This window comes from Poecile atricapillus, chromosome 4, assembly GCF_030490865.1.
Source record: "Poecile atricapillus isolate bPoeAtr1 chromosome 4, bPoeAtr1.hap1, whole genome shotgun sequence".
NCBI lineage: Eukaryota > Metazoa > Chordata > Aves > Passeriformes > Paridae > Poecile > Poecile atricapillus.
Genome location: NC_081252.1, coordinates 10,765,211 through 10,909,389, shown reverse-complemented (window position 1 = coordinate 10,909,389; position 144,179 = coordinate 10,765,211). Strand labels below are relative to the sequence as shown.

The window sequence follows — 144,179 nt, the reverse complement described above, 5'->3', positions numbered from 1 at the left end:
GTAGAACATCCAATTCTGAAAGTTATGATTAATACAAAAAGACACAACCAAAAGGATCAGAAAATTAGCTGCTCCATCTTTTAAGAAAATCTATTTCTACTAAGATTTTACACCTTACTGAACAGATTGTCAGGAAGGATGCATTGTTGGTCCTTTGGAAGCAGAGAAATTCTTTTCCTCTAGGTTCTTTTTTTAATTATTGCTATAATATTTCCTATCTACCAGTTCCAGGAGCTCAATATATTTAGCTGAGATTGTGGGTAACTTCAATATAATCTTAAGTAGCTATCTGAGAGAAAAACCTCTCATAAAACTTAGAAAGAAAGGGTTTTGCACAAATCTGTGGGAATGGACATTTATCTTCTTAATCATAAGCCTTTTATGTGGGTTACAAAACAAATAGCAGATTCTTTCTCCTTGGCAAAATTCAGGAAAGTCAGGTTCTGCTGCTAGAATCAAACAAAATTCAATTTTATGCTGAAAACTACCAATGTGTCTAAAACACCAATCGTTTCAGGCAGTCCATTAAAGATGTTGACAGCTATTATCTGACAGTGAAAGTAGCAGGCTTACAATTAACTAAGCATTGCAGAGTTCAGACTATAAAAGAAAAATTGAAGACATTTTAATGCAAAAAGCTTTTCCTGAATGTTTAAAAAATCCTGTCTAATTTACCAGTTAGGTGTCTGAAAACCCACAAAGAGAGATCTTCAGTTTTTGGTGCTTCACACTAAACAGGATTATAGACATGCTAATTCTATTGAAGTTTGTGCAAACATAAGGGAGGAAGACTACTGTGTTATGAGCAAATTAACCCCAGCAATGCAGAATTCCAAGTATCTGACCTGAAAATGTTGACACTTAGATGCAAACTACCACACACACAGTAACACTTCAAGAGTGAAGGGAGAAAACAGGGGAAGCGCTCACAAAACCCATCCATGATTGTCTCACAAACCATATGGCAGAGACAGCAAGATTTCCACACAAGCAAGTTCTAAATTCAGTGCTCTTTTCTGGGTGCTCTGAGATTTATGTAGAACATGGAAGCCTTACTCTAGAGATCAAGGCCATCAGCAGTGGACTCTCTGCCTCCAGTCAGTGATTGGGATGTGTTTATTTGTGGGCATGGTAAGAAAACTAATTCTGTTTTAAACTGGTTTATATTTGTTGGTAATAGAGACAACACCAAGAGTTGTAAAACTGTGGTAAAATTAGCTGTGATGAAGAAGTATATTAAATTTTATGTATCCCTTGGAAATTGATATCTGGCATTTTTATTGAAATAAGCCATGACACCTGTAAATTTAGACTACTTATACCAGTGGCAAAATGATGCCCTTAATGTTTGGAATAAGACGTGTTTCATTCTCATGACTTACAAGTCTTACACACAGGGCAGGCAGACAGGTTTTGACACTGTATCTGAGAGTATATCTGCAGTGTTTCTCAAAGTCAGGATGAACTTCAATGGTGAGATTTCCTTGGGAATACACAATGCCAAAGCTCTAATCCCCCAAAGCCCTGAAAAACATGCTTAAAATCAAATATGAGTTTTGCACAGTGGAATAAATTTATAGATGTGCTTACATTTGAGTACCTCAGTGTGTGAGTACGGGCCTAGATGTTTTTGCTTACTGAGCATGCTTTTTATTTCAGCATATCACTGATAAGAACTTTATCTGAGAAGATTTTTTATACTTTTCTATATGTGAATTATGCTTAGATAATAGACAGATAGACACACACATAGATAAGTATTCTCCCTTAACTATGACAGATACATGAAACATTGTCCTGTCAAGCTCTATTCTAATTTTTTCTGACTACTGTAAAATATTAATGATGTAGATGTTTCATGAGAAAAGCGTATGTGTTAAAATTCTACATAGAAAATATCAGAAAAATTGTCACCTTTCAATTAAAAGTAATGAAATATTAATCTGTAAGGAGAATGTCAAGATTTAGTGGCTCAAAGTGTATGCATTAATGAAAGCAAAACTACCTAAGAGGAATTGCTGAGCAATCACACATAAAAATGACCTGCATAAACAATTTGGTAATTATTGCAGAAAGCACAATTAAAATGGAAATCTGTAAAAATAATCTGTCTGAAGCATTTCACTGAATTTGCATATTTACTCTCTCTTAATTACCTTTGAATAGCAGGTTTAATTTTCACCTAAAAACGGTTTATGTTTATCTACAAATATAATTTAATTAATATCTTTGCACTTCCCATATTAGCTACACAGAAAACCAGAAAATCACCATGGAAAATTTATGTGATTATATTAATTTCATTGTACTGGTTGTTAACACCTGTAAGCTAGTTTCTCCATGGATACAAATTGGGATAGTTCACTAATCTCAGTTGAAGCAGTTTTTTGCCAACTGAGCAGCTAGCCTTGTTCTTTTTGTTTTGTTTTGTTTCGATAACCACATGGAGGTAATGTGATAACACAGATATGAGACTTCTTAGAGAAATTATTAACATTGTATTATAACATAGTTGTGCTTTTAAGCTGAACTATAAAATCAGGTATGAAAACTCAGATTCTGGAGTTAACTTGCTTTGGACTCTAATATAGAATCCCCTTTCACCTGAGGCATTCAGAAATCGCCTTCATATTCCCAAGGGTTTCCTACAAGCTCTGCTGTCACAGCACATCTGAAGTAACAGCTAATGTCTGGATAGTACCATGGCTTCACTTTCCTAACAAGATACAAATTCTTGGATAGAGTAGAAAAGCTCAAAACTATTCTCAGAAGTGTGGGAGGAACTAATAACTCATGGAATATGACATTTTTATTAAGCACCATAGCCTAAGTTTCCTCAGGAACCAGCTTTAATAATTTGGTAGTACATTGCTCTGAAGGGATTAATATTATTTACTTATAAGAATGGCTCGAAGCAGGACTGCTAACACATCCTGTACATTTCATCAGCTCTGCATCCAATTTGGGCTACACATAATTCAGAAGAATCATCACAGAGTGATTTCCCAACTATCTATGTGCCTCCAAACACAGTCAAGGGAAAACTCTACCATAAAAAAATGGCCTATAATATCACAGTAGACCTTTTAAAATACTTCCCTAAACTAATTCAGGAAAGCAGATGAGCAATTCTGTCTGTTTGTTCAGGAAAATACTGCAAATTCTACACTGTCATGTACAAGAGGATCAAACTGGGGCCATCATCAGTATTAATCACTGCTCTCGATATAGATTTTACTTTGCATTCTCCATGGTTTTTTAAATGTTTTATAACTGTCCTGACTGCTCACTGTTGATAGTCAGAGAGTGGAAGACTTAAGAAAATGGCACAGCTGTAACACTTCAAAACAGAGCATTAAGATAGAAATAATATATTCAAATGTGTTCTTAATGTGTCATTGATGAAGCTAAGCTTATTTTAGTTATAATAATTTCAAAAAGTCTTTAAAAATACCTCATTTTAAAGGTATATCAGCATCAAATTCTTACAGAATCTAACATGCAGTAATCAAACATTGACAGTTATGACAGCTGAGTAGAAGCAATATTTCTTCCTATTTTTAATTTGTTTAATTTTTGTTTGACTAGCAGAAGGATTCATTCCTACTGGCGTTCAACAATAGGTTTAAGAATCCCACTTTTAGGCTCTTTAAGACTTAGGAAATGTGACCGATCTCCCTTTCTCACAGTGGGAATTCAGGGAGGAATTTTATGTTTAAATGACATAAGAAAAACTGAAAATATGTCTTATCCAGTGGAATGTGTTTGGCACTTTGTGTAAAATGATAAACACAAAATTTGAACATGTTCATGCTATAGCAGCACCAAAAGAAGCCAAGGCAGGCAGGCAAGGCAGGAAGGAAGGGAAGGAAGGGAAGGAAGGGAAGGAAGGGAAGGAAGGGAAGGAAGGGAAGGCGGGAAGGCGGGAAGGCGGGAAGGCGGGAAGGCAGGCAGGCAGGCAGAAAGGCGGGAAGGCAGGAAGGATACAAAAAGAAAAGTTCCTATGAGTTAACAATTATCTCAAGCATTAGGAGAAGGAAGTAGCTGGTCTCAGCCAAGAACAAGGGAATCAGCTGTGGCTGATCAGCAATTTCTTCATTTACATCACTTCAATCTATCTCAGAGAGTCACTCAGATGTTTAACTACCTTGGGTCTGTGCTGATCATAAAAATGTTTTCCCTGACACCTAAATAAATATGGTTTAGAGATTACAAATTTCTGGGATTTTCCATAGTAGAGAGCCAGAAATGAAAGAGATCCTGTCATACTGTCAGGTCAAAAATAATGGCTGGTGACAACTGCTGCCTCTCTGTATTTAGGCTGCAGGCACACCCCTGCAAACTGACACTGGAGTAGGTACTTTCTGTAAGAAGAGGATGGCTGCTGCCTGAGAACACTAGTACCAGAGTTCAGAACACTTCATAGTGCTGCAAATATCGTATTAGTTATCATACAGTTATCATATCACCAAAACACCATGTTAATGCACAAGACATGGAAAAAAGGAAAACAGATGGGAAAATAGCATTGTAGGCCTTCAGGTTTAGTACAGCCATTAATGTACCTGGTTCTATTTCATCAGTGAAACATTTTAAGATGCACAGGAAGGTGAAAGTGCTTGGCTTGGCTTGAGTCAATATGAGAACATAATACCACCCAAAGGTTAAGATCCTGCTCTTCTTTCCTGCCTATCATGCCCAGCCACAGAACAGACCTTTAAGCCAGGTCATTTCGGTAATCCAGTTTAGTGTGCTTTCTAAATGATACTGTATTGGCAGATCTGAGGAGACAGGCAATTTAAACACAGGACACATGGAAACAAGCCACTGAGGGAAGGAGACAATTATCTAAGCTGGTTTTCTTGGAGGAAACCAATGTCTGGCAGGCCTGCACATTTAGCTCACACATATTTTCAGAGAGCACAGAGTTTAGTTACTTCACTGGTGGCATACCTTGGTGCTCATTAGTTACCTATTCTTGCAAAATAAACTTTACTAATGATTCTTCTTTTTCTTTTCTGAGCCAATATAACATCATTCTGCTACCTGGAGGGGCTGTCTTACTTCGTTCATTCGCTCCCTTCTCCTTTATACCACTTACAGCACTCGTGTGAGCCCCATGAGAGGTGCTTCAGCTCCCTCCAAATTACAGAGAACAAGTCAGGTTTTTTGCTGGATTCATTTTCTCTGGTTTAGTGAGTGAAACTAGGTTATAGTAGGATCAAACAGACACAATCAGCAACAAGGAAGCAAACTGGAATATGTGGTGAGGAGAAAGGGGAAAATGAGTTGAACCTTTCAGCACTGCAAGTCACTAAACCAGTTCAATATCAGAACAAGAAAAAAGCCTTTCTCTGGCTGAAGATAATAACCAATAGCCCAGTTTCTGATGGCTGTAATATTTAGCCCAAACAGCTAAATTTAACAGTTTTTCAGAGGAACTCTTGTCACTTTTTTTTTTCTTCCCTGGGTATAAAGGGTATAAGTGAAAAGAACTGCAGTTCTCAGTAAAATAAGCCCATCTTCTTGGCAATGAAAGCAATAATCTGCACTACAATAAGCAGTAGCAGCAGAGAATATCACTGGTGTCCTTTGTAACCCTGATAGCAATCGATGAGGAGACACTGCTAAGAATGTGCTTTTTGGACTAAGATCATTACAGAGGATTTCCTCAGATGAAAGAGTTCCTCTCCCTGCCACACTGCCCCTCACTGAACTCCTTATCACCCAAACTGCCTTCTAGGACACACAAACCTCCACCCACACCAAATGTGTGGTGGCTCAGTGCTCTTCCTGACCTCTCCTTGGGAAAAGCAGCACTACTCCTGGCCACAGGGCAGGGAGGGTGAATATTTCCATTACAGCAAGAAAACCACAGGGATAAGGTGGACCCAGCCCTGTGAGGAGGCCAAAGGAACGGGAAGAAGGCAATAGGGGTACAGTTATGCTCAGAGCCAGACTGAGCAGGCTGTGACAGAGCACAGCAAAATCGAGTGTCACAGATACAATCCTGGCACGGCAGGAACCAGCAACTGTATCGTGTACATTTAGAACTGAACTGTAACCATGTCTCACCATATGCTGAAACCACCCACTGCTAATAGCAAGCATCCTTCAGATGTTGTTTTCAAGCATGAGAAAGTGGTCCAGAATCAGCTGGGCTCTGTATGAAGATGGTGGGAGGATAGTGGCCACAGGAAAGAACCACAGCTGTTCCCATATTAACATCTGCAGGTTTACTTCCATTACTGTGTCACTCCTCTGGGGCATAAAGAACCAACCTGTTTGAACGGTGCCCTGCAGATACTTTTCTAAATACAAGATGATTCTACATGAGCTTTATCCTGGGTTTTTGTTAACCAGAAGGATAAAGCAAGTCTTAATCTGGTTAGATCTTGTTATAGATCCAGACTGATGACATTAAACCACAAGCATATATGTCTGACTTTGTGGTACAGCAACATGCCATGTGAGACTACAGCAAGAACCAGCAGACCAGAATGCCAGAGCATCAAATGAGTATTTTTCAGACATATTAAAATATTTAATTTCTTGTGGTCTTGTGTAATTCTAAAAATCCAATTGTAGCCACAAAAGGATTTATTTCCTAAGGACATCATCTTATTGGGTGTATTTGAAGCAAAGTGGCTGCTGAGCCCTTGGGAATGAGCACTATATAGCTCTGAGGGCTCCAGACACTCAGCAGTGCAGGGTGTGCTGCCACCTCTTGGCCATTGCCTCCATAAAATCCTTATCCCCATTTTTTAAAACCTCATTAGTGCATAACATTGTTTCTTTTTCCATAAAATCCTTCTGTCTTGGGAATTCTCTCTCCCTTCTTTTTAACTTTGAGGTATCTGGATATTGGATATTTAATATCCTTTGTTATATTTGATTATTAGGCCATTTTCTTTTTTAACAATGCTAAGAAGATTTTGTGCTTTATTAATCTGAAATAAAAACATTATTGCAGTTTTATTCACACTTGCAACAACAGTGATATTTGTGTCTGTAATCTTTAGATATTGCTATCCTGGAGAGATATTAAATATGTCCTTCTTTAAAGTAGGTGTCACAAATAATAACAACAACCAATAACCCTGCTCTGAACCATACGACTGGAAACCAATATCCTCCAAAATCGACAGCTTTCAGTATGAGACAAAAAGCCATTCAGTCCAAAAGATATTTAACACAGGGGATTGATTTTCACCTAGGGAAAAGACCCACACCTTGCATTTTTTCTGAAGTCTACAGGAATTCTGAATGAAAAGTCCCATGCTGAAACTTTTCAGATAACATTTGCTACTTCTCTGTATGAACTACTGAATTTCACTTAACTTCCTATTCATACGTAAGATTTGCACACAGCTCATGTTCTAGGGAGAAAAGGAAAAATGCCAGTTCTGAAAATTTCCGAAGGTCCTACTCCCTGGCAATATGAATTGAAGGAGAACAGACAACACCTTGCCCTGTTGGGCAACAGGAGAGTAAACTAGCATATTTACTTTTATAATTTTAAATCTGCATCAGTTTAAATCACACAGCATTCACTTCTCTTCTCTGGGGCCACAGCCTTCTTAGTAGGATCTGTTGCAATAGCTCAAGGATTAATTAATGATTTTGCACTAAAAGAGGGTAGATTCAGACTAGATCTAAGGAAGAAAGTTTTCACTGTGATCATGATGAAACAATGGGACAGGCTTCCCAGAGAGGTGGTGGACGTCCCATCCCTGGAGATATTCAATGTCAGGTTGGATGGAGATCTGAGCAACCTGATCTAGTTAAGATGTCCCTGGTGTTCGACTAGATGAACTTTGAAGGTCCCTTACAAACCAAACCATTCTAGAATAACACTTTTGTAGAAGGGTGGGGAAACTGGATGTTTTCAGACAGGTTAAGAAGCAGACTTGGGCTCCTTCAATAACTGTTCTTTCTCTTCCATTTCCCTAATGATGTTACGTCCCTCCAGCCACAAAGAGAATGTTCATGTGAGGATTCCCCAGGGTATAGAATATATTTTTAGTTTAGTGACAAAAATTTTTGCAAAATTGTTCTTTTCTTCTCTCAGAGGGTAAAAGGCCAGGGATTACTTTGACTGTTGCATTGGACCCTTATGGTCATATTTTCAAAGCTATGCTTGTGTTGGCAACACAAATCCTGTTATTGTTACAGGATTAATGTGCATAAATTTCCAATTGCAGCTTTGAAAATGAAGCCAAGGAATATCATTTGTGTGTACTTTCTGGAATTAATGTAGGCTCTGATTATTGGCCAGTCATTCAACAGCACTGTTGTATACACATCTTCTTACAGGACATCTCTAAACACTCATTCAGACTTGTCTGGCTTTCTTAAGTAGTTGTATATTATTAAATAAAAGAAATGATAAGACATCAGTTACAACCTACCTCTTCCTTTGTCAATGATAAATACAATTTGTCTTGACTCTGTTAACACTATTCCTTGGCTTTTCCTGTTTTTTTAATATTTCTTAAGAATTAAGAAAAAAGTGACAATAATTAGTATCATGATCTTTTTTTATTTAGTTCCACTAGAAACTTCAATCCTGTGCTGCAGTGATGGAATAAATATGGCACTGACATTGCCAATTCATCAGTTCCTTGAGTCTGATTAAACTTCTGCTGTTCTGAGCTAAACCAGGCTTTGTATCTTATTATACAATTGTTTCAGGTGAGAACTACAGTTTTATCCTTCTGTTACTGTACAGCATCTATTGCAATCACAGTGGTAATTTCAAACATGCTTAAACTTTTTCTATGCCTGTTTTAAAAACTTTTAAATAAGAATGGGCTTTTTAACCACTAAAATCATTCATAATGGTCTTGACATGAAAATAGAGGAAAATAAAACAATTTGTCTTATACTAGAGAGAACATCTAGTTTCTGTAGGTGGATTACATTGAGGCACAATGTGCACTGCCTCTCCAGCACTACCACTTCTCAAGCAGTTCCAGACATGCCTGGTGATGTATCACCAGACTCCTGGCACACTCTGAGGAAGCCTAGAAATTGGTGCCACATAAGTAGGCATTTTCAGGTTTCTAATTTTGGCCTTAAGTGCCCTTATTTTGCATGTGTGTACTACAGGCTTATACGCTTATCCTGATTTGTTTTTTACTCCTGACATCATTCTTTTTTTCTGTTTATACAATAAATTAGGAAGTTGGATGCTGTTGGTATTCTGTGCATCAGCAGGGTGAGAGGACTCATTAGGAGAGTAATTCTGTTCCCTGTGAATCCTTCTTCTGAATTGCCCTCTAGGTGATAGAAGTCTCTTTCTCCTAACAATTTTGGAGTGTTCTAGGAAGGCTAATCAACCAACACAGGCACTTGCCTTGAAATGCCTTGAATGAGGCTGTATGAGAAGCACCCACATTTCTTAATAACACCACTCTTGCATGGGTCAAACAGCAATATCAGTTTTTTATACAAGAAGGGAAATTAGTTGTTTCATCAGTTATTGTCATGCTCACATCTAATACAGAGCTGACATGCAGTCAATATAAAAAAACATTTATCCCACAAACCACATTTCAACTATTTCAGGACTAAATCTTTCACTGACCTTTGCTTTCAGCTCCATCTTTTGCAAAAATTTTTTTAGGATTTAAATATAATCCAGCTGGAAAGAACAGAGCTTATTTCTTCAGTAAGTAATGATAATTTCTGTTGCACTGGTGTGGTATAAATACAGACAGCATTCAAATGTCTTACAGCCACTTGTGTAATAAAGTTCTTTTTCAGTGTGATTTAACATCAAATAGTTTTAAAGAACCCATTTACAAAATTTGAATTTCAAATGCTTATTTCACTGTCAAAAATCTTGTATTATGTTCAGACAGCTGAACTATAAATCCTCCTAATTTTCAAACTGTGCTGGCCAAAGAACTATACCATTCATTAGATAAGGATAGTGACTACCTCATTTAAAATGATTCCTAGTAGATGACAGGCTGTGGAGGGAATATTTTTGAGTGTAATGTGAGCCAGAAACAGTTACCTAAAGGAAATAGCATTGAGGGGTAGTAGATATTAAAGAGGGAAAATGCCTGCATGATGATGACTGTAGAAGGAGGCCATTCGGAGTTTCCACACACGCAATATTTCTCACCTAGTCTTGACTATAGTCCAAGAATAGATAGATAGATAGATAGATAGATTAGATAGATAGATAGATAGATAGATAGATAGATAGATAGATAGATAGATAGATAGATAGATAGATAGATAGATAGATAGATAGATAGATAGATAGATAGATAGATAGATAGATAAAATGCACAGATCATCCTGGACTACATAATTTAAAACATAAATTAAAAATCCTTACATATATTAATCCAACAGCTGTGGACCACTTATTATGAGAGGCCACCGTTTTATGTTAGAGGAAATAATATTATTTACAATATTACTGTTTAAATACCTTTGTCTTGCAATGTATAGAAAACTGATGGTGTAAATCAGGATCTTATGTCTCATTCGGCAAGAAACAGGCATTTCTAAAGGTTTTAATTCTTTGAGGACAAAAAGTAATAATTCAGTTCCAATTTTTGCACATACCTGTTGCACACAATATAAAAAAAAAAGAAAATCAACGGGAATGTTCACATGAATAGATTTTAGGCATATTCATACAACTGGAAGAACTATGGCCGTAGTATATACGTCAATGTAAGTATTTTTACAACCAAGTCAAGGAGAATGGTCTGTAATGACTACACATGTAGGGTACACAAAGGCCTACCTGCATGTGAGCAACCACTTGTAAAAGCAACTTAATTCACAACAGCAAGATGAAGGGTGTGGTATGAGATATTCTTCCAGTGCATGGCTAAGGAGGAATAAAAAGCTGAGTTCAAATTCAGCCTGGAAACAAGAGGAAAATGCTTTCAATTACATTTTGGTTTTGTCCAGAACAGTTCTGCTGACATTCGGTATATACCCACAAATTTTAAGGTATGGGGTACCTCCCATCAGTTGTTCAGATGCATTTCAGCCCAGAATGCAGCAATAAGGTCAAGAGAAGTTTAGAATTTATTACAGAGAAAAGATTGCTGCTGTGGGACATCTCTGGCATCAAGCCCTGAGAGCAGCCCCCTGTAACTGCTGGTCTACACAACCTCCATTGTTCTCTCAGGTTTCACAGCTGCAAAGGTTGCTTCCTCTTCCAGAAGGCAAGAGCTCTCCTCCCACAGCAGCTCCACCATGGGAAGGATTTTGCTCTTTCTGTCTCATTTTGGGGAGGGAGGGGTGCTGGCCTTGCCCGTATCATCCTGCGCAGAACCAATTAACTTGGCCTGAATAGCCCAGTGAGTCTCAGGTGGCCAGGGCTTGATAAGGCATTTCCTCTCCCTCTGCTGGTCTGGATAAAAGTTATTCGAAAGGCACACCTTCTAAATGATATAACCTTTATTTATTTATTCAAAAAACAACTTCTGCCTTATAGATAAGAGTCTGAAGATAGGCCAAGAACATATGAATTGAATATTTTACAGTCTTGTTTAACTGACTGCGTTTCTCAGAGATACTCTTGTTAGGTTCCTAAAAAGAGCCTAACAGTTTCCTTTCATGGGAGGATAAGCATGTTTCCCAAACTCTTTAGTAACTTGATCCCTTTCTATACTGGAATTCCCCTGTGTCCCCTGTGTCCCCTAGAAGGAATCACCCGCAATTCCCAGCTGATGACAGCCTAGAAGTCAGGATATTTGTGAACTACAGCTTGAACAAACCTCTGGAATTTAAAGAGAAACCTATCCATGCTTAAGCTTGGAGCTGTAGGGCTGGTGTCCTGACACCCTGTTATGCTTGTGGGCTACAGCAGCTCCTGGCAGAAAGCGAAGGAGAGATGGAAGATGGAAAGGAAGATGGAGACAGAACAGGTGTTTCAGGAAAGAAACCAAACCCCATTTCATCTGCTCTGCTCCTGATGTAGCAGAGCATTCAAAGCAACCTACAGGCATCTGATTACATAATTACCATTGCATACATTTATCCTTCAGTGCCTTCGTAGTCTTTTCCAGCAACATGGATGTGAAATTGAGGTGTGACCAATCCAGAAAGCTCAGACATAAAACATGTGAAGAGTATGCCCAAAACCTGAAGTTTAATCATGAGTAGCCCTAAGTTGTTTAGGGCAGTAAAATGAAACCCATGTAAAATAAAAAAAGATCGAAGAGGTTAACATAGTCCTTCCAGGTAATTACTATAATCTCTTACTATTTGTGCACAATTCATATTCATATTTAATGCAGTTAAAAATAATTAGTTTACCCACAAAACATCTACATAAACTAGGTACCAGGAAAACTGTTTTTAATATTTCACAAATTTGGTGGTCTGAGAAAGACAATATATTGTGGTTTGTTTCTGATAAAGTGATATCCAAGTGACCCTATTCCACTCCAATGGGAAGTGAAACAATTTTGATTTATAATGATTTAAATTCACAGAATTTCATTTGAAATATAATCTGGCATGTTTTTGAATTCCCACTCTGGCTGTGCACAGGCATTATTTTGTCAGTACAGTAAGCTTTTAATTACTATATTTCCCAAAATAAATGCATCACTCATCAGCAACTAAACAACTAAAACAACACCCAATCTGAATCTAACCTTTTATAATAAAGTAATAAAATATTATCCAGATTAAGAATGACCTTGTTTTCTTAGGTAGGTCACAATTACCTTCACTGCTTTGTTTTTTGTTTGTTTTTTGTTGTTTTGGGGGTTTTTTGTTTTGTTTTGTTTCTGACATGACTTGGAACTCTTTTGCTAAAGGAAATGTATCTGCCTTGATCAGATGAGGATTTGGCAGCAAACTCTGCAATACTATGGTCTGTCGTATCAGATGACACCAGGGCTTAAAACTTTTCACATTCCTTTAGTTACACATTGTAGCAGAGCTCTGCACAACTTCTCACACCTGAATTCTTAAAAAGCTTTGGATTTGTTTTCTGCCTGATGCTGAACGAGCACAAAAACTGGCATTTTATTTTGTGGAACGAACTCAGTTCTTTACAGAGTAGAAAAAAAATTACCCTGAGTTACTTCCATCACTGATGCACGTGTTACAACAAAATTCACTTTCTTGAGATAGTCCCCATAAAATGCAGGAAATTCAGACATTTAAACCAGCAAGCTTAACAGACTGACACCTAGGATACCAGTTAGAGATGTCCAAAAAAAAGGAAAAGATTTAATATATCCCCCCAGCACCAGTTAGGGTCCTACCTTTATTCAGGATTCTTAGCTACTGGCTCTCCTCTAGAACAGCTATGTCCCATCAGTCCCTCCTCATAAAAACAAAACAAAACAAAACAAAACAAAACAAAACAAAACAAAACAAAACAAAACAAAACAAAACAAAACAAAACAAAACAAAACAAAACAAAACAAAACAAAACACAAAAAACCAACCAAACAAAAAAAAACAAAAAAAAAACCAAATCAAAAAATACCCAAGACACAAAATTGGCACTGGTTCCTAAACTGCAATATTTAGCAGCTTTGCTTTTGTAGGGGTAAGGGCTTGTTTGAATTCTTACTCTGGATAAATTGAAGCCTTGATTTTTACTCTTCCAGGGTTGATGTGAGTTACCTGTTTCTCAGAATACACAATCAATGTTTTCTCCCTTTGGCTCCAAATATAGAGAACTAGAGATTCAGACCCTCAGCTCCAGGAAAAAACCCTGACTAACATGTTCTGGGGAAACACATAGAGAAACTTGAGATTTTTTTGTTCCTATTGCTCTTTTGCATCGATGGATCCAGACCCAGTTGCCATTAAAAAAAAAACAAAACTACACAAACAAAACAAACAAAATGCAAAAAACCCCACCCATAAACCCACAGACCTTCATGTAGTATTTCCAAGATTCCTTAATCTAGGACTATGACATAATTTCAAGCTGGTTTTATGAACATTCTTTACAAATAAATTATTTCATTTCTGACAAAAATACAGACTTGAGAAGGTTGTTTTATCTTTTTTAAGAATGGAAAGACTTGCTTGTCAGACTCAGTAAGATTTTAAAATGCTAATCCACTCTTGGAACATGTAGCTGACACTGACAGAATGTTTTATGATGTGATCTCTCGCGCCTACTTCCAGCTAAAATTAATAAAGTCCTCACCTCCCCTTTGGCCTCCAGATCTTATTCCAGCAGGAAATCACACCTTAAAGTAACTGATCCTGCCAAACACTTCATCACTTTCCACTAAGAGGGAAAGTGGAAGGCATGTTCCATCATAGATCTTCCCAAATGTGTTGAAGTGAAAGAGGAAAAAAATGAGATGTGTTCATCTTGTTCATATACACCTGTATGTTCTATTGTTATGATGAATAGCCTTTATCTTTAGATAATACACATGTAAGAAGTTGGTCCACTCTGAAGTTTTTAAGAGTTTCTTGTTGCATGTTCCTGTATTACTGCAGCCAAATTCCATTAAGACCTATGTTTTAAAATATCTTCCTAATATATATGATGAAATAGTTTGCACAGTTACATTTCTGGGCCTTGCTGCTCAGTACAGTACAGTGCACCGTGAATTTCTTTGAAAAGCACCTAATTTCAGAAATATTAACATAATTATTATAGTGGGTTTTAAAAATAATAAAGGGAGAGAGGAAAAAAGCCCAATTGCAGAAAGATTTTACAACAGATGAGTAAAAGTTGTTGAGGGCTCTCTTCTCCTCAGGCCAGACCCAGTGAGAGGACTGTGTTCAATGCCATGTGGAACTGCTAATTTCCAGCATGGTATGACAATGCAATCATGTGCTCAATCAAGGTTTTGCATTATCTGGAAAGCGATATCAAACCTGTATTTTGTAGGGCTTTTTTTCCCCCCCTTTTCCAACCAGTAACATTTCCCAGATATTACTAATTTCTTGTTCTACTCTGTGAGTTATTATTCTAAATTTCCAAAGGGAAAGGAGTGGTATTTTTCTCTACAGGGTTGCTCTAAGAAAACACCTGCATTTAGAGTAAGAAATTTTACAGAGCTATGAGATATTGCCCAGGGTGCAAGTGGAAATATTAAGAGTTATATCCCATCTGTGACTGAAATGAATGTATTTTAAATTTCTGTTTCACTTTTGCACATATGGAATATGTTAAATATAATTCCCAATGCCTGTAAACTTCCTTAAAGCCTGAGATAAATTTACTGTTAGAAGAAGGAGCTGTATAGTCACACAGAAGTCATTACTTTTAGTCTTATTCCACATTTTAGCCTGAAATCTACTAAGCATTTTTGATACCACCACAGAGTATCTGACATGAAGAAAGCATCTCCAACTGTAATCCCACAACCTCTAATTTCCTTCCATGTACACCTGAAAATCACAGCTGAGTCATACTACACAAATTTTTGCCAGGGCAATATATTTCAGTAACAATATTAGAAAATAGTTTTACAGAACTTTGTGAAGGATAGGAAAAGATGGGGGCACAGAATAATCACATCCTCCCAATGACAGTTGTCTTTATCTTATTTTTCAGATTTGAAATCCCACATTATAGGATTTTGATAGATTATTGGGTTATTTCAAATAAGTATTGGCAGATAAGATACAATTTAGCTGTGTCACAAAGGTAATTCTGCCTGGGAGGTCTTCATTGTTTCAATAGATTCCCCTCACACTGAAATGTCAGAAGTTTTGACTGGCTTTTGATCCAAGCAGACATTTGGTTTTGGTCTAGACCTTCAACCTCTCAAACAAATGACACTGTTTAAAGTGTCATTTAAATGTTTAAAGTGCCTTCAGACCAACTACAGGAAATATGCAACATCCTTCAATGTGATCACAATTGATTTCTTAGGATTAATATGAGACATAGTGTGAAAAATAAATATTTCTATGGAAATAAAGTTATTATTTGCTGTGACTGAATTTAAGCCTGATAGCTTTGGCTCATACACAGGACATGCTGTTATTTTGTCTTTTTCATTCAGACCACAACTCCTCCTGTTGTGACTCAGGAGCAAATGCAGTTGGGCATCGTCACACTGATCCTGCCTACAGGTTTCAGAGTAATCTGCAGTGCAATTTGCAAAATATACAATTTTTTATTACTGAAGCCTATGGATAATTCTTCAAGAACAATTTTGTTTGGTTTTTTTTCTGACTGTCATTGACTGAGATTATTCCTCCTTGGTTACCACTGATTTTACAGAACTCTGAAATTCTTCTTCTTTAAAATTATCTTCTGTTGTATTGCCATGAAAAAAGATTATTTTATTATTCTTTAGTATATAATATATACTAATTATCTTCCTAATTTTCCTGCTTAAATCTGGAATGTACTAATATTTGTTCTGTTTTTATACTTCAGTTTCTTTACCAACAGTATTTTAAAGTCTAAGATTGTTCTTTGTAATATCCAATTACAACAGCCTTAGAGCCAGGAACTGAAGTACTTTATATTTAATAGGTTCAGAATCCCTGATTGAGCTTCATCCATGAAACACGATTGAATGCATGCGTTTGTGGCCATGACAGAACAAGACATCCGGTAAATTTTTAGTGATCACTTTAGGGTCTAAGTTCTCTATTAAATACCACTGGCTTTCTCTTGCTTTTTATAAAGGAGCCTTGCTTCAGAGGGTCTGAAAAAACAGCAAACCCAAGCAGGACACTGAATTCATCTCAGGGCTCTGCTGACATCAGAAACCACTCAATCTTTGCTCAAGAGACTCTTCATGTATTTATAACCCTGTCATTTACAGTTTCTTTCCATTTACTCTCTGCATGGGTGACCTACCAAATGTACGCACAGCAGCCAATATGCATCCCTTATATGCTGGCTGTGAGCTGCCTGATGTTAGTACCCACACTCCCATCAGGCTTGAAAATATTCTGGGCAAAAATATTTACCATGGAGCAAAAATGAGAGGAACTGCCTTCTAAATACTATCCACAGAAACAAAACTATTGCAAAGTGAGTCTGACAAGATACAAGCAAGATTTCAACAATGAGAAGAACATTTGGGGTTTGCACAAACACTGCTGGTTTTCTTAATTAATTTATTTCCCTCACTTACAAAAAAGAGAGTAATTTTCTAATCTTATCTATAGAAGAATCCATTAGTATTCATGTTGAATAAAATCTTGGTTTTAAATGGATTTGACAGAACAGTTTATCTTAATACTTGTTCAGAAGCAAGCTAGGCCTTAGAGCAGGAATAAATTAAATACCTCTGGACCTTTTTTGTACTCTGTTAGGAATAAGATTTTTCTAGATTGTTCACTGTATCAAAACACTCTTTAGTTAAAATAATCCCACTCCTGTTTCATTGCAGTCAGCCCATCTGCTTCAAAGCTAGTTTAGCTCCTTTGGTTTCTGCTTGTACCCTCTTTGACACAAAGTTGCCCACAAAAAAGACCATTAAAGGGTACCCCAAAGTCCTCCAGCTTTGTTAAGAGATAAATTCAAGGGAAGGCAAGGAGCTAGCAGCTGCAGGACCATACAGGAGCAAGCCTCTAAAATGAAATAATTAGGAATCAGTTTATAACTGTGTTATGCTGTCTCTTTAGTCTGTACTTCATTCATAAACAGATGGACTGTAAATATTCAAGAAACAAATTTTTCAAAACTGAATTCTAACCTCATAACTAAATAGTAACTGGACAAACCTCTGTAAAAATATAATTGAAACGTATCTCTGGATTTAAGCATAGGGAATATGGAACATAATGTCATAAACCCTGAAAAGACTTTTTAAAAATCATTTCAGAATTTGAAAAACCCAGTTTTGCAATGACATTTGCCAATCCTTATTAAATTGGCCCCTATTATGCACAGGAGAAGATTTAAAAGATTAAAACTTCTTGGTTTAGAAAAAGATGAAAAAAACATGGCCTCAGAAATATAAATATCATATTTTATTTTTATTCGTAAGGCAAGAACAAATGCACAATCATAATTATGATGGACTTACATAAGCCAGTAAGCTTTATTCTGACCTGTAAACTCAATTCTGTGACCATTATTTTCTCTGGAAAGCTTCTAATTTTGTTTATTCCTTCCTTCTTCATTTTTCCACTTTGAAGTAAATACACATACAATAGTGAAGTCTTTCCATTCAGTAAGATTAATGAGAAGTATGCCAAAAGTGGAAATATTAATAATTAGTTTGTGCTCACTCTAGAAAAAGAGGTTGCCTACAAACCCCAGAAAACTGCTTCTCCTTGTTTGCAGTTGTTATGAAAGGGCAAAATTGAGGTAGGCAATGGATCTCATGACTTCTGGAACTGCTGGAGACTTTGAAAGACAAACTAGAACAGCACAGATATTTCCATACTTATGTCTCTGTAGCAATCTGAGGTCAGGATTAAGGGTGTACTACAAAACCTGCTTAACTGTAAGATAAACCCATAGGCTTAGTAAATTTTATGAAGTCTTATAGGAAGAGTTTGATATGCAGGAGCTTATCAATCTTGTTTTGTTTAGCTAAAAAACTGTGGCTGACTTGAAAATCATTTTCTAAATCTGTAAATTTTACAGTTTTATTTGCAACCTCCCCACTGAAGGGGTTTATTGATCAGCCACATCACAGAACATGGTAAAATGCAGGCCCTGCATTAACAGAAGAATACTGCAGCATTCTTATTGTTAATAGTATTGTTGTTCTTATACTGCAGTACTAATATTCCTCAGATAGAAAGAATGGAAGTTGTCAGAGTATAAGAGTGGGCTCTGCTACAGCCTCAAGAAAAGCTGTAATACCTCTTGAGTTCTCTTCCCATCTCCAGTAAAGAGCTCAGAACAAATCAAAAATACATCATGTTTATTCCTTGTCTTCTAGAGGAAAATAGTTCCCTGTATATTTAATGGAACAAATACAACCAAAACAATATACTGGACACCTCTGGAAAGATTTGTAGCTGTTGTAATTTAATGTACTAAGAAGCAGAGTATTTTTGGTTCTGGTAAATGAGATAGTTATAATTTACTGCTGAACAATAGAAACCCAACAGTGGTAAATGCCAATAAAATAAAATAACCAACTGATACTCTGGTTGTAAAAAAGGAGAGGACAAAGGCAGCATTATGACAGTTTTTGAGGCCTGACCAAGCACACAGTATTAAAATAAACACCCAGCTCTAAGGAAACCTATGTTATGCTCCAACTAGAAATAGGCTGAGAGTCAGAGCTTATAGAGAAAGGAAAAAAAGAAGCTCATTCAGTAGTTCTGTGCTACTCAGCCCTTTACATAGGAAAGTGAATCCCTAAGATATCAGCCAACTATGTAACGTAGGAACTATGCAAAAATCTGCTGAAGTGGGGTCCAGAGATGAGCTGAATGCTTTCTGCATTCATTTTCTGCAGACACCTTATTTTAAACTCAGAATCCCATGGAGCCTAAATAGGACTCTGTTTTCAGGTCTGGGAAACACTTAGGTTCCCAAATAAGGTATAAATTTATGGTGGCCCTAGCTAAAAACAAACAAAAAATAAATCCAGACCTGAAAGCAGAATTTCTGTAGCAGAAAAGATTGAGTTGCATTATATCCTCAAAACTTTGACATTCTCTACTTCTATAGTAATCATTGCAGCAGGAAAGAATTGTGATATTCTAACTTTAAACTCTATTACTAAAACCAGACCTCTTGTTGAAGAGAAGCTGCTAGAGTTTACAACCACAGCAACTTCAGCAGTGGCAATTTTGGAATGAAAATGATGAAGATCTGAAATGTGCAAAACCCTGGAAAGGATTTTAAAGACAACAACTGTTGTACCACAGCATGCAGTAGTTATTAAATGGTGATTTCACCATGCACAAAGAATCTTGGAGACACTTCTGAAACTTTCTAGGGTAAAATTTATTTATGTAGATAGAAAAAATAAAGCATTTAATTTTTTTAAAAAAAGCTAGATTTAGGCTGGTGTTACAAAAGTCATTCTCTGTTTATATTCCCCAGCCTGTGCACTAACTGAAGCAGGGCACCCCTAGGCAAATTATAGGCTATCATGTAATTGTACACTGTATCATAATGTATTCACTCTAGAAGGCAAAATTAAAGATACATTTACTTTCATGGCAAGAAAAAAGCCAGTAATGATGGTGAACATTTTAGAAGCCTATGTTTGCTAAGAACAGAGAATTAAAAGGCTTTTAGCAAATGGACTTTTTCTAACTGGTAAAAGTATTCCATTGACATTCTCTGTACTTACAACCCCAACAGTGGTAGCAATAATGGAAGTGATGTTAGAATTAGGGTTCAAGGCATTGAGGCTCAAATTGCTGTCATCATCAAGGGGAAATGCTGCAGCTTATCACAGATTCTCAATCAATCAGCGGGCCTAATTTAGTCTGATGATCCATCAAGGCTGGATACTGGACTTAAGCAAGATTCTCTGGAAACAGTTTGTGTATAAATTCTTAATATGACTTCTGGAACACATTGTTCAGACCTTGTCCTCTTTACATTCAGATTTTTAATTACTTTTTGTAGTACCTTATGCCATTTGACAAAAAAATATATTTAATAATCAAAAGGTGTAACTTCATGGAGGTTTGCTTTAGCATAAACCCAAGCATGAGATCTAAGAGGACAACTCACAAGAGCTAGTATTCACAATGTCCTCAGCTGTCTCAGGTTCACAATGAAAATAAACTAAAACTTTTCACCCAGCAGGTTTCTGTTCCTCGTTCTAGTATGTAATTAATTTAAATAATTAATAAATAATCATGAACTTTTATATTTTTCCTGTTGCTGGAATAACAAATCAACTCCCAGTATTATTCAAAGGATAATTTACAGGTATGTATCTACCTATCAGAAAAGGCCAGGAGTATTTCAATTCTACATTTCAGTTCATGTTTATTTCCAGTAATAACATTAACTATGCTTCTTAATAAACTGAATTGTACAAAATTGACATGTACCCTTGAAAATATGCAATTCCCTTGTGCAGCCACTGGATGGACTTATGGAACCAGTGAAACCTTTTGACTGCAGAGAAGATGCACAATTAAGTGAGAAAATGGCAAGGAATTTCCCTTCCTTGAAGGCCAGGAGAAGCTTTTTGCAAAAGAGGATTTGAGCCTAAAAGGTGAGGTACAAGCAGGAATTTTAGCTTCTCCTTTTCAGTCAAGTACTTGTCTTTCAAAACATTTAGTTTAAGAACAACTAAGTTGTTGAAATGAACCAGAATGATAGGAAAATTGGTTTGTAGAACATACAGATCAGTTCCAAATGTGATTATTTGGCATTAAATTTTACGGTAAAAGCACTAAAAATTGTACTGAAAAGAAGCTGGGTTTTTTGGTAGCTAAGTTTACAAACAGAAGCAGATCATAGTTATTTAAAGTAGTCCTTATTTTTTAAAATTTATGCTACTTTAAAATGTTCATGTTCTTTAAGAATAAAATAGAACAGTATTTGCTTAAGCTCCCATACCATTTTCTGGAATAGGAACCTGCTACTCTGCATAGTAAGTGTAAAACAGTCCCTGCATCAAGAGTATGGTCATCCATGAATATAAAAACTTTATTTCCTTTTTTATTGCTGGTGTCAAAATTACTCCTGAGTATTTTGTGTGTATTACATTTAACTATATTACAATTAATTTAATGCACTTCTCTAGACCAGTTACCATTTCAGTGCATAAAACAGTGATAAAATACAAATGTGATTCCATTCACTGTGTTCTTCTGTTGTGCAGGTAAGAGCAGTAGAGGTATCAGTTGTAGCAGGAAAACTCAGTAAATTCAACTCCAAGGCAGCAAATAGGGTTGCTGTGGGGAGAACTAAGTGAAGCTGGGGAATGAAAGTACAGATGTACGAGCTCAGGAGATGAAGAACTGTTGCATAAATCTGCCCATACCTGCAGTTCTCAATCTGTGGCCAGTGACAATGACAAGCATGGCCCCTCCACTCCCCCTCTGCAGACACACACAGTTACAGGACGTAGAAGGGGATCATGTGGCTTTGTCATTTTGCCTGTCTGTCCTCACCCTACTCTGTCCCAAACAATTTACAATGGCACCAAACCTAACTCCGCATACCTGGAGTTATTTTGTCTTTGTGTTGTGAAGGTCATATGCAAAGTCTGTGTAGTGAATGAATGTCCTCTGACTCTTTCTTTAATTGCATGGGATAGTCTTACTGGGTACCGATTATAGCCAGGATGAATGAGAGACAGTGAGAAAAAAGCATGGACAAGGAAGGCTGGGTCAGGTTCAGTGCTGCTGTCTATTGCTTTCAGTCCTCTTCTGGAACAAGGCATGAAAGGAGACTGCAGATGTTTGTCAACTAACAACCCCTTCCCAGCCTAACTCATTTCTTCACTGTGTGTAACAGCAACTTTGTGGATAATAAAAACACCTGCAGAAAAATCTCTGGATCTCACTGGTATGCTTTTTATCATATTCTTTAAATTCCTGTTATTTTTTAGAAAAGCAAACAAAGCCACTCACAGGGCCCAAAAAAACTAACTGAGCAGCCACGTTTAATTTATGTATGCACTTTAACACCATTCTAAGTTAGGAGCTGATATCCATGGATTAATTGCCTACAATGATCACACAAATCATGGAACAGGATGGAATGACACCTCTCATACTTACAATAATCGTGGTGCCCATCACTGGACACAAAATGCATGCAGCGTGTCCCTGGCATGCCAGGACTCCTGAATGCCATATGCTGTCCTGACCTCAGACAGGGGAATGCCATCTGGCATAAAAGCCCCACAGTTGGCACTGCAGACTGCAGGCTCCAGGCTCCTCTCTCTCCCACCCCACTTCTCACCCTATCCCTCTTGACAATTACAGAAACAGCAATCTTGCAGGAATGAAGTCAGGCTACCAGAATATTGAATGCCTGAGTCAGATACTTGGAATGGGGCTGGAAACTCCAGAGCTGCCTGATATATATCATTGCCTAAAAGAAAATTGTGACAAATCAGGTTCTTCTGTACCATGCAGTAGGCAATGAGATCCCTTTTCTCCCTACTGCACACAGTGTCATGTCACAGGTGTGCACTTCCCTGCTAAAATCTTCCCAGGAAACATCATACCTCAGCCAGGAATGCTTTCCCCTGAGAAGCCCCTGAGCATAACTTGCTATTCTTGGCTTGTTCTGACCTCCTTTAATTTCTTGACCTTGTTCTGGAACTAGGTGCTGGTCCACTTTTAACCACACCAGACCAAACCAAGCAGCAATCTTCTCATACCAGTGTTGATTTGGAAAGCCTTTGCTAAGCTACTGCCCTGGGAATCTTCCACTGTACAGAGATTAGGTCACAGACTTCCTTCCAGGGTAGGTGGCACCAGGAGCTGCCAGCTCCAAGTTAGGACAGTAAAATAGGTGGGGCAGCATTCAAATATGACACAGGGAGATGTAGACAGAGCCTATGGAATTAGTGGTATCACTAATCTAACCACCTACATAAGCAAATCAAGTGAATCATCTGCCTTACTGGTCTATCAAGCCTCTGGCACACACATGATACTGGGTATATAATGGGGGACTGGCTCACATGAATTAGATTTTTAAAGTGCTTCTAAATTACATGTTACAATTCAAGTTGCTTAGAGACACAAGCTCAGTTTGGGAGTGGTCCTCCTTCAGACAGAAAATCTCAGCAATTTCTTATTCTGTGTGAACCACTGAATACCAAACTGTTTATTCCTATGAATAGGTTCTTTCTCTAAAAATCTAAAACCAAAGAATTGCAGAATAATCTCATTATTCTACTGCTATGACAATTTTTTCAATCTACTCTGGTTAAGAAATATGAAGTAAATATATCTATAATGCTGCGTTTATGTGGAGTTCTGTCAGGCAATTAGCTGTTAGGTTCACAAATGACAAAGCTGATGCAAAGCTCGGATTTTTTTACTGACAGATTGTCTGGTAAATTGGTTTATTTGCGTTGGATGCACCACTAAAATCGTTCAGATTAGTACCCAATCAGTTCCTGTTACTGTACACCTGAAAGTGTAACAGCAAATCTGTCCTGTTACAGCCAAATGACAAATACCAGGAGAGCTGTTGCCAAGGCTGCCTGGTTTTTCTGTGCTGAGGCCTGTGGATTCCCACCTGTTCTGTGCAATGCCACTGTGTATATTAAGTCACAGCACAGGCTAAGCACAGCTTGGAACACTGCAAGTGTGGACGACATATGACATTCAATATGAATTCCCCTCACTTAATTAACATTGTGTACTTTCTTTGACACATCAAAGAATTCAGTAGCATATTCTTAAAATTTAGAGATTTGGCTTTGATTTCTCTTTGGCCATTCGTGCATGCCATTCTGAGGAAGTAACAAGATAATAGTGCTCACAGTGCTCAACCCCGACAGTTGAAATGTCTAAACTTCATGCCAAATTAATTTTTTAAAATCCAGAGTGCTTACATACATTCATGCTGATAGGTGTTTCTTATCTCCTGACGTTTCAGATTAGCTTTTTAAAGGTACAAAGACTACCAGGATATGTTTCCATGTGCTCTGTAACACATTTCTACACAGCTCAGACTTTAATTTCTGATACCCGCCCCCCCCCCACCCCCATAGCCTTTTCTCATTGAAAGTGACTCCTTGTCCTATGTCCCTGCCATCCATGCCTTTGATCCTCACTGCTTTACAATGAGGTATGTCTTTTTATGAATTGGTTCTTCATTTAAACTCATTAAAATCAGATGTGAAAGTGTGCTACACAGTGTATTTCCCCTTAGAAATGTCAGTCTTGAAGTGCATGCTAATGTGCAGGTTGCATGCCATAAATCCACCCTCATTAGCCAGCCAATCCAACCCTAATAAGGGAATGGATTCCTTGAAAAGGAGTGGACAGGACAATGCAAGGTACTAATTTCATGTACCAATATGCATTGGTATGTACCAATATGTATTCTAATTTCATGTACCAGGATGCATTTATTTTTCCACCATTCAGAGCCTCTGGGTGAGCTCAGAGCAAATAATGATTCTAAAATCAGTGGAATGGTCTTTATAGGTATATTTGAGACAAATACTGATGGAAATGGAGGCCACAATTACATAGGGAAAATGTACATTCAAGTGTACAGTAATTAAAGAGGAATAGAGTGGTTTAGCATAAATTGTAAAACTCAGTACTAAGAGAACAGAGAAGTATACTGTGACCTTTTTTTGTAAGATGCTGTTCTTGCATTAAGTGACTTCTAAATATAGGAGCATTCTGTAGCCAGACTACTTAGATAAACTGGAGTGGCGATGCTATTTCATCTAAAAATAGAGAAACACTTCTCCCTCAAAATACCTAGAGCCTGTACCTGTGGTCTCACAGGCAGCTGAAGGCACAGTCACAGTTTGCATAGTCATGGAAAGCAGCTGTCCTGCCCTGTCCTCCATCTCTCTTTGTAAGGATCTGCTCATGGTGATAACGCTCCAATTTAAAAAATGGTATTAATGGTATATAAATGGTCAGGGGCAGGAAATTTGGCCTAATTTCTTCCTTGGTCAAGTTCAGTTAAACAAAAACCTCTCTGAGGTGTGCTCTGATCATCAGGCTATCATTTTGCTCTTGGATGAGGGCTGGAGCAAAGGGTAGCAAAGGCATTGGTAGTACTTGAAGGTGTGCTACTTGAAGAATTCCGAGCTCATTGGGCAAGATGGAAAGCATGACACTAATACTTTAATGTAAAAAGAAACAAAGAAGGAACTCATCCTCATGACATGATGCCAAACTGCAGGTATGGGAAACACAGTTCTAGAGATGAACAAGGGGAAAAAAAAGATTTAGCTTTCTCACGTGTCAGTTGCTAATTACTGTCAACTAAAATCAAAACAAGAACCTCAACCCAAACCAAGATCTGTCCTCTAAAATTTTAAAAGTATGATTTGGGTTTTTTTCATAAATGCAGGTGGAACCTGCATATTTATTATTAATTTAATTTGTCTTATCAAGTATTATATTATTAATTTAATTTACTTCACATTTACTTTATCAACTCTGCCATTCCTACTGCAAGGTAGCACCAGTATAGAAGCCCCAATTTCCATCTCTGCAAAGTTATGTGAATTATGATAACAATGACAGGTATTTCTAAAATGTAGCTTATATTGTTGTCCACACAAATTGGATTCATTACCCAGTGTGCAACAAGCCAGTAATTACACTCAAAAGAGATGATTATTTATTTCAGAGTTCCACAAGCCTGGGTGCTCAGTGGTATTCCATAAATGAAGCATACCAACTACTAAAACTTTTTTACAATTTACTCTTTTTAGCAAACAAGGGGATTAGTGTTCATTGGCTACAAGTTACATAGTTCTCATATTAATTAGTATTGTATCTTCTATTGGTTAATGATTCTCTCACTTCTAATGCTAATTAGTCTGCATGGTCAGTCTTTCTTTTGGGTCAGTGTGTTGCTGGTGGATTGGTGGTCTATGAGTTGGTGGCCACATATCTACCCCTGCCAGAATTACCTTTGACCCAGGAGAAGCTGATTAGTTGGAGCAATTGCTCAGCTAGCTTTATTAGTTTCTTCCTTATCTTGTGAGTTCTGCCAAACATCCTCATAGCCCCTAAATTCTGCATTCTTTGTGTCACCTATGAGTGGTACATCCTTATTCCCAAGCTTGGTTAACCTCCTGCTAAGTCTGAGATCATTGAAGCATGTCCAGCCCTAAACCTTAACAAGGCAATTCTACAACAATTACTTTGTCTTTCTAATACCTGGACATCACTTAGATCTTGTTAGCTGTCACCTGCTTCACAGGTTAAACCTCCTTTCTTGCTGTTTAGGCTTGACAGTATACAAAGATCAAACATATAAGAACACTCTTAAGAAAATTTTATATAGTCTACATTTTGCAACAATCAGCTGTTAGACTTTTTGCAAAGATACAGACATTGTCGTTCCTATTCTTGGGATCCTCTTCCCTGAATTTACAAAAGAGTGATGAGGCTACAGAGCAATTTCTACTTTTTTCCCTTCCTTTGGGCTGAAATGATTGCCTTTCACTTTCAAGATGCTTCCAATTGTTAGTACCAAGGGAAAGAGAATTGCTGTTATAAAGACTGTAAACAAGGAGACTGCCTAAAACCCTGTGCCATAGGCCTTCTGACATCTTTCCAGAGATATCATGCACAGCCTCAAAAGCAGTCAAAAATTCATCCTCAGCCTCAAAAGCAGTCAAAGCCACCTGAAGACTCTTTCAAATTGGACTGCCCTGTTAAACCAGTACTGCTGCTGCTCTTCACTGGAGAGCTTTTTCATGAGTTGACATTCAGTCACCTGAATTTCCAGTTCAAAGAGCTGCCACATCCCCGCCCCCAACCACAGGAACTCTCACACCAAGGCAGAACATCTCACTTAGATGAACTCCCAAGTGTAGATCAATAGAGAGGATACAGAAGGAAAAAGGAATTATTAGCCACAAACTCTGCTGATCTTCAGCCAGGCAATCATAAACTCCCCATTCTAGCTGAAGTCACAGAGCTTTGTTTTCTTTTTTCTGGATCATGAGGAGCAGTTGCAATATGTTATTTCTAATCCACTTTCAGGACATGGAGTAGGAAGGTATTTAAACAGGGAGACAAGGCTGTATCAGCTGCTCTTTGAAGCTGGCTATAAAAAAGGAGTTGCAGCTGCCGTAATAGGGTAACACTTGTATTCCTACCTGCAAAATGTCTGGAATTCAGTCTGATTTGAACTTTGCAGGATGTCTGCATATGTGGGTCAGTTCACAAGGCAGGACACTGCAAGTTGTTTGCTGTATCTGAAAGATGTATTACAGGTCAAAGAGGAAGAAATAGAATCTTCAAGGTGGCCAGGTAGCTGCTGGTGGCTGGGAAGTCCTGGCTGAGAGGGTATTAGTGACACTGCAGCATCTCAGAACACAAGGAAGTGTTTTCTAAAATAATCTGTTTTAGCTGGGCAGTAGGAAGGAAAGGAAACTGTTTGCTTTTCAATCCACTGCTCTTGCAAGGATCTCATTCTGCCTGTTCGCTTTTAACTGTGATCTACTTCAGAGTACAGAAAGAGTAAATATAATCAGCTATAGATGGGACTCCTGCAGTTCAGAAACCTGCTATTGCCTGCAGCACAGCTAAAGGCATAGAAAATTTAGCTGAGATGTGAGATTTTATGATTGCATTAGCAAATATCAAAGTGCCACTGAAGACACACTACATAAATGGGCTGGAATGGAACTAATCACAGCTGATTGCAGGAGCAGCAGAGGCAAGGAACACAGGTAGAAATTACAGCAAACGCAGCTCTACTGATGCATGGAGGGCTGTAGTCTTGCCAGGCCAGCAGGTGATTATTCCCCTTCCCCATCCCATTTTGTACAGAGGGAGAAACAGATCATAGGTACCCACGATGGTGTATCTCCAGCTGGGTTTCTTTAAATTCAAACTACATCTCATAGCACAATCAGAACTCCTAATTTTTCATAGGCAAGAATAATTTTTAAATGTTCTTGCACTGAACAATGCTTTTACAAAAAAATATATTTTTTTTAATTAAATCAAAGAAGATTATGAAAGGCTGCCATAAGGAAGCATTTAATCTAAGAACTCTGGTTGTGCTTCATTTTCCAAGATTAATTATCAAAAACTTCTAGGATCCTGCTAGAAGAAACAGAACTTTTTTTTTTTTTTCTAATACTAGATCATTTTTTCTTTCTTAATAATTATTTTCCTTTAAAGAAGAGTGGTTTTTTCTCTTTTTCTCATATGTGCAGCCTTTAATTAGTCTGTTAGACAAAAGCAGTATTAGCTAGACTCTGTCACAATTACCCACATTTGGTAGCTAATTACTCCTTGAATAGTCTTAAGGCTACCAGCAATTTTAGTACAATTGGCAGCCTGGGGCCCCCAGGAGCTGTTCCAGCAGCCTAGAATAGCTGGAACAAGGGGGCGGGCCAGCCGTGACCCTTTCTCCTCAGCCACAACCTAACATATCTACTGTGCCAAAGGCAAGAGTAACACAGAAATGAAAATATTCCCAAGTGGATAAATGTGCTCTCTTTATAGCCTTTTTAAACTAATGGAGTGGCATAAAGGGACTACGGGGAAATAGAAAATAGGACCTTTTAAATGCTAAAGCATTGGCAGGACTACTAATGATTTTTCAATTTTGCAATGTTCCATTAAAACAACAGTACTAAACACTTATATGGGATCAAATTCTGACACGAGACTTTTATTCTAGTGCAATTTTATTCACTGATGCCTCATATTGCAACAATTTACATCACTGCAATATGGGTGTCAAGACAATAAAAAATGCTGACTTGATTTAGTAACATTTCATATGCATTTTCCACAGGTAGAAATTACTTCACAAGGGACACAGCCATGTCTGTGATTTCAGTAAAATTATTCCTGCTGTACACTTGTGTGACATCAGTGGAAGACTAAAATTAACATAAAAATTTAAATGAAGACCTCAGTTTTAAATACACTGTTAATTCAGATTCTATTCCACAACTGTGAAGAGCATTGCTCTGCAGATTCAGCAGCACTGTGCTTGTAAAGAGCCAGGAATTCCTTTTTAAAACACTTCACAAATTCATGAGGCATCCCTTTCCACTACATTCTTCAAATTTAACCTTTAGCTTACCACTGTTGATGAGCAAACTGTTATGAGTAGATGGATGTGGCAGCTTTGCAGAGCCTGACTGTAAGATGGACACAACAGCAATAGCTCAGCTGAGCTGTCAGCAGCAAAATCACAAAGCTGTAGGTTAGGAGAGACATTGCCTTTGGCAGCAGGATTGACTTAAGGTACTTCCAACAAATTCTCCTTCCTTGCTGCCTGTCCTGTTTTCTCAAGGGCCATATGACTTTTATCAATACAACTGTCTGTAAGGCCACCCTGTGAATCAGGCCCAGGGAATTTCACAGGTATTAGAGAGAAATTCTAATAAAAAAAGCATTTTAACCTGAATCAGTCTCATGATTCAGTTCCCAAACATGAGCACATACAGCTGTGTTGGCACAGCTGAAAGGGTTTCAGGAACAAGCAGCTGGCAGTTGAGGTGGGTCTTGGCAATGCCTGGAAATGGGCTGCTGCTGGCAAAAGTGTTCATGGAACAATACATTCACTGTTGTCCATCTTGGCACCACTTACCTGCATGTGCACTGGCTGGTTACAGGGCTACGGTCCATAACTTTAAGTACTGTCAATAATCTGAGGCAGCAGTAATCCTTTACCAGTGTTTGTGAGGGACTTTGCCTGCCTTTCAGGGACCAGAGCAGGGGTTGGAGAAACAGCAGTGTTCTTAGCACCTGACTGCAAATCACCAGCCTAAGGCAAAACAAAAGTAAAACATATCAAATTCAGGTTCCACCAAAGTGCAAACCTTGACCCTCCTGAATACCCTTAGCAAAAGGTGCTCCTCAGCTCAGCTGCTCAGTGGGAGTTATACTAAGACCTTGTCCAAAGCACTGCACAAAATCCTCTGTTTTAAAATCCAGAAGGATTCTCCAGCAAAATCTATTGTGTCCTGACTCGAGATTTCCTGCCAGTTGTGCTCCGTGAACATCCAAGTCCAAGACCAGAAGAACAGACAAGTGCAGCAGATTCTAAAGAGATAAAATTACTTCCTGAAATGGTCTTATTCATAGATTGGATAGTAGGACAGATGGATTGTAGGACAGACAGAACAGCTACTGTGGAAAAAAAAAATCAAAATAAAGACAGTCCAAAACAGGAAGAGGTTGTCCAAAGGTGTCTCTTGACTCTCCATCCTTCAGAACTCTGCAGGACAAAGCCCCAATTAATCTGATCTCAAATGGCCCTGCTCTGGTCTGAGATTGACCAAGTAACCTCCAGGATCCCTTCAAATTAAATTATTCTGCAATTCTGTCACCAAGGAGTGCCATATGAATGACTGATGAGGCTCTAAGGACTTCAGCTCAGGAACAATCCCAAAAAGCAGTCAAAAAAAGCAAAACCTCAGTCTATCCTTTTTATCACTTATCCATTTCCTCAAGCTCTTAAGGTCACCAAAAAAAAACCAAAAACAACTTATCTTTAATTCCCCACTAAACTATGACAGCTAAGCACTTGATAACACAGGTGATTTGGAGAAGCTCAGTGTTTAGAAGCAATACCAGAAAGGTTAAGAGTTCTGTTCAATTTCAGTTTTAGTAGTAGCAAAGGTTTTGATCTTGGGTCTTGAGCCTCTTTCCTGGTAGTGGAGATGACATGTCTTTTCCCACCTCTTTGTCCTGGGGTGACTTTATGATACTGGTACCCAATCGTCTGGTTTATGTTACATATTAAGTTCTGCACCTTCAAGACTGGCTCTGAGGGCAAGAGTGGGGGAAAGAAGAAGCGCGCAGTTTGTGTTAAAGAAAACATCACTCCCACACATCTCACTCCTGGACTGTGGTGTCTGCAGCACGGACAGACAGCGGGACAGAGCTTCTCTCTGGCTTTTAGTTAGTTTTAGCTAGCTGAGGCAGAGGAGTTCCCTGGACCTTTGTTTTTCCCTTTTTTCTGGATCTGTGCAAGCCTGCTCTGGACTGAAGACCCAGCCAAACCCCGGGAGCTCACGCCTGTGGCCCACCAGGGCCTGGGCCTCGGCACTTTCCAGCACCAAAAGGACTGATAAGAACCTGAGTGAGCCGAGCTACACCACATGAAAAGGACTTTTCTTCCTAGATTTTCCATCCCATTGAACAGCAAGAGGTTTTATTATTTAATATTTTTCAATTTCTGTTAAATAAACAGCTTTTTCCACTTCTCTCCAAGGAAATTTTTTTTTCCTTTCCCGGACCAGTTGGGGGGGGAGGGGTCATTTGAATTTTTTTTTCCTTCCCTGGGGAAACCCCCATTTGGAGTTTTTCTCCCAGATTTGCCCTAAACTAGGACACTCTTATTTCAAATGCTTTGGAAATTAAGGGAATGCCCATAGCTCTGACACTGTTATTAGTTGCATCAGGGCAGTGAGGGAAATATCAGCTTTTTTGTAGCGCAGGAAATGTTCTCACTCTTTCTTAAGAGTACAGAGCTTATGGGGAGCCTTGACATCAGGGAAGCTTAAGTGCAATTCAAGAAACACTGAGAAGGATAAGGATAGGTAAAAGGCCTTAACTTGTTTTTCCAAAACAAAAAATAAGTAAAATCGATACTTATTTATAATAACAATATTACTATTATTTCTTGTAAGGCTAGAAGACCTTAAGAGACCCACACAGGAAATCAGAATGTGGTTTTGCCTTGCATTAGAGCCTTTCCAAGCACTTTTCATTTGGGGGAATTTCTTTTCTGTCATCTGAGGGCAAAGCCTAAGTTAGGTGTGTCATTATCGTGGCTGTGAAATGAGATCTAAGCACACTGGGAGTTAACAGCACAGCAATTATAATAATAGTATATAATTATAAATTGTGTAAAATGCTTCTGTGCATTTTACTTCACTAGTGCAATGTGAGAGCTGTGGGGTTTTTAGTGATTTGTAGCTAAAAAAAGGCTAATTAGACCTATACAAAACCTGTACGCATGACATATTAAGAGCACCAAACAAAGCAGGAATTAAAATAAATAAATAAATACTATGTGTACACAATGTTCATATTTACACCACTATCTTACAATGGTAAGAGAAATGGCCCTTAATAAATTCTTCTACAATGCAGTTTACAGCCAGAGTATTTCTTTGACAGAAGACCAGACAGCAAGAGAGATGTTGGGAGGAAGGGAAACAGGAAGGTGGAGGAGCACACGGTTACATCCATTCCTGAGAAATCAAGTTTCTGCATACCAAAAATCCCTTGGTATACTCCTCAGTCACATGCATCACTAACTATTCTCTCCCATATTGTCCATGTCCAAAATGGAAGACTAAACTGTCAGTGTCTTTTTAAAATATCCTGTATATTTTGAATTCTGATAAAGGTGTGAGTTTTCCTTTTGGATACCTTCACATCTTTTGGTCTAATGCGAAGTTGCCCCAGGGCTTGTGACCAAGCTCAATGCAGAAATGGCCTCAAAAAGTTTGAATTCTAGTCCTCCCTGTACCTTTGCCTTTTCTATGCAAAGAGCAAGAAGACTTAGGAGCTCAACATAGCATTTATGGGAAGGGCACAGAAGAGGTAGAGGAAAATTCTGACTCCTAGAGTGTGATGTTAAACAAATTTGCCATTATTTTAAAAGAAAATGCACTAGGAGAAATCACATGCATGGGTTTTGGGTTTTTTTTTTCACGACTCTGAGTCCCACCTGGTTTACCCCAAATTAACAGGCCCTATCATTCAAGGAGATTGGATCCTCTTGGAGTATCTGGGTGAGCCATACTCAATAATCTTCAGCAGTTCCTTTGTTTTAGGATTTGTGGTGAGTCCTGAGACTGAGCATCCACAGCAGCCTGTCTGTGTGCCTCTATAAGGCCTGCTGCTCAGCAGCTGGATCCATTCCATCCCAAGTGCACTGGAATCACAAACAGCACAGCAGGTGTTTAGAAGTCAAATATATAAATCACTTTTTGGGTTAAGTATCCTCATATGCAGCAAACTGCTTTGTATCATCAGACCTTAATTTGGTATATTTCATCAACTATCACCTGGAAGTGTTTTCTGTTGATGAGCTTTTTGTAAAATTCAACCCCAAAGGGTGTTTTAAGTTCTTGTATATCTTCAGTACTTGCATATAATGTAAAGTGATTGCAGGTAAAATAGCACTGCTGGTGTAGATTACATTGGAATGGTCTGGAGTGCAAGCCTGTGTCTGGAGTGAGTGATGTGAGCACTTTGTAAGAGTTGAATAGCAGTGCACTGCCAGGAGCCCAGGTTATTCCTCCACAGGAAACTGGGTTAAAAGTACCAATCTCCCAGTACAATCCGGTCCCATTTGGAGAACAAACACAAGAGCTAATAGCAATAGAAGTAGTAGTAATGGAAGAATGCTGAAGATGCTTCTGTTGCGCCAAGACTGATTTTGGAAAGTTCACCAAAATCTGTGCAGGAAGGTAAAATGGCCCTTCAACTTCTAAAAGATAACTTCTGCACTCTACCACAGTGCTATCTTAGTAGAACAATGACTCTACAAACTCAGACCTGCATAATAGGAATTCTTGTTTAATTGGCATGTGCAATGTTTGCATTAGATGGGTTTGATTACTGATTCCAATTTTTAGGGGTCTTGTACCTGTAAAAGTTTTATTAGCATCACTCTCTCAGTTAGGAGGGTATTTCTATTAACAGTTGTACCAGCACCATTGGTATAGATGTGGTCATACCAGAAGAAATCTGATGTCCAGCCCCCAGTGCATGATTTTCGAGTGTTCTTGTGTGCAAGATGAGCGCATCTACTTCAGGTAATCTTTTCCTACTGGGATGGAGGTACAGGTATTATCTTACCTCAAGTTTGTCAGGGGTAATACTCCTTTCAGTTTATTCCAAGCTGCCATCATATCCTTTTGCCAGGTCTGCTCCAAGTTCCCAGATCCATTTGTTTTAATAGACTGTGTAGTTTGGAGGAAAAAAAAAAAATCAGTGGCAGTGCCAGCTGTGATAATCCCTGCTATTCTTCAGTTAAATCAGTTCCATAGGCTGGTCTAGCAAGCACCCAAAAAACTGCTGTTCCAGCCCAGTAAAAGCTTCAGTACAGGTGCAGGCAGAAATAGGCAGGCAAAGTAGCCTGAACAATGCTAAGCAGAGCTGTCATTTAATGTTGCATTGCAGTCAGTCACCATCCCTGACCAAAGACTGACACTGGTGCTGTGACAAAAGTAAGTTAATAACTACTTAAGTAAATTAGTTAATAATCTAATGAAATTTAAATGAAAATTAACAAAATTCCTACAAAAGTCTAACAGGACCTCAGTCAAATTTATATCCAAATTGGTAAAATCTGCATACACTTACAGATGGATTTGGCCCTCCAACTTAGGAGATCTCAAAAATCATTGGGTTGACACTGTATGTTCTGGTTTGCTATCTTCACTTCCCACAACTATTGTCATGACAATTCTGCTTCAGGATGAAATGCCAAGGATTCATAATATGACACAGCAGCTACATATTTAAAAGACGAAACATGGTGGGACACACAAAATCAAATCCCTTTTCTTTGACAATATTGACCCAAACTTAACCAAATAATTTCCAGAATTATGTTTCTAACTATCAGTGTGACTCTTTTTTTCCCACCCCATTATTTACATTTACACATGAGTACACTCAAGATTTCTATACAAATCATATTCTGGAACATTTCTGTACTTGCCTAAGGTGTAAAATATCATGTGAATTTGTGATTTCCCCTTTCTTTTCCTCTGAGGAAAAAATAGTCAGTCTATTTACAGCTAATCAGGTATAGACATGCTTTGACTTGAAACAGATTTTTCTAAAGTCTGTGCAGTATTTGTAGCATATTAGGGCGGTAGGCTATCATTCTGTGTTATTCTAAATAGTTTGAAGAAATAATTTTGTCCCAGGAGAGGTCCTATCAGATGAGATACTGTTTGTACCACTCTAACTTTGTGCTGGATCAGGCATAATTTATCCAGCTCAATTGACAGAAAGCTGGCATAAACCCCGAATAAACAATGTAATATATGCTGGGGCTCATTTGGTAAAAATGCAGTCCTGTGCTCACACCAATATAGATCAACTTTTTTTTTGTCTGTGTTAAAGACAACCTCTCTGACTCTCTCTAGGCTGTTTCTGGCTAATGTCCATCCCGCTTCCAATTCTAACAATCTGATTGTTAAATTATAATACTGCATTTCCTCTTTGGAACATGGATTTCTCACTCAGTTTCAGCCTAGTCCTGGTCATTACTCAAAAGCAAAAGGAAGGCATAAGGGGTACAGAGATAACAGAAGGATATACACACACTAAGCCTGCTTTTCCAAGGTCTTGTGTTTTATTTAGTCACACACAGACCTGCTAGGTGAGTGCAGAACACAGGACAAGGCCTCCTATTTTAATTTCTTAGTATTATTTACTTACTTGCAAAAAGGTTTTAATAACCAATTATCTGCAAGGTACCTAGTGTACCTCAGTTGTGAATTAGAAACTCTGAATCTAGCCTCAGATATACTCAGACTGATGTGTTCAGTCAAGAAAATATAACAAAACACAAAAATTATGTTCTTCTTTCCAGTTGTCCTTCAAATCTTAAAATACTTAATGTTTTCATATATGCACAATAATTACACTCCTCTCATCACAGGATCTAGATAACTCCCAAAAGGATATGGTTGTCTCTTCTCAAATAAGGCTTGTCTACATCAACTATCATAGGGAGTACTTCCTGCCAGAAAGAGTTGTGCCTAACTTTTCCTCCCAAAAGTTTTAATACCAGAAAAAATATAAGTCCTGTTCTGAATGCCTTGAGGAATTTGGTCACACCAATGTCAAAACCACTATTTTCCAGTGTCAAGCACTGAAAGGACAAACTGGAACCTTGTTCTGAACCAGTGGCATTGCTTGCAGTGGATTAGCAGTTGTTAACATACTTGGGTCAACCTCATCTGCCTTCTCCTGACATTATTTCAGAAGCAAGTCCCAGACAACGCAGGACCTGCAGAGAAAAATCAGCTATTGTTCTCAGCCACTGCTGAAACAGAACACGGGTTTGGCAGGCAGGACAACACTTCCTTTTATGCTATCAACAGTTTACACTCGTTGTAGCCTACTTCATTTTCCACCTTCACTTGAGAAACTGAAAGTGAGGACTCTGGCAAGGTTTGGATCCTGAAAAATTCTTGCTAGGAGTTGGTTTGAGCTGACTCACACTTTTGGGAAGCATCCATGCTTTTGGAAAGAAATCAGGAAGACTAAAATTAGAGAGACTACGTCTATTCAGATGAGGCCATTTTAGGAGCAGTTTATTGCTGATAGATAGGGTGGTTTGGTGCTAGCAAACTGGTTTGGAATCACCATGCCTGTATGTTATGAGGCTTTATAGAAGCCTGTGGTGGTTATTCTTTAAAAAGATTTAGGTTAGGCTATAAATTTCAGTTTTATAGTGCCAGAATCATTGTAAGGTTTCCATAGGGTTGATTGCTTTTTTAGACGACATGTCAAATTAAACATAAATCTTGGTGTGTGTTTTTCTGCGAGCACAGGATGCTTTTATAGCTGATCTTACATGCTGGTTGCTTTACTCATCTTCAAAAATTCTGAAAATTGCATGATGGCCATTTCTTTATGATTAAGTAAACAAAAAATATCAAAACAAACAGCTTCATTAATATTAAAAACATATAAAAGAACATGTTTAAGGGCAAGGCCACTAAACCTTCTGTAAACTAACAAAACCCTGGTTTTAACTACCTCATAGAGTTTGGCAGACCAAAGCTAAAGTGAAATCTGTGAAAATAAACTCTATAAATGCACTGTCATAACTTTTATGTTCTACACTATACAAGTTACTGCTCAGGGACCTTGTAATTAGTATTTACAGAATTTGTATCTGCACATAAACTTTAGATGTTAGAAACTCTTTGTTGCCCTTCTAGCAAGTGCCTTCTTCCCTCTTTTTCCTCATGCCATTGTCAGTTTCTTTTCCTTTGTTCCTGTTATACCTGCTGCAAGTTTGGATTTTGGTGTTACTCTTGTGCACTTCCACAGCAATGTCACCAGGAATGAGATGCAGTTCCTTGCTACCTGTAGCAGTGGCTTCGCTCAGCCTCCTTACTGGCCCTTCCATTCTCTGAGTACCTTCAAAATTGAAGAAAGAGGATTTGTTGATGTGAGATTACAAAGAAAAATGTTGCCAGGCTTCTCTCTGATAAAGGCCTCTGTTTGCAAACTGTAACACAAAGGCTGTGGAATAAAATGAAAAGGTGTTGTGTTCCAGTACAGGAATGTCTTCAGCCAGTGAAAAGGTTCTGTCGACTCTGGTGACAGTAGCATGTACCAGAGAATGTGAGTCTTAATAACAGAAATTACCCAGCAAAATTCACCTTATTAATCAAACCAATCAAAATTCTGGCTGTGCAGTAAGTTCATAGGTAACATTTATTAGAAATTGGCAAAGGTTACTGATGTGAATGATCCTACCTGATAAACAAAATCTGTTATTCCTCAACTTCCTCCCTGCTCCTCATCAAAAATAGAAAAATACAAAGGGCAAACCCTGAAATAAACACGGACTTTGCCACAGAGGACTTCAGCAATTTACTCCTTGCTATGACTGCTTGCCAAAGAACAGGAGCTGCACGTGTGCAGTTTTCACACATACCTCTCCCTAAAAGGAGAAGGGAAAAAAAAAATTACTTACAGGGACAGACTGACTTTTGGTGACTTTGAACCCTGACACCTTTGTCTAATTATCATGACAACTCTATCTCAATCTGTTTGCCATTATGTGTGAATGATGCAGTTCTAGACTATGACACCACACGAAAGAAAAAGCACCTCATTGTATGAATGGTGCCTATTTAAAGTATATAGGTCACTAGTATGACACATTTACACTTGGCTGTGTAATTACCATTCTCTCTTATCGAAGGGAACTTTAGGGTGGAAGAGAGGCCATAAACTGTGTAAGCTGCTCAAACGGCTTTTGCCCTTTACAGAAGCCAATCTCTCCGGGAAAAACCAACACTGTAACACATAGGGCTAAAGAAAATGCTTGTTGGCTTGAGACACTGGCTCCTTCACTTCACAACAAAAAACAGTTGATTTTTTTACCCATGAAAAATTGAGCCCCAGACCAGTAAGTCTGAAGAATATTAGTTCTCTCCTAGCCTAAACCAGGACAGTGGGCCAATATGAATTTTGTTACGTGACTGCTCATACTGCATTTTCAAAATTTTTAATGAAATTCCTGAATATTTCAGCAGTCCATCATTATAAGACATGATAGTAAACAATTTTTCATAGGTCTACATGTAGAACTTAATATGAAATAAATATGTGCAAAGGAACTCAGGCAGGTACTGTTCTGAATTAAGACATCAAGCATTGCGTTGACCTCATCAGTGTTTCCAAGCTGTATCAGCTTAAAACAAAATTGTCAGCACATCCCATACATTAAGCCAGGTTTAAAAATACCCCAGATCAATGGAGCTGATTGATTGTTCTGTGACTCCAAATTTACTCAGAAATCCCCACATTCCTTCACACACAGTCCACCTCCTAATCTATCCCGGACGTAGCCTGTCCTTGCGTGATAAGAGATGTCTCCTCAGCTTCAAAATCAATGGAAAATAGGCCTCAGCTGTGAGAATGGTTGGTGTCAGAGTTCAGTTTCTGTTCGGAAAGCTGTGCTCTCCTTGTGCTTTTCCCTAGGTTCTGTTCCTTCCAGAGGCTGTAATAAGCAGTGTTTGAAAAGAAAAAGTGAACAGCATCACCCTGAGTCAAGACATTCACCTCCTAATGGATAAGTTATCCAGACGTTGAGGAAGCAGAACAAGGTGAGACCGCGTGTGAATACAGCGATGAGTTATTCACTTTCTAGGTGTTCTTTCAATTTTCTCAGGGGAAAAAAACAACAAATCTATAAAATTAAGTAATTACTCAAGAACAACCAAAGCTATAACACCTGTAATTAGAAACTTCTTTTGTACATTTTTTCAGGGCTTACTAAGCACTTTATGGGAATCTGTCATATGTATATATTATTACTATTTTGTTTGCTCTTCAGATCAAATCCATGTGATTGATCTAGCTGTGCACAGGTTTCAGAATTTGAAACATTATGAGGGTTTTTTTCCCCACAGTGCCCAACTTTCCTTTCACTCCTTTAATCATACTGCTGCAATTACTGCCCTGACACCTGCAATTATATACATTAGCTGTACCTGGGCTTCCCAATCACGGATCACGATCTATGACAGCTGGCTGTCAATTAGATTGAAATAAGATTTGTTCACACCTAAATAACCACTGAGAAGCACAGCACTGAGAAGCACTGAGAAGAACAGCAGAAGCAGCACAGTAATGCTGAGAAACTTCTGGAGACCATTTATCAGTTGTGTAAGTCTTACACTGTGGAGGGACAGACCTTTTGTCTCGCCAAACCAGTCAGGCAAGGAAGAAATGCTGGAAAAAGTCATAGTGGAGAAACTGTGTTTTCTGGCATTTCTTTGGCAGGTGAAACTAATAGCACTGTAACAAAATTTGACACATTTGGAAACAGTCCAGATTTATTTAGTATTTGTCTATTTTGTAGCATTTAAATTCTTTCAACTACAAGTCTCCTAAACGTAGTCTTTTAAATTATTTCATGTCCTTAGGGTGGGTTCCTGAAACTCCTTTTGGTTTCCAGCTCTTATCTGAGGATCAAAATAGCCACCATGCCTCACAGAACTAAGGCAAGGTGTCCCAGCCAAGCCCAGGTAGCAATATAATCTCTTAAGAAGGAATCCAGAAGAGAAGAAATTAAAAGGAATGGTTGGAGTTGCCACACTGATTTCTTAAAGTATTCCTGACAGGAATTTACTACACCACCACATTCACGCAGTGGGAAACCACAGGTTTTTCAAAAAAATATGTAGAATGATTCAGCCACTCTGGATGAACTTATAGGCAAGACCTTTCTAGAAGGATGGGTAAAAGTAGTTCACATATCTTACCACTTATTTTTGTTTTCTGAACCCATCTTTGAAATACAAAGATTCAAGGTGATGTGGAAAAATCTGTATTAAACTTAAGAGGGAAGGAAATCCAGAGATAAGACTGTGACTGTCTTTTTCTGATGTGCACCATAGCTGTGCCCAGACAATTTAAACATGTTATAATTCTGTAATAAAAACTGTTGTTAACCACAATCAAGCTGTAACTTGTTCAGATAAAAGGACTTTCTTAATAGTGTTTACTTAGACATATATTAAATACAGACTGCTGGGTTAAGGAGAATAGTGATAAGTATTTAAATTGCAGGTCTTTAACTAGCAAGAACTTTATCCTGTTTCCTCACAGAGGTAGTCATTACTGAACCGGCTCAGAGGGCAGAAGATTAAACACCTAATCATTACATAGGGTGTTGAAAACTCAGGGCTTCATGAAAATGCCAAGTATCCTCAATGTTACTTCCCACTGGGTTTAGTCCCTCGCACTGTCCTCCCAGCTTTGTGAAAACATTTGAGTTTTCCAAGCGAGTTACATGATTGTGAATTACTCCTCAAGCTGCCATTAGGCAGGGATGCTTCAGCATCGCGGAGTTACGTGGATTAACGGCGTTTCTCAAGCCCGAAGTACTCCCAGTATCACATTCCAGCCGCAGGGAGAGTTGCTGAGCCAGGCTTCCATTCCCTGAGCCCTGTTACGCATCCATGGAGTGCCTCTTCTGTGTTACCCGATGAGATGGTCAGTGCTGCTTGGCAACACGTTCACAAAGTGAGAGATGCAGAAGGCCTTCATTCTGCTTCCAGGTCTTTGTCTTCTCTGCTCCTGCTGAGACTATCTACACGCACCATCTCCCCCCTTGGAAACAATAAAACCTTTAAGTCTTTCTCCCCACGTAACTGAGCGAGCTCACTCCGGAGGAGCACAGGTAGTACGCAACGAGGTATACGAGAGCCATCTACGTGCTGCCAGTGATACATTTCACAGCAGCGTGGGTGATCCCAGTGCATCAGCCCTTTTGTTAGCAAGCACCCCATTTTATGACAGCCAGAAATGGAAGAGCGGGTCCACCCTAAGCAGCGAGGTGCATCAAGCAACCCCCTGAACCGCCTCCGCCTCACAGACCGGCCCTGGGTCACCCGAGCGGGCAGCGCCGCCGCCTCAGAGCCCTGCGCAGGCAGACGTGTCGCTCACTCAGCAGCTGCCCGGCGGGCGCTGCACGACGTGGCCGCACCGCGGTGGCCAAACGCCGCCGGCCTTCGACCCCCACCCCGGTGGCGGGGACGGGTCGCTCCTGCGGCCGCTCCCCCCCCTCCGCCGCCCCGCGGGTCTAACGCGGCGTCCTCAGACCCTCCCGCCGCTTCCCGCCCTCCGCCGTGAGGCGGCGGCGCGAGCGACCCCGCACGGCACGGCCGCGGCGCCGCCCCCCGCCCGCGCGCCGCCCCCGCCGCTCCCGCCAACGCCACCTGGGCGCGCGGGGGGAGCAGGGATGGGGGGGGGGGGGGGGGGGAAGGCAAGGGGGAGGGCGGTGCGCGCGCACGCGCGCTGGAGGCAGAGGCGCCTCTCGCGCGAGCGGCGCGCGCGCGCCGTTGGGCTCGGCGCGGGGCGTGCCCGCGTCCCGATTCGCCGGCGGGGCGCGAGCCGGGAGGGGGCGGGGCCGGCTCGGGCCGGCGGCCAATGGGAAGCGGGAGGGGCGGCGGGAGGGGGCGTGTCCGTGGCCGGGCGTGTCCCGGGCGGGCGCGCGCTGTCCGGGCAGCGATGGCGGACGATGGGCAGGGGCGGCTCAGGACTGAGGGCGGCCGGGCGAGCGGCGCGGTCGTGGCGGGCGGCGAGATGCTGCTGAGCGTGGGGCTGCTGGCCTTGGCGCTGCTGGCGGCCTACCGGCTGTACCTGCGCTGGGGAACGCGGAGCGGGCCGGGGGGCGCGGCCCGGCAGGGCGAGGCCGCCGCGCTGCCGCGCATGAAGCGCCGGGATTTCTCCCTGGAGCAGCTGCGCGAGTTCGACGGCGCTCGCAACCCTCGCATCCTCCTGGCTGTCAACGGCAAAGTCTTCGACGTGACCAAAGGCAGCAAGTTCTACGGGCCCGGTGAGACGGCGGGGGGATGGGGGGAGTCCCGGCCTGGGATCCACCGGCGGTGTTAGATTGGTGATGCTCAGCGTGTCTGGGTTCTCCTCAGGCAGCCGTCATTTTCCCAGATGCCTTGATTTGGATGTGCCATGCTTAATTCTATTTTTTTTTTCCCCTTCTGTCTCTTCTAGTAGGTTTCTCAAGTGCAGCTGAGCAGTGCTTTCTTCGTTCTAGCGCTTACGGCTCAGGAGAGGAAACCAACCAGCTGGTTATTTATTTAGGTGTAAATGCAGTATTGAGTGTGACTTTTAGTCAGGATAGAGATAGGCAAGGAGAGCTCTGGGACTAATGTTGCTGCTGTTGGGAAGAGTGCAGAAATCGAGGCAATCTCGTAAACAGACAGACAGCACTCCTCTTTGGAGAGGAAATGTGTATTTCAAAGGTTCAGAAAAGCGAGCTTCAAATAAATGTTCTGGTTTTTTGTTCACCTTGTACACTGTGAAACTGCAGCATATTTTCTCATGATAAACAGCATTCTTAATAATGAGGTGGGTAAACTTACTGGTGAGCACTGTGTTCAAGACTGATGCCAAAGGAAATGAGGTTTACGACTGCTGATAATTTTCTTCTTTAAACAATGGTGGTTTGGAAAACTTGCTGTAATCAAACTATGCAGGAGTTTTCATAGTAGGCATGGCAATCTTCCTTGTGAAAGGGGTGGAGGGGAGAGAGGATACTTCCCGCTCCCCCAGGAAACAATTCAAGTGAAGTAATCATTTATTATTATTTAATAATTGAAGTTACAAAAATTAAAATACAAAGCTGGCCTGTTACAAGACTTTGTTTCTTGGCAGGAAAAGGACAAGCAGTTCTATGGTTGAACTGGGCTAGAATTTTGTGACTACTTTACGCTCAAAGTTTGTGATACCAGTTGCAAAAAGTGAAACTGCTGTAATTGAATTGAAATGCTTTTTTGGCTGGGTGCTGTAAAAGTTCTCAGTGGAATCCAAAGTACCTTGCCATGCTTTATGTTGTTTGTTAACCAGTAAAGCTGAGAAAATGCAGTCTGGTGAGCTGCAGCTTTCATGACACTTAATCAGGCTAGTTCTTTTGTCTCTCTTATTTAGGAGTTTTTAAACTGAGACCTGTATGCTGACATAAAATACAGGTAACACACTTGCTGCATGAAACTCTTAAAACACCAGTAAGCTGACAGAGTGCTCTGTGAAATAATACTGAACCATGATCTAAATACTCACTTTCTCCCTTTTGTGTATCAAACTTCATTTGAATGTTAGGCTCTCCTCTCCAGATACCATCAGTGGTTCACACTGTCAACCTTTGGAGGCCTAGTATTGTTAGGAAGCTAAAACTTAATGTTCTAGGACATCAATCTGCTTTTTGATAACTGGTAGCAGCTAGTTTCCTTAAAAGCAGTGCTTCAAGCTTTTCATAGAGAGGGACAAAAGCTTTTTTATTTTTTTTTTGTCCCTGTAGTGAAAGATTGCCTTTTTCTAACAAAAGTGACATCGTTTTTGTCTATCAGGCCTGTAACTTGGGATGTTGCATGTAAAGCTCAACCAGTGCATCATCAGCTGTGTGTTCTCTGCCAAACATGATGATTTTTGAATCATGCTGACGTGGTTTCCCTTTTTGGATACATATCAGGGAATTTTTTCTTGCGACTGTTTTGTGGCCGAAAAGAAAAATACTAGTAGGTAGTTTGCAGGCCTTTAAAACCAAAGAATTCAGGTGGAAAAGTCTCCTACAGCTGGTAGAGATCTTTTCAGTAAGACTTCAGCCAGAGTAGCCAGATGTCCACAGCAGTTCCCATGGAAATTTTATGTCTCATAGCTGGAGCATGGCAAGGGAAGTGCAAAACATACCAACAAAGCGTGGCCAAATTTTAACAGAAGAAAGAGCTGAGGACATTGGCTTTGCTGATATTTCAGGCTCTGACTGTGAGCCTTTAGTAGCTGGTTGAGGTACTGATGTGAAGAGAGAGTGCTTTAGTTTTGAAGGCAGTGGGAAGCAGGGGCTGAGGGTTCACTGTCAGTTTTCAGCAAGTCTGGAGGGCTGGGTTAATGTTTAATAACGTGGCTGGCTCTGGTGGCTTCTCATGTCTTCATAGTATGGTCTGTTTTTTCTCTTTCAGTGTAGTTTGGATGCCAAGGTGTTAATTTTTTTTTCTGCTTACAGCAGAAAGTTTAAAATGCACAAAATTGTCATCCAGTCCAGATTTTTGTCCAACAATTGAGATGTTTTTAAAGTTTCCACCAAACTTCTGATTTTATTCAAAGTTCTCCTGGTTTTAATTTTCTGTCCAGCAAATCCTGTTACACTTTTGTCCATTTCATTGAAGAGCCCTTTACATACAAGCAGTTAAGGTATTTTTAAATAATGTTAGAGTGTTGAAACCATCCTTTCAAACAGCCATGACTGAAAACTTAATTTTCTTGAACATTTAATCCAAATGTTTCTTTTTTTTTTTTTTTTTTTTTGTGTGTGTGTTTGTTTCTCATGTTGTCTTCTTTAAGCCTTCCACAGTTTACCTCATTGGTATCCTGTTAGTGTTCAGTATTTCTTAATGTATTTTAGCTACGAGTAAAGAAAGGCTACAGTGCACATTTAACAGTCTGTGCCTCAAAAAACCACTTTGCTTACATTGAACTCTTAATTTAAAACTTTACTTGCCAAGTTCTTTTCCAAAATGCTGCTTTGTCCTGCAAATACACTGTTTCAAGACTTTATTTAGGTGTATTAAATTCCACTTCTGCTTGTGCCCAGGTGAGTAAGTGACCTAGAATGCTTTGACTGATTATTAACTCTAATTAATTGCCTTTCCCTTTAGCATCCACAAACTCCAAAAGAAATAAAGTAAACAATTAGTGGTTCACTATTAAAAATATTGCATAAGCAGACTGTTAAGAGAACCTCTATTGGGACGATTTCCCATCTGTAATCACATCTCATAACTTAGGGTCTAGTCATTTATACCTTCTGTGTGTGCTGTGTTGGTTTTAGATCTTACAATGAGACACAGTTTGTTACTTTTCATTTATTGTAACATTGAACTTTGTGTGTTTGTTTGGATCAAGATTTCTGGTTGTATATTTGTCAGTAGAAGAGCATTGTAAGAGTTAGTGTACTTTTTGTCAGCAAATCTTAATATTTAGAAGTTAAGCTTGCATGCCAAGGTAATGCTGTAAATAGGTTTTGATTAACATAGTAAATACTTTGTGCATTTATGAAAAATATGCGTCTTTGAGCATGACAAAGCAAGATTATGTGCAACCCTGAGTATGCAACTGTTCACGTCATTTCTTGGTTCTTAATGTTTCATGATCTTAAAAAAATCAATTTCCTGACTTTCCTTCACTGCAGTATGTTGTCACTGTCAACTCATTTCTCATCTCACCTGTCTTCCACAATGTCATGAAGATTTCTGATTTTCCAAGTTTGTCAAGAAGAATAGATTAGATAGTAGTTCCACAAAAATATTCCATCATAATACAGTTTCCATGGAGGGAAAACTGCCTCTATTTTGTTGTAATGAACAACTGTCATTTTTTCCAATAATTTGTATAAAAATAATCTCATGCTGTTAGACTTCCTTTGGAATTGAGGGCCATAAATTGAACTTTGTCCCTTGACCACATGGAAACGGTGCTTTTCCATACATCCTTTCCAAGGGTATGGTTAGAGTGAAATGTTGCAGGAGGGACTCTACATACGTTGTATTTGGAGAATACTGTTAAGGGTGGCCTTATCTTAAGAACACAACAGTGTGAGGGGTTACAGATAAGTACAGAGGATGAGACTGGGGGAAAGAAATGTTTTCTGTAAAGTGTGAAAGGTCTTCTCAGTGGTTCTGATGTTTGTCAGCTCTTTTTGGTTGTCTATGTAGTGGAAGTGTCTCTCGCCCTGGGATTCAGCTTTTCAGAGAAATAGCATTTCTGGTTAAAGAAGTGGAGTTCCAGCCAGAAGCAGTAAAACCGAAAGGTGTATACACACATATTGGTGAGGGATTGTTTCCATACTTCTGGTTAAAGGGAGTAGTGCCTTTGCTACCAGGGTAGAGGTTGTTCTGAGCCTTCAGGACATGTTCATGGAGAGCAGTAAAGTGCTTTTGTGCAGGAAGATCAGCACTCTGTCTCCTCCTCTGCTTCTGCTCTGTGTCCGTCATCTCTCTCTCTTGTTTTTTAAATTTCTTTTCCCCTTCTTCACAACCTCATTATATTCCTTAAAACTTGAACAACTGTATGTTTCATAATAGGTCTGTGTAAATTCCTAGTTCTTGTTTAAACCAATCATGTTCCAGTCACAGAATTGATTAGGCTGGAAAAAACCTCAGAGTTCATTGAGTCATCTACGTTTGAGGGGCCTAATCAGGCAGGTGTGCTCAAAGCAAGATACATGAAATGTGATAGTGACATCATTGTTAGTGACATGCAAATGTTAAGTCCAGTACACAGCAGCATCATCCTCACTGAACCCAGCCAGCATTGCTTGTCTTATTAGGAAATAAACTGGTGGTCAGAGCATTTCACACTAAACCAAGATGGGGAATCCAGGCCCTTCTCAAGAATGCAGCTATCTTCCAGAAAGCTCCTGACTGGTGGCCTACAGGCTCTCTTACCAGTGCTTGTCATGTGCCCCTTAAGTTGAAATTGGGTCATTGATTCTTGCACTTTTTTCTTTTTTTTTTTTCCCCACAGAGTTAAAAAGCAAGTAATCAAAAGAGAGGGTGAGACTCCCTGGCTTTGTGCCTGAGGAGTCAGGTTTAGACTCCTGTTTCTGGGCAGTTCCCATCTTAGCATGTAGAGTTCACATCTGTAGAGTTCGTTCCCATTTAGCATGTGGATTGGTTTCCTAAGAAGACATAATTTCCATGCAAGTTGTAAGTTAAAATTGACCCATATATTCCTTGTCATGTAAATCTGGAGCACTAAAGTTAAAATTATGTCACCTTGAATTCCCAGTGATAAATGTTATTAGAAACCTTCTGCTTTCAAGTTACATCTCCAAATGGCTTAGTCTAGCTTCCAGCTTTTTCATTCTGTCATGAAAGATACAACACTGAACAAACATGTGTCAGGATTCAGATTAGAAAATTTGAAACTGCCAGTGAAGGTTTCACTTCAGTTTGGAGTGGAAAAAGTAGGCAAAGCAATTGAATTATACAGTTAATAATTTTGTAGCCTGTCTCCCTTTACCTTAACTTACATGAAGGGGAGATTAGTCCTTACTCTTGTCTACAGATTAACAAGCGTTGTCCATGAGTATCTAAATTTCAGACAAATTTGGGTGTATGGAGCCCACAGATGCATATTTGGTGATTGCTTTGAAGAAACCAAAGCTACTGGTTTAAAACGGAATGTTGTGGTTAACCTGCACAGCTTCTTTAGAGAAATCACGTGGACCTTGATCTTGTGAAAACGAATACGATTTTTAGCTTACCTATCTCTTCATTAGCTATAAAGTCCACATGTGGCTATCTGTGGACTGTGCTGCCCCTTGGAGCAATCCAAAGTTCAGTATGCAACATTCACCTTTGTTACTGGTGTTGGAGTAATGGTCTGGGATGTCCCACAAAGCTGCTACCAAACTGAAAGGGTAGGGAGCCTCTTAGGCAGCCAGGGATATACTCTGAAGTTGGATACCAGCATAGGTTTTGCTGAGGGAACTATTGACCAACCTGGCTGGAAATTGAAACATGTGCTGTTCCAAGGTCCACTTCACCCTGTTTTGGAGGAAGTGACTAGAAGCAGTGCTTCCAAATAAAAGCTTCATGGTTCAGAATTTTTAATGTGTTGCTTTAGGTTGAATAGATTTTTCTTTGAAAAGAGAAATTAAATCTTCATTAGAGAACCAGAACAGTGCTAGGAGATGCAGAAACTTTGAATGCATTTTTATGGTCCGAAGAGACTTCAACTTTACCAGTTCTCAAGGTACCCAGTTTATTGTGAATAAAGACAAATGTCAGGCTGAACAGGATGTCAAATTCATCAAGGCTACTAAATTCTTATCAGGATTCTGAAAGGAAGTGAAGCTCTGCAGGTGGTGGGTAGCAACGTTTTGCTTGTGTTGTAGCTTAGAGAAGGGTGTACTTCATACAAGGTGGAGTTGTAAGGTAGATGAGGACTTTATACAGGGGAAATGCAGTGTATGAACATGGCACAGATGTGGAGAGAGGCAGGCAAATATGTGGGGTTGATAACTAGTCTCCGGGCTAAAATAAACAAAGGCTCTGAAACAGAGTTGTTTAAATGTGAAAACCATAATGGGAAGAAAAGCATTCTTCAAGGAACAGCTTTCCTTTATGGAAGATTCATACCTCCATATAACCAAGTAACGTGTAGCAGATGTGCTTCAATTGGTTTTGACATTTCTCTGACTCTTGTTGTTGTACTATACCAAGTAGAAGTGTAAGGAGAATTTTTTAAAGACATATTTGACTGTGAAATGCCTAATTTGGGGCTACAGCAAAAAAAACACCACTGAAATTTTGTGATACTGTCTCAGAAACTTGCTTTGTTTTGCATTCCTGTGCTACAAACTGCTCTTCCTGCCCTCTCTTCAACGTGTCTGTCATGTCATGCTGCAATCAATTATTTACAGCAGGAGCCAGGCTAAATAGGTGGGCAGACAAAAGGAAAGGAAAGAAGGACTGTGGGTAGGGCTTGCAGAGTAAATTGCATCAGGCCATGAAAGAGCTCCGTGGGAGTGTGTCTAGGATTGCACTGATGTCTCTGCCTCAATCATGTTCCTGAAGGATATTTTCTCCCTGGGATTTTTTGTTCTGGCACTTTCCTGGACACTTCTCCAAGTGCAATGAAATCTGATATGCAAAATAGCCTTTTCAGACTGTTGCACCAGTTTTTCATATAAAAGTGACTTAATAAACTAGGACCTAGAGCACAACCTCAGATCTCTATGTTTTGTATTAATATAAAATACTGTAGTTAACCTCTGTGTAAAAGCACCTGAATGGAAGCTTTAAATCTTGAAGTAGATTGCTCATACTGAGATCTCTGAACTTCTGCTTTAGCAACCAAGGTGAAGCCAAGCTTGCACCATTTACTAATAATCACAATTCAATATTTACCTTTTAGTACAGGATTAAGAATAGAACACATTTCTAAGTTACATTTGCAGAGCTGGAATTTCAGATGCTGTCTGCTAAGTCCAAAGGTTGGTTTTAACAAGTTAGCATTCCACTGAGTGCTTGGACCTGACTTGGTGATTCCTCTGTGACTTCTGAATACTTCTGTAATAAGCATTCTGGAATGTTAAAGTTCAAATTCAGTTTTAGGAAAGAAAAAAGATATTGGTGTAATAGCATCTGAGATTACTAGATACTTGCAGATATTTTGCATCAATTAATCTTAGTGCAAGCTGATGTATTCTAAAAGTTTTGATGCTTTCAGTTGTGTTATTGAGATTTAAGAATGTTCAGTGCTTGATACAGATAAATGTAATATCATTCTCTTTTTAATATAAATAATTGGAATCAAGCTGGTGGACACTCATCTTGGCAGGTGCTGAGAAGCTCTGAAAACCACTAAATGCAGGGTAAAAGGGAAGGGGAGCAGGGTGCTACTCTCTGATTAGCCAGAGTTTGGAAAACACCTTTTACAAATAGTAGGATTTATGGACACATTAGCTTGAAACACTTCAGAGAAAGGAAAAACTGGGGACAGAATAATACTGTTGGTGGGTCACTAAGCAACAATTTATAATTGCTTTTAAGGATTTATTAATTTGTAAGAGCTGTTTATAAGAGCTGTTTATAGCTCCCATGTTCTTCATTCAGAACATCAAAAGCTAGATCACTTGAATGATTGCTGTTTTGCTTGAAGCAGGATTTTTTGCTTGAAGAAACTCTGTGTTGTGTCGCAGATGATGGTCATTGCTGGCTCTTAGCCTGTCCTTTGGAAGTGACTGAGCATGTCAAGTGCATTGGTACAGGATTGATTTCAGTCTCTAAATCCTGCTTTTCAAATAAATACCTAATTCAGAATGCAAATAGGAAAGATGGCCCTCTTGACTTTGTTTCCCTGAAATACCGTACCTTGTAGTCCCTGATCCCTGAGGTAGTTCTCATGAATGCTGTTCTTGGAGCTAAATACCTGAAGGGATGAGCACAGAGATGCAGTTCTTCATTATGGTCAGACTGGTACAGTGCAAACTTCCAGCTGATAGTTCATGCTCTAATATCTACTTCTTGTGAAATTGTGCTTTGAAATCAGTTGGTTTATTTCCAGAGAGACGAGGGAATTGTCTTTGGCACACAGGACAACCTTCTGTTCTCAGGTTTGACTGTAAGCAGCTTTCAATGCCAAGCACTCTGGGGTGGAGAGACGACACCAGTTCTGGTGAGGACGTAGTTTCTTCTAATCCATATGGTACTCGGGTTCCCCGCTTCAGGAATTCTCCCTGCTGCATTCAGCCTGTGTCTCAGCCCTGGAGTCAATGCCCGGCAGGAGCAGATAGGTGTGGTGGCTGGAGCGAGCGGCCTGGGAGGAACCAGCCTTTCGGAATGATTCCCCATGGCTCATCCTGGTGCAGAAGAGGTCTGAGGTGCTCCAGCAGGCAATAGAGGGGGTGAAGGACAGTGTGTTGCCACTTGCTTGTGTTCATTCTTGCCCATGGGTGCTGCCTTTTCTTCAGGCTGACGGCCACTGTTGAGAGGTAAGCCAGAGAAGGGTTCTGGCCTGTTTACCGCCAAGCAGGGACCACTCTGTAGCAAGCCTTGGGTATCTCTGTGGTGCTAGGCTGCTGCAGTTAGTGCAGAAAATTTTAAAGTGTGTTTTTTTGGGGTGTATTTTTTTGTTTGGTTGGTTTTTTGTTTGGTTGTTTGTTTTTTTTTTTATTGGTTTGGGTTTTTTAATTGATCTGAATTTAAGGTATTTGGGTTTAGATCAAAAAAATCTAAGATAACAATATGTTTAAAGTTCTTTCAGTTAATTAAAATTTGGGAAAGCCAGTTACCAACCTTACCCTGCAAATTGTTGGCTTACAAATTGTCCATTTCTCTTGGTAATAATATTTATTTCACAGTCATTGCTCAAAATTTTATTGGGATATTTGTACTGCTTTGCATTGGTCAAAAAGTACAGAGGAAGCAGTTGCTGCATATTCCTAGTGTGACAGTTAGTGTTGTTTTCAAGAGCATTACAGGCTAAGGGTCTAGGGGATCTGCTGCCCAAAATAAGTGAGATGATTTCCTCAGGAGTAAGAAATGTCACAAAAGATGCAGAAAGTTCTTGTGATTCTGCAAGTGAAGTGAAATCATTAATTAGCTCTCTTAAGTTCTATTTATTTATAATAATGGATTTCTAATTAAGATGTCTATGCAGTTTGCTTCTGTTCATACCCAACTTGTAAATATTCAATGTGTTGCTTAATAGAAGTGTATTTCTTTTGAATTCCAGCCTCTGGTCCCTTTGGAATTTGCCTCAACTGGCTTGCATCAACTGACAGGGATTTTTCCAGATACCCCTTCAAAGCTATTTTCGTGGTTCTGCTTCTCTCAGCAGACTTTATCTCCTAGCGATATTAAAGATTGAATTGCAGTGCTGTTGAATGTCAAGCAGCCATGGCATTGAAACTGCTGCTGTTCCCATCAGTGCAGAAATTTAATGTATGGCTTTGGCAGACTACGTAAAGAACTGAGATTTGATCACTATAAGCAAAGACGTGAAGGTATCAATTTTGTCTTTTTGTTTTCAGAGGGTCCATATGGAATATTTGCTGGCAGAGATGCCTCCAGGGGACTAGCAACTTTCTGTCTAGATAAAGATGCACTCAGAGATGAATATGATGACCTATCGGACTTAAATGCTGTACAGATGGAAAGTGTAAGAGAGTGGGAAATGCAATTTAAAGGTAAATTCTCAGATTATCAGCTTAAGGAAATAATTGTAATAAAAATTACTGATTTGGGCTTGGGGAAGGTTTTAAAGATGTTGACAGTAATATTATCAGAGAATATGCTGGCTTAGAAGGGACCCCGAAGGATCATCAATTTCAACTCTTAGTCCGGTACAGGACCATCCTCAAAAATCCCACCCTGTGCATGAGAGTATTGTCCAAACACTGCTTGAACTCTGTCAGGCTGGTACTGTGACCCTGGGGAGCCTGTGCCAATGCCCAACCATCCTCTGGACCAAGAGCCTTTCTCTAACAGCCAGTCTAGCCCTCCCCTGACACAGCCTGGGGGTTGTGTCACTCACTGGTCACCACAGTGAAGTGTCTGCCCCTCCTTGTCCCCCTCATAAGGGAGGTGCAGACTGCAGTGAGGTTCCCCCTCATGTGGGTGCAATGTAACTTTGTTAAGACCAGACCAGGGATTTCGGGCCTTTCTTCCACAGAGGCTTTCACTATATGTCACTATAGCTTTTTTAACCTTTTAATTTCATACAAGAAAACTGTTCTCTTAGCTTTTCAGCACAGAATTTCACTCCCAAATCTCATCAACTTAGCTGGTGGAACTCCTCCTCAAGGTTGTTGGCTTTGGATGCCATGGAATTATCATTAGGACTAAGAGTTGTTTTAACATAAAGGGTTGAATGAGTTTATCTTGAAATAATTTCTGGCAAATATGGAAGTACGGCTCTGGAGGGAGGGGGAAGCATTTTCACACAAACTTAAATCAAAACAGGCTGAAGGATTGAAGAGCAGTGGTTTTTAGCCCTTGGGTGATAAATCTTGCCTGATCAGCTGGAGGAGAATGGAAACTAAGTACTCACAGTTAGAGAAAGTAATGGTAGAAAGATTGCTTTAGAAGGCTGAGCTTGCTGCTAAATTACCATCAATTGCAGTGATTGAGATTTAGAAATGTAGTGTGTAGGAGAAAAAGTGAATTTGCAGTAGTATGGGCTAGCAAGCAAATGCAGCTGTATTTAATTGTTAATGGAATCATAAATCTCTTTCAGAAAAATATGACTACGTAGGTAGACTCCTAAAACCAGGGGAAGAACCATCAGAATACACAGATGAGGAAGATACCAAGGATCACACTAAACAGGAATGAACTTTGTAAACAACCAAAGTCAGGGGCCTTCGGAACTGCAACCTCTTATTCCCCATCACAGAATGTCCTGCATCTTTGGGTACAGTTCATCTGCTGCGAAAAAACATTCAACAGGTTTTGTACAAGGAAAATAATATACTCACAAATGAAGATTTGAATACTAGACATTCTTTGTGCTGCCAAATTTTTTGTTGCAGTTTATTTGTAATGTCTGGTTAGGCTTCGTTAGTGAAGAGGGGCCAGGGATTTAAAGGCAAAAATGTTATTCCTTTTTATCAGTAAGCTGAAGCCTTCAACTCTAGTGTACCTTACAAGCTCTCTAAAAGACGTGAGTCTTCAAGCTCAGAGGAAGGTTTGAATCTTGTTTTGTGTGTGTCTTCTCCTTCAGCATTAAAAGAAAGATATACTCATCCACATCAGCATCAGTAGGTTAGACTACTGCAGCCGGTGTTAAAAATGTGAATTTCCAATTTTGTTTTGTATGTGGGCGTTAGTAGCCCAGCAGAGTACTTCAGTTCTCTAAGAGAAGTCCACATAGATTAGGATGGGGATAAAATTCATCCTTTTCTCAAAAGGATTGGGTAAAAAAGTTTCTTCTACAACAACTGTTATCTGAAGCCTGCCTCCCCACCTTTTTTCCATCCTCTAAATCAAATCAAATATTAATTGTGCCTTATTTCGCTTACATAGACTTGAATTGTTTTAAGGGACAGCCCCCAAATTGCAGTTTCATAGTCACTACAAGCAGCAGTGAGACTGAATTGGAATGTTCTGTTGACTGGAAAACCTTGATGTCATTCTGTGTATAGAATGTAAAAGAGGAGTACTCAGTGTTACTGCCATATGTTAATACTACATATACTTAAATTAGCATTGTGATGGCCAAATGCATACTCCCATGCTTCTTTTTAATGAAATACAAACACACAAAAAAAGTCTCCCTTCCTCCTCTTCCAGAAGCTGCCTAACTCTTGGGAGCATAGCCTTCACACCCCCGTAGAGTGAAGGGGCGTTGCGCGCGTGTGTCTGTGTGTGTGTCTGTCTGAATGCAAGACTTGGGAGGGATTGTTTCTGCAGATATTGTAAATACGAGTACCATTTTAATAAAGCATGTACAATACCACATGTGCTGTCAGACTTTGTCTAGAAGCTGTTAAGCAGAGCTGGAATATGATGCAATAAAAAGGGGGAGAAATCTTGGATAGATGAAGCAGCCACTGCTATCAATACTGCTCTTTGTCCTGGTGGAGTTATTTTCCCTTTCAAGTCCCAGCTGTTGAGGAATCTCGAAGACTTACTCAGGTAAGCTGTGTTTAAGAGACTAATCCTATGCCAGTGAATTTATGGTGGTGCAGGGGAAAGTGATACAAAGAAAGCATTTTAGTAACTGTGTAATATAGAGTGTAAGGAATATGTCACATGGCATTAACAGGACAAGAACAGCAGCGTTGTGGCTTACGTTTGTACCTCTGGTTGCAGATTTCACCCGTGTTAAGTCTACAGTTACAATTTGTAACAAAATTGAGCTAGATCTACTTTTGTTTTACATGCTGTTGAACTGTAAACTCTGAAATTCCAGGGATGACTACTTTTTTTATTCTTATTTGACTGAAAGAGATTCATTTTGATGTAAATGAAACAAATAAACAAAAACTCCTCTGTGGAATCGTGTGTAACTCACGTGTCCTAGAAGGCAGAATGAATTCCCTTTCTTTCATCTCCAGCCTTGAATTAGAACTGTTTTGGCATGGAAGAAGTAATAGAAATGGAGTTGTTTCTCCATAGAAGTTGTGTTTGCAGGCTCCTGTAGAGGTTTGACACTCCTGGGAGGTGCGAAATCATTAAGAATTGGCGTCTGCTTGAGTCACGAGCTGAGCAACAGTGCAGTGTCCAGGCTTGGATTGGATGTCTGCTAATCATCTAACTGCTGAAATGCTGGGCATGCTGCTGTAACTAACCACAGAAATATGTGGTTTAGATGGAGCAGTGGGAACCAACAGGATAAATAAAAGCTTCCTTGCATAGGACAGGGGCTGGGAGTAATTAAACACCAATTCTGTATCTGGATGCTTCACTGGGGAATTTTTTTTCTTCTAGGTAAGTTTCACTATAAAAGGTTTTATGCTGCATTTACAGTACGCCTTTCACTTTTAGCTATTGCACAGCTGTTGCACCTCGTCACGGCACCCAGCTTGTCTGGCTGTGGAACAAGAAAAGGCAGCTTGCCCAACTATCCCTTAGGATCCTAAGTCGGATTAGTTGTTAGTCTCCAGGCTTCCACATGAAATGTTTGTGTTACAGCTTCTGCTATAAAGTCATAGCTGGAAGTTCTTGACACTTGCTGTTTCTCTGCTCTTCACTCAGTACAGCTGTTGGTTTTGCTACACCACGCACAGCTGTAGCATTAGCTGCTCCTCCTCCATTAGTGCTTGTATGTACTTGATGGACTAACTTCCTACTGGTGAAAGAAAGGTAACTTTTGAAGGAAGAGTAGTTTGGTGTCTGCTGTGACTTACTACCCCAAGTGCAGCCTTTTCTTTCCCTTGCTATCAAGAAGGCAATGAAGCTTAATCACAGTGAAGTTACGTGTAGTTCTGTTGCTGCGGTTTTAAAATTGCTTTAGGACAATGCTTAAAATTTAACTTTCATGATTAGCTGAACAACAAGATGGGTAAAGAGTGAGTTTTGCACCTTAATGGTAACTATGAAGAATACAAAACTTGTCCTATGGCAGCAGAACATTCTATAAGCTTAATGTCTAGTGGATTTAAATTAACTTCATCCATCCTACATACAAAGTCACTGGTGATCTAAAACTGACAACCTAAAAAAAGTGCTTTAAAGCACACTGTAGCTTTCATATCCGTAAGAAGTTGGCACACAGCATAATTTAGTATAACATCAGATCCATCCAAACTTCAGTGCAATTATTATAAAAATTTGATGGAGGTGTTCAATCTTGGAACATTTGTGTCAATCACTTGGTCAAAAATCACTGTTAGGTAAAATGACAGGCACGTTGATACCGTGGTAAATTTTGTTTAAGCAACATGAGGGTCTTGATGGAAGAATGTCTCATCTTCAGAAACAAAATACATTTCTAGTGTAATATATTACTTGTTTTCCTAGGCTAGACTTGGTGTTAAATTAGTTTTAGTCATCATTTATTTTGACACTTCTGCCTTATCTTGTACACCACTTCCCAAAAATGCTTCATTTTGGCAGGAGATATATTTTCAAATCTCCTTGGAAAAGTACCATGCTGTTTCTTGATCTGAACATTTTGAATTTCCAGTAAGGACTGCAGAATTATCTCACATGCTTTTTTACTTGTTTGTATCTTTTTATTGAGCTAGATCTACTTTTCCTTGATGAAGGCTTAAATTTACTATCATTCAGAGCTGGACACAGCACATAAAATCATTTTGGCACTCTGCTATGTTTCACTTTAAATATCTCAGTTCTGAGCTATTTTCTATTTTTTTTTTTTTTTTGCTGTAAAGTAAGTTTGATTTTACTGTCTTTGCTGTAAAGGGCAGGGAGCAGTTAAACCTTTCATAGGCTTTGTTTGAGTCTCTGGCAATATTCTGTTTGACAATACAGTAAGAGTTTGTGGGGTTTTATTTCCTCTAGGAAGAGGTACTGTTCCTCTGTATGAAATAGTACATGAAAAAGATTTGGCTATTTATTCCTTTCCCCTTTAATGTGAGTAATAATGTAACTCTGGCTTGCAGACTAGCTTGCAGATGGAAAGCAAATCCTTCTCCTGGCTTGTAATTTATAGTTAAAGGTGAATGTTTCTTAACAGGTGCTCACAGATGGGGTTTAAGCTTGCTTTGACAGAACCTGTGTGCCAGGGTTGGCTGAAATGCAGGTGAAGGGTTGTTTACCTTAAATCCCAAAAGCACAGAGGCTGAAGACAGCAGAGAAGAAAAATCTTGAGATGACAGATCAAGCCTGGTGTAGCCCTGGGATTTGTCAGGAAGAGATTCTCAGCTAATCCTAAGTGTCCTCTCAGCCTGGAGCCGAGGGAATGTCATTTGTCACCTCAGCAGTGCCTGAAGCAAAGGCTGCAGCGTGGAGGCTGCCATGAATACAAACTGTTTTCCACCAATTCTAATGCTTTATCTCCCACAACAATCCAAATCCCTGTTAAAACACAGACAGGCTACTTCTGCTCAGTGCAGGAAAACATTATCTGGTTTCCAACAGGAACAAGAGCCAGTCTGAATCTTCTGGTTTAGAAAGCTGTTAGAATCCAGTATTTTGAGCATGACAAAAATCTGGTTTTAGGTAGGGCAATGTTTTGAAGTGTTTGTACGGTTATTCGTCAACAGAAGAAATAAAGACAAACCTAGAAATTCTTCAGCAAGCACACAGGAGAATTTTTAGATGAGCTAACTTGCAAAGTGGTCAATCCTAGACCACTGTTAGAACACAACCAGTCTTAAGACATAGGTTAAGGTTGCAATAAATGGACCTAAAAGGCATGGGGAGGGATGCTGCATACACAGCTATGCGTGTTCGGAGTTCTGGCCCTGCAACAAGGTCCATCAATGGACCTCATCAGAGATGATGAGCCACTTGAAGCCAGACAGCGAAACCATGAGCAATGCAAGGGTTGTTTTTTCCACTATCTGCAAGGGAAGAGGGGGAAGATTCAGTACCTTGGGAAGTGGAAGGGGCATTCCTGAGAGGGAGCCAGAGCAGTGGCTGGACTTGGGTGGTGTCTTTGTCCAGCTCACTCAATGCACTGAGCAGCTCTAGAGGCCAGGTGAAGTATTCACTCTCCTTGCTTTGCCCCATGTTTGTCATTCACCTGTCGTATTTTTGACAAATATGACAAATTTAAATTAACATTTCTCTTTTGATTCTTCTTCTGAAGAAAGATTCCAAGAAGCACTTCTACATTCACCAGGCTGGGTTTCCCCAACACAGTGCAGCAGAAATTCTCATGCAAATCTACAGCCTTACACTCTTTAAAGTTGTTTTTTTTCAAGCTTTTGGGGAGGTGGAAAGAAACTTGATATACAACACTGTTAGGGTTTTTTGTTGTTTTTATAAAATTTTTCAAGTTATCACAAAAATTACACACACTAAAAGCTTAATCTGCACATTTTCCAATTAAAAATTGAAATATCTTAAGTTTATTACTTTTATATACAATTTCAGTCCAAATTTACATTCGCATCATTTTCATGGGTAGCAAAAGGCATGGATCAAACACAGGATTGAGATGTGTCACTTCAGCATACTTATAGGATATTTACTTCAAATCTTGGTATGTGTTCATTCAAATTTATTTAGAACAGGCCACTGACAAAAGGCTGGATTTTGTGCTGAAATGGTATAAACTGTGGGGAGAGTCACTGCTACGATCCACTGCTTTCAATGCAAACATCCATCATTTCTTTCAGTGAGATTCACAGGACAATGACTGAAAAATTAACAGATTCATTATAACCTCTGAGAGCTGTTAGTTTAAAGCTCCATCCATGGCTGGGCAGTCAGTTTAAGGCATCTGTGCTAGACATCACAACTTTAAAAGTTAACTGAAGGAATTCTACAGTTAACTAACAAAAGCTGGAATTCCTCTCACCTACCCCTGGAAGAGAAGTTATTCACTTGGTTCTTCTTGAGTCTTTAAAAACAAAGTAATGAAGTTAGTAAGACATGACAGGTTATAAACATCCCCCTCTTTCAGCTACAAAAATGGATTTCTAGTTGAATAACTTACATTCAGTGAAATTGTCTTTAGACCTGTTTGAAATCATTTAGGCTTAGCGAGCACAATTTAAGCAGAACTTCATTCAGATATTGCAAAACAAAGCAAACAAAAATTAAAATTTACAAGGAATACTTTGTTTCCCTCCAAATTAATTATTACTTGAAATAAGGAGAAAAAAAATTCAAAATTATGCCTCTCCTGCTAGACTTCATAAGAGAATTCAAATGAAGACACCTCTCAAGCCCAGAGTATGAACAGTTGGCTATTTTAACAATCTGCACAAACTGAGATACTGAATGTTAATTTAAGACACTATGAAATCAAAAGCTCAATTTTCCCCTGTAGTTTTCTGTTGCTTGAGTTATTAAAGAACCAGCACTGAAGGAAATATCTGCACAACTATCCCAGTTATGTCCACTCAAACTCCATACTTTATAAAATACTAACTATGGAGACCCTGAAAGAAATAGAAACTATATCTTTAAACAGAATCCAGAAATGCAGTTTCATATACAGCTGCATGTTCTCAAGTGTGCTTTTGCAGAAAAACATACTTTTTGATAGTTAAGCCTTGAAAGCAAACCAGTCACATAGATCCTTCCTTTCCATTTAATATTCTACATATAATGTAATCTTTTTTGCTTTGGTAAAATACAAGTAATGGGGAAATATGGGTAAGGAAAGCACAGTAGATAACATGGGTATATATCATACCTTTTTTTAAGAAATCTGAGCTGAAATGTAAGGCATCCCTCAAAGTATTTTTTGCATATGCAAGGAATGCAGTTCTTTGTAAACAAAAGCTTGAGGAAAGCAATACTGAAGCCAAAGAATCTTCCCTAGCATCCTTCCAATGATCCCATAACCAAGAGCAACTCTCCTAGGGCAAGTGTTTTGGAACTATATCCTGTGAAAAAGAGAATCCCATCCTTTGTCTTTTCTAATCACATAGTAGAGATTGCCTCGCCTTGAAGATCTCCAGATTAGGGGAGTGATGCCAAAGTTGATTCTCGAGGGCACGAGCACATCCAAAGTCTATTTTTCTGGTACATCACCTTCTATAGATTTTGTGGCAGCATTGCTATGGCCCGCAGAGGCTTGCAGGGTATTCCCACAGGAAACACTTCCCAGCAGCCGGGACTGACAGGCAGCAGCAGGTTTGGTGGTGGAAAGTGTTTTACAAGAGTTGGACTGATGTCTGCGATGACCTGATTCCTCGCCTGGTCTCCTCCTGCCAGATTCTTCACCAATAGGAGGCTGAAAATAAACATGGGCAACCTGTTAGGTGTTTTGCCATAAAGCCAGGTATTTCTGCCTCTCCACAGACTTGTAGGACTGAAAGGATTAGGCCCTTAGAATTTATCAGGTTGCCTTTTCATGAAATCAAGTACTGCTCTCAGATTACTTTGCAGTGATTTATTAGTAGACCAAACATTATTTAAAATAGGCATTGAAACTTACATCCACCCTGAAGTCCTCCAGTCTCTTAAATTTACTCAGGTATTCTTGCAGTTTGGGGTCAACAGCTGGAGTCTTGTGCTGAGAGTATTTTAGGTAAGCCCAAAATTTTTCAAGTCCATACAGCTGACCTAGTAACAGAAAAAGATAATTTTACCGCTTTACAAAGGTCAAATTTAATTATAAACTTAATTATTCACTGTAACTATATTTTTAAGAGAACTGAAGATAAAAAGAACATGAATAAAAGCTGTTCTTGGTTAGTTAACAAGTCAGTGCCAAGGAATTGGGATTATCTTCAACTAATGTTACCACAAGTGTGAGCAGCGACAGGCCTGAGATAATTACCAGCTTCATAGTCCCTCTTTGTTTCCTGTTGGAAATCCTCAAATATTTCTTTCCTGAATTTCTTTTCCAGGCCATAGCTGTAAAATCTGAACAAGCATTCCAAGCCGTACCTGGAACAGAACAGAGAGGTACAAAATTCCACCTTGTCTCTTCAGCTCAGAAATAGAGATGGGGGAACTGGGTGGAAAGAAATTAATTCTATCCAAGAACTGCAGGGCAGGAACAATTTCCTTTGTGGTCATTTTTCTGGTATTTTTGTAAGGCAGGAACCAGTTTAAAGAAGTAAAATGAGGTTAAGAATGTCTTCATCTACAGAAGGAAGGATCTGAGGAGTGTTAGTACAGAACTCACTCGTCATGGTCAACAAGTTAATGTAGAATTCAGAACAGGTCAGGAAACGCTGCACAGTCAGCTATTCATCTGCAAAGCACAACTATATACTGTTTTTTTCCTATTAAAATAACTTACACACACTGCTATTTTAAAGATTTACAAAAAGTCAAAGGCAGTACTAAAAGCGTTCACTGCAGATGTATGTAAACTTCACAGTCCTTAAAAGGAATGGTGAGGACTCAGGAAAAAATACCTGTAGTGTTCTTTTGCATCCTCTAGAGCAAGCTGTTTGAATTCTTCATACATTTTCTTATTGAAGTGATCTCTCAGAAAAAAGGACCAGAAACGAAAAAGTGTGTTCATTTCTTGGGACTGGCCAATTCCCAACCGTTTCCTCTCTGGAAGAAAAAAAAGAAAGGGAAGAACAAAACCACTATTTTAATTTTTCACCAGAATATTTTAAAGTACATTGCCTTTAGAGAAAAACACACCAGGATCTTCTGGTAACTTCAGTTCAAATTTGAGGGTGATTTTTTTGTCAGGGAATGTAAAGTTAAATGGAAAGCAAGGTTCCTAAAACAGAGGCACCAAATAAATTTTGCTTGCCTTTCCCAAGAAAAAGTAAGGATGTGGAACAATGGGAAGAAAACTGGTATCAGACAACACCCGGAAGCTTCTAGAAGTTCTAGGAAGTGCATGGAGCAGCTTACCTGTTAAACACCTCCGCCGGTATTTGTGGTACACCTGCTGAGTAAAGCCATTTTCCTTTAACAGTTCGTGAGATGGGTGCTGGAATTTGGGAAGAGAATTTGGAGTACAGCCGTAACCTGCCAGTGGAGCTCCTTCTGAAGGTGAGGCATTGGAACTGCTGGAGAAAAAATCCAACATATTTCTGCCCTGTAAACAAAGCTTTTCTGCCACCCTGACCTATGCCTGAAGTATGGTCACTTGGGAACTGCTGCAGTGCATCTGGGTTTGGGTGCACCTCAAGAAAATCAAATTTTGGGCTAATATGTTGAAAATAAAACAGTTTTGGATAACAATAATTAAACATTGATGTCCTGCTTGACTTTAAATGACCACTGAAGTGAACATCAGTGCCTCGAGTAACATTACTGCTGCTGTATCATGGATCAAACAACACTGTGAACACCAATCTGCCTAGCTTGTTTCCAGACTGCTCTGTGTTCCGTATTTTTGTCTTCCTTGATTATTCTTTTCTTGCTTCTGTTGTATTTATAAATTTATAAATTGCCTTTTATAGCCAGCTTCTCATTAGTAGTGAGAACTATCTCACTATTTTATGCAAATAAATTTTGAATAACAGCAACAATTACCTCACAGAGGAAGTTCTTGGCCTGTGGTCTCTGGAATCCATCACCCAACCAACATGGCATTCTAAGGGAGGATTAGTACTGTGGCGCGTTTTTCTTTTTCTTGGAGTCTAAGAAAGTAAATGAAGGATTTATTTCCCTAATTTGACTTCACTCATTCTCTCCCTTTTAAAACACAGATCTAAAAGTTTTCCATTCTGTTATCTAACAAGCTGTAAAGTCACAAGACCACAGTTTCATAACCTGAAGATTAGTCTTATGTAACTAATCAAAAATCTTAAGCACTACACTTCTTTTAGAAATGACTTTCAAGGAAGAAGACTCAAAAAGTGTTCAATAGAAATAAAAAAGGGAATATGGTAAATATTTTGGAATTAAGCAATAGGAATACAAGCATTTAATTTTTTGCCTTTTAATTCTTATTAAACTACGCACAAACATGAGTTTTATAGGCTTTTGCTGTTTTGGGTTTTTTTTTTAAACATGTTTTTCCATTTACCTTTACATCAAAGGATCGTGTTTCTTTAACAACAGGGTAGAACCTGGGTGTTTTGTTGGGATCCTGGAGCCTGGGGGTGCGAGGTGTTCGTGGGACGAAGCCAGGGTGGAAACGGGGGGAATCTGGGACTGCTGTTGGCAGTGATCGAGCCATTCCTGCTGTTGGAGGTACTTCAGTACTTAGGAAATTACAGGTCAGCTCCTCTGCTAAATATAGAGGCAGGAAGGAGAAAGTGAGGTGGTTTTACTGAGCTACTTTAGAGATGCTATTAGAATGCGACCCAGTAAATGTTAATAGTACTGTATCAGAAATACCACAAGAGATAAGATATGGATGTTGTGACTGCTCAGTAATGGTATGGTACAAGTAGTAAATTCTAATCTCATTTCCTTCCATCCCTGTATCCCATAAAAAATGCTGGTTTCTATAAAACGTTGCAGTTCAACTTTACACATTATAAATTCCAAGTCACACAAAGAGCACCTGGTGCTGGTGGAGAGTGACAACAAAGGAGAACAAGTGCCAGCTTCTTGTCATTCAGCTGAAACCACGCTACCCATGAACAGCTGACAATTTGAAAAATTAGCAAAGAAAAAGCCCCCTCAGACTGCTGACTGAACCAAAATTAAAATACTGCACAGGCAGAAAGAGTCAGAACACCTACAGAGTTGTTCTTTATCACAGAGATTCTAAAAAACAAATACTTTCATACTTACCTTTCTGTAACCCTGGAGGTCTTGGAGGAACTTCTTGGGTTGGATCAGCAGTTTCTGGTACAAGACTAACAAATTCATCCTTATTAATGAGGTTTAGCTTCTTGAAGTTCTCAATCTCTTGCTGGATTAGAGAAAGCAAATTGTAAATGCAAAGCAGGGTAATAGATACCATCCTGAGAAACAGATGCATTTCATGAAGAGAAAATAAGCCAGAATTGACACACAAGTGACACGTGCCTTCTCAGGTGGGACATATGCATACTGTGCGTGAAAAATACCGTCAAATCATTATGAAGTCCAACATTTTGTTGTAACAACAACAAAAAAGGAAATATTCTCTCTTGCAGTTTGCTATTTCTCACTGCCCTCTTCCTGTTTGCTGTTATTCTTGGTCCATTCTAATCCGTATTCTAAATGCTACCTTAATTTCTTGCTCTTATTCTCAACAACCATTTCCACCTTTGTCATCTTGGTTTTGTACAAACATGCTCCATTTGTCCATGAAGCCAATTCCCCCTCTTTGTGCACAGAAGCAGCCCCTTTCCCTCACCACTCAGTGTTTAGGTAACATCATTCTAATTATTGTTCTAACAAACTACAAGACAAACAGAACCTTAATATAAAACTACTTTAAAATCACTGTATTACTTCCCTCTCATCATGTCATGTCTGACACGTACCCCCTTCACCTCTGGGTAGGGGTTTGCATCTGTTATGAAACAAACTACTCATAGAACAAGAAAACATTGGAAAACTTGAACCATCTCCAAAACCTTACAAAAAATATTCATTCACTGTTTTTGGTCAAGTCTGTGGCATGAAAAGCTTGGGTTTGCTTTCAGCTGTAAAGACAATTCAGCAGGCCTGCAAATTACTGTCACTTTTCTGTAGCATTTTACAACTACATAGCAGAAGGCTGAAATTAATTTGGGAACTGTTTAGACAGGCATGGTTTTCAAGTCAAAAATTAGAGAGAATTACCTTCATCATGGCATCGTTTTCACTCTGATCCATCCACAAATCCTGTTCGTAGTAGTACAAGCCATCATTAATGACTTTAGCAAGTTCTGATGTCATTTTTGCACGGCACACACGGTTGCCAGTGCGGTCTCCACAAGGATGTTTTTTCACATATGGTGGTGTCTGTGTTACAATTAAAATCTTGTTTACATCCTGATCATCAATTTCATAATCAGAATCGCTGTCTGACCAATCAGTAAATTTATTCTTCCGACACTGATTTTGTTCCATCTCTTCATCAAACAGAAATTCAAGTTCTTCCTGTTCTTGTTCCTCTGGAGGTGGGGGTGGCTGGTGTTGATCTGATGTTTGATCAGGTATAGGAACAGTCTCCTAAGTTGGAAAAGATTTTATATTATAATTGGATAATGATTTTCCAAACTTCATTGCATTCTCAAACATCACATATGTTAATATGTTTAAAGCTTGGTTTACAGTGTAACCTCAGAGTTGTTTTTGCATTTGTTTATTTAAATGTAACATAAAGGTTTTTGGTTTTACCTTTAGCTTGACAGTGGATGCACGATGCCTCTTCTTCACTTCTATCCAAGGCTCAGAGTCCAAATCAGGCAAACTTGTAGACAGTCCTTTAGACATTGCCTGAAAATTACTTGATTCAGCATTTTCCTTTGGACTCAGTGGGCTTCCCACTCTTGGAGAACTTGGTGCAGACTCTAGCAGTAGAAAACAGTAGTTCAGCTCCTGTTGTGGATTGCTTAGGTTCTATTTTGCTTGTTTTGCAATTGTTTCCACTGCCCTTTCTCTTAACCATAGCTACCATTTTTCTACCTCTCTGGACAAGCATAACGCTGATCAAAAAATTTTTCATTTTTAAGAGACAGCTTTTCACAGTTCACTCAACATTTCAGAATAAAATCAATTCTAAGAATTTATTTCCATGGAAAGTTTCTTCATAGCCACAGTGAGACATTACGTGTTGTTGAGGACAAAAAAAAGAGCAGCATCATTAGGATCGTGTTTTCTCCGTGTCATTCTCTAGCTCTGTGGATGGGTGCCTAACTCCATCTTCATTTTTCCAATTTAATTTCAGCCAACATTTTACAAAAAGACTCCCTTGCCAAGGGCTGTCAGCAAACAAATGCATCTCCCTATTAAAAATGGGAATGAGTTTCCCATCCAAAACAAGGGTGCCCCAAATAAAGAGCAAACTTTCAGCTGCCTCAAAAACTAAGCAGATTTTAGGACTTGTTTAAGATTACTATTATTAATTCCACAGGACTGTAGTCCACCATTCTATATTCTGGAGAATGGTCACAGCCATAACACACAAGAGACATTTATATCTGCTTCACATCAGCCACGTGACTTGGCAAGTGCAAGGCTGGCAGGCAGAGCAGCTGAACAAACCATTACCAAAAGTGCAACTTCTGTTATGAAATCGGTATCAGGAGGCAAACTTCCCAAGCTAGACAGACAGCCCTAAACTAATGTTTCTGTAAAAATAAATCCTTTACCAGTATGTGAGCCAAAAGTTTGGCCTGGTATGAATTCTGGACAATTGATGAGCTGAGAAAAGTCAGTTGGAGGCAGGTTGCATGGAGGAGGACCTGGAATTGGCCACTTTTCTGGATCAACCCTTTTTCTTAGTTTCTGATCCACAGTTTCAACTTCTGTACTGTCCTTTAGGGCCTGTGTGACAAGCATATTATAACATTAAAAACTATCAAAAAAAGAAAAAAAAAACCCCAAAAACAAAAAACCAAAAAAACCACCAACTTGGCCACTTATAGCCTCTTTATAGAATCCCTGTCATTACAAACATAAATTTCATAACTCTGAAGGTATGAAGCTATGGCAGCACAGAATTAACCAAGCAACTTTTCAAATACATCCTTCTTGAATGATTGTACCTCCAAAATGAGTGCAGCGTTCGTAGTCAGAGCTTGCATCCGACGGAAACTGGCGATCAGTGACACAGGCAAAAATCCTTGTTGGTCCATCTTTCTCCTCAGAAAGAAGTCTCTCTCCAAATTTTCTGTGCTGAAATAATACTCACTGCAGAATGAAACATACAAACCTGAGCTTATTCTACAGTTAAAGGAAGTCCTAAAGCAGCAACCCAGATTCCTTGTTAAAGTCTTCCATTAAAAAAAACAAATATTTTGACATCAACAAAACCATTCTTCAGGAGACCCAGAGAGCAGCAAGCATGCTCGACAGGTTAAGACAGACTTATGACTCAATACAGCACAGAGGGGTAAAAATCAAAGCCTTGGTACATTTGCACAGGCAAAAACTACTCTCCAGTTTTCCTTCACCCACCCCCTCCCTCATTACTTACATGGACAGAAGGGAACCACATTGTCTTGGCCTCCATAGAGATGAAGGACAAGCACTGCTTACAGTCAGAGCATAAGTTATGTCCCACACAGCAGTACCAGTTCATCCTGAACTGCATCTTTTATTGTCCCAGTTTCCAGTGCACTGGAAGGCTTAAGTATCCTATCTGAGTGTTGAGGCACAGATATATTTACCCTGAATCATCAGGCATGCTTGTGGGAAGATGAGAAAACAAAACCAGAAATGTTGTATTTGGCATGAAACTGTACCACAAAGGCACAACAGCTCATGGAGGAAAAAAGTATGAGAGAATAGATGATGTTGAAGGACATTTCAGGAATCTGGTAATACCACAGAGACGAAGGACAAACAGCAGAAAGACAAAGTCTCAACAATGAAGCTGCTCTAGGAAACAATCCGGGTGTCAAGAGGTTTTATACTTAGTGAAGACGAAAAATAAGGAATTCAAATCATGATCTGTCACACAGAACAAGGGAATGAGAAAATGTCCTATGAACAAGAATGGAAAACCCCCTCGATTTACATGATGGCTGAAATCTAGGCCTTTCATACAGCTTACACATCATACCATGATTTTACACAGCACATCCAAGGAATACTAACTCCTCGTCACATTCAGAAAAACGCAGGCAGGGAAAGACTTAATGGAAAGCAGTTAAAATTCTGTGACAAAAATAGAGGTAGCGCAAAAAGAAAATGAGAGGGTATTAAAATGCTGAGGAAAAAAGCTGCACATGCAAATGTAAAATAAAGATCATTCTACTTTCAACAAAGAATAAAACAACAAAGCTTCTCTCCACTGAAGCTGGGATCAAGGCCAAAGTCTCCAAGAGCAGGCCACTCTGATGCCATCACTGACTCAAGCAGCACCTTGATGCCATTTCTTTCTCTAATTTTTTTGTAGCTGAAGAAATTTGAAGCAAAAGCTGACTCTATGAAACATATGGAATCACACACAGAATATTCTGAGCTGGAAGGGACCCACAAGGATCCTCAAGTCCAACACCCACGTGAATGGCCCATGCAACCTCTCAACCCTGAGACCTTGGCAGAATCAGCACTGTGCTCTGACCAACACTCAGCTCCAAGACAGAATGAATTTAAAGTCTCAATGCTGGACAAGACAGGACAAATGGAAACACTGCTATTAAATCAAAGCAAACAGAGAAGAGAACAAGGCTTTTGGAGAATTAAGCTCTTACTCAGAGCCAAGTATAATCAGTGAAGCAACTGGGCACAAAGAGGTAGTTTCTTTCAAGAGTACCCTGTCTACTGTTCTGAGCTGCTACGTTCCTTTTCCCCTCCCAGTCTAGAAGATAAGCAACCACAAATGCCGTAAACCAACATTTTACTAGTGTTACCTTTACAATCATACAGTAAAGGTAAAATCCTGTAATGATTCACCTAGTTAAAAATTCCACAAGCAGAAAGGGACAATGACTGAACTTGACTCAAACTGCCTCACTTGATGTCCATCACTCTAGAAAAAGGAATGTGAAAGACCATTAATGATAAATGAAGACAATGCACAAGTTTGCTCCAAGTAGAGGGACAAACCTAAACACACAAACTCCCTCCAGCTTTACTCTTCTTCGTTTTCAGAGTCCATTTCCTTATTATTGAGTTGATAGTTGAACTTTTATTTGTGTATTTTCTAAAGCAAAAGGACTTTTTAAACAAGAGTTCTGCTGCATGTTACAGAATGAAGAGCTGCTAAGCACTGAAGCTTTTCAGGCTGACAACTTCAGCTTGTGGTTAAAAACATAGAAGATATTTTTATATGCAACACAAATATTACTCTGTTGTACATCAAGCTGGTTCTTGGAACAAGCATAAATCGCTTGATAGTAACGTGTTTCTCCCTGTCATTACACATCAACTCAGTAGAGATTTTTCTCTATTAAGCAGGTAAACTTTTAAAATTTATTCATCCACTAGGATTCAGTCTCACTTCTTTAATAAATCCTGATTTATCTTGGACTCCAACAGGAACTCTGAGACATAACAATTTTGTGTACCTTTATTCTCTATACACTTCTTTCTTTGGCATAGTCACTTTAATATTTTATAGCTAAATTATGAAAGGCAGACAAAGTCACCCCAATTTAGGGCCTAATAATAGGTAACTGATGAATAAAGTCTGTTTCCCATCATTATTAAGGGAATAATCAAAAAACACTTTTTTTGTTGTTGTTGGTTTTTTTTGGTTTTTTTGTTTTGGTTTTTTTTGTGTGTCTAGAGAGAATAAAACTAGTGAAGTGCTTTTCTAAATCTGCTCAGGAACCTCCCTCTCATGGAAAGCAAACTCCATAACCAAATGCCTTAGGAGTTCACACCAGGCAAGCAACCAATGGCTGCGGTTATCCAGCCACGCCAAGTCTTCTACCAACACCTGCCAACCTCTCGGTGCCAAAAGGGAATACAAATATACCCAGAAGTCAGATGTGACCAGTGCTGTAACTGACATTTTTCTCAGCAGAGGGGGACATCGTCATGTCCTACCTTAGGAGGTCTGGATTCTACACTGCATGCCCAGAAATCTGGCCAACAGTGGAGTGGCTGTGCTCCTCCCCCACTTGTCTGAGGACAGTGAAGGCCGATTATCCTGACATGGGGGTACATGTCCACTGTCAGGTCTCATAGGGGCCTGGCAGCAAGAGCAAAAAAAGACTGCAATAGAAGTTTTGAAGTTGATAGCCACATGTCAGATACTTTCTGCCCTTTAAAGAGGCTTTTCTCTTCCTTTTTGCGTCAACTGTAACAAAAGAAGCGAGAATAAAATAAGCAAGTTGCTGTACGGAACATGAGGGCAATCAAAAACCACCACAGAGGCATCGCAGAGAAACGCAAGTACAGAGGATGAAATATCTGCCAGTGGTGGAAACTTTAAAATGAACTAGTCTCTTTAAAATGAACTAGTGCTTTCCAGGCCCTTTTTGACTTGTCTCCTGGTGATAATCAGTCTTCCAGATGGTTTCTCATTGCCTAATGGTATACACGAGAAAGTAAACATTTCAGATTACTGAAAAATCAAGCATCATTGCAAAACTACCCTCTCTCTCTCAGTTACATGTTTCAGGTGAAACACACTGAAAACATCACACTAACGAGACTTCTCAAAGTGAAATTGAGAGCAAATAGGGGGAACGTCACCCAAGAAGAGCTTTACAGGCAAACAGACCAACAGTACTCAAAAGCACAAGCTCAGAGACATCCATATCTCAATTACATGACAACATAAAGAGGGCTGTGTACCATAAATAAAGCAGTTATACGAGTTAGAGCCAGACTACAGCACAAGATGCAGAAACAGCTTCCTGAAAACTCCTCCCCATTACTCAAGTTTTTCCACCCCACCAGTGAATAAATTCGAGCTCACACTAGAAATGGTCAAAGTTAACTCAAAAAGTTAAGCTGAAATGCCTTAATCTCCAACTTGACATGGATAACAAGGATTCAACACTGTTTGAAATGAGTTATTTTGTCTTAACTAGATCTCTGAAAATATTTATACATTAAGCAATCTACTTACATTTGGTGTTTTATATATTCCTTGAGAAGTGCTTCATCCACAGAATACATCTGCACTCCTGTTCCGTCACCATAGTAATAAATCACACCAGGGTTAAGTTCAGGCTGAAATACTTGGTCAACTCCTTCACCATACAGCTCTTGATAACCAACTGAATAGTCAAAGTTCACTTCAACATAAAAGAGAACATAAAGTAACAACATTAGAAAATGAAAACAGCAACATTATAACCATAGTTTGAAAGTTTTTTGCCACGTATCCATTTCTTTGCATACTGCTGGGGTTTCCTCTGCCTCGTCCTCTTCCTCTGCTTCTCCCCCTTCCTCTGCCTCTGGAGAACCCTCGGACGCTGCCACCCTCACTCCTCACGCTGCACACCTCGTCATGGTCGTCCCTCTTTTCTCTATCACGACGCCAATCTTAAAGAGAAAAAAAACAAAACACAAGATAGCTGCAATCACAACGAAACATCCCGGTTCCGCTAAGTCCCTTATGCCACCAGAGTTCACAGCCTGAGCCCAGGCAACCCACAGCCATGCCGAGGTGGCCAGAGCCAAAGGTGCAGGAGAGGAACAGGAAAGGTCTGCCAGCCCTGCCAGAGCCTGAGGGGACCCCTCAGGCAGGAGGGTCAGCAGCAAGGAGGCAATTGATGGACTGGCAGTCAATCCCAAATGCTTCTGAAGCAGCTGGACACCCTGGTGCCAGCTCAGAGGTCACAGTACCAGTGGTCAGCTCAGGGCAGGAAGGAATGATCAGGACAGTTCAGTCTCCTCCTCTGGACAACTCCCACCACTACAGGAGTGAGATGGGAATCACAGAATTGCAGAATGGCTTGGGTTGGACAGATTCTTAAAGATTATCTTCCTCCAACCACCCTTGCCATGGGCAGGGACACTTTCCACTAGACCAGGTTGCTCAGAGCTTCATCGAACCTGGCCTTGAACACTTCCAGAGAACACATCCACAGCTTCTCTGGGCACCCTGTGCCAGGCCCTCACCACCCTCACAGTTTTGTTTTTTTTTATCTAATATCTAATCTAAACCTACTTGCTTTCATTTTAAAACCATTCTCCCTTGTCCTGTCATTCCATGCCCTTTTAAGCAGTCTCTCTCCACCTTGCAGGCTCCCTTCAGGTACTGAAGGCCACAATTAGGTCACCCCAAAGCCTTTCCTTTTTCAGCCTGAACAAACACAGTTCTCCCAGCCTTTCCTCACAGAAGATGTTCTCCATCCCTCTGATCATTTTGCTGGTCTCCTCTGGACTCATTCCAGGAGCTCCATCTCCATCGTGTGCTGGGACCCCAGAGCTGATGCAGTGCTCCAGGTGGGGTCTCACCAGAGCAGAGGGGCAGAATCCCTTCCCTCCCCTGCTGCCCTCAGGGCTCTGGACGAGCCCAGGACACGTTTGGCTCTCTGGGCTGTGAGTGCCATGGCCAGAGCATGTCCAGCCTCTCACCCACCAGCACCCCCAAGTTCTTCTGGGCAGGGCTGCTCTCCATCTGCTCATCCCCAGCCTGGATTGATACCAGGGATTGCTCTCACCCAGGTGCAGCACCAGCACTCGGTCTTGTTAAACCTCATGAGATTCCCATCAGCCAATTCCCAAGCTTGCCCAGGTCCAAGGGGTGGGATCCTGTCCTTCAGGCATGTCCACTGCAGCACTCAGCTCGGGGTCATCTGCAGATGGGCTGAGGGTGCTCTCAAGGCCAGCTCTTGATGACAGGATCCCGCAGCAGGGGTTCTCTGGAATCTCCTTCTGTCTCTGGCAGCAGCTGCCAACCACTCCCCTGACTCTGCCCATTGAACAGCAACTGTGCAAACCAGACCCAGGGACCTGGGCTCCATCCACCCCAAAACTTAGGGACAGGTGGAATTCCCTCTTCACTTTTGAGAGGAATTGTGTGAGAGGAGGTTTCATTTTCTTTCTCTTTTCCTAACACTCGCAGAGACTTCTTTACTGAAAGTTTCCCCAAGTTGTAAGTGGATAGTCTTTCAGATGCCAGGGAGACCACTTAGCCACAGGAAGGCCTGGGGATACAGCCCCTACTGCATCAAAGCTAAATTTAACAAAGGACTGACTAAAGATATGTACTAAAAATTGTATTAAAAATCTTGGTTTAGCAAACGTTTTTAGTGAACCCTACAACCACAGGTGTATGCTCATACACTCAAGTCCTGTCACATAAAACTGAATTCACAGAGAATATAATCTGTATGTGTGTGGTTTTCAGTCATTTGACCATCCTAAAAAAAAATCTGCCGAAGGAAGTGATAGTTGGTAAAAATCCTCCTCCCACCCCTATCCATCCTTCAGACATCCAGATCAAACTCTTACATCCACGTTCCTAAAATGACTTCATAAAGTCCATGTCAGTAGTACCCAGTACTTATTATAATGAGCAAACATTCAAACTGTGCAATTTTAAAACCTAAACCAACCAACTTTCACTCAGCCTAAGATTTCTGCCACCTAACCAACTGTGTTCACAACACTCAAGGACCAGAAGCAGCACCAGTTGTGGTGTCAGCAGAGCTTTTTGCATAGCTGTGCTGAGAAATAGGTCAGGGATCTGAGGGACTCGGTCCAGCTCGGAGGAAAAACCAACATCAGTAGAAGTGCCAAAGCAGAGTTCAAAGTGTAGCTCCACAAGCAGCTGCTCTGGTAGCAACAAGCTGTGGGAACAGCAGCAGAGCAGGACTGAGCAGACACCTTCTGAGGCTTTTTCCAAACCTTCTGTACTGTAAAATTGTGGGACAGGATTGTGTAGGGTGCCACGAAGAGGAATACACATGCTGCTGGTCACTGGCAAATGTAAACACCGGGTTTTACCTACTGCAGGCAGAGCTAAGTTTCGGCATGAACTGCCAGCTCATGTGATAGCACACTTTATTTGCCACCAACAGCAAGAGCCAGAGACTGAGAACTACTTACTTCTTGCCTCATTCCTTCTGTTGTTATGAGGTATTAACTTGTTTGATTCCAGCACAAATCTGGAGCTCGTTCGGGAGCCTGCTCTGTCTTGACTGTCTGACCTCACATCGTCCAAGTGAAGCGGCACCCATTTCTGCTTGTTACCTTGAAAAGTTAATATATTACTCTTAATTATACTAATACTTGAAGTTTCAGCTCCTGAAAAGACTCTACAGAATTTTCCTTGTAAAACTAGCAACAGTTGATTTCAAATTTTAAAATGCGGGAGAAACTTAACATTGAAATTTTAAGATATTACAAGTTACTAAATAATAAATGCAGTAAACAGGAATTTCTGAAACTGAACTGCAACCTCACCTAAGATTCAAATATAAGAAATAAAGGCAAACATTTTATTTAATGGCTTTTTAGATGCTCCATGATCAAGAATTTACAGCCATGTCAGTGTTAAATACAGATAGCAAATTCCTTGCTATATAATTTTACAACTTGTAGATGAAACTTTGAGGTAAAAAAATAACATATAAAATTAACTACCACAATAAAGATTTCAACCACAAATCATACAAATTTTCCTGATAATTTAGCTGTGGTACTGTACTTTCATCTCAAGATATTCAAAGTTCATTCACATGCATCAAAAATTACTAGCAAAGCTTTATTTTGGTTTATTTGCAGGCTGGCCTAAAGTATCCACTAGCAATTTATTTAACTAGAATATTGATTGGTATTGTGGGCTCCATCCTTTGTGGCTAAGAAATAGAAGTACATAAGATGTCTTCTCTGCACTGGTGGTGGGGGGAAAAGAAAAAACATGTTTTATCTGTGGAATGCTTTGCTTTAGATTTCCACTCAGACTGAAAAAATTAAAAGCATACATACATATATGTATATAACAAGATTAATAAAGCTTAACAGCAAAGGTCTTTAGGATCTGGAAAAAACACCAGCAGAGAAGCAAGACAAAAAGGCAGCTGATCTTGAAACTCCTGCTGCTGCTTCTCCAGCCTATTCCAATCTCCTGACCAAATGAGACAGAGGTTTGCTTCCCATTTTTAGTGTAACAGATTGGATCAAAAAGAAGCAAATAACCTGGTTTAGTCTTCAAATGATCACTTCAATGTGCAAGCTAATAGTAGAGCATGAAAACTCAAGTGCTGATGTATATGCAGTAACACACACACACACACCCATACATGTACATTAAGTTAAATTAACACAGTGCTACCTATCAAGGGAAACAAAGATACCAGAGACAGTAATGTCTCCAGAAATGTAAAATCTTTCAGAAATTGTCAGAGCTCCAAGGACCATCAGTAGGGCACAAGCTGCTTTTCCCCCAGAATTCTCACTTGACTGAACAGAATGCTCCAAGCCCTGAGGGAGGCAGCCTGGCTGAGGCTTCCATGCAGACAGCAATATATTCTGTATTCACCCAGCACAGGCAAACCAGGAGAAGTTTTATCGAGTCATTCAACTGGAATCTATGCAGCTGTATCAACAGTGCATTGCTGCATTATACACAGTGCCTAAACTCACCTTTTTTCCTTTGGTTATTAGTCTGAGCTTCATCTTCACTAGTGTTATCTGCTGGACCATCTGGCTTTGCCTCCGGGTTGTCCTTGATTCCATTATTGCTTTTTTGATCGGATTTCTCCTCCTTTTCTCTTCTATTTGTTGGCTTCTTACTATGACTTACAATCTTACACTGTAAGAGACACAGGTAATTATTTCTGGCAGTACAGCTGCTGATAGCAGGAGGTGCACATTTCCTTTAGATATTAAAATTCCTTTTTTATTACCTGTTTTCAGCCTCTTCAGCAAGGTGAACTTTAAGAATTGACTTGTTTTGTCAAGTCTCTTTTAAAATACTTTTATTTTGTGCTAACATGGCAAGACCACAAAATGAGTTTTTAGATTAAGAAAGTTTTTGTTTTTTAACAAAAGATGTAAAATGGCAGTGTGCATCATGAGTTCAGACATGAAAATGTACTTTATAGGAAAGAAAGAAATATTCTCACTAGTATCTACTGTTCAGACTTACTATCTTTAAAAAGCTGGGCTCACAGAATACTGTGAGGGAGGGAAGGGATTCTGCCTCTCTGTCCCACCCTGGTGGGACCCCACCTGCAGCTCTGGGGCCCCCAACATGAAAACATGGATCTGCTGGAGAGAGCCCAGGGGAGGCCAAGGATGATGAGAGAGCTGAAGCCCCTCTCCAGGGAAGACAAGCTGAGAGCTGGGATTGTTCAGCCTGGAAAAAAGAAGGCTTCAGGGAGACCTCATCATGGCTTTTCAATGCTTAAAGAGGGATTATGAAAGGGGGACAGACTTTTTAGCAGGCCCCGTAGCAATAGGACAACAGAGAATGGCTTTAAAATAAAAGAGTTTCAGACAAGGTATAGGAGGAAATTTATCATGATGAGAGAGCTGAAACAGTGGCACAGGCTGCCCAGAGAGGTGGTTGGATGTCCCTGGGACATCCTGGGAAACATTCAAGGCCATGCTGGATGAAGCTCACTTGATCAAGTGGAAGATGTCCCTTCCACTTGGGTTAGGGAGACTGGACTAAAGACCTTCAAAGGTCCCTTCCAACCCAAATCATTCAATCATCAGATATAATTTTTACCTGAAAAATGGGAAGTTTTGCAGACATTTCTGCTGAAGAGAAAGAATTTTCCTATATTGTGGAGACAGCTTTGAAAGTAGATACTGCAGTACTGTGCTATAATTAATTTGAACACAAAGCCCTCCCCTAGACAAACAAAGTACAAACCAAATGTTATTTTGTTTTACAGACACTGCATAAATTTGGACACTTTCAGTTACAAAATGCATGTTGTTGAGCCCAAATGTTGAGGTTTCCCTGACCAAGAACACAGCAAAAGCACCACAGGGATGCTGCTGCAGAGCTACAGCACATGAAATGGCACCTCACCATTTGCAATCATCTGTGCTCTCTTCCAGTTTTAAATAGCATCAGAGAGGTCTAAAACACATTATGCACTTATCACTTGAGATAAAGAGAAAGGAAGATAATTTGACAGAATAGATGTTAACTTAAAACCCAGAAGGGGAAAAATACATCAGAGGAATAAGATAACTAAGAATAACTAAATTGTGTTCAGGCAACGGGCACAAAGCGCTCTGAGCCGCAAGAGAGGACAGCATGTTCACAACTCCAAAGGCCTTCTCATCTGTGCATAAACAGATGAAAACAGCAGAAAAGGTAAATGAAACTTTTTAAACAGTGGAGTTAAAAAGCAAGGCACTATTTAATACGTACATCTCCGTGGCACACCACTAAAAAATTCCAGTACCAGTGCAGCCAGTTAAGCACACATCAGTATCCTGAATTATTGACAAAACCTCTACTGAAACCCTACAACACCTAAAGCACATTCTGGGGGGAACAGTATTGAACAGATAAGCCAACATGGTTTAAAAAAAGAGAAAAAATCCTGAGGATGACAAAGGACACTTACTTCATTGTTTGCTATTTCGCTCGGGGTCGGCCAGCTTGCGATATCACCCAAATCATCAGCCTGCAAAGGTGACAAACAGTTTATGTTCCTTCCTTGATTGATTTAGCCCTTATTAACACAGGGAAGATGTCAGTCATGGCTCAGAGAGCCAGAGTACCCCCAGGAGTAGAGCTGTTAAAAGTAGCAATTCTTAAAAAAAACAAGAAATACAACAGAACACAAACACGCAACTTTTGAAAGAGATTTGAGCGCACAACAAACAATTGTCAGACTAAATGTTGTCTTACACATATGTGATTTAAAGCTATCTACTGCTCAAGGCTTGTACTTTTTGGAAAACTTTGGCAGCTATTAACCAACCTAAAAAGTGGTGGATGTACAAAATTTTAGGAAGTTAATGTTTCAATAAAAGGACTCTGTGTCTCCTGTTGTCGTAGTGGAAATTTAATGCACATAAATTTCCACTAATCACATAAGGTGCAAGGAGGATTTCCAAAACCAATCTAACATCACTTGTGCTCAAAGTGATGCTGTTTCTTTGCAGCCCCTTCACATTTTTATGCAATCCCACTGATTTTTTAAACAAAAATGCCTTTCTTTATCCCTTGTGCATATACCAATTTAGCAACTCTCGTAATTTTAATTTCCTTTTTTTTTTTAATTTGTCTCTGTGTTCAAAATTGTCTATTACCAAGGCATAACGTTACACTTCTGGTTGGAACTCCAAAATACCTTCTATCTTTTTATTAGAGCAGTATCACCTATTTATAATGCTGAATATTTACAGGCAAAAATACAAACCTTGCTGCTTTTTCTTGTCCTGGGTTTCCCTGCTTTTATCACTTTAGTGGAATTTTGTAGTTCTGAAACGGAAGAAAAACATTTTCAGGTGAAGAATTAGGCTGCACTTTAAATGAGTAAGGCAGGTGTGTGTTAACAACTCTGCCATGCTCTATCACACTACACCAAAGTGTTTCTGAGGGCTTGATATCAAAGTCAATGAACTTTATTTTAGTGAATAAAGTCACTAACAGTACATGACACACATTCATAAAAACTCACATTCATAACAAGTGCAAATCTTCCTTCAAACAAGGTGTACAAGATGCTGCCTTGCTCCTTTTGAGCATTTTTTTCAACTAAGAAGGTCAAGGCTATGTCAAAATGCTGGTATTTTAACCTAACAAGTGGCAAAGAAAACCCCTGATACGCATTCAATAAGTTCTCCTATTAAAAGCTATACTTATAAGGCAGAATGTATGAAATCTATAATTATGCAAGTAAGGAAAAAAAAATAAACATAGAAACAATTATATATTCCCAAATTCCTAGTAATTTTCTTTTATAGTAATTACTTAGATGCCAAATAGAGTTTAGCCATATAGCTAAAAATCCAGCCAAAGTAAAAAAACCAAACCAAACCAAACCAAACAAAGGAAGATATGAAAACTACTACTTAGTCAAAGCCTAAACATTATAATGATCCCATCTGATCTCCTGTGCAACAGGAAACCATCTCTTAATTTCTTCTGTAAGGCCCTGGCTCTCCCAGTGCATGTCCTCCCATACAGATGGGGGTCACAGCCATTCCTTGAAACTTCTTATTCGGTGTTTTATTGCAAGACAAGCTTGAAACACTGAACGTGTCTGAAATCACAAGTGGATTATTTTATACGGGGATAACATCACCTCCTCAGCCCTTATCTCTTTCACATCCAGTGACTAATCTCCCTTATCACGGCTCCACACTGGGAACCCCACCCTTGTGCCCCAGTGACTCTGGAAAGCCTCTCTGTCTGCTTCCTGGAATACACAGCAAACGTTACAAGCACAAAGTAATGCTTACTCCACATTCCAGCCTAAATTTTAATATCACTTGTAGCCACATAAATTACGAATTTCATCTGTATGCTTTGCACAACTTGGACATCTCACCAGACACGAATCCAGTGAATCCTGACCACCATTTGCCAGCAGGTTTTTGCCTCTCCTACAGATCTGCTTTTTAAAACAAAGACAAAACACACATCTCAATTAACTTCAGACTGAGAGCTTTAAGAAACACACCGTGTGTTTCTTAGTGACCGTGTAACCCTAATTCTCACTTGCCACTCAGTAGTAAACTAATTGCCCTTTTACAAAACAAGACAAACGACTGCAGGGGTGGAGCAGCAAACAAATTTGTAATTCTCTCCAGGAGAACTGCCAATTACCCGTGCAGGTAAACCGAGCGGCCACGGCGTGGCTGTAAACACACGTCTGTGTCCAATTACCTGACTGAAGCCCTTTTTCCATCTCACAGCACTTTTACTTAAATTGCTGCTGAAGGACTGTTCTGCCAGAACTTCTGCTCTGTGTGTCAGCAGGGCGTAGCGAGGCGCTCAGAAGCGCAAGGCTCGTTGTTGCTGCCCTATCTTAGTCATGGGATATAATTTATTCTAGGCGGCAGGAGAGGCTATCTGAATTGAGCAGAATGAGACCCAACTCGTTTTAAGGAATCCCTCTTATCTGAATGGAGTAATCCAAGACTTGGAAGATGCATTTGCAAGCTAAACAAAAAGAGAATATTAGGCAACGCACCTCCTGGTGGATGATGCCCTTTCGGAACTCAAAGGGCTCGAGATCTCATCTCATCTCACTCTCTACTTCCCTACCTGACAACACCTCCACAAAGTTCCTTCTCCTCCCAAAAGAGCCATGCTCAAAACCAAATTTAACAGGTCCTTCCTGGCCTGTTAAAATTTAACTGGTCCCCCTGGCTTTCTGGGGCTTATCACGTGGGAGCTGGACTTCAGTGTGAAGCATGAAAGGGAAGATAAAGGGGAAGGAAAAACAACAAGGAGGGTGGGTGAGTAAAAGAACATAACATGAGGTGACTGAAAGGTTTCACCCAGGTCACGCCTGCTCTGTTGCCATGAACAGGCCTAGAGACACCATTCAGGCAAAAACAGGTGTTCAGATAAAAGCCCTCTGCTTAACATCGCTCTGGGGTTTGGTTTAACATCCCGTAACAGTGTTGGGTACCCCAAAATGGCATCTTTCATTTCAGCAGAACCCAACAAGGCCTTCCAAATAAACTATTCCACTTGTTAATTCCAACACAACTTCATTAAAATGGTTGATTCTGTGACATGCTACATGGAACCTGTTCATTAGTGGCATGCTGTGTCGATAAAAGAACTCACTGATCTTCAATGATTTTACTCACTGGGTTTCGGAGTCTTGAGGGTGTGGGAGAAATAAATAAATGTATGAATTGTAACTGCCTCAAGGATGAGGCAAAACTCCATGCAGTCGAGGTTGCATTCACAGGAAAACATTTTTATTATGGTTCTTCCAAGACTCCTGACAGATCACATCCTAGCAGGAGGCACTTCCTGCAGAAACACAAGGCTGCACAAACATGCCACGTGCAGCATGTCAAGATAAATGGAACAGCACGTCTGAAAAGTGAAAGATGAATTTTGGAACCACCAAAACTGCAGCAATCGTCTGGGACAATGGCAACAGAGAAAGAAAAGCAGACTGGATGGCTGAGGAGCAAAGTTTGTACATAACAGCTCTCACCAAGATACCCCTGGTCACAATGACAACAGGATTACAAAGACAACAGGATCACAAGTAATAGGACTTCAGAAAGGATGGTTTGAAGCTCTGCAAATAAATAGTCAGCAAGTAATTTTTTCTGATGGAAAGGGGCGGATGATATTGCCAATTTCTTCTGAAAGCAAAATCTCTAAATATAGGTGGAATGCATTCTGATTTTTGATACAAACACTGTTAATGCTGTGAGGGTTTCTAGACAATATTCAGGTTTTATTTTTACTTGGACTGCACGTGTGTTCCCTTTTGTGAAAGAACAGCATCACATAAATACCAGAAGTGCTTCAGGGAGCAGATAAAATCACCCAGCTCTTCAAAACTTAATTGGAGCCTGCACGTTGAACTTGTACAGTATTTTCCTTTCAATGCTCAGTTGGAGACTTGACAGTATATTCCATTTTTAAAGAAGGTAAGCTATGCTTAAATCTACTTTTTTAACAGATGAAGTATTGCAAATGCAACAAAAATTATCCCTTGAAGAATATAATTAATTTAAATCCGGAGCATGGACTTAGAGCAGAGATTCTGCAAAACAATAAAAAAAGAAATCCTAATTACTATCCTAACATTCTGCCCTACAAGAGTTCTAGCATTTTATAGCAAAAACTACATTAGATTGTCAATCTCAACACTACTTGAACAATTAACCAAGGCAATTAACCAACTTATGACACCTGCATCCTTCCACCTATTTATGTTCAAAACCCATCAATTTTGCAATACAGCAAGCATTAGGGGGAGGGGGGAATCCACAACAGATTACTGATTCACCATTATGCTATTTATTTTCCTTATATTTAATTTCTCAGTTCATGTTTTTCTTAGCTTCTTCATAGAAAACTGCAACCTGTGACTCAATTTCCACCGAAGTTTTCATGGTTAAACGTAGCATATGCCATAGCACAGAGAGGTGAGTTTCAGTTTCATAACAGGTCTCCAGTTTAGAAGCAAAAACCCCAGACAAAATTACACATGCTGTTATGTACAGCTAAAATACAGGCAGCAGCTTTATAAGGATAACATTTTTAATCCCTTTAGGGTTGGGGAAATTGTCAATGCTGAAACTTCTGATAATGCTTTGAATAATTTTTAGATGCTGCTATTAAAACACTCCATAAATTCCTAAGAACTAATGAGAACACCTGCCTTAAGTACACCCTGATAAAAAAACCTGACAATCAGATCATTTATGAATTGACTCATCTAAGGTTTGCTATTCCTAGCAACACAGTGTATCATCACTAAACTGTACCTTTACAACCTGTTTGCTGTCAGACTAAAGCAAATTGATTTATATAATAGCACTACAGTGAAATGGTTCTGCTACCAAAATACAAAACAGATAAAATGTATTCTTTGATGCCCAGAAATAAACACAATAAGCACAAAATAAAAGAATTAAGTGTGTGCTTAATTAGCTACATCATTCAAGCACATGCTAGTAGGCAAACTCACTTCAACCACTTCAGCAGCACAAATATTTTGCTTCACTGAGTATTTTCATTAATTTCATGAACAATTTTTGAATAATCATCTAATAAGTCATTGGAGACCCACATCAGCTATACAAATCACACAAAGATTTGAGAACTTGTCATTCAGATTCCCTTTCTGCAGCCTCACAAAAAGGGCAGTACCCAAAGGCTTCATACAAAGAGGTGGGAGAAGTTTTGAAATAAAGTTATTTTAACGACTCAATTCTTGGCAAATTATTTATGTGGAGGATGGGTAACTCACAGTTTGAACCTAAAGAAGTGAGGACTTACTGCAATACATTGGCTTGGCACTACAAGGGGAGGGAGGCACATCACTGCCCCTTTCATCACCTGGCAGCCTCTGTTAAAGCTCACTCCTCCTGACCACGATCACCAGGATTAGACCTAAGGAATCATTAAGGTTAGAAAAGACCTCCAAGATCATCAAGACCAACCTTTGAACAAACACCACCTTGTCAACTAAAACCTGGCACTGAGTGATTTCCTGAACCTCCCCAGGGACTGACACTCCACTGGGCAGCGTGTTCCAAAGCTTAACCACTCTCTCAGGGAAACAATTCTTCCTGAACTAGAGAGAAGCCTATTAATTTCACTAGCAATTTTATTCCTGAAACGAGTCTTTCCCCACAACTTAAAAGCAGATGAGGATGTAAAAGTAGCCTCTGAAGTAATTCTGAAGTTATTCTGCTTAGAAGCTAAGTTTAGTGAAACGCTTGGTCAGAAACACTGAACTGTGGTAACAAACACAACCATGAAAAGTTCAGATATGTTTGCATTGGGTGTCAGGTTTAGTGTGATGACTAAAAACTACTAAGGTATCTGAGACAAAAATATAATCAGTTGTAGTAACAACGCTTGGACCCAGTTCTGCCAAATTTTTACATTTTCCTGGTAGTATCAGGCAACATTAACAGTTTGTTTCAGTAACAAGAGACAGGTTTGCCTCTATCACAAACCAATCCCATGATAAATTGAAAGTCCAAAGATGACAGGCTGGAGCCAATTTTCTCAAGTCTGTAACTATCACTGAACACACCATAGGTGCACGTCTCAGGAAACTTAACAAATTACGCCAGGATCAACAAGTCTAACAGGATCCAGTCACTGCTTTGATGTGAGATCCTTTTACACTTTATTATCCTCTTTACGGATAGTTCTACATTCCATCCCAGTAGTAGTTCTGCTCATCCACTTATTATTTCACATGACTAATTTCCATACTACAACATTCATAAGGGCCTAGTGTGACAGATTTTGTCCTGCCAACGTGCAATTAGTTTCTTCAAAATGCATCCCTTGTTGCGGGTGGAGGCACATGGCAATTTCTTCCTTCAAAGAGCCAGGAAGGATCAGCTGCTTTGCCTTTTACAAGGGTAAGAATGGTGGCTTCCTCACGGTACTTCTGGTGGTGGCCAAACCAAAACACACACCCTGCTGTGTGTTCTTCACCAGTGCCACTGCCAGCAACACTGACTCCCTTATTTGCTCAGTTATACACCTGCCCACCGAAAATTATGCTCTAGTACAACTCCTCAGTTTAATTATTAATTCCATGAATGGTAAGCACAACTTCTTGCAGGAGAAAAACAATATAAGGCTCTCCAAAATCATGAAATGAAGCAGACAATGAGCACAGTGTGCGAACGCGCTGCCTTCCTGCCTCCTCCTCCTTCCTTCAACAATTATTTGCGTGCTTTATCTTTGCTGGAAAAGCAAACTTTGCAGAGGTGAAGCACACAAGGTGCTAATGCGACAAAAGCAGCTTTCCCACTGCTTCTGATGCAGCACTGCTGTTATTCCTGCCACAGCAAGGCAAACAAGTGACAAGTGCCCTTCATGCATGAAGCGGGCCACGAGCTGCTGCCCAGCCAGCTGCATTTTTGGAAGCTCGGCACAAACAGGTACTTAGGAGCGCGTCAGTACACATAAACAAAACAGTCCAGATAATAAAGATGGGGATGCACGTTGCCGAAAGTTCTGCTCTTCAGCAAAGTAGAAATTTTGCGGTCTGGAATGTGGTCTCCGTTTGTATGACCTGTATACTTGAAACTGTAAATTATATATTTCTCTTTGTCAAGGAAGCACATGTTTAATTCAAGGATAAAAGTGGCTGTGAGATCACAAAAAAGGTTTGCCAGGTGCCCTCGGGAGCGAGTGCTGAGATTGAAATTCTCTGGAAGCACTGGCTGAAGCATTTATTTTGAGGTCAGCAGTTTACTTGCAGCCAAGAACAATACTCCAAGAAGCTACAAACTTCTAGGAACACTTTGCTAGCCTAAGCATAAAGCCTGGCAATTTCAAGTTAGGTCCTTGACGACCAGCTTTGTAAAGCCATATGCGCGTTCAGTCGGTGTGGTGCCTATAAAACAGCTTTATCTTACGTGTAGTGATATAAGGCCAGGAAATTATCCCGTGGCTACTCTCCCTGTGTAAGCACACCAAATCCCAACAGCGAGCGAACCGCCTGCTTCTGCCATGCTTAGAGCCTCCGCAACCCCATTCCGGGAACCAAACCCAAGTAACGGATCCTTCCCAAGGCCTCGCTACATAATTAGCCAAAAAAGAGCTGCGGCACAGCGGCGCTTCTAAAGGAGGCTAAGCGAGACGAGTGGGCGAGCAGCCCTCTCTGCCAGCGCCAGGGGCCGGCCGGAGGTCACCGCCGGGCCCGGGTGGCCACTCGCAAGCCCCGGGACCTGCGGCCAGCCCGGCGCTGCTGTCCGCGGCCGCGTCCCCCGCCCGGAGCGCTCCCTCCTGTGCCCATGTATGTCAAACCCGGCGCGCCCGGCCCCGGCGCTGAGCACGGGCCCGGCTCCGCGGCCGCCGACAAACACGCGCTTTTCCTTCCTTCCTAAAAAAGAAAAAAAAAAAAAAAAAAAAAAAAGAACAAAACCAAAAGCACCCCGATGCCATCGAGGCGCCGCGCACACGCTCCCGGCCCCGCACCTGGCTCCTGCGGTCCGAGCCGCCCGTCCGGCCCCGCGGGCGGGGAAGGGCTGTCCCGCCGGGCTCTGCGCCGCGTCCACGCGTTCTCCTTGGGCGCCGGGGCTTCCCTGCTCCGGCCGCCCTCCTCCGCCGCCTCCTCCCCGCGGGGCGAGCCGGGCTCGGGCTGCCGGGGCTCCTGGGCCGCCCCCCAGCCCCGCCGCTCCGACACCTGCGCCGCGGACATGCCCGGCCGTGCGCCCGCCGGAGGGGCCGCAGCCGGGGCGGCCGAGGCGAGGAGCCCGCGGCGGGGGAAGGGGAACCCGCCTCCTCTCCTCGCCGCCCCGCCCCGCAGCCGCTGCCAGTGCCCCCCGGCCGGGCCGGGCCGAGCGCTGCCGGCTCCCTGCTGCCCTGCGGCCGCTCGGAGGGACAGCGGAGCGCCGAGCCAGCGACAGCGACCGCGACCCGCCGGGGCCGCCGCCGCCGCCTGCGGAGGGACGGGCGGCGCTCCGGGCGCGCTGCCCCGGCCCCGCCCGCGCGGGGGAGGGACCCGGGGCTCTCCCGTGCGCCGTGACCTCACGCGGCCGGGAGGCTTTCCAGGGCCTTTCGGACATTTCGGCTCTGCAGGCCTCGCCCGCACCTGCACGGCGCGGGGAGGGGCTGGCTATGGTGAGCGGGAGGGTGAGCGCGTCTCGTTGCTGAGAAGGGGACTCCCCGGGCCGCAGCCTCGAGAACGTGCTCGACAGGCGCAGGAGAGCATCCTTGAGGTCCCAGCAGCGAGGGAATCCCGTATCTTTTAAGCCTTCCAACAGACAGGTACCTCTGCCATCACACCACCTCTCCTCCGTCTTTCTACTTTCTGCCAAAAATCCCCCAGAAAATCATCTCCCACTAGCACGTGTGCTCATTCCACGCTCACTGGTTGTACCCGCACTCCTGCCGCCGCGTTACCCCACAAGCGCTCCGGTCACAGGATGAGGAAAGCCACGGCAGCGCGACATTATTTGCTCCTTCCCCTGTTTGCCAGCTCCTCGTGCTCCCAACAATTCTTCTTGATTACACTTTAAGACACCCGCTCCTCTCCCATTTCTTTCATTCATCCCTCAGCCGCGTTTTACTCCATTTCTTACAGAAGGTGTTCCAAAAAAATAATGCCAACAGTTCTTTAACGAACTCAGCAAATTCCCAAATAGGCTTCTGTAAAGCTAGTCAAATAGTTTTGAAGTAGTCTCACAAATAAACAAATTTCCTGGGTTTTGCAGCAGTAAAATATGTTCTGTTCAGGGTAATGTTGTTCTCCGCTCTAATGAGATCGTGTGGAGTTTCACCTCATCAGGAAAAAATCCACCACAAATCAACCAAAAACTCAACGAATTACCACCGCAGCTGAAACTTCAGGCACTGAAACATTTTGAGGATTATTCTGGAACTGTGTGTCCAGTAGTAGCAGATCAGATCACCTGGTGGAAGTCTGGGCCTACCTCAAAGCAAACCCCAGGAGCCTGCTGCTTTGTTCAAGATCTTTGGAAATTAATGACCTGCTGTGGTGAAGGCTTGGAATTAAAACATCTGCTACAATTGTTACGTGGCAAGGAGCAAACCACATATACGTGTTAATGCACATTCCTGTAATTGCAGATTTCAGTTCCAAACATTAGAGGAATTTTCATAGATAGAGGAAAATATAATTTCTGCTTCTAAGCACTTTTTGTACTGAAAGTGACATGTATTTTCTTTTAAAATTTGTATCAATAAAGACAAAAAAAAGGTAGAATGATTAAAATTACAGCAAGTCTTCAAACCCTTAGAGGCATTTTTCTTCAATACCAAGAGTTTGATTATTTTTTTGGATGCCATACATTTACTAATCAAGGAGGTGCTAACTGCATACATTCCTGAAAAAAAGGAGAATCAGTCATACTAAAACAGTTTCCATTTTCTTTTATTTGGTCTCCCGAGCTCTGAAGTTAAGCAGAAGTTAAGAGTGATATGAAACTAAAGAGGCCCTACCTAAGTCACAGGTAAGAAGAGGATTAACCTCTTGTTTCCTCTTTTTCCCATACAAGTTTTAGAAGATAAGGAAGCAGAGGAGTAGGCCAGCTGGGATTTTAGGAATACTACAGTGCAGGAACCTGAACAGAGCAGGAAAAAAGCAGGAAACTAATTAAAGGCTAATTACGTGGGGGGCAGAAAAGCACTAAAGTTGGTCAGTTATGTGGCACCTGAGAAGTTTTTGTCCATACCTGCTTTGCTAACTCTGCAGGGGGGAGCTTCCTGCAGACTTTGTTGGACGGACTGGGGCTGAAGAGGATACTAAAAGCTTTTACAGTTGCTAGGATCATCCTTCACATGTTGTCCACTTGTATCATCCTCCTTGTTACTGTCTAGCAGTGCGAGTCAGGCTCCTCAGGCAAAACTCTCCTTCCTTCTGGAACACGGTACTTAAAAAGCTCATGATTGGAAAAGCGTCTTATTTACACCAAATGAAACCAAGAGAAGAACAATTCTTATTTATGTTTCAATGCTCATGTTTTATCTTGTGTGGAAGCAACCAAGCCTACCAAGGAACACTGCAAATTCCAGGACTGCACGGAATAGCAGCATTTTACTCCTATAGGGTAAAAATTCAGGAGGAATTACGTGGCTGCAAAAAGCTCCTTTCCATACTGTCTAACTTATCACTACTGCCATGGTGGCAGGGAACCTGACGGTCTGAGATAAAGAAACTCCCCTGCCCAACCAATTGCAATTCAGAGCAACATTTAAAAAAAAAAATCTAAAAAAACGCACAAGACAGAAACAATTAAGATAAAACAAGCAAAAAAAAAACCTGCCTCAAAGTGTTAGCAGCTATCAAGCAAAAGTAGTATTCTGATGATTCAAGGATTTTCACTTTTCTACTGTTTACAGAGTATCTCCATTACAGGCATTTGACATTCCAGAGGTAAGAAAGAATTCAAGAAGCAAATGTAAATAATAAAATATTCAAGAAGTAAGAAAAAGCAGCAAGACTCCATTCCTTTATATAGTGTTTCCTTTCTGCAGACTTTTTGGAATAATAAAACACAAGTGATCTATCCTTGCTGAAGAAAAAAATTATATATATATATATTCCTGAGTGGTTCCTTTTGAGTTATTTGGGGAGTTTTATTGGCCTTGGAGAAAGAATTAGAAACAGCTCCATTATTAGATATGTCCTGCACTGGCAAGTGTAAAACTGGAATCATGGTGGTATCTTAATTAGCTGATACAAGCTTATTTTCTTTACCAGGTTTCTAGGCATGTAGAAAAACATCAAAGCAGCACCAGTGTTTGTTGTGTGAAGCTTTTATCATGTCCTGAAGATTACCTGCTCTCCTCCTGTTACAGCTCTAGTAGGAACAGAAAGGATTACAGGATGACAGTGGGATGCATTTTGAACACCTGTTAACAAGAGAGCGAAAAAACCAAACCCTCACACCTAAATGTTTTTAGGACTTTTATTGAAAAAATTTAAAACCAAAAAATTACCAAGGCCAGTTTTACAATAAATTTAAGACATAGAGAATGGCTTACCTGTTACACAGAAGAAACCTTATTACAATATTTCTCTCATGCAACTCCTGGATTAAAACCACATTCTTATTTAACATCAAAATGGATTATTTATACTTTCTTAGGATTTAACCTTAAAATATTATTTAAAAAGTTGATTTTTCAAGAGTTAAAAACACGTACACAGCAAGACTACCCCCTTCACAGACCAGCTCCCTATGTCTGATAACTGGCAGAAACAGACCACTGAGCTCATTTTTCCTTTTTTTGTTATTCTAACCTGAGAAATTTCTTAAATAATGCTTACTGGGCTTTCACATTTGGCAACTTCAGTTACTGAGCAAAGTGCGATTCCTTATTCTTGTCAGAAGCCGGTCTTTCACTGCTTGTCCCAAAAGACACTCTCAGAACCAGGAGCAGCATTTGTCCCCAAAGACATTCTCACAGCAGGAGTGCTATTAGCCTAAACATCCTTCTGTGCCCTTTTGGTAAGTCAAACCTTGTTAGTAATACCATCGGGACACCAACCTCAGGATGCAGAGTTCCCATCAGTTGTGTAATTCCCGGTATTGTGCGCTTTGAAAATATTTACTTTGGCATGTTATACTTTGTAGCAGAGTTGATTTTTTTTTGTGCTTACTCCTGGCCTTTACAAAATCTGTCTTTTCTCTCTTGCATTTATTCAAGCCCTTTCCCTTGCCACCAGTTATCTGTCTTTCTCATAGCTGCAACAGATGCAGGACACAAAGCACACAATTACATTTAAAATGTGAGAGCTACAAAAGCTGCTGAACAGCAGACAGTGCTCTGGTAAAGCACTCTTAGTTGATGAATATGCTCGTAAACGCAGTGAATCTTTTAGTACATTAGTCAAGACTTCCATTTTAAATTTGCAAATTTACTAATATTTCATTTCAAACCCTCCAAATATTTGGTGTTTATATGTGCTAGTCACTTCACACTGGCTCCCTGTATACAAAACCAATGCTGTCCAAGGAAATGATGAAAAACTGCTTGAAAGAAGCAATTTAACAGAATAGAACCTCTTCTGTATTTTCAGTGAATTTGTATGTTACATCATTTGGGTTATTGAAAATTGCTGCTCTTCCGTTTTATCTGAACACACCTGATTTTCAATTGAACCATGATTTCTTCAGTTACTAGTCCTGTCTACCTGATTAAAATTCAAGAGAATATGTAAACTGAGCTTTGTTTCCTTCATACTCTGCCTGCTAAAAACCTTTACAGTAACCACGGAGATCAAAAGTGCTTGACTGGAAAGATGCAGAGGTCACACATCCTGAGAAATGGCTGGAGTTTTCTGTTTGTTTCAGAGTAATCTTGGTTGTGGACTGTACTAAATACTGAAGTGTTTCAGTTCTCAACTTCTCTGCAAATTGGTTTTAAAAGAATGTATTAGGAGAGTACCACAAAAAAAAAAAAAAAAAAAAGTGGAGAGATACCCACACAGTTGGTACATGACAACCTTTTATTCTACTGTAATTTGTTGGCATTTTTGATCCCAAAAGAGGAAAGAACAGACTTGGGATTTTCTTAAATGCATTCAAAATCCAAGTTTCTTTATTTTCCATCTGATTAAAAAAGACAAGTGTTGAAAAACAAGGAGCAAAACTAACTGTTTCAATAACCTTTAGTCTCACGTATCTTTTAAATTATACAGTGCAAGTGTATTTTGCATATCAGTGCTGAGTGCACTTTAGAAAGGACATCTGTTGAAGTATTTCCAACAGGTCTTTATAGCACCATATAATCTGCTGTCAGTTTAACCGCTTAGAATCAGCCAGTGCTTAGAAAGTAAAATGATAATATTTCTATTTCGTCTATCATTCCATTAAAGAAAAAGAAATCTGGAAGCTTATGTTATCCAACTGAATAAATGTAAACAATTAATTACCAGACACTTGATTTTCACTTATTCCAGTTTAGTGAACCTGGCTGATGAATGCTACATGATCCTTCTGTAATGGCACGGTTTAATTCAGTGTCAGGAAAACTTCACGGATGTATTGAATGAAAACGTCTCTCTCTCACTTTTTCTTGAATTGTCAAAGTCTCTCTCTGCAAGATGTGGTGCTGAGCCTTCTGCTAAGGCTCATTTTCAATTCATAATTGAAGAGAAAAGCAGTGACAAACACAAGAGGCTGAGTGCTGGCAAAGCCACGGTACAACACAATAGGAACAGCAAGGCCATGAGGAAATAAGAGGTAACCGAGGTATCTGGAACGAACCAAAACTACACTAAACACAAGAGAGCAGCTTAGCCCCACAGCACATTTTACATTCTTCCAATACTTGATTGGTCTGTTTTCTACTGACACACAATTCAGAATTTATTCAGAATTGAAGAAACACACAATCTGATTGGACATGAAGTACATGAACCACTCATGCACTGACAAATGCTGCTGATGTTTTTTCCTCAGGTAATGCTGAAGCAGCTGTGTCAGAATGGCACTGGGTTGAAATGAAAGCAATGCTGGTACTTTACCACTTCTGGTAATTGTTACCTACAATAGTCAGTGACCATCTGCTCAACACTACAAGAGGCTTGTTTTCCAAACATGAGTTCCAGTAAGCTGAATTACAAATGAGATCAGTCTGAATGCATTAGAAAGATCACATGGTGTATTTCTGGAGGAAGCGGTCAAACGCATCGTAAATCGCTTGTCTGAAACCGGGAAAAGAGAATTTGTATCATTTGGGAAAGGGCAGATGTAAGTGGCGTCTTTCCATATATTTACAAATATATCTACAAAGCTATCATCACAATTTCAAAACAGAGCTCAATAAAAATGCGGTATCAGGTGGTATTTTCTCCTTCCTTTATTTCTGGGATCTCTCACCTCAATCTAGTAATATATTTACATTTCAGGAATGAGTGGGACAGTTTTCCAACTTTAATGCAAGTGAAAACGTAGATGGATTTGGAGTTTTCTACTCAAACACATCAGAGACATGCATAGCTTGAAATTTTTGAGCAATTGTTTTAAATAGCACTGAAATACTGCTTAGCATACATTAACCTGACATAGCGCTATTCTTTTATGTTGTTGCTTAGACTTCCTAAATGGTGTGTATAGTCTTCCTAATTCCTTGTATTTTAAAACCAACAGCACAAGTATTTAACTTTTTGAAAACTACAGAACTGCACTCATAAAACTGATTCACATAAATGTCTTTAGGAAATCAATGCCTAATATTACTAAGGTACGAATTCATGCAACTACTACTTATTTACAGTCAAGCTTTCATTTTGATTAAATCTAAAATTTAAATTTAAACTTTTCTGTTCACCTTACCTGAAAAGTCCTTGTTTGAAGAGGTAGGCACTGACATGACCTCCATCCAGATACCTGATTTCACACCCCGGCCAGATCTCCTGGAGGCTGCGCACGCCGGTGCGCGGAATGTACGCATCCTCCTTGGCTTGTACTACTATGATTAAACTTGGGTCAACTGGAACTAAAGGAAAACAAAGCAAAACTGCATTCATCTGTGGTAAGAAACAGAAACACAACAGCCGAGATTTCTGTTGTCAAAATGCTATTTTCACCAAAAAGAAATTAAATTATTTGATGCTTTAATAAAATTACACGTTCTAAAGTCTCCAGCAGAATTTATCTGGTTTTTAATGTTACAGTAGTGAGGCCATCATTAGAAAAACAAACTAACCCTTATCCTTCTCATGCCTAGAGCAGAAATTCCTCAAAGACTTGTGAAGTTGACAAGAGAATTCTCTGTCCTCTCATCAACAAAACTCTAGAGCATTCATGTCAGTTCGTTGATATCCTTTTTATTGGGCAAAAAGAAGTATGAAATTCAACAAAATAGACGTTTCATAGATTTTTTTCCCCCTTCAAGGAGGAAAAAAGACAACTTTTGATACAAGAGGTCAGAAAGTACAGCCTATGTTCACTTTCTTTTTTGTTTCCAACATGGTTTACATGCAACATAAAAATCCCAACATATTGTTATACATATTTATTGCTCATAATCAGAACTGCACCAATCAGATTACTAGCAGGAATAACACCATTATGATGTTGAGAAAAATAGCACCAAAATTATGTTGAACACAGAACATTTCTCCCTTCAAAAAGAAAATATGTGATATGTTAAAGAGTGACCAGCCAAGATGTCTGCCAGTGGGGTGTCACAAATAATGTAAACACTGCCTTCTTTCATACTAAATCTTATATAGAGAATATGCAATGCTAAGATAAATTCAAGTCTTCCATTCAATTTGCCATGAAATCTGAGAATTAGGCAGATTTTCTGAAGCTCCTCTCTGGCCTCACTCCAAGGATACTCTGGGAGGGGATTCAAAGTCCCCCAGAGAATGACAAGACCTGGGAGACTATTGACACAATGAACTCCATCACTTTGACAAGTGCAGAGGGATCACAGATCCTTTTAAGTTCCAAGAAAGGTCAGTGCTTAGCTAAGTGATACCTGGGTAAGTCTAGATAAACAAGAAAGTCTGTACATAGAATAAAACTTACAGGCTTTTCCTGTCTACTGAAATAACTTAAAAAGCTTTAAGGAAAGCACTTCACCGGTTTTCATCACAAAGTATCTCTGGCTAGCAGTGGAAGAATCTACACTAGTGTAGTTTCCTTTTATTGCATGTTTCCTTTATTTTAAACATTTATTTAAATTTAAAACACTTGAACCAATGGAGTACCAAATGACAGAACTAAGAAATGAGGTGGCACGAGGGCTCAGTATCAAGAAAGCTTTGACACTAAACGACAACGCTGTCTGAAGTCAAAGCATGCTGTAGGAGATGCCTTCAGCAGGTTCATGCACAGCCAAACCATGAACTGCCACAAAAGGAATTCCGAGCCCCTACTCCAGCAGAACCTTTTAAGGCGGCTCTAGGAAGCAATCACTTGTTTGCATTGCTGGAAAGGGTTTGTCCAGAACTCCCAGGAATGCTGGACTACAGCTCCCCCTATATGCTATGCCTGCCCGGGAAACAGTATTCACCAGCCTGCACCAGCACAGAAGGACCCCCAAAATGTTTTTACTGGCAATACCATTCAAGCCTGGTGCTCAGCTATGCAGGCTACCTTTTATCTGAAGTCAGTATAAGATTTCTGCTTGAAAAACCTTATTAGCAGATTAATTAAGATTAATTAGACCTGGGTATTACTCACATCATACAGGTGGTTTTTTTCCTTTACATAATACAAATTTGCACTAACTCATATCTGAAAAAAAGACACAGCAAGGCAGAGGAGAAAAATGTGCAAAGATACAGAGAAGCAAATTTTTAATTGACTTTGTCTTTAGTTGGCCATCAAGAAGGAACAGAAAAACAATTAGTAAATGGAGTAGTAAATAGACGCTATGGAATAATGCTCACAATATTTCCATATTTCAGCAAAGGTGCCAGCAACTTTACACTTGGAGAACGAAGAAAATACCTTTCCCCCCACTGTATTTTATTCAGCTTTCCAAAGTGCACATTGAAACAAAGAGATACATACCTGGGAAGTTAGCTACGTGGGTACATTCATCCATTACTCCCTTCATGAACATTAAGGATTCTCTCTGTAAAGTGTCACTCCTTCTCCTTGTATTTATCCTGTGTCCTTGTGGGCTGGTTAAGTTTTTATTGCTACTACTACTGGTGGAAAAGGTTTGATTTATGCACTGCATTTTAGGAGCATCTTGCATTAAGAGTCTTTCTGAAGAGGCACTTAGAGCACTTCTATTTGTGGCAAAGCTGTGAACAGATTCCTTGGATACAGAGTCATTCAAGGACTCAAAGCTGAATATTCTGGAAGTCACGTCCATGTCCGCCAGACTGTCCACACTGTCAGGGAAGTTCTTGACAAAGTCTTGTCCCATCTTGAAAGAATCCGTCTAAAACAAGACAACAATTAAGGGTTCTCCCTTAAACCAGTTGGCTAATTTCATTTTGAAGATGAACTCATAATTAAAATAAAAATAAAAAAAGACACTACCAGCACTGCTCACTTCTATTTTCAGCTTGCAGGTCTTTCAGTTAAATCCTGATCATCATAACCTCTTGAGAATTTCATTCTATGTTTCTGTCAGTTAAAAAAATTGCAGGAGGTACTTACATATACAGAAGCTTGTGATATAAATAATTGCTTTTCTTTCTGTATTAAACTCTGAGTTTGTAATTACAGTCATTTAAACTTAAATGATATAGTAATAATAATAATAATAATAATAGTAGAAAAATGAGCATATGTTTAGGACTGAAAAACTGACAGTCTCTAAATACTAGGGAGACACAAGCTGAACATCTTGAAAAATGTTTCTTCTTTTCATTTTGTCTTCTCCAGCAGTGTTGCTGGAGTGTTTGTGACTTAAAAATGGCAAGTGCCCAAGTAACAACTATCTGCACACCAGCTCCTCTTCTCCTGCTGTGAGGTATTAGGAAAAAAACTATCACAAAGAAAAGAATCTTAGAGGGGAAAGAAAAAGGTATTTATCAGAATTTTGATTGAATACATTTCATGTTGTAGATTACACTGTGATCAAAGGAAAAACTTGTAGCAAGAGCTACACTTTAAACTCATTATGCAACCAAAATAATTACTTTTGTGTCTCAGGTTTTTCCTTTAAAGACTAAATTTATCAAAGCATAAAGAAACAATGTGGCAGTATGTTCCAGCTACCAATTGTCTACTTTTAGTGGAAGTAAGAAGAAGTTACATTATTTGCACATGTAAATATTAGCAGACAGGTGGAATAAACCATACTTACTCCACAATATTCAAGCATTTGAATGATTTCCTCTTCATACACAGTTTGTGTAAAATACTGTTTCTCCAGCTCTCTCCAGTTCACTGCCTTACTCAGCACACCCTGAGATGATAAATTCAATACACAAGTAAAACCCAGAGGTCATTCTAAAATAATGATACATACAGGAAATTGACCCGTTCCTCTCCTGATTTTTTCAGTGGAATTGCATTCCCGGACAGCCCTCAGAATTATTGCAATCAAAGCACAAGCACATATTATAACACAGGACATGGAATCCCACCTCCCTTGTGGCCAGCCCAAATATTTTAGCTTATATTTTTGATTATAATCTAATATATTAACAGAAAAATTATTTTGTAATTTGTTAATTACCGTAGTGAAGACTGCAGAGGCTGTGGACCAGGAAAGACATGGAATCAGTGGCAATGGTTTAGGCCAGTTTGTCACTGCCAGTGAAGCCATCTAGAATCAAAGACATTTATTACACATTTTGATATTGGATTCACAATATGGTAAAACTCTCTCATCTTCACTTTCTTTGTTTACATGGTATTTATGAAACATGTGGTGCCAGAGAGTTAAGGACTGTGGCAGCTGGATAGACTTTCACCTATTTAGAAGTTATTATCTGGTCTCCAGTGATTTTTTAAAAAATAAACATTCGTCTGGAAAGGTTGCTCATTTCAAGGTTGAATGGGATTTGGTTATAAGGGTTCCCAGTAGAATGTTTACTAAATATTCCATTAATTACAATTACAATTCAATTAATTATATTTGCAATCCATTAATTATCATTATAATAATTGTAATTATAAAAACAGATACAAACTATTAGTTGTTTAAAATCATAAACTTCTATAACTTCTATAACTTTCCACCAAGCTCTTGCAAGTTTATTTCAAGGCAAAACAGAGGCAATCTATGAGAAGGACTATTTAAAATTCTATACTTTCAAAATTTGTATAAAGGAAACAAAATTTGAAGAAGTAATTTGCAATGTTAAGCACACTCTTTTTCTGTCCCTTAAGTTTGAATTATTACTTTTGCAACAGTTCTCAGAACATGTTTTTGTGACTATTCTGTTTATCCCAGAAAAAAACAGAGCAAGTAAGTTTGATGTACAGAAGTTCCCTGAATGGTATGTTCTTGACAAGTTTTATTTTAGTAATATGAAACACCTCGTGTCTGTTCTAGATGTTCTAATAAATGGATTTATGCAACTGAACTATTGCTCTACTCTAATTATTTTTATTAATAAGTTACAAGAACACCACACGTCTGTGTTCTGATTCTCTCCAGTAGAACTCTTTCCCCTTTAGTAAAACTGAATCAATGCTTACAACCTTCCATTGTAAAACACATCTATATCAACATCACATATCACTTTTTTCACAGAAGTTTCTGTGAAAAAACTGTGAAAGATTCAGCAGGGTGATGTTGACGTAAACCAAAGGTGCTCTGTACATTCATGACATTTACAGTTATAAAACTCTGCCATTATACAGTTATAAAACACTACCATTACCAAGATTATTTACTGAGCTCCTAACAAACAAAGGATGTTGTTCTAATAAGCTTTGCACCTGTGTCTCACAGAGCTGTGATAATCTGCAGAGACACAAGCAGTAACATTTTAACTGTGTATTAGTCTTTCAAGCACCTTAGTGCTACACTGCTGGTTTAGTTTGAGTACGCACAGTGTCACACAGAAAATGTTATCCACCTCACCACAGAAATCTCTGATCAGTACCAATGATCACTGACACCAAAAGTCACCTCAATTACAACATGCCTACAAAGAAGGGGTATTTCACACAATGCATTAAAACACAAAGGTTTAAGCAAGAAGAAAAGAGGAAAAGAGGGAGAATTAGCAATCGATCAGTGCAGACTTTCTTTCAGCAAACATTTCTGCCCCCCACCCTTGTGGAAAAAAAAACAATTATGTGAGAAGTTTATATTCTTATTAAGCCTGCTGGGAGATGGCTGACAAAGGGCTCTATGATTTGTCAGTACATATTAAGGATTATACTAATTCAGCACAAGAGAACATGAGAATTGCCAACAATTTGTTTCTCATGACTCTAAGTGTTTATTTTAAAGCACTTCTGAGATCAACACTGTAAAACAAATTATTTCCGTATGCTACATAATCAAATGAGAAGTTAAAACAAAAATTACTGAACAGGAGATATAAAAGCTTACATGTCCTCCCATGGATATTCCAGTCATCCCTAGTGGTCCATAGCCTTCTCTCTCTAGCCAGTGCAAAAGAGCTGCCGATTCTAGAATTAGAGCTCCTCCCATCACAAACAGGTCCGAGACATTTTTTAAACATGACCGTCTTTTCTCCCCAGAAAAGGAAAATAGAGGGTTTATTTTCTAAGATTAGACTCTGACAGTTCTTATCATTCTATACATACTTTTATACACAGCTTCATCACAATCCCACAGAATTCTGGAGCTGGACTCCCGTTGATTCAACAGGAGGAAAAAACAAGCCCAGATTTTCTGGCACTTGTAATTTTTCATACAAATGAGGACTAGAAATAGACACCTGCCTATGCTTTTAGTGTAAAATGACTGACAGCTTGGTCTTTTGGAAACAATTACCAACATTAGCATCTCATTAGTAGCAATATTTTGTCCTGTGAAGTTGTCACAGATATTTTAGAAATAGAATCAAAAATATACAGTCCTAAGCATACCCTATCTCATTTGCAGAAACAAGTATATATATTTTTGTTTTCTCATTTACCTGTTTTACATCATTGTAAAATTGCACACAACATATGAAGAGCAATCAGTATGTCAGCTTTGGAAGCACTCATCAGTGTCATTGTAAGACTGAAACTGTAATGTGGGAAGTTTGTCATGGTATTGAGAAACTCAGGCAGTGTACTGCAAAGCACTAAAACACAGAAGACACACAAAAGAAGTAGAAATCTATTTGGCTGAGCTGTCAGAGTGACTCTAAAAATAATAGACCTCTAACCTGGAGAGGGGGACTGAGTATTTTCAGTACCACAGCCAGGTTACAAAAGGCTCCTGGCCTCTCCTGCCAGCATGCCACCATCATATTTGTGACACTCTGAAGCACAAGGACAAAGCTCACTGTGAAGTCACACAGAAATGACAGAAATGAACATAGCTGCTGCAGAGCAGCATTTACAGCCTAATGTAATTTTTTCCTACAGCTTTGTGAGACTCCTCAGCCTTCTGCAGCTGCTGTATTTATTGAACACTGTCACCTGTTTCACTGGCACTGTGTAACCCTGTACTGGAGAGTGACAATCACCTGTTGGGGTATTAGACTGAGCACTGCCCTGCCTTGAAACAATCCTGACACACTGAACAACTAAGAACAGTCATTTAATTTATTCTTCTGCATCAGATTACCCATAACTGGAAATTAACCTGCCAATGGATGTACTCCAGCACGTGCTTTCTCCTGTCACTTTCCTATAATCTTACAAAAAACACCTGTGTCTTCTAGTCATGTTAAATGTCCAAGTTAGGATTGAAAAGGAATAAAACTCCAACTCATATTTGGACTTTCAAAAACATTGAGAGACTAAAAGCTTTGCCTCAGACACATATCCTGTTTAATTCTGATAATATGTCTGTGGTTTGGAAAATGTAAAAAGTAAAAAACCAAGACTGCCTAATTAGGCTTCCAAATTCCAATTTAAGAAACTGACTGAAGAAACAAATCCTATAAAATACTGAATATTGCACAGTGTCCTGACTAATAGCTAATCAACGCTAGATCTATTTGTATGCCTGTAAATCCTTAAAAGATCTCAGAAAAGCAAAATCCTAGCAATTATAATGGAAATATGCTATCTGAGGAAAGATTATTCAGAGCTGATTGAAATGTAACAGCAGCACTTGTCATGCAGCTGTGAGTCAGGAAAATAAAACAGCCCTGACTTGTACTGACACAAGATGTTTGCATCTCACTCCATACTGCAAGTTCATCTTGTGCAAACTTTCCTGATCCTTGAGATCTCCTAACACAGCACCCAAATCAGTTTAGCAAAGAGCAGATAATTTCACATTGGCAGGTTACAAGTGGTTTTTGAAATGTTTTTTTTCTTAATAAGCTATCAAAGTTTAGACAACTTTTGGCTCGAAAGAGAAAAAAAGAAAAGCAGTATTAAAAACATGGTATCTATAAATGTAACAGGAATACTTACAATTGATCCTTAGGTTTTCTACAACCATGTAAAAGACTCCAGTTAAAGAAAGTTAAAAAAGGTTTATAAAAACTGGCCATTTAAAAAAAAAAAATTAAATAAATAATATGCATAAATAGCATGAATTTAGAAATTTAGAACTTAAACTCACAAGTTTAAACTGTCACCTAATTAAATTAAACCCATTTCAATGATGCAGTTTGCAACATTTTACTTTTGTCAGATATATGGGTAGGAAAAAAGTGTAACTCGAGATCCTATTTAATGAAACAGAATAATACTGTTATACAAGATGACAGAACAAAACTGAACCGTTTTTTTAAAAACCCACCCAAATCTGAAGTGATAAGAGCAAGTTTCTCAGAAGTTACCTGAGGTACCATAGAACTGTGTTTCACATAGCAGTCATACTCTCTTGGCTTCTACCCACTGGGTACCAGAAAGCTGGTATTTTACAAGTGTGGTAACTCTTCTACCTCCCAGAGAGGACATTAGGAACAACTACTGTGTTTTCCACAAAAGGATATAGTAAGGATTTTCTAGCAACAGGGAAGCCATACAGGCTTCTTTGATCATCGGCCGCGCCATTAACGTGCGTCTTCTCCAGAAGTGCTAAAGATAGGGTGCACAAACAATATAGGTAAGACAAAATTTGATGATTGAATTTCTCCATAACAATTTTACATTTTACACACTCACATGGTCTCCAGTGCCTGCTAAATGAATGCACACAGGTCTGTGCTTGCCGTTCCATCTTCTGGGTATGATGAACTGAAATCTATGAGAAATGAACACCTATTTTAGCAGAGTAAGAATATCTATTAACAAACTGTATCAAGAGAAATTAATTAAAAAACTAAAACCAAAACAACATAATTATTTGTAACCCGTGCAGGCAAACTGCCAGCAATTCAGCAACATCATTTTTCATGAACGCATTCAGCAAACAAAGGAATCTGAAAGTAGGACAGAAGAAAGGCCAAACAAGAAAAGGAGCCAAGATGAAAGATCATGTTCCTAAAAAAGACTACTACCTCATCATCACAATTTAAACTTTGCAGAGTGGAGAAATGGAACTTCAGATAAAGAGCAGCCTAAACAAGCATGTCCAGTTCTCCTAGGCATCATTGCTATTTTTCTCCTGAAGGCACAACAGCTGAAATTGAAGATTAAGATGAGCAATAAATAAAAAAACACATCAAAACCCCAACATACAAACCATGAAATTATTCTATACACTCAATATCATTCAATTTATGTCTTCTGCTGCTACTTATTTACAGTTTAAACTACTGAAAAAAAAATCGTTTCTGAGCCACCACAATTTTCCCCACAAGATGGAGCACTGTTACCTACGAGAGTGTTACACTTCAGCAAATGCATTCATACCATCTTGAGGGAAATTTGTACAGCTTTTCGAACCTGTCACAATACTGGCCAAAGTAACAATTATCATAACTTGGCTACAAAGCAAAACAGAACATAGAAAAGGAAATAGTGAGCACATTGTATTTTCCAGTATGGCACTAATTAGTTTGATAATGTTAACAGTTTCTCTAGCCAGTAGAGAGGTGGAACAGAACTAATTTCTTGACTATCAGCCTTTTTCTCACATCCCTTAATTTTACATGCTTGAGCACACATATAAAAACACCAACCAGTATTACTGACAAAATTTACAACTTCCGTATCAACTTGAGCTGACAAACTTTTGTTTATGCTATTAAACAAACAAAGTCTGGGAAAAAAAATTCAGCATGACAGTTCAGCTCAAAACTAAAAGCAAACAGAAATTATGCTCCCTTTGCAAACCCACTCCTCATCTGCAAAGAAATGTTAGTGTGAAACCAGCATTGTTAGGGAGCCTCCAGCTTTCTGTGAGAATGCTTGTTGTCGTTGTTTTGGTTTTTTTCTGTTTGCCAAGTAAGAAAAGAACCAATTTCTCTGGCTACAATAAAATAAGCTTGCTATTTTATCACAGACACAAGATTTTTGGATTCAATGGAATGGCTCCTTCAAATACAACATAATATTCTTTGACATAAACAGCTTCTCCTGCTACATATAAAACAATAACTACTGGTTTTTTATTTCCAGCATCCCCCTCATTTGGAAAAAAATAAACTAATAATTCAAAAGACTCAGGGTATTCCACAGCTTTGTGCAATATGATTTCTATGCTTAAAAAACAAAAAAAAACCCAAACAAAACTAAAAAAAAAAAAACCAAAAAACCCAAACAAAAAACCAAAAAACAACCAAAACAACAACAACAACAACTAAAACACCACCCAACCAAATCAAAAAGTAATATTTTGGTAGTGGATTTTTTATTTAATACATAGATTGAACTATCACATATCACATGAATAAGATTTAACAGATTGTTTACATTACAATCAATTAGTTGCACAATAAAACTACTTACAGACCGTTACTTTACTTCTCTGCAGTACTAATTTCAGAAATACCTCTTGGTTTCTCTTACCTTGCTACAAGAGATTCAACTGGCAGGATACCTGGGACACAATGAGCCAAGGGGGAAATGAAGTGCCCCTCAAGGATTTTACAGTCTGATTGCCCCTCAACCTGCAGAAAAAATGGGACAATAGAAATAAATATTATGTCAGTCTTTAACCTTTTACAGGAATCAAAGAAAGATGCAATGCTGTCCCATTTTAAATACATTCGATAACACAGACTAAGTTTTGAACATTTTTTGTTTCTACATTTGACATCTCACTGCCCAACTACTGTACTACTGGGAAAAAAAGAAAAAAAACAGTATCTGTACAGGCACTGCTTTAGTCTCTATTTCCTTCCATTCTCTTCTAGTAGCCTATTAAAGTGGCCTGGCGTTAAGTACCAAGTTATTTCACCTCTATATACCCACAGGAAAATAAATGCAGTTAAATCACATGATCTCTTGCTTTTAAGTACCTTGTCAATGAACACTGGGTAATCTTTCGAAACAAGCGTCTGGCATTTTTCCCTGTTTCCAATAATCTTTCTGAATTCAAATATTCTGTTGAAAGGAAACAAGTAGAGAAGATTCAACTTTTAATCTAAAAAAAAGAAGAGACATATTTTTATAAAATTTCAGGAGCTAAAGTAAGCCACAAAGAAAATTTATGAAGATAGATTTGCATTTACAGATCAATCAGGCCACCATAGAGTAGGTAGCTACCATAGGATGCTTCTAAGTTAAAAAAAAAAAGTTTCTGGTACCTTGCTGGGAAACAGAAGGCTAAGGGGCAAATCTGGTTGCTTTCTTCTGCTACTTAAATGGGCTGCAGAGCTACACAGAGTAACTGAAACAAAACTCTTCTCAGAGGTGTACAGTGAGAGGACAGGATTACTGAAGGACATGAACACTTAAGAGGCAATGATTGTGTGCTGCAGTGTAAGAAATCCCTCCAGGAACAAAGTGAAAGATTGCTTTCACAGTTAAGCACATGAAAAAATAGCCCAGGAAAACTATAAAAGACCTTCATCCTCAAGGGATGAAGTGCCTTTGAAGTGAATGAAGTGCCAAGTGACTTGAAGAAACAAAGAAGTCAGCCTCATTTTGAACAGGGATTTTGACTTGATGCCCTCAAATTGGCCCTTTCAATCTTAAATAGTTCATAACTTGCTCATTTCTGTGCTCATAAATACAGACTTTACCTGAAAAGATAGAAGAGTTTTGAGCGAAAAGTACAGAGGAATGACCTGTTCACCTCCCCAACACCACAGAAAACCCAAAGAATGGAAAGAAAATCCAGTTTATCACCACAGAAGAAATAGCTCTACTTTATAACCTTTGTTTTTCTTATAGAAAACAACAAGTGCATTAAGTATTTCTGAGAAAGTAAGGGTAAAGATTTGAGCATGGAGGGTAAGCTAAACAGAGATGTTTTGACTATAAATCTTCTAAAATTACTGCATTTATGTATTTTTTCTATAGTTAGGTGGATACTGAAGGCTAAATCTTGCCTCTACTGAGGAATTTCAACCTTTGCTAATGAGTTGAGGACAAAGAGTTAGGATATTGACATTCATCACACAAAGGTATGCACACATAATTTCAGATTAGGCAGAGTAGTCTGCCATTCAATCTCAGATAATACCTGAAGTATAAAACATTTAGTAACTTAATAATGGAGCTTCACAGCGATGAGTTAACAAACAAAAATAAAAACCCTCCTCCCAACAAGCCAGTGCGAGCAGTCAGGAGGAGGCAGTATTCTTCCTTCTTCATCCAGGTGAAGCCAGGCTGCTGGGGAACAGCTCATCTTCATCCAGTCAGGGGCAACACACAGAACAAAACTTTCTCCCCCTTTGCAGACCAGCAAGCTTGCCTCCTGCTTCCCCCACCATTTTTGATCTGGTGGGAGAGGGTTTTTTTCCCTGAATGAAGAAGGAGGAACTGTAGCTGGTATCTCTGTTACCACCAGCAACACAACTTTAGTGCCATTTGGTGTGAGTGTGATCATCCTCCAGAGCCCAGGCAAGCCTTGCACTGGTGAGCAGTCAGAGGCTCCCTGTACGAAGATGACTTGCACTGGAGGGAAATGGGACACTGAAACTTCACTGTGTCTCACCAAGAACCCAAAGGTTTTTAAAATAGAGGGTTTTGATAACATTAAAACATCCCATTTTGGATATACACATGGAATAGAATACAGAAATGCTGCAATCAAAACAAACCCCACCATTTTTGGCTATTCCAATCAAAGGAAAGTCTGCTACTTAAGAGAAAAAATCAACTGAAGACAGACACACAAAGCAATCCAAGCGCCATTTCCAGATCAGATCTTTCACATGGACTTAAAAAACAAATAAACAAACTCCCATAAAACTCTACTGCCATCCAGTGCACTGAAATTTTATTTCAGTAGTTTTCCAAGTTTTCTTTATTGATTTTCATATACATAAGAGTGAGCTTATTAAATGCAGGTTTATAATTTCCTATTTAAATACTGCACAATACAGAATATATATAGTCATTTCAATTTTATACTTAAGAAATATAAGTGCTCAGCTGCCAGGTATTAATCTCAATAGTAATTAATAAAAAATAATCAAATGCTTAAAAACTTTTTTTTTTTTTCTTATTTTCAAGACATCTAAAAAGAAAGAGTTTACTACTTTGGGCTGTGAGTGAAACTTGTGATTAAATCTTACACTTTTAAAACTGATTAGGAAGTTACAGAAAGATACCATGTTAAACATGTTAATGTTAAACAGAAACAATTCTTCTCCAGAAATTCATCAAGTTTTGTTTTTAGAAAACACTTCCAGAGATGCTGCTTGACATATGCCATCAGAAAAACACAAGTAAAAATATAGTTGGAAACTCAGGCATTCTCTCAAGAAAAGCATCTTAGAAAAAAAATTGGAAATCCTTTTAAGACTTCTTTTAAATCCTGTTACTCCCTTGGTATAGAAACATATGATTTCTTGAATAGAACCAATTTAAACACTTTTTATATTTTAAAAACAAGACAGCAATTAGTGTTGCTACTTCAAGGGTTGGGTTTTTCTTTTAATGTAACATATAATTTATGCTGTTACTTTTTAACAAGTCACCTTTTCAGATCCTCGGGCTTTCCCCATCCTCTGATGAAAAGTTTAGTGAGGAGAAGCTTTCGGTACAAGACATCTAATTTACTTACACCCATTAGCAGCACACTGTCATCTAGGGAAAAAGCAGAGGTAAAAACAAGGCAGTTAAAGTCTGGGAGAGTGGCAAATTCATTGATTTTAACACAAAGTGGTTTCTTGTTCTGATTTCTGCATTAAGGAAAAGCCATCTAATGTATTCCAAGAAAATTAACCTTGCTATTCAGGTCAACTCTTTTCATTTTAAGCAAAATATAAAGGCAGTTGATACAACATGTAGGAATTTAAAATGCTAATTAAAACCAGCTATTCATTACACCACTGATGATAAGCCAGCTGAAGAGGCATATCGGGGCTACATCCAAACTACATCTTCAACCAGTCCTAACTGCACTTGCAGTTTGCAGACAGCGCTGATCTCTGTCCTCTCAACAGAGCTACCATGGCAAAACTCTTCAGAGAATGTGAGCTGTCATAAACACACCTCAGAATGGAAGCTTGAAACAATGTTTGGGTTTAAACCACTAGAAGACTTCATCTCTTCACATTCTTAATGGAGAGAATGAGAGAGAGAAGGAGTGAGAGAGAAGGAGGAAGAAGGGAGGAAGAGGAGGGAAAGAATGTCATCCCAGTCACTGTCGCAGAGAAAGCTTATTTTTGTAATCTTGCCTTCATTGGTGTATTAAACATATATCCTAAACATAATTTTATCTGTTCCTTTCCAATTCTGCTATTTCTTACAGTCTTCAAAGTGATGCTTCTCCCACTCCTTTCTGGAAAGAAACCACACCCCCAAAATCCTTGCCAGGATAATTTCTTTCAACAAATACACCAGCTCAAATAGAGCTAAATCTAATGAGATTTTAGGCAAGCTGAGTATTATTTTCAAAGCAACACTTACTGAAGTGAAGAGAGAGCCACTGCTGAGCCCTTCCAATGAGGAAGAAAACAACAACCAAGTACTAAAAAGGAGAATTTAGATCTGGTTTCTTGGTTAGCAGGATACAGGTTACTCAATTAAAAATATAGTCCAGGATCTGTGTATACCTAAGAAAATAACAGATTTAATTATCAAACACTTGGTTAGTAAATTTACTTCAGGCATTTTCTAGCATTTTCAGATCCTTCCATACTAAATGTACTCAATAATCTCATCGCACTTCGAAATAGTGTAATTTAATTTATGTTTTTTTTGAAATTTCATTTTCATCCAAAACCACTTATTCTGCCACACTCCAATATGGTCATTTTCAAAAAGAAACTTGTTTGACTCTAACAGGTCAAAATAGTGGTCAGATTAACAAAAACATTCATGTACACTTCCAGAAAGCCAATATTTAAGAATCAGTACACAAAAATAAAGGAGAACTCTTTAACACCTAGAATAAATTACTATCAAAACAGAAGTTATAGACACTTGAATTTTAGAACAAGCATGCTAGAAAGCCATGATGGCTCTAAGATGGTTCAGCCACTACAGGGTAAAAATAAATACATTAAATGAGCAGAAAGTCATAGTGGGGATGCTTTATTTTAAAAACATGAAGATGTAGATTTTGCTTTTAGGCCAAAGTCTGTCCTGACAAGCTCTCTGCTGCACCAAGGGAGTGCCAAAACAACTTTCTAGGCAAGGACATTATATTTTAATGTAATATTGATTGAAGCAAAAGTGTTGTTTCATCCTCTTGTCTGCTTCATTGATGGAATAGAGACTCTGAAATAACTCAGGATATTTCAATTAATCAGAATCAAGATAAAAGCACTACTGGAAAGAGTACAGGAAACACTAAAATAATTTTTTAAAAAAACATTCCCTAGTATGTGAAGTATGCTGCATAGAACTTCTCAGAAATACCACTGAGATAAAAAAATTGGGAGAATGGCCCCTACTGAATCTCTTTAACAAAACAGCAGGACATGCTTCAGTCACTGCCCATCCATGCCTACATGGCAAGACAATTACTAACACTTTAATGCCAGCAAAGGCAAATCCAAGTGCTGGAGGCTGAAGTTTTATTTAGGGTTATTTATTTTTTAACAGAAGTATTTCAGCAGTGAGGATTTGAAATGCATGAAAGAATCAGGAAAGGCGGTTTCAGAACGAAACTTGATTTCCTCCACTTGACAGCATACATGCCACATCCCGATCCCACTGTGAGACAGGTCAGCTGGAAGCAGTGACCTGATAACGATGCTGTGGAGCTGTGTGGCCCAAGAGGCAGGATCTGTGTTATGAATCCTGAATGAATACATTGTTAAAACAGAAATCTTTACATAACGTGACCTGTGAATGGAAACTGCAAGCAGATACAAAAGCACGCTAAAAAGAAACATAGAATCAGACATATTAATTCATTCAAAATCCAACACATAAAAGGTCAGCGATTGCTTTTTATCCGTGCAAACAGCTTCAGTTACAAGAAAAACACCCCTGGAAAGTACACGAGGACTTCACTCAAGGTCCAGTGTAGATTCTATTCTATACATGGATATGAAAAAGCTCCCACCCAGCAGCCAACCTGAAAAAAACACGGAGGCTCTGTTTTAGAAGGCGGAGTTGTCAACTTCCCTACCCTCCCTCTCTATTTAAAAACCCTCTCTTAAATTAATGCCAGTTCCTTTTCTGATAGAAGATATGGCTGCTTAGAAATCAAAGAAATCACAAAGAAGTGACGGCAAGGCAGACACAAGCCCCACAGCCACTCCACAAAACGGGATGGACACGCAGGAGCCGGAGGATAAACAACGGGGCCTAAAGCAGGGCTGCGAGCAGCTCCCTGCAAACCTGACCCGACCACTCGCAGGGGGCAGGTGGGATCCCCGATCCCAAATCTCTGCCATCCCCCGCTCCAAGCCTGCCCCAGCGGGACCCGGCGCTGCCCCAGCAGGAACAGCCCCCCATGCAGGACACGGCCACCGCGGCCCCTCCGACCCCCTCAGCTCGCCCCGGCGCCCCGAGCCCGGCCCCGGGGCCGGGCAATGCCGTGAGGGGGAGCCGCTCTGGCAGCGCCACCGCCGCTCCCTGAGCGGGCGCCACGGCCCGGCCCGGCCCACGAAGGTCACCCACCGCTCACCCGAAGCGTTGCCGGTGCTGAGGCACCACATGGGAGGGCAGGAGCGGGAAGCGGAGGAGGAAGAAGAGGAGGAGGAGGAGGGGGAGAAGGGGAGGGCGAAGGGCGGGACGGGACGGACGGGACGGGACGCGCCTCACGCGCGCGGGCCTGGCGAGCGCGCGTGCGCGCGCGCGGGGCGCTCAGGCGTGGGGCGCGCTCGCGCGCGCGCGCGCGGGAGGAGGCCGACCCCGCCCCCCCCTCGTCCCGCCGCGCGCGTGACCCGCCCCGCCTTGCCCCGCCCCTCCGCGTCGCGCGCGCCGCTCCGCTCGGCCCCGGCCGGCAGCGCCCCCCAGCGGCGGACGGGCGGTAGCGCGCGCGAGCGCTCGGGCGCCCCCTGGCGGCGTGCGTGAGGCGGGCGCGGGCGGGGCCCGGCGCTGCGGGGCCATGGCGGCCGCGGGCTCCGGTGCGGAGGCGCGTCCCGAAGGGCAGGAGCCCCTGCTGGGGTCCGCAGGGGCCGCAGCGGATGAGGACGAGGAGGAGGAGAGCAGGTAGGAGCTGGTTCTGCTGTGAGGCGGCGCCAGGACGTGGGGTGCCGCCGCCGCGGATGACCCGAGGAGTCGCCCGTGGGTCCCGGGTCCTTCCCCGCCCCGCACGGGGAGCCTGAGCCTGAGGGCGCTGCCCGGCCGGGGTCCGGCCCCAGCCGCCCTCCCCAGTGCTCCGGAGCTCGGAGCCCGTGTCTCGGAGTGTCCCGGGCCCGGCTGCGGGAGCGGGCCGGGGGCTGCTTCCCTCTGTGGGAAAACACAAACTCGCTCCCTTGGGAAAGTTCCTAAGAACCGCCGAACAAGATTAATGTGGGGCAGAAGTCTGGGTGTTTAACAGCAGCTTTCGTGTGTGGCTCAAGCTGTTCGTCGCTTTTTTCCCCCCTTCTGACAGCAAAACAAGTGTCTTGAACTTAAAATTGGATATGCCTAAGGCTAGGTACTCACATAAACAGCGTTTATAAACTATGTTTAGGAACCTATATATCTGTAACTTGAGTCTACATCATCTGGATAGAGATTGCTTTGTAACTTAGTTTGTGACTTCTACTTTAATTTTTTTTCTGCCCTTGCAATCTAGCTGTATCTTTTAGGCACAACTTTTACGTTGTGTGTTATTTTCTCATCATAAGAACAGACGATGTTGCTTTTTGTCAAATCAAGAGTTGTTCAGGTTTGTGGTTCTTTTAAGATTACAGCTCTGAGGAAATGTCCAGGGTTTTATGGTTTAACACCCACTTTTTAAAGCTTTTATATGATCTGTGATGCTCTCAAGTGTCGATACAAAGAGTTTGCAGAACTGGAGACCTCCCTAGATCAAGAGCTCTCTGTGTGACATTGGGTGTGTGATAGCATTTCTGTTGTTTTGTTTGATTTGTCAATCTAGTATTTTTCCAGCGAAAAATAAATTCTTTATAGTCTTTGCTGAGCGGAAATCCACTTCAGCTTAATGAGTTACACAATTGTATTGAGAGGCTGGTGAAAAATGTTTTCAGTGTCATGTGGGAGCATCTAGAAGAGGATCTGATGATTTCTTTCTCTCTCTTGTTTTTTTTTTTTTTTTAACCAGGAATGTTGTGGAAACACAGGAACATTATAAGAGCAGGTGGCGATCCATCTGGATCATGTACCTGACAATGTTTCTCAGTAGTGTAGGTGAGTAAATACATGTGGAATTCGATGTTACTTGTTCAATTAATATACTTCAGTTTGAAAATGACAGGGCTTTCTAAATTCCAGCTACAGAGCTTCTTTAATACTACTGTACTAACCTCAAAAGAGGTGCATTGTTTGACTATTCAAAAGAGAATGTATGAATCTAGCAAATCAAACAGAAAGGTACATCTGATGAGATACATAATAAAACTGGCTTGACACGAAATTATGTATTATATAAGTCTGTGGACTATGACTGCCTAATAGTTTGGTAGTGGCAAAAGGTAGTGGCAAGGTAAGGGTGTTGCTCAGAATCAAACAAAGCAAAGGTTGCACTTTTATCATCAAGAGTGAAACTTCTAGGGAATGAAAATGGAAATAATGTGGAATTCTTAAGAGGTAAGATCTTCCTGGGAATGTATGATATTCCAAAATATCTATCAAAATTTGTTTGTTTTTTACTGGACTTCACACCTTCATTGCAGGACAAATTGAAATTTTATTCCCAAGTAACTTCCCCCAGAATGCTGTTGATCTTTGATCTGTGATGATTTTCTGTGGGCCTAGATATTATCTGGAAGTTGATAGGATACTTCAATAACTCTTTTTTTTTTTTTTCATGAATTAAAATATCTTTGACTAATGAATGCAGATATGTCAGTATATCATTATATTTTTTTTACTTTGGGGACCTTGTTGTCTTTCCATTGGGAGGACAACGTAGGACATTTATTTTAGTGTGTATGCACCTACAAAAATGATTTTTTAAAAATAGTTCCTCCTAATGGGAGGAATTACCACTCCTTAAAACAGCAGGAAATGCACAGGTTTATACTGTAATACATTTAGAGGCAGAAGAATTAACTTGTAATAACTGTTTTAGGAAAGAAAAATACTGATAAAAATGGCAACTAAAATAACTTCAGTTTTTACTGTGTTACAGGTTTCTCAATTGTAATTATGTCTGTGTGGCCATATCTCCAAAAGGTTTGTAAATATGGGTTTTTTTTAATAATTAAGAACAGAAAGCTCCTGCTCAGAAAGTAGGTAATAGAAAACTTGGCATTTGACTTAGGAAAAATAGAGGAAGGTGTGTTGCTTTAAGAGACTTTTATTCTGCCATCCACTTAGACAGCTTTTATTATTTCTTGTAAAATCTGTCAGGTTTTTTTCCTGAATTGATAAAGGTACATCATAATCCAGAAATGTTTGGTTTTCCAATATCACGATTTCTTGGACAGCAAATCAATAGAAGTCTTGTTATTAAAACATAGTAGACAAGACTTCTCTACATTTAAAAAAAAAAAAACAAAAACAAAAAAGGAAACTGGAGGTAGAAGTTGCTCTGTAAATGTCACGTTGTTGCACATAGATCTTGATATTCCAAACAGGGATTGCCCTTGTTCATGTATAGTGATTTTAGTTTCTTTGGATGTTTTCACCTCTTAGTTTCAATCTTAAAAGCAGCATAAAAGTCTAAAACTTCAGTTTAAACTGTGCTAGGATTTTAGTGTCCCTGAAACTGCAGAAGGCAGTTTCAAATGCAAATTTGGAAGAATGTAACTTGGGCAAGGACCTAGAGGTGTCATTGAAGTGAGGCTGATGCAGAATTCTTGCAGAAAACAAGAAAATGCATTTCCAGCCTTGTAAATCAGGACAGATTCAGGCGTGTGGTGTGGAAAATGTACAGAAACAATAGAAGTGACTGCTTGGTCCTGGCATGGGAAGTGCCTGCCATGCTGCTGAAGTTCTGTCTCTAGCCCAGAACATCAGCAGTGCTGTACAAAAACTCCTGGAGTTTTGTGCAAGTGAGGCATTCCCAGGCTTGGAAGCAAAGCAGATTTTATTGGTTTGGTGCATTGCTGGAGAGAGTGAGCCAAGGTTTATTACCCCAGACAAAGCATTACAGTACAGAGTTCTTGGTGTCCCAGGTACTACTTCTGAAAGGGTGTTACTGGTAATATAAAACACTCCAGTGCTTTACCCACAGAACTGACTCGTGTTCCTGCAGATTGATCCGACAGCGGATGCAAGTTTCTTGGGCTGGATTATAGCTTCATACAGCATTGGCCAAATGGTTGCCTCTCCCCTCTTTGGCTTGTGGTCCAACTACAGGCCCAGGAGAGAACCTCTGGTCATTTCCACTGCTATTTCAGTAGCTGCAAATTGTCTCTATGCCTACGTCCACGTGCCCCATTCCCACAACAAATACTACATGCTGACTGCCCGTGCTCTCGTGGGGTTTGGAGCAGGTAAACACAGCAGGATTTGCATTTCTGGAAATGATTACATTCTGTGTCTCATGTAAGACGGTTAACATCATGTTTTAATACCAGATTTACCATTATGTGAATGAATTATGTAACTTAATATGTAACAAAGCAAAGGGTGGACCCATAGTCATTTGTAACAAAATTGTGTAATTGTGCTGTTGTGTAAAAATATTGGAGGGAGTGCTGGCTTTTATTATCTTGCAAAATAAGAAACAAACCCCTAAAATAAATGTCACTCAACAGTTTAACAATATGAACTTGATATTTACATGAACACTTGCTTGGTCTGGGGTTTTTTTGAAGGAAATGTGGCTGTAGTCCGATCGTATATTGCGGGTGCCACTTCTCTGACGGAAAGAACGAGTGCCATGGCCAATACCAGTGCCTGCCAAGCAGTTGGTTTCATATTAGGGCCAGGTAAAGCAAAATCTTTCCTCACTTCTCTTACTAGGTTGAAATTGGGCATTAGAAGTAGGAATCCTCAGCAGCTGTATGCAGGGGATTTTAAGGCATAGTTTGTCAATGATATCACAATTGAATAAATGGAGTCCACTCACCTATACTTCTGTAAGCCAATATAAATGGAACATTCTTGTCCAATTGCTCTGCACCAATTTAAAATTTAATATCACCCCCCCACTACATCTTTTCTCTCTAGATTGCCCTTAGCACAGGGATAATCCAGTCCCAGGACCAAGGTTTTCTATGTAGGAGCAAGAGTTAAAAAGAGTAAATCTGTCTGCCAAGAAAATTAACCATTGGTGCACTCAGAATTCTGTTCTATAAGTGTCATGATGTTGTTTATACTGTTTATTTTATGTAATCAAGTACTTTCCCGGCTAGCTGAGATCCCACTGTTATCCATTTGTTTATTTAGAGTAGAATTCTCAAAATGTAAAAGGTATAGTACTTAAATTTTACTTGGCAATTAGAACAACCTTTCTTATGTTTTCTTTATGATTCTCAAGATTTTCACAGTACACTGATGTTTTTAAGTTTTTCAGACATGTTTTACACTTATTGGAGAAGAAGGAGTAACATGGAAATTCCTTTGTCTTCAGCTGAACATGTACACGGCACCAGTTTTATTTGGAGCTCTCTTAGGGGTTATTAATATTATTCTCATCTTTGCTATATTCAGGTAATCAAATGAAAAAAAACTTATAAATATCCTACCTTGTTTTTGTGGGTGACTTGTAGCAAATACTATGCTGCTCAGCAGGAGGAGTAATAAACCTGTAATCAGGAGTGCTAAAACTATGGGTTGTTACTTATTTTTTCAGTGTTTCTGCCTTCTTTAATACCTGTATATTTCTGATGCTTGTAAATGAATCTTGGTGATGTTATTGTTAGAATGTAAACTGATTAAAAAAATTAAAGATATTAGACAATTAGGCTTGATGTACTTTCAGTGACGGTAGTTGCTACCCATGTTTGTTCTCTGAGAAATAAGGTTAGCTCATCTGTAGGGATCTCACTGTCTGTGTCTTCCCTTTGAGATTCTCAGGGGGGATTTTTATTCATTATCCCGTTGGTGCAGATGCATATGGATATATGATATTCTCCCACTAGAGTATTTCCTTTCTTGAATAGGTTGGTGATCGCTGCAGTCAGGTGTCAGCTTTGTAGATGATGTTTAATGGAGCTGCAAATAATTATCATATAGTTTATAACATTTACAATTAATTTAATAGAAACTTGACTCAATAGTAGATGAAATAAAAATGTGTATTAATGAAAAAAGTTGTAAATTTCTAGGGAGCATCAAGTGGATGACATGGGACGGCAGTACAAAAGTATCAATTCTGATGGAGAAGGTACCAGTGTTTCCTTGAAAATTTATTCTGTGATTATAATTTTGAAGTACTCTCTTACTACATACAAGCATTTAAAAGTATTCTAAAGTCTGATGCACTGGGAAGTTGGTGTGGAAAATAGGCTACATCCCTCCCTAGCTGGTCCAGGAATTGCTTCATGTGTCATGTTGTGTCCGTAGTGCTGTCTGGTAGCAAAGAAGGGAAAGAAAAAATAAATTGTATGGATCCTTCCATATTTTCACCCTGAGAATTTTTCTGTGTAATTTTGGCCTTTGAAGAGAATGTTTTGGTTTCCATTGTTCAGAAATTTCAAGAAGTTTGCTTATTTTGCTGTCACTCAGGACTCATTGGGAAAACAGACCATGTAACAAGTTTTTAAATAATTTTCTTTAATTGTCAGTGGAATTGAAATTTCAACAACTCCATTTTGATGTAAAAACTTTATACTTTGACTGTCAAAGTATAACTGCCTAGCTGCCCACCAACTTGCATGCTAAATACTTAAAGGCTAAAGGAATCATTGCTGTTTGTAATTTGTGATGGTATAACAAAATGTTCAGTTTGCAGTTCAGGTGATTCTTTTGTATTGCTGCAGGAAGTGATGTTCTGGATCAGAACACAGAAGGAAGCATTGACCACGTTGCTGTGGTAGCACTCAACATTCTCTTCTTTGTCATCCTATTTGTGTTTGCTGTCTTTGAAACGTAAGTTTGTCTATTTTCTCCCAGATATTCAGACATGTAGAGTAATTAGGCTGGGGGTGTATGTAGAGGCTTTTCTGTTCCACTCATTTTCCCAATTTCCCAAGCAGAAGTCCAAAACCATAGGCAATCAAGTTGATGTGTATTGATACAGACTAATGAGTCAAAGGTCAGTAATAACTAAAGATACATACAATTTGTGGTATAGAAAACATTAATGTAAAATCTTTTGAATGGAGGCAAACCCGTATCTTCAACTTTTTAAATATTCAAAAAAACAAAAAAAAAAGCTTAACTTGGGCTGCCTAAAATTTTCAGAGAATACATGTTTTCAGTTGAGTATCTTGTTCTATATTTTTTGTCTTGGTTTTGTGTGATCTCTTAGTATGATTCTGATTATCTCCAAAAGCTTAAGTGCATCTCTTAGTTCAGTAATGATTAAAACGTATTTGATAGAGTTAATGCAGTTGTATTCTGAAATACACTGTTTTATATGACTGGGTTTTTTTCAGCTTAAAGAGGTATGTTATTTACTCACAAATTTTCTGTGTGTAAGAAAAAAAGTAAAACATAACATTATCTCAGGCTCAAGTGTACTTCTTTTTTAACTTAGAAAATACTTTGAGGATACAAGAGTCATTCTGCAAGTTGCTGAGCTCTAATGTAGTTAAAATTTGTTTTACAATATGTCTCTGTCAAAAGTTGCATTATTTTTATAAAACTGTGGTTTTAGAGGCTGGTTGGTTGCTCAAACTTAAACAGTATCAAAAGTTTATTATTTTTGTTCTCACAGCGTCTGATTTGTTTTCTGTCTCTATTTTCTATTCTGTCCTATTTTCTGTCTCTGGGCTTGGCTTTCACTCCATCATCCTTCCATGAACTATCAGAAATAGATTAGTGGTGCTTCAGAGTATGGCTGGTGTAGTGCATTGATGTTTGGGATGATACATGTATGGACACTGATGTATGGAAGAAGCTTTTTATGATTAATGTATTTTCTTTCTGTCATTTCAGTATAGCTACTCCACTGACGATGGATATGTATTCCTGGACCAGGAAAGAAGCTGTTTTTTATAATGGAATAATCCTTAGCGTGATTGGCATTGAATCAGTTGTTGTTTTCATGGTGGTTAAAATACTATCAAAAAAGTAAGTTTTGGGGATTTTGTTACTTATGTTGGCTAAATGTGAAAAGCTTTATGGCAAGGCCAAATCTCTTAACTCAAGTATTTTACTTGGTGATGAGTCTGGCTTTACTATGACAACGAAATACTTCCAATTTTGGCACAGCCTTGATGTTGTGATTGTTCTTTATTCTGTTAACATAACCCTCTTACTTGACTGTCTTTTACTCTTGAATCACAAGAAAAGCTGGTTTGAAGTGACTGTGATTTTGTAACTTGCAGGTGTTTTGGTCAGATATCATTTCCACAGACAAATGGGCTGTGTCATTAGCAGTTACCTAAATTTTACATTAATTAAATTGTACATTTAACTAAAATGTCATTGTTTGGTAGGACTGGTGAGCGTGCCATTCTCCATGCAGGCTTACTGATTGTCTTGGTTGGATTCTTTATTTTACTGCCTTGGGGGAAGAAACTACCAAATATCCAGTGGCAAGGTATAGTTCAAGTCTTATTAGACCACTTTTGTAGTGCTCTCTTGAAAGCCTTTTATTGCACTTTTGTTCTTAATGATACAAATAACTTATTTTTACAGAAATAAAGAACAGCTCCATTCCCAGAACAGCCCCCAGTGAAATGTTAGCGCCTTTCTGGAGCTTGCCAGAGCTGCAGCTGCCATCCAACCACACAGCAGAACCTGTGGGCTGCCCTGTCACACAGTCCTGGTGCCTGAACACTCCCATGATCTACCTGGCCCAGTACATCAGCTCTGATGTGCTCATAGGGTTGGGCTATCCTGTTTGTAATGTCATGTCCTACACTTTATACTCAAAAGTCCTAGGACCAAAGCCTCAGGTAAGCACCATCCCTAAATGGTTTATTTCATTCGCTCTGCAAGACTTGCACTCTATTTATTAGAATGAGGGGCCCTCTATGACCAGCCAAATAATTGTGTGTTTAAGCAGGGCAGAACTTTGCAGGAGCTCCAATATTTTTTAAAATCTAAGGCAAGTCTCTAGGGGACTTAGAAAGCAAGGCTTGTGCTATTTATGCAAATCTCACAACGTGAAAATTCCATTACTGTTCTGAATGTTCAGTCCATGACTGAATCCTTTTTGTAACTACCAATTACATATGTGGAATATCAGGATGGAATAATGTCTCTTAGTAAATTTATTACATAAAGGTTACAAATGCTACTATACCCCCAGTATGGGCATTTGTTAGTAGTGAAACACTATAGCAAACTTACATTATTGCTTAACAAAAAAATTTGTTCCCCTTTTGCCCATTTTTTTCATGTTATATTTTGGTGAAAGAGACTTAATGCTTTGAGCCAGAACGCATTTTGTTAGAAAGTAAAGTACCTATGAGTGGATCCATGGAATTAAAGCTTGGAGAGGCTGAGCAGTACTCATGGAAACAAAGTAATCAGTGTCTTAATCAGTTCAGAAAGATAAGTGGTTGTTTAAGTACTTCCAAATTGGCTAGTTAGGCTAATGGGTTGGAATTAATGGCAAGCCAAATAATGCCTGTATCACTTACATAAGCTTTTGATCCGCTGTAGGGTGTCTACATGGGATGGTTGACTGCCTCTGGAAGTGGAGCACGGATCCTTGGGCCTGTTTTTGTGAGCCAGATCTACACCCACCTGGGGCCACGCTGGGCATTCAGCTTGATCTGTGGAGTAGTTGTGGTCTCTCTCTTACTTTTGGAGATAGTATACAAGAGACTAATTGCATTTTCTGTCAGATATGGGAGGATGCAGGAAGAGAATTGTTAAATACATATTTTAAGAAAAGCCCCAAACAGTAAAACCAAGCCGAAGTAATACTTAGATTATTACTGGTTTTGATCGAGGAGTACCTAACCACTGACCTTGTTGGCTGTGTGCTAACAACTGTACACCTGCACTTACACATTGACAGAACACTTAACTTGGTCATACCCCAATACCTAGTTACCCCTGCTGCAGCTGGCTTTTGTGTCCTGCTTTTCTAGCAGCAGAGGAAGGAATGCGAGGGGTTAGAGCAATACAATGGCACATTTGAAGTGTGTACAGTTTCTGTGATGTACTCATGCACTGAGTGCAGCTGTGAAGGTCACAGGTTATGTGCATCCTTTCCAGGAAGTAAAAGAAATATTTTCTTGATTCTGTGAATCGGGATTCGTAATTGTTTTGTAACTACAAGATTAGTTGAGCTGCATGCACTTTGTATGGAGACACCACTGCCTGAGGAAACCTGATGTTGGGTTTGTTGGCTTGTAAGCACCGGTTAATACAGACTATTTGTTTCTGGAACCTGTTACATCTCCTCCAGGATTCCAAATGACAAGTGACAGAAACACAGAGGAAGGTAGGTGCCCTCCACCCAGGTAGTTGGTGTGGGATTTGGGTCTTTAAGTTGACCAAGAGCCATTGAAAATCAGTTTCAGCAGCTGTTACTTGAACTGCGGTGAACCAAATGTGCAATTTTTCCTCTACTGTTTTGCTGAATGCCTTTTTGTAGCAAGAAAGATAAACTGCAGCGTTGAAATATGCACTGCTTTTCTTAACTACAAAAAAAAAAAAGTCTAAGCACAATAGTTTACACTTTTGTGCTTTGTGAGAATGAATGCACTGTGCAGAGCAGTGGTGGTAATTAAGTGAAAGGAGAAACTGGCTCCTGGATGTTAACTATTCTCTGCAGATTTCTATTTTTTCTAATACTAGGGTACAAGAAACAGGAATTTACACTGTTTTATTCATTCAGACTTTAAGAAGTGAGACTGTAATTTCCCTTCATAATGGGGCCTAAGCTCATCTGTACGGGTTTGTTTAGCTGTTTTAATGTTACTGGGAAAAAAACCTCTGGAGTAACTCCAGTATGAGGGTTGTGGCTGCTGTCTAATGTCTCTACTATTTGAATTTAATAAATGTAATTATGTATTCCTATGTACTCAATTGTTCAAACACTAAGAGACTACTGAATTAAAAGATGATTTTTTCAATTCTGACTGAAGGGGATACACAAGTTTTATTCTCATGGGCTTTCCTGCTACAGAACCACAAATGGTTGTGAAAAAGGACTTCACTTTTATCAGCTAATTCATAACAAGTGCTACTTGTATATCATTCTTGATGTTCCTACTGCTAAATTCTTTATTTGCAAGCTATTTCCTTGATTTGGACATCCAAAGTTCTGTCTTTTAAACAGCAGGTGAACAAGGAGAACTGGCTTGAATCAGTTCAGCTGAACTATGCTTGCACACAGCCAGCACCAGTTCCTCTGAAACTCTTCATCCTCCCCCCTCCAACACCAAAGATTAAGATCTTTTCCTGCCTGATAAGGAAGTCATAGAGTATTTAAGTACAGATACAAACACCATCAGGAGTGTTAGCACAGTTGAAGCCAAATGCTTGAGAGAAAAGCTACTGTTAATGAAACTTCAGTTGCTGTAAGTATTACTCAATGAGTAAAACAAGGTAAAACCACCTAGTTATTAACTCTCTTCCTTTAACCATTACTTGACCATGAAGCAAATAAATAGATCCAGACAATTACCACTGCATTTATTTTTTTTTTGTATAACATGCTTGTGCAGGGAAGTTTTAAGCTGCTGCTACAAAAAATAAAAACAGAGTTATAAAACATATACATATTTACATATATTACTTGTAAGACATAAAAATATAAGTTATTTACAAATACATGAACAGCACAGATGCATTTTCCTTGATTGCTGGCACTGAGTAAGCAGTGGAATAAGTAAAAAAATACAACAGATTCAGATTATTTCCAAAGACTTAACGCAGTCAAGAACCAAGTTCCTCTAAGCTTTGCTTGAGTGGGTTTATCCATCACTTTAATGAAAAGTATGTTTTGTATGGTACTTCACACACAATTTGCTACAAATATAGAGTAACTGTTCCTTCCCTTCCTAACTTTTTAGCAGATTTTGGAAGAATCTCTGCATAAGCTGAGTAAGATCAGTCACTTTACTGGGAAGTCAGTGAGTGAGTTTATTAAGCTCTTGTGCCATGACATCCGGTTTCCTTTAATCAGAGAGGACCAGCTGGATTGGTAAACATTACAAGAATAGAAGACAGACAGTGCAGCTTCTCTTTGATGTATTCTGGCAACTTATCATCTTCTCCATATCTAGAATGGCAAAGCAGCATAGAAAAATTGAGATGCTTAAATAATTTGTTTTACTTCAAGACAATAAAGTATATAGATATGTAAATGTAAATAGTAAATGGATAGGTATTTCAAAACACTATCCTCAACCTCTCTGTTTTTAATACTATGCATAAATAGTGGCTGTACTCTGGAGACGAAGTAGATGCATTCCCAGCTTGTTTTATTCATTTGTTATCCAGAGTTCAGTCAGATATGGGTGCTTATAAAAAAAACTTTATTTAATAAGCTTATATAAGCTAACCAGCTGCAAAGTGATGGCAACTCTAAAGTTTAAAATATGCAAACCAAAATCAATAACAGCTATGAAGTTACCTGATGTACAACAGCCTTGTACTAAGTTACCTGGATGTTTTTATGGCAGGAACAGACTCACCTGGTTGTCTGACCATCTGGAGAAGTGTAAGTGATGGAAGAGACACCTGCTTGGGCTACCAGCTGGGATCCATCATTGAACTGAACCCATACTGCTCCACTGGTCAGCTGATGAGAGAAGTTACATTGTGGTTTGAGCATATGAAAAACACAATTACAAACCTAGGACCTTTCTAATAATGGAAGCTGAAAGCTTTCCAAAACTGCTGAAGGGACTTAGGTATTTTGGTCAGTCTTAAAGAGAAAGATTGCATGGATATTACTTTGGAGAAATATTAGTCTCATGCTGACTTCTTCAGGATGCTTGGCTTTAGTTATCCTTGCCAATGCCAGATAAATGAAGAATTACCTTTAGTTTAACCACTCCTAAAGAAATTTTATGAAGGGCCAAACACTAAAAGGAGGCCCATTTCTGAGAGTTCAAGCTATACATCATGTAAAGTTTATATATATATATCAAAAGAACTTTTCCTGTTAGGACAGGAAGCTTAATTATCTGGATTGCAAAGAATAATGTTTTAAACCTAAAGCTTATCCAACAGAAAAGCAGAGGGAAAATGGCTTTGCAAGGAAACAGCTTTTCCTGTTGTAGAGGAAGATGCTTTCTCTTGTACAGATCTGCTACATATCTATTAAAAACTTTGTCATGACACCTTTGCATCTGTATTAATGAAAAGAGAAGTTAAACAGTTTCAATTTTTTACTAGTCAAATGACAAAGGACACTGAAATAGACAATAATAGCCACAGGAAAACTGTGGTAACTGAGAAACTGAACTATTATTTTGGTTTCTTCTAGTTATATAAGAACCATGGTTTTTATCTAAGATACTTTAAAGTATCTTTCCACATACAAATTTTAGACAAACTAGTGAACAACTGAATGATTCCTCACAAATCAAGTTTAAAGTTAATGTAAAGGTAATGACTTTGATGTGAAAATACACATCTCAAATTAGTAGGAAAAAAGAATGGACATGCCCCCTTGATTAATTTCTCACCTGAGAAGCCCAACCAACATTTTTCACAAAAACAGATTTGACAAGTTGGGCTGAATTTGGACTGCATTCCGTTAGATGAACAGAGGAGCACGTCTTTTCAACAGTGTTAGTCAGAAATGTAGGCTTTTCATAAGACACCACCTAAAACCCAGAGATGCACAGAATTAACAGCCTTGGCATTAATCCTCCTGATGAGCTGTAGTGGTCAATTGCCATCTGTTCATGTATACAGGCAGATTTAGCCTCTATGCTTCATTTAACAGCATTAGAGTGTAAAAACCCCACAGGGACACAACTTTTTGTTATCAGTTTAGTCAGGTAGAAATAGTCAGATTCTGTACTAGGGACACGAACTACACAAACAGATGCAGATCCAACAAATGTAGATTGATGTATATTCAATGGAGCTCACAATACAAACTCAGTGTGCCAAGACCCCAGTATGATTCAGTCAGATGAGGCAGTTATATCAGGAACCAAAGCTTGTTGGGCCTTTTAAACCAGATGAAATTGCTCACAAAGCCTTATTGGCTACATGTATATCTTCACTTACCCTTTCTTTATATATACATTAACACTTAATTATTTCAGAGCAACATCAACTGCCAATACCCTTTCTGACACCATTTGTTATACAGCATCAGGGCACATCAGGGCTCTCAAACTGAAGACTCTGCTAACACAAGTAAGCAATTTTCAAACTCTGTTCCCAGGAGTCATCTGTGGTAAAGTTTTGGAGAGTTCTGATTTTTCAGGTGCTCTTAAATCCAGATATCAAAGGTTAGTTGAAATCAATGTTAACATTTCTAGTCAGTATCCTCACAAATAGCTAATAAAAGCCTATGCCCATACAAATGTAATTCCAATAATTCAAGTAAAACAGCAATATGGGAGACTGGAATCCATGGTACATCCTTGTGTACGTACAGGAGCACAGTTTGGAGTCTGAACTGGAGTAGAACTGGCAGCTTTATTTCGATCCAATGCCACAAATTCTTTTGGGTAGTTTGTCTTGTCCAACAGTGGAGGTGCTACAGCCTGTGGTGATTCACTATTACCAGGTCTTCTGGAAAAATAATGAGAAAAACAGGGAAAAGGTCTGTCCAAAAGGGATTAAAAACGAAGGGAGGAGATGTAGCTCTTCCTTCATTTTACCATGGACCATCCAAAGCACCTGATAGCGGGAGTCTTCTGCATAACTGTTTTTCAGTTGAAATATATAAGTATTCAATAAATATTCAATAAATACATAAATGTTCAAATACATCAGTATTTTGAACTGAAAGATATTACCTTCCAACAATTATTGGAAAAAATGGAGCACTGCCACTCCTTTTCTCTTCTTCCAAAACAGCACATTCCAGTGCAAGGCATATACGATGTCCCTGAAATGAGCAGTTTATTAGTATTAATTTGAGAATTGTATAACTCTTTCATACACATTTAGTGTGGCAAGTGAGCCCACACAAGGAAATTTCAGTGGTGCTGAATTTTTCAAGCTGTATAAATTCATCTGTTGTGTTTAATTATTTCACCAGACATGCAGACCTGCTTTACACATTAGTAAGAATTTCCTCTTACTATGCATGAATAGTAAGCAATTAGTCTTGCTTCTGAGGGATTGTGACCATAACCTCTACCCTGATATTTACCCTTCAAAAGAACACCATCCTCCCTCCTTAATAGTGCAATGAAAAACATGGAAAGCAACAGGAAGCACATTTGTGAAAGGGAAGCTGAATTTTCAGAAAGTTGTTTTGCACTGGAAAAGGTCTATGTAAAACACCTTACCTCATTTGCATGATCCATATAAACCTGGATTTCCTTCTTCAACCCTGCTTCACTTTCTCCTTTCAAAGTGAAGGATTTCCCTGACTTTTCAATCACACGAGTTACACCACCTGTCTTATGGATCTTTGCTCCTGCAAGAAAATGTGAACACTTTCAGTGTGAGCTGTATAAAATAACAGTTAACCATGGAAGGCTTGGAGAAGGGTCATGCCTCTTACTAAGTTAACTATCAAAAGTAGATGTAAAGAAGAGCTCATGAATAAAAAACCAAAGTATAATTTAAATAACACTTTTGCAACATTTACTTCCTGAAGAAGATATCATTAAGGAATTAATCTACAAGTGCTAGAATAAAGGCAGAGTGTCCCCAAAAAATGCTTATAGTGCACTATTTTCTTCAAACTGGAGTGGTGGTTGTTTAGTGTTAGGCAATATTTTAGTGCAGCCCTAAAATCATGATTTACCTATTTGCATAACTGCAAAAGTGAATACATACCATCATAAAAACAAATTTCAACATCTGCAGGGGGTGAGTTTTCCATCAACATGCACTTGGCATATCTTGTATAAAACGTCACTTTGGGGGTTTTTGTTCTCACCAACTGCACAAACTTAGCTGCATATTGGTATTTTTTCCAGTACTTTTCTAAAAAAGAAAATTAAAAAAAAATTAGGTATTAGCAGATTAAACACTGTGCACCAGCTTGAAGAGTAGTAATTTAAATTCTGTATTGGACAGCATAAGGTTGTGAGTAATATTTAAGTACTTCATAAGTATGCTTAAAAAAACTGACTTATTTCCACCAACAGCTCCCAGTATGAGTGAGGAAAAGATTACCAGAGCTTTAATTTTGGTACACTACATTGTAAAGAGGAGACTCCTTAAAGCTTCCATATAAAAGGAATCAAAACCTGTGGGTTACACTTCCTTGTGTAGTTTCAAAAACAATTTCCAGTTAAACTGTAGTTTGAATCTAATTCTGAAAGGAGTTTTACTTCAGAGTTATCTGAAAAGTAACAGATAAAAGCTATAAAGGTGCAAGATTCACTTGAAATATCACATTAATCATCATAATAGTAAAATAAATTTTAGGTTACCTGGTAAGTTGTCAAAATTATATGTGCAGATGCCTTCAGGAAGAGCAGGAGGTCTGTCATCAAGAAGGAAACCTCTTCCTTCATTTGGATGATAAACTGCAATCTACAAAAAGGGAACAAAAATTGTGTGTAGTTGCAACTTACTACAGCACTCTACACTCTTAACAGGTATGGAAATAACTTACATTTTAATTAATTACTGTGATTTACCACAAAAGCTCTATTCTTTTAAGTAATTATTTAACAGCAGCACTTTTTCACCAATACTTGGTCAAGCCAAATTTTTCTCTGAATTGCTTGCTCCCTATATTTATATGGCTTTATTATGGAGGAGAAAAGTTTACAGCTGTGCATATATAAACAGTGGATTTCAAAAGAAATAATCACTTAAAAAGAAAACCACAGCTCTGAATGAACTCTAAGCACTTTATACAACAGTGAAGAAATCAAAAATATACTCACCACATTTCCATCACAAGATATTCTGAGAACTTCTTTCACAAGTTCCTGTGAGCGGTGTTCTTTCAGAAACTCCATACATACTTCCCCAGTATCTAGAATGCTCACCTAAAATATATTAAATATAAAGTAAAACAAAAAGACCTTTACTTTCTGCAAAAGGTATATCACTTTTTTCCCCCAAATGCTTTAATTAATACTTTTCTTTTTTCTTAAATGCACTTCAAACTAATAAGTGCTTCTTACAATAACTTTTGTTATAAGTGCTATTTTTTTAAAAAACAGAGCACTTCAAGATGACTGAAGGGTATCAGCCTGGTAACTGAGGATGAGGCTTCTTAAGTGACAAATCAAACACAGGTCTGCTCTATTATGCTTTAAGTATTCCCCATACAAAAACTAATATACATTTTATTAATATGATTCTAAACTAAATTATTCTAGATTAAGTTTCATAAAAACATGTGTTTCTATTTTACCAAGTGATTTTTAAGGGACAGTCACACTATATTAAGCACTTCAATTGTTCCCATTTTTAGAACACTTACCACTGCGTTTTTGGTTTTTTGCCTGATGGGCTTCAGCCTGTGAGCAGTGAGAGGTGACACAACACTTCGCAGTGTAGGTTTCTGGTGTGCTGATGGTTCTTGGCCCCAAGTTTGGTTTTGTTCTGGAGTTGACCAAAGGCCACATGTAGGAGATGGTTCAACTTTCTCATTTTTGCAGAGAACTCCAGGGATGCAATTCTTTGGGTTTCTCTGGTTTAAAGAATGTGGACAGTCACCAGACGCATCATGATTCTTTATATCTTTTAAGGTGTTCCATGCATTTCTCGGTTCATCCTGCTGCATGTCCAGATGGTACCGAAAACCACCACGTGCGTTACTTTTGCCGGTCAGGTCTGCAGGTGGTCTCAGAGGAACTGAAAGCATCACAAAGGGACATAGGAGATTCAAAGAGTCATAACCAGAAGGAAAAAATTCTAGTATAGCTTTAAAGTATTTTCAAGGGATTGTCTTAGAAGGCTTATTTAAGGGAAGAATGGAATTTCTTTAATCCTCAGTCCAAATCATCAGGCCTTTTAGTACCATCAATGCCAGTGCTAGCAAAATTCCAGTGTTAAAATAAGCTGTTCCTATATTTCAGTTATGATGGTGTGGTGGGTTTAGCGTGGACTAAACCCCTGGTCTTCAGTTTTTATACACCAAATAATTTTTTAAGAATAGTTTATAAACAAAATACTAAGATTTCAAATACATTCTTACACATTCTTAAGAATTAGTTTAATCTTTTGAAAACCAGCTTATTTACCATTCAGATAACCACTAGTAGCAAAATTTCATATAAATTTATCTAACTAGTGTTTTACCATCTACCAGAGGTTGCAGTACTCAAAATGTTAAATGCATACTCCAAATCCCTAGTTTTATTTTTTAAATCCTTGTATTTATTTCTTTTAAACATCTGTTTTTATGTTTAACCTTCCTGTAACTCCTTCCCTAGTTTTGATATTTAAGCTCTTGATCAACTTTCACCTCACCCACATCACTATTGTGCTCCTTCTGCTGTGTGGCTGAACAGTTGAGAAGGGACAAAAATTAAATAGTATTATTCAGACCATGTTCTCTTATTCCAACTCCCTGTAGACAGAAGGGGAAGGAGTCCAGTAATATCAAACCAAAAAAGGCCAGAATGGATTTATGGTTTATTCTTATGATTAAATTACATTATTTGCAAATGATGTAATATGATGCACAACAAAGAACACCTCCTTCCCTTCTGTGTCTTTGTCTTTTCCTCCACCCATCCTTCTGCAGCCTTAGTATCTTTCTCATTCATTGAGGCCCCATCTCTTATTTAGCTGTATTTGCACAAGGAAATTAAGAGGGCTTTCAAGTCACCTGCTAGTATTCTGTCATATATTTACACTGTCACATTTACACAACTGAGTAATCACATCAGGGTCTAAAATTCTGGTTTCCTCTTTGTTTGGGTTTGTTTTTGGTAGAAAATAATAAGCTTGTTTTAGGAAACTATGTATTCAAATTCAATGTAAAAAGAAATAAAAAAAAAAACAACAGAAAATCCCACTGAAACTATTACAGGTCACTAACTTGAGTGCAAAAATACACAAGTGATGAGTAACACACCATTTGTTTGCATGCTTCCAAGCCACTGCTGCATTGTCTCAGCCTGGGACTTCTGCTCTAACAAACCAACCTGGGGCTTCAGTGGGCACAGAAAATTTGACCTACAAAATAAAAGTTGCACACATAATCAAGACTGCATCAAAGACACTTGCACAACAAAAGTTATAATGCTACAGCTGCAGAAACCACAACACTTAGAACATTTAGAAAACCCACAACATTAAGAACATTTAGGAAACGCAGGTGGCATTTTGTAGTTCTAGGCAGCACAGAACATGCTTCTTTTTCATGGGGTAAGGAACAGGAAAATAAAATAATTTCCAAATGGAATGAAAAGCTATGATAATGCTGCCAGCAGTAATCGTTCTTACATCTAGCTCTTAATTCACAGCCTTGGAGAAGACGCAGTGATGACATGACACCCTTGACCCCCATGTATCTCACTCAGCATTACAAACATGCAGCTGAAAAATGCCAATCCTACTACCCAAAATAATTTACATTTGTATAAAAGACAGTCAGTCCCCAAAATTATAAAGATCTTTTTACCAGCTTTTGAGATGATGACATATATGTAGCCACAGGTGAACTAAAGATACAAACCATGTGGTGAAGGATAAAGAATACACACCAAACCAGTTACTGCAGAGTCACTGTCTGTTGTAAATTCACACTAAGCTCCTGTGAGGTTTTTATCTCCATATCCTGAACCTGTCTGCACTTTACTGTAGTGATGATGACTACTTCACCATTGGCAAGGGCTCACTTATCACCAGAACTACAGAACATAAACCATCAAATTCAAGTCATAGGACCTTGCATTTAAGGTTGCTGTGCAAGCCAACTACAGGTGTAAGAGGCTTTCCTCTAATGAACTATGTAAAAAAAGTTGTAACTGTTATAATAATCCTCACACTCACATTAATATTCTCTCATGTTTACATTCAGTGCAGCTTTATGAAGTCATGGGGAACAAAAGTAAGCATTACAGTAACATTTGCATAAATTTTTGATTCATCAAACATTTCTCAAACTAGAAAGAATGCACATGCCCACTGAACTTTGCTTCTGTCAAACACTTGAGAACAGTCAAGAAAATCTTCTTACTCCATTTACTTTTTTGACAAGGAAAAGTGCTTATTTGTCTTTTCCTTGAACTGATTTGCAAAGAAAAAATATAGGAAATTATGCCAGTTCTTAATGTGGAGAAAAATGCAGGAACAAAGATGAAAGTCCTTATATTAAAACAGAAAATTATTCTTTTGATATTCTGCTCATGGAAAGTCTATAGAAAGAAGTCATGATTTTCACAAAGAAGCTACAAATAAGTACAGAACTCAATTTAGGATAATTATCTATTATTGACACTTTCCTTTCTGGCACACCACCTTTACAATCCATTGCCTAATCTTCACTAAATTTTTGTTTTATTCTCTCTAAACATACGAAAAAAAAATCACCTCAAGAGATCAGAAAGTAAAAATGTTGATAATTGCATTTTGAATGCCTTCTCCCCTCATCTGTCTCTTCCACAAAGAACAATTAGCAAGGCTCTCTACTACAATTATTGTGGGGAAAGAAATAATCAAGTTGCTGCAAGTGGAAAGAAGACAACAACGGAGCTCTAAATTTCATCTGAATAAAAAACTGATTCTTACTGTGGTTGATCTTTCACAGGTGGAGATATTTTCTCTTCAAAAGAACCAGAAGTACTAGAAATCTTCTCCTTAAATATTTCTCCTATATCAGTATAGCTGGTGGCAGGTGAAAAGTATTCTGTGTTCTCCCTTGTTCCTATTTTAGGCTTGGAAAGCACTTCCAAAGAGTGACATCGATCCACGATGTTGGATATGCCTTGAGTCTGGCTGTGGGATGTGCCAGACCTGTCTGAGGAGTGAGCCCTTCGGAGGTAGCGGGAATGTGGCCTCTCCTCACCAGGCTGCATGGTTCTTCCCCTGCCGCCTACACCTATTTCCTTTCCCTGAATTCCCCACTGCTGGAAAGAACCACTTCCATCTCCCGATGAATTATTACTGGAGTTCTTGTTTGTAGGAAAAAAAGTAATTTTATTTGGGAGTGGCTGTCCAACTAACAGCTTTTTCTTTTCCTTCAAGCAACCGCTGGTACTGATGCTGGAAGAGCCCGTGAAGGTTGTAGAGATGGTGGCATTTCCACTGTCCATGGAATCTTCTGAGGTTCCCAAATCTCTGCTCCGTGCAGAGCTACCTCTGGACATAAAAGGATGATCCAACACTGAGGAAAGACTCAAGCGATCTGCTGGGTTTTTGCGGAGTAACCTGTGAATGAGGTCCTGCGCCTCTCTCGACAAGAAGGCTGGCATTTCATAATCTGCCAGCACCACTTTATTCAGCGTGTTCCTCACTGTGTCCGTGTCAAAAGGCGGCTTTCCAATGAGAAGAGTGTAGAACATACAGCCCAGAGACCACACGTCAGACTCCAGCCCGTGCGGGCTCCTCGTGGCTATCTCCGGAGAAATGTAATTTGGAGTTCCACACATGGTGTAATGCTTCTCGTGAGGCATCTTCAGCTGAGTCGCCAACCCAAAATCAGCAATCTTGACATTCATGTTATTGGTGAGTAAGATATTGGAGAGGGTGAGGTCCCGGTGCAATATTCCATGGGAATGGAGGTACAGCATACCCGTGATAATCTGGTGCAAGAAGTGTCGTGCTGTCAAAACAAAACCAGATGTTGCAGTCTCAGATTTTAAATAATAGCTCTGAAAATAACTCAGCTTTAAATCTGCTTTCATCTTGCTTTTATTTTTTCTTACTTATATTAAAAAGAATGTTACAAGACTGTTTAGGTGTCAGACTATTAAAACTGGAATTAACTTTCTGCTTTCTACTTTAAGCAAAATGGCACAACTTTGTTCTAAGTTCATGGAAACTTATGTAACGCAGGAAAAGGGACTGGAAATATTTTGAATTGGCCCAAGCTTTCTAAAATTAGATTCTTAAGAATTAAAGCTAAGTTGCTCATCACTTTTGGAAACAGATACAAGTTAAAGTAATGATGCCTGTTATAGTAGTACGCCAATAATCCAGTCCTATGGCCTGGGTCTCAAAAAATCCCTATCTATAGCAGTATCATAGAATTAAATTAGAAACTGGCAGAGAAGCGTGTAAGCTGGAAGAAGTGAGCAAGAGGTGAACAGTGAGGTGAGTCTGGAAGCAGTAAAGGCAGAAGCTGCCAGTTTTCCTGTTCTTCTTTCCTCTTCCCAGTCTTCACCTACATTTCGACACAGTTCTAAGTACAAAGGTAAGCTGTACCTTCTATCTGTCTCTGCCTTCTATGAGCACCATCTTTTTATACTCCAAATAGCACAAAGAGAAACAAATGTATATAGAAATGCAAGTGAATATATGCACAATAATAATTAATCTCTAGATTATAATTTATACAAAATTTTAAGGTATAGAAACTGTGATGGCAGCTTTAAATACTCTGGCTCTACAATTAAATATTTATTGAGTGAGACAAAACAGTAATGCGGAGGGCTCCACAGATTAAAAAAAAAAAAAATCTCACCTTCATCTTCTGAAAAGGGTTTCTTTCTGTTCTTTATGTATCTGCTCATTTCACCATTGTGACATATCTCAAGTATCAAGTAAACGTAGTTGCTATCTTCAAAATAGTTATAAAGCTGGAACATAAAACAAGGAAAAAATGAAATTTCATTTTGTAGACGACACAGAAAATCCCATATACAGCCCTCTCTACAAACCCCACGGCTCTTACCTCGAGTATAGATGGATGCTTTAGCTGACAATGTATTTTCACCTCATTCTGAACCCTCTGTACCATTCCAACCTTGTGCATGGCTTTTTTGTCTATCTGTAAGTGGATCACAGCATAACTCAGATGTTCAGTGCATATCTGCCTGACATTTTTTAAGTATAAGCGAGTTTTCACATAGTTTAACTTAATATACTTTTTAAAGGAAGAAGTGTAATAGATAATTGGAGGAACACCACAACTGAAAGCAGTCAAGTGTTAACATTATCAATACTAGCACTTTTATTTTTCTGAAATATTTAAGCAGAGAAACCTAAATCTGATTTTGCTTTGCAGATAGGCTAAATATGGTCAACATTTGAAATAATTTCCATTAATTGCCAAGTCTCTTTGGTTGTGGTGCATCTTTAAAGATCAAGTGGCAACCTTAATGTCCTTTATAGGTAAACATTCAACATTCAATATATATAAACATCAGTGCCCAACTGCATAACCCCAACCTGTTACAACTTTGCATCTGGTCTCTAGGGAGACGGATACTTCCTTGGCCGCCGGCCTTACCATTTTGATGGCCACTTCCAGGCCGGTTTTCAGGGATACTGCTCTGTAGACCCCTGCGAAGGAGCCCTTCCCCAGGAGGTTCCCCACCTTGAAATCCTGCAAGACGAACAAAGCAGCCTGGTTAGCCTGGGGCTTTGTCAGTCCGGCTTCGCAGCGCCTCTCCCGATGCGGACCCTCCCACCAGAGGTGGGGAGCCCACACACCCCCGAGATCCGGGCAAACCCCGAGGCGGCCCGGGGGTACCTGGAGGAAGCTCTCCGGGGCCCGTCGGCGGGGCCCTGCGGGGCCGCACAGCCACCCCCGCCGCATCCTCCTGCCGGCACTGCACTGCCGCTGCCGCTGCCCGGGGCGGCGCGGCCGGGCCGCCTTCCCGCCGCCTCTCCCGCCGCGGCTCCCGGGACGCGGGATACACCCGCCCCCAGCTGCCATGGCAGCGCCCGCGGAGCCGCCGCTCCCCACAAACACGTGGGGACGGGCCGAAGGCGCGGGAGGAATCGCGCTCCCACAAACACCCGCCGGGAGCGGGACGAGCCCGCGCCCGGCCCCTCCGCGCCCCGCGGCCCCGACGGCCAGGGCTGCGCGCCGCACCTCTATCCTCTCGCCTATGCAGGTCGCCATGGCGCCGGCCGCTCTCCCTCGGGTCCCGCTACCGGTCTTGCCGAGGGCCTGAGCCGCGGTTGCCCATTAGGGCGCCCCGGGCCGCCCGCCCCAGCGCAGCCCCGCTCGCTCCCGGGCCCGGAGGCGGCCGCTCCGCGCCCCCCCCGCCGACATTTTGAAAAGTCGCGCCGTTACCCCCCGGCCCCGCCCCGCCCCGGGACGAGGCTGCGTCTGACGCAACCGCGTCACGTAAAGGCGCGCGCGCGGCCCTCGCGGACGGGCTGGGGGCGGAGGGAGGAGCTGCGGCGCGTGCGCGGGGCGGGGGCCGGCCCGGGCAGCCGTTACAGCGCGTGCGCTGTGAGGGGCGGTCGCGGCGGCGCGGGGTGTGGGCGCGCGTCTGCCAGGGTTGGGGAGTCCCTGGAATGTTGAGGGGTTATCCTGAGGATTGTCTGGTCCTCAACCCCGGTTGTCACGGGTAGGGATACACCCCCTAGATTAATTTTCTCAGGGCATTACCCCGCCTGGCTTTGAATACTGGTCGTAATAGGGCGTCCACAACCTCCGTGGGCAGCCTATTCCGGCGCCTAATACCTAACCTCAATTTCCCCCCTTTCAGTGTGTATCCAGTGCTTCTTGTCCCAGCACTGCAGTTCCTGATGAAGAGTCTCTCTCCGTTTCCTTATTGGCTCCCTTCAGATACTGGAAGGTTACTCTGAGGTCTCCACTCCGTTTTCTCCAGGCTGAGCAGCCCCAAGTTTCTCAGCCTGTCCTCACAGGGCAGGTGCTCCAGTCCTCACCAACCTTGTGGCCCTCGTCTGGACTTGCTCCAACAGTTCTGTGTCCTTATGTCTGGGACACCAGCACTATCAGCAGCACTCCAGGTGGGGTCTCACCAGAGCAGAGAGAAAAAATCACCTCCTTTGACCTGCTGACCATGCCAGTCATGACCATCCTCCTTTGGACGCAGCCAAGGGTTTCCTTGGCTTTCTGGGCTGTGAGGGCTCACTGCCAGCTGAGTTTTTTATCCATCATCACCCCAAGTCTTTCTCTGCAGGGCTGCTCTCAGTCACTTCTCTGCCCAGCCTAGGATTGCCACGACCCAGGTGTAGGACCTGGCACTTTGTTGAACTCCTTGAGGTTTCCCTCAGCCCGCCTTCAAGCATGTGGAGGTCCCTCTGGGTGGCATTGCTTCACTCCACTGTGTCAACTGCACCACATAGCTTGGAGCTGTCAACAAATTTGCTGAGGGTGCACTTGATCCCATTGTCCATGTCACCTACCAAAACATTTAACTGTATTGACCCCAATACTGACCTGCAGGACACCGCTTTCAGCTGCAAGTAATTTTTTTTTTAATTTCTTATTTGTTTTTATTTTTTTTTTGCAAACAAATTCCTCTTGGGTCATTAACCTTTTTCAAAGGTATTGCAAAATACCTGCTTGTGTTACTGTGTTCCAGATTAATAGAAGGCATTCCAAACAGAAATTGGGCTAGTTTTGTGGTGATAGTTGCTGGAATTATTGTTTGAATACAGCAGAGCTTTTCTTTGAATTGTCTTTTCTGACAACAAAAAGGAGGTGTGCTGAGTGTCAGGCAAAACTGAGAGGCAGAGGCAGAGCAGCTGCTTTCATCCTTTTGTGGATTTAATTCCCAAGTACCTTGTTTGATTTTCTGAAAAAGCTATTTCCAACTGTTTTTCTTCTGAAATAATTTCTGAGCTGTGAGTTTAAAGAAAAACCCAAGTGAAGATAACCAGGAATGAACCTCATTCCATCACCTGTGCTTAGCATGCTCTTCTTGACACAAATCTTTCTTTAACCTGAGGTGCTCACACTTTATTGGGCAGACCTCTGAGTGATATGCCTGTATGTGACTTTAAAAGTATTGAGTATTGACTCTTTTGTAGTGTGTTTTATCTAAAATATAGTGTAAAACAAAACCCTGGAGCCATGTATAGAGATTCTCACGTGTCCTTTGGCTCCTTCATTTAACTTTTGTTTATTTTGTCACAGCAGTAATTAGACCTGGTCTACAGCACTTCATGGCTGATGTGAAACAGAGCAGCAGAGATGTAACAAATTAATTTTTATGGGCCAGATGCCTTTGCTGGATGCCAGGCGCCATTGATGAATTTCCTTACTGTAGTTAAGGTGAATTTAAAATGTGAGGGAACATCTTCAAGCTTCATTACCTCAGCAGTTTGATTACAATCTCATGTGCTTTTCTATCTGTAGCTGCTCTATTAAAAATTAAATTAATTTTTGGGCAAGCATGCCTTCAAACAATATTTAGACTCAATCCCTATAGTAAGCTGATGGCAGTCCCTTGCACAGAACAAATTTTCTCCAGTTTTTAATAATGCTTTTTTTTCCCATTCTTTATTTTTCAACTGGTTGTTCAGTTGTGTTTTTATTTCTTTCTTGGTGTTCAGATGCAACACTGTTTACACAAGCTGAAGCTCTGTGTCTCCTTTTGTGTGACAGTACTGTTCATGTAGCTACACAGTGAAGCACATCAAGGAATTGGTTTGGGCTGGGGAAAAGATTGTTATTTTTATTGGTTTCTATTTGTTTAGCCTGCCCTCTGAGTTATCCCACCTCATAAACATCTTGCTGGCTCCTTCTGTACCAGGGGAATGCTCCCAAAATTATTTTCGCTACAGCAGGCATCCAGGGTGCAAGGAGGAGGTGGAGTGATTCACCTTCTCCAGTGTTTGCCAGCTCGTGGCTGTAAACTCGAGCAGTTCCCCCATGACCTGCCAGCTTTCATTGTTGAAATAAAATATAGAGGTGGCTTGTAATCAAGCTGCACTTTCTCCTTCATGCACTCCTTGGTGGGTGTAAAATGGATTGTGGATAAGTGTTTGTGTCAGTCGCTGAGAATCCTTACAGGTAAACCAGGAACTGTGTGAGTGATTAAGTAGAGCCAGGTTGTGGAGCTGTGGAACATTCACAGTCATCACTGGCTTGTGTATCGAGAGTGGAAGATTAGTAAAAAGGAGACTTTCAATTTAATTTCAAGGCTAGATTATTTACCTGAAGAGTGATGAAGCTGCACCTCACTGATTGTCCAGCCTGCAACATGCAGTGAAATGATGTTTTCCTTTGTCTCATTAGAAAGGAACTCGAATCACTCTTCCGTTGTTGGGTTGCGTTTATGACTGCAGGGGTCAGCATTTGCTGTGAGCAGAGCTTGTGAGACAAACCAACGATGTAACGAATCCTTTGCTAACTCTTTTCATCAGAGAGCACAGATATCTATCCTTGTCCTCAAGGCCTAAGCATTGAAAGAAATGCTATCATAAAATCTTCTTTAAAGAGTTTTAAGAGAGCAATAGGACTCCCTTAAAAGAGAGCACGCAGGCCTTCCTTCAGCTTTATTGCATGACCAAAAAATAAAGATTTAGGACATACTTCATCAAGTGGAGCAGTCTGATTAGCAACAAAAGTAAAAAGGAACTGAGTAGGAAGGATGATAAAAAGCAAATGGGAGCATAAAGTTATATTTTACAGATTGTAATAAGTTGCTGTTGGTTGCTCTGCAGCTTTGCTTGCATCTTGGCCGCAAGGTTCATGGCACAGGTAGTTTCACAGATTTCCCATAGGTATATTTCTTTCTTACTGCTACTTTTGACAGATGCAGGGCAGCTGTCTCTTGGATCTATATGGTAGTGCCAGTCTAGACAACAGAAGCTGAATCTTATTGAAAACATTGCTGGTGTGTCCTGGGTAGATGATGAGTTGTGTGCATGTAATGATCCATCAGCCCTGGCTTCTGTTTGACCGCTAGGAATTTAAAAAAAAATTACCCTGATTTTACTTTTCTCCTCTCCTTTCTTCACTCAGGTGTCATGAAGAATTCATTCTTCCTGACATTTTACTTTTGTGATGGACATTGATTCCTGGTGTTATTTCCAAGTTGAAATGGATTCATTGTTTTGTTCAGAAAATTAACCTTCCCACTAAACCTTGATCACGATGGATCCTTTTTGGCAAAGAAACCAGAAGTAAGGCCTAGTTGGTGATTTTCCAAAAAATTAGGTTGTGGTATGTTGAAGGTTTGTTTCTTGCTCAAGGAGAAGAAGGAAGTGTTCAATAAGGCAACTGGTGGCTTCACAGATAAATTGCTCCCCTCTGCCCCTTCCTGTCACCATTTTGCCAAGACTTCATTTCTTTAGCTAAGCATGCTGTGTGCCATTTTTCATGTGTACCTTTGTAATTTGAGCATCATGAAACAACATTTCTGACCTCCTAAAGCCTTTATCTCACCACTATAAACAAGCCAAACAATTTTAATCTCTTATCATGTGCTGTGTTTCCTGTTCCCCAGGTCAGTCTGTAGCTTTTCTTTTTTCCTGTATAACAAATCCATATTTTTATCAACATGAGTTGCTGGTATTAAATTAACACTTAGTGAGTGATGCTATTCTTTTAGTAGAAATACTTTTCCTGGTACTTTGGAAGATCACATTATACTTTTTCAGTCTTGTTATACTGGCAGTTTACAATAGTTTTCATGACAATGGCATTCAAATCCTTCCATTGTTACCATTTTTACCATTTTCAAATTTCGAAACATCTTATAGCATAACTATTTTTTATTAATCCGCACATGACCCTTCAATGTGTATTACTGGACTTTATTTCATCTCTATTAGTGAAATTCTGGGAGTCATCTGATTCATCATCTAGGATACCCAGCCCTCTGGTTTTATAATGCCTTTTAATTCTATGTTATCAATAATGCAAATGCTTCCAGCCCTCATGTTTTTATAAGAGGGCCATCAATGGTGTTCTAAATTTTCAGTATTTTACACCTTTGATAAAAAACAAATCTAAGCTTTCTCCACACTTCAAAGAATTGTATTTTTGCTGAACTGAGGCATAAAGGGGAGTTCTGTGATTATTTTCTATAAATGGGGGTTTTTAGTTGCCATTTTTCCAGTCCAGATTCCAAGTAGTGCCACCCCTCTTTGTCTCAGTGTATCTATGACAAGGACTATCATAGAGTTTTTAAACTGCTGAACTGTTTTGTGACATTGAGACTATATTCTGTAATATTTCTTCTTCTAATCATACAAGAACACTTCTGCCATATTTTAGTCTGACTCTCTCTCGTCTGGACTTTTTATCCCACCCCAGTGGAGTGTCTGAAACCCACTTGGGAATCCCCTACTTGATTTGACCCTGCTTTATTTATAGTAGTTCTGGTTTATTTTGTCTGTCACATCATCAACATGTTCTACAATCTTAAAAACAAAATAAATTGATTCTGCAGCAATTATTAAATGATATTTGTCATTTGGGTTCCAAAGTTTTGCCTTTTGCCCTACATGTGACTAAAACATACTCAAACTTAGAGAGAAATAAAGGAATCTTTGAGTTACTCTGCTGCAGCTGCCATGAGCAGACAGTCAGACTACATTGCTGTCTACACTGAAGGGAAGGAAGAGCACTGGTAGTGTGTTTACCTCTCTTTTTTTTTTTTTTTTTAATTTTGCATAACTACTCTCACTTATGACTGCCTCAGTATGCAAGGATGCTAGAAATAACAAATTTAGCTTGAGCTCAGGTGGAGGGAAGGAAAGGAAATGAACATAGTGCATCATTTACTCTCTTAAGACAAGGTGTGGTGCAGGAAGATGTTGAAAGGAGCCCTGTCTGATTCTGCTTTGATATGTTAACTTTCTATTCTAAGTATTTGAATAAATGGTGCCTTGCCTTACCCAGCATCTGCAGAGGAGATGGCTGTGACCTCAGGGATGAGCTCACCAGCAGCGTGCCTGTGCAGGCTGCGTTTCAGCGGCGCTGCAGCTGGCACAGCAGGACAAGCACCCAGCAGTCCTGTGAGCCTGCCAGGGTGTGTCAGCAACATGAGAGAGTCAGTGCAATTCTGTTGCCAACTCCTCCTGTCAAGAACAATTTATTTTTAAAAATTTAACTTCATAGTTACACAGTCACAAAACCTCAGTGGGGTATTTTTCGTGCCTAACACCATTGAAATGCGTGTTTTGTTCTCCTATTTATCATGGCCACCCTGTGAAAGAGGAGCCCTTTCCAGGTAGTTATGGATTGTTTTCTTCCATATTCTTCATTCTGGATGGTAATGCTGGAAAACTTGGTCAAGGAAGGAGTGATTTACCCAAACCAAAATTGAATCAAATCCAGATTGTTTGTGATGGGTTTGTTGTGTATTTTTTGTTAGTTGTCTTTATTCAAGGGAAAGTACATGATCATGGAGACTTGTCTGCTTCTGTCTCTTTTTCACTAAATTGAATTCTGCATTTCTACAAAGAATATGAAATTTTATCAAATGAGAATTTGCTTTGATTTTGTGCCCACCCACACGAATGCTTTGGAGCTCACCTTTCAGCTTTGCTTTCAGAGATGAGAAACCCTGCTCTTGTCATTTAGAATCACCTGTCTGATAGAAACTTGAGTGGTGAAAAGCAAAATTTCTGTCAGTAACAACTCATTTCCAGGTGCTTGTTTCAGTCTGGTTTGATCATGAATTTTGGAATGCACTTGCTGGATGTTCACTGTTTGCAGTGGTCTGCAGTCTTCATACCCTGCTTCTAAAGTTAAATATAACAGATGAGCAGAAAAAGGGGTTTCCACTAACATACTTTATCTTAAAAGGCACTGGGCCAAAATTTGTGAGAACAAAACCTCTGTGTCTTGATTATGCTGAAGCTTGGAGTAAAACTCATTAAAAGTTTTGGCTATGACTGTGCTCCATTAGGAGCATATGACCTATTCCTTATGATTATTATCCACACCTCCGTTGTCTGTAAAATTTATTTTGTGCTCCATGTTACAATGTAGCCAAATAATTTAGTGTTCTTCTATGACTCAGAAGATAACCTGGGAAAAAAACCAAACCAAATGCTTTGTTTTTTGCTTATGCAAGGCACATTCCACCTCAGGCTTAATCTGAGCTGAATTCAGCCTGGAAAAATGAGAAGACTGCAGCATCAATTCATTGCCAATGCATTTTATTCATGTTAAGGCTTCAGTCTACTATTTCTCTCTCTTTCTGTCTTGAGCATCACAATATCCAGAGGCAATGTTGCTCTCCAATTTATCCTCAGGTGGAATTTTACCTGTTTGTCTTCCGCTCTGTAAACCTTTTCACCCGTGTTCCTTTGCCTTGTCTCTTGGCAGCTGAGTGCCACGGTCACTGGAAGTGCAGCCCTGCAGATAGGCATTGGTGAAGTGTACACTCAGTGTGCTGTGCTGTCTGAGGATTCACTGGTCTGTTGTTTTTATCCTTGCCCAACACCAGCATTGTTTCCACCTTCCTAAAAGTTTATTTAGGTGCTCGCCGGAGTTTTCCTTGGCCTCCCTTGGTGAATATTCAATTGCCAGCAGTGGGTGTAGCTGCCAGTGTTGACATCTAGTCTTGCTTGCAGAGGTGGACTGCTCCCTTAGGCACAATTCCTTTGTTAATGGTGTTTCCAAGCCATAGTGAACTACGCAGCGATAATTACTGTCTTATATTTTAATCCTTTTTCTAATTAGCATTTGTTCTTATATATGTTTTCAGAACTCAGGGATTAGCACTTATCTGTACACTGAGCTTACTGTGAGCACATGAAGCTTGCCATGTTCCACAGAATGCAAAAAGACCTCTGGAAAAAAAACTACTGGATTTTGAATGGCACTTTATTGCCTCCATGCAGGAAGATACAGTAAGAAACAGTTTTGATATTAAATGAATGGAGCATTCATATCTCAACAGTCTTTTAGAATTATAAAGCCCACATCTTATTGAGTACAGATCTTTTAAGACAGCCTGGGTAAAAAATTTAGTTAATCTGCCTTGGTAGAACTATTAATTAATTCTTCTGAAGAGAATGAATGGATTTACTCTGTCTTTATGCTTCACACAAGCAGCGAAGGAGGAGTCATACATACCTGTCATGTGCAGCACAGTATGAGGTATATTTATTGGTAATGTGAATATATAGGATTATTCACTCAGTCATCAGGCATTCCCTTCTGTCACATGAAGCACAGAAGCTTTGTTGTAGGAATGAACAAGCTGAAGTGACCATTGCTGTATTCCTGGGATCCCAGACAACCTGTGGCATTCACTTAGCTGCCAGGGTATAACAAGCTCAGTTTCCTCTTCCTTTAAAATAAGAGGAGCTTAGGAAAAGAAAATAAGATTTCTGTCAGTTTTTGCAATAGAACCAATCACTGGCTAAATTAATGTGGCTATTTCCCATCATCTTAGCTGAAAATAAATTTGAAGTGCCTGAAGGCCATGTAACTCCTCTGAAGCAATCATAGGACAGCATTTTCCAAGGACAGAAACTGGAGTGCACTATTTTCATCTCTAAACATAAGCAGCTGTAGTTCCATTGAAGTTAGAGGAGTTACATAGCTTTGTACAAAGGTGCAATTTGATTCCTAGGTTGGGATTTAAATTTTTCAAAAGCGGGGATGTTACATTTCTTCCGTGACACTTGCAGCTCAATAGTGAACTATTGAAATATTATTAACTATAGTATAATAATATATTATTATTAACTATTGAAATATTCACTAGTGAACTAGTGAAATATTGAATAATATTCAATATGAGCCTTGGAGGAACAATCAGAATAATGTTTTTTCCCCCCCCAGTGAAATTAACTTTCTTTTTCCTCTGCATGTTCAGTCTCAGAAGTACTTGGAGTTAATTGCTTCACATCTGTGTTGCTTCTCTTACAACCATGTGTGCCTGGTTTAACTGGAGCCTGAGGCTGGGCCTGTGTTTGAGGATTAAGTAGCCTGTGTTGAGTTCTGTGCTGCTGTGGCTGCACCAGGACTCAAACAAGGCAGTTTCAAACTGGCAGGGGTATATTTGCACTATGCCTGAAGTTTGGAGGTACATGAAGCAGTGTGTTCAAAACTTAGCTTTGAAACTCCTTTCTTAAAGCAAAAGCCTATGCTCAGCTTTAATTATTGGGCTCCTAGTTCCCCTCCCTGATATTCTCTCCTACCAGGGAGACTGGGCTGGTTTCCTTGGGAATTTTCCATGGCATGTTTATTGCTTAAGTCTGACTAGCAGTAACATAGCTACAGTGCAGTACAGTCTCTGTTTTCACTTTCAGTAGGTTTTGGGTGTTTTTTTAAAAAACTTTCTCCACTTCAGATTCCTCAGGAGATTCCTTCAGGCTGCTCAGGAGAATGACATTTTTCTCTTCATCATGCTCAGAGGAAACATGAATTCAGATGGCAGAATCTTTGTGTTGAGACAGGCTGGGAGTTGAACAAATATTTTGAGACCTGGATCACTTGTGATGCTTTGTCTCACACAGAAAGGGCAGTGGTCTCATCTGTCTGTATGATGGGGAGTTCTCCAGAGGGAACATGTTTCAGACAGAAAAAAAACCTGAAAACTTCTTCATCCTGGGACTGACTGTGCCACTGCTGTGCTGATCAAGAAAAAAGATGTGGAAAAATTGTTTGCTCACGTCCCCTACTTCTTTGGTAGTGAAATTCAATTTATTTCAGAGAAGGAATTTTTTTATTTAATCTGTATCTTTAAAAAAACAAGTCAAACTTGTTAGCCATGTGATTTAGTTTACTCATCTCTAAAACTGACAACATGTTTCATCCTTAGTTCAGGAGTGTGGCTGGAGGGAAGTCATTTGTAATGTAAGTGAAGAAAAAACAGTTTGTTGAAAGAATGATTGTTTCTGAGAAGCTGGTTATTAAATATAATCTGTTTTGAGTAAAATCCTTGGTGTGGCAGAAAGCTTTGTTGCAATGACTAACACATTTTTATAGACATTCCAACTTTGAACCCTCCTATGAAGTTACTGGCCCTGCAGCAGAGGCCTCAAGTCTATGCTACAGGAATACTGTGTTCATTGCTTGTGTTCATGCCGTCAAAGACAGGTGGGTATTTTGTTTTTACTGATTGTGTTGGACTATAATGGCAGCATTTGGTAGCCCAGTGGTACTTTACCATTTATGCCAGCATATCTTTCCCTCCCGCTATCTTTTGTCCATCTTAATGAAGTTACAGAATTTGTAACTTTGTGTGGTGTAGTGGAGCCTGTCTCTGTAGATACCAAGGGTGAGCTTAGTCAGTGATTTAGCGCTGGAGCCAGGCTGACATCATGCCTGTGTTATGGAAACAATGAGGTCGTTGGAATGATTTGCTAATTTGGCTGATGTCCCCTGTTGTAGGTGTCTGTATTTGTTTCTGTGTGGAGCACAGTCCCAGATTGTGCCCCGTTCCTGAGCAGGACATGAACCCCTGTGCAAGTTTTTCCAGATGCCTTTTCTGTGACTCTTTTGACTGTACTGCACCTGTAAGCACGAAGTGATAGTTTCTAATAGAGAAAACTTTTGTACGTCAAAATAAATTCCATGAAAAAGGGTGGCCTCAGTATTTGAATTGTATATTAAGAGGACCTCGCTTGGTCTGGAATTATCATTAAATCCATCATACAGTCTGCATAAGCTCACATCAGTGAGAATTCCTTACCCCAAAGTGAAAATAACATTTTCACAGCACAGCTGAAGGAGTTTCAGATCAGTGCAGATACTCATGGCTTGGCACTTGCATCATGTGCCCTTATAAGTGATGTTCTGTCCTGCAAGGCAAGACAAACTGAAAACCCAAGGACAGATTTCTCAGTGTAGCAATGCTGCTATTTGGATACCTAGAGCTTAAACCCAATTTAAATACAAAACTATTCAGTATTTCCCCAGGCTATTCTGTTGGAAATCTTGATTGACTCCCTTTGCAGTAATTTTTGTAAATTTTTAGCTGTAACTAGCACTTAGTTACCAAGCAAGCAGCTGGATTTGCAAAGAAGCTGAATCCCTTGGGTAATCATATCTGTCAAGTTCATTCAGGTGGATTTCAAGATGGTAACAACGGATGCAGTGTGAGATTTGAAGGCTTCCTCAACAAAATATAATTTCATTGTCCTAAATCTTAACTAAAATATTAATTATACTTTCCCCCTTTTATTTTCAGTTCCTACTTCACTGTCAGGATATATGTCTGCTCCTCTGGCTTTGAAAATTGGTTTACTGATGTTATCCATGAAAACAAAATGTCACCTGAGCATAAAGGTATAATTTTTGAATTTTTCCAGTTGTTTACAAAAGATCTTGATCAACAGTTTAGCATATAAAGACAAATGACATTTCTAACTGACGTTTTTTGGGGCATCAGGTTGTTGTGGTGTTTATTTCTGACATGATATTAAAGGAAAGCAAAATACTTCTCTAATGGCTTGTTCCACCCCCAGGATGATACTGAAAAATAAGGTTGTGTTGTCTGAGCTCAGTTAGTTTGTCTTGAAAAAGCTATCATGAGAATTTAGCAAATTGGACTATGGTTGTTTATTTTCTTGCAAGCAAAAACAAATGCAAATACTCTATTTGTGTATTTAAAAGTTTAGGGTAATTATCTTTACAATTTCCATAGTCTTGGAATCTTAGTGAATTTAGATACATTTTATATTTCTACTAAATATAGTCAAATGAGATGAATGTGTATTTCATACTTTCTGTAATGTGGAAGAAAATTAAAGTTTCCTGTGGTAGAAGCTTGCTTCTGTTTGACTCACTGAATACTCTGAATACTACTGAATGACACCTCTGTCATTCTAAGGTCCAGAGGTGTCAGCCTGGTAAATTTTCTTGTTGTTTGTGAACTTGGTATTACAAGCAAAAGGGAAATGCTTTTGAAAAAGCAACAGAGAGATAAGCTGGGTTGTTTATTCTTTGTAAATTAGCACTCAAAGCCAGCAAAGGTAACACCACTGACTTTTCTGAAATATCTGTGAGTAGGTTGTAATTTTCACTTAATAAGAGCTTGCAAGAGCTGGTGTGATTATTTCATCAGTGACTTTGCAAAGTACAGGTTTAGAAATGCCATCATAAATAGAGTGAGTGATCTTTGGATCTCATTTTCCATCTCCACTCTCTATGCTAAAATCACCATATAAGAGTATTTTGTCCTGCCTTGATATTGTAGACAAGGCAGTGCAGGTAGATGATGGAGTAGGTGGGGAATATTTATTGCAACAGGAACATATGAAAGATGTGAAAAGAGCAAGTAAAATGGGAAAGGTTGTTTTTGGTTG

At 39.7% G+C, this 144,179-nt stretch overlaps 5 protein-coding genes across 9 annotated transcripts; 2 read left to right on the top strand and 3 right to left on the bottom strand.

The window, feature by feature from the left end:
• Positions 1-42,220: 42,220 nt before the first annotated feature.
• Positions 42,221-54,738, top strand: PGRMC2 (progesterone receptor membrane component 2). Its single transcript, XM_058837802.1, has 3 exons — positions 42,221-42,595; positions 52,313-52,468; positions 53,518-54,738. The coding sequence occupies exons 1-3, from the start codon at positions 42,268-42,270 to the stop codon at positions 53,613-53,615; spliced, it is 582 nt and encodes a 193-aa protein (XP_058693785.1). The 5' UTR covers positions 42,221-42,267; the 3' UTR covers positions 53,616-54,738.
• Positions 54,739-58,654: 3,916 nt separating this feature from the next.
• LARP1B (La ribonucleoprotein 1B) lies at positions 58,655-86,001 on the bottom strand. Of its 3 annotated transcripts, none has more exons than XM_058838703.1 (19): positions 85,366-86,001; positions 78,125-78,186; positions 77,324-77,383; positions 75,378-75,546; positions 73,839-73,982; positions 71,181-71,324; positions 70,906-71,074; positions 66,923-67,067; positions 66,527-66,701; positions 65,553-65,725; positions 65,013-65,384; positions 64,032-64,152; positions 63,316-63,521; positions 62,820-62,926; positions 62,193-62,350; positions 61,736-61,880; positions 61,150-61,259; positions 60,805-60,932; positions 58,655-60,600 (listed from the first exon to the last, which is right to left on the bottom strand). In XM_058838703.1, the coding sequence occupies exons 1-19, from the start codon at positions 85,586-85,588 to the stop codon at positions 60,379-60,381; spliced, it is 3,033 nt and encodes a 1,010-aa protein (XP_058694686.1). In that variant the 5' UTR covers positions 85,589-86,001; the 3' UTR covers positions 58,655-60,378. The 3 variants fall into 3 exon arrangements, with proteins under 3 accessions (XP_058694686.1, XP_058694685.1, XP_058694687.1); XM_058838702.1 differs by having other exon boundaries at positions 62,193-62,347; positions 85,366-85,815; XM_058838704.1 differs by lacking the exons at positions 70,906-71,074; positions 71,181-71,324; positions 73,839-73,982; ... (2 more) ...; positions 78,125-78,186; positions 85,366-86,001 and adding an exon at positions 69,876-70,126.
• A 2,805-nt stretch (positions 86,002-88,806) lies between these two features.
• On the bottom strand, positions 88,807-108,673 carry ABHD18 (abhydrolase domain containing 18). 3 transcript variants are annotated; one of them, XM_058838705.1, is made up of 14 exons: positions 108,520-108,673; positions 106,347-106,492; positions 105,413-105,521; positions 102,782-102,866; positions 102,330-102,430; positions 100,542-100,620; positions 100,360-100,454; positions 99,843-99,860; positions 97,849-97,987; positions 96,016-96,105; positions 95,641-95,742; positions 94,389-94,767; positions 92,196-92,358; positions 88,807-91,564 (listed from the first exon to the last, which is right to left on the bottom strand). In XM_058838705.1, the coding sequence occupies exons 3-14, from the start codon at positions 105,502-105,504 to the stop codon at positions 91,513-91,515; spliced, it is 1,395 nt and encodes a 464-aa protein (XP_058694688.1). In that variant the 5' UTR covers positions 105,505-105,521; positions 106,347-106,492; positions 108,520-108,673; the 3' UTR covers positions 88,807-91,512. The 3 variants fall into 3 exon arrangements, with proteins under 3 accessions (XP_058694688.1, XP_058694689.1, XP_058694690.1); XM_058838706.1 differs by having other exon boundaries at positions 108,513-108,654; XM_058838707.1 differs by lacking the exons at positions 102,782-102,866; positions 105,413-105,521; positions 106,347-106,492; positions 108,520-108,673 and adding an exon at positions 100,877-100,998.
• Positions 108,674-108,915: 242 nt separating this feature from the next.
• Positions 108,916-119,104, top strand: MFSD8 (major facilitator superfamily domain containing 8). The gene is made up of 12 exons (XM_058838330.1): positions 108,916-109,046; positions 110,107-110,192; positions 111,136-111,179; positions 112,204-112,444; positions 112,769-112,882; positions 113,462-113,606; positions 114,224-114,282; positions 114,878-114,986; positions 115,998-116,132; positions 116,501-116,604; positions 116,703-116,962; positions 117,675-119,104. The coding sequence occupies exons 1-12, from the start codon at positions 108,943-108,945 to the stop codon at positions 117,888-117,890; spliced, it is 1,617 nt and encodes a 538-aa protein (XP_058694313.1). The 5' UTR covers positions 108,916-108,942; the 3' UTR covers positions 117,891-119,104.
• A 125-nt stretch (positions 119,105-119,229) lies between these two features.
• On the bottom strand, positions 119,230-132,276 carry PLK4 (polo like kinase 4). Its single transcript, XM_058838328.1, has 16 exons — positions 132,070-132,276; positions 131,482-131,577; positions 130,924-131,019; positions 130,714-130,828; positions 128,820-129,852; positions 127,162-127,262; positions 125,560-125,933; positions 125,015-125,119; positions 124,553-124,655; positions 123,951-124,100; positions 123,455-123,585; positions 122,957-123,048; positions 122,591-122,729; positions 121,664-121,804; positions 120,665-120,771; positions 119,230-120,249 (listed from the first exon to the last, which is right to left on the bottom strand). Exons 1-16 carry the CDS (start codon positions 132,097-132,099, stop codon positions 120,150-120,152), a joined length of 2,913 nt encoding a protein of 970 aa, XP_058694311.1. The 5' UTR covers positions 132,100-132,276; the 3' UTR covers positions 119,230-120,149.
• Positions 132,277-144,179: the final 11,903 nt, after the last annotated feature.

Bases quoted from the DNA above. Each gene is read 5' to 3' on its own strand.
- PLK4 (XM_058838328.1), bottom strand. From the start codon at position 132,099: ATGGCGACCTGCATAGGCGAGAGGATAGAG. The intron at 130,829-130,923 runs GTAAGAGCCGTG...TTTATGTTCCAG, and splicing joins AGCATCCATCTATACTCGAG to CTTTATAACTATTTTGAAGA. The intron at 121,805-122,590 runs GTACGTACACAA...TCTGGGTTTTAG, and splicing joins AGACTCCAAACTGTGCTCCT to GTGGTGTCTTATGAAAAGCC.
- PGRMC2 (XM_058837802.1), top strand. From the start codon at position 42,268: ATGGCGGACGATGGGCAGGGGCGGCTCAGGACTGAGGGCGGCCGGGCG. The intron at 42,596-52,312 runs GTGAGACGGCGG...TTTTGTTTTCAG, and splicing joins CAGCAAGTTCTACGGGCCCG to AGGGTCCATATGGAATATTT. The intron at 52,469-53,517 runs GTAAATTCTCAG...AATCTCTTTCAG, and splicing joins GTGGGAAATGCAATTTAAAG to AAAAATATGACTACGTAGGT.
- ABHD18 (XM_058838705.1), bottom strand. From the start codon at position 105,504: ATGGGTGTAAGTAAATTAGATGTCTTGTACCGAAAGCTTCTCCTCACT. The intron at 102,431-102,781 runs GTACTTAAAAGC...TTTTTTCTGCAG, and splicing joins ACCCAGTGTTCATTGACAAG to GTTGAGGGGCAATCAGACTG. The intron at 100,621-102,329 runs GTAAGAGAAACC...CATTTCTCATAG, and splicing joins GTTGAATCTCTTGTAGCAAG to ATTTCAGTTCATCATACCCA.
- MFSD8 (XM_058838330.1), top strand. From the start codon at position 108,943: ATGGCGGCCGCGGGCTCCGGTGCGGAGGCGCGTCCCGAAGGGCAGGAG. The intron at 112,883-113,461 runs GTAAAGCAAAAT...GATGTTTTTAAG, and splicing joins TGGTTTCATATTAGGGCCAG to TTTTTCAGACATGTTTTACA. The intron at 116,963-117,674 runs GTAAGCACCATC...GATCCGCTGTAG, and splicing joins TCCTAGGACCAAAGCCTCAG to GGTGTCTACATGGGATGGTT.
- LARP1B (XM_058838703.1), bottom strand. From the start codon at position 85,588: ATGTCCGCGGCGCAGGTGTCGGAGCGGCGGGGCTGGGGGGCGGCCCAG. The intron at 73,983-75,377 runs GTGAGTTTAGGC...TAACTTTTCAAG, and splicing joins TAATAACCAAAGGAAAAAAG to GTAACAAGCAGAAATGGGTG. The intron at 63,522-64,031 runs GTAAGTATGAAA...CTCTATATTTAG, and splicing joins ACCTCCAGGGTTACAGAAAG to CAGAGGAGCTGACCTGTAAT.